The sequence below is a fragment of the Muscardinus avellanarius genome (assembly GCF_963383645.1).
Source record: "Muscardinus avellanarius genome assembly, chromosome: 13".
Taxonomy (NCBI): domain Eukaryota; kingdom Metazoa; phylum Chordata; class Mammalia; order Rodentia; family Gliridae; genus Muscardinus; species Muscardinus avellanarius.
Window position 1 is genome coordinate 72,257,842 of NC_137799.1, and position 144,179 is coordinate 72,402,020.

At 44.6% G+C, this 144,179-nt stretch overlaps 1 protein-coding gene across 2 annotated transcripts; it reads right to left on the reverse strand.

The window, feature by feature from the left end:
- Nucleotides 1-44,742: 44,742 nt before the first annotated feature.
- KANK1 (KN motif and ankyrin repeat domains 1) lies at nucleotides 44,743-114,319 on the reverse strand (the record flags this gene model as incomplete). 2 transcript variants are annotated; one of them, XM_080708607.1, is made up of 11 exons in its annotated part: nucleotides 44,743-44,805; nucleotides 45,297-45,395; nucleotides 46,557-46,757; nucleotides 47,228-47,370; nucleotides 49,926-50,145; nucleotides 54,427-54,514; nucleotides 56,481-56,723; nucleotides 57,891-57,999; nucleotides 58,585-58,776; nucleotides 74,142-76,811; nucleotides 114,283-114,319. In XM_080708607.1, the coding sequence occupies 11 exons, from the start codon at nucleotides 114,317-114,319 to the stop codon at nucleotides 44,743-44,745; spliced, it is 4,065 nt and encodes a 1,354-aa protein (XP_080564733.1). The 2 variants fall into 2 exon arrangements, with proteins under 2 accessions (XP_080564733.1, XP_080564734.1); XM_080708608.1 differs by lacking the exon at nucleotides 56,481-56,723.
- Nucleotides 114,320-144,179: the final 29,860 nt, after the last annotated feature.

The following is a 144,179-nucleotide window of genomic DNA, read 5'->3' on the forward strand; positions in this document are numbered from 1 at the left end:
TCACTGAACTGACTGGTGATAGAACTAGGTTTGCCAGACTTAGGCCTTCGAAGGAGGGCCTGGGGCTGGGTCCGGTTGGGGACATTCAGGCAGCTCCAGTTCGTCCCTTGATATTTTCATACTTGGTGTGACCAGTTCTCAGCGTCCCAGCATGGTCTGTGGCCTCGCATTGTCCTTAGTGGAAGAGAGCCTCCTACCTTAAAAGGCTGAAGAGGAAAGCAAACCTTCTTCTGCTTCCAGGAGCCTAACTAAGACAGGGCTTTTATTTATTACTATTTATAAATCCCAGCCTTTATTAACAGAAGCCAGGAACAATTCGAGCACTTGAGAGGCTGAGACCAGAGGATGGCAGATTCCGAGCCAGTGTCAGCATTTAGCCAGGACCTCGGCAACTAAGTGAGACCAGATCAAAATAAAAACCAAAAGAGGGCTGAGGGTATGGCTCAGAGGTAGAACATTTCTGGGTTGGACCCCCAGCACCATAAATAAGTAAAAACAGCCCTGGGGGTGCAGCTCAGATGGAGCCTGCCCCTGGGTTCACTCCCAGTACCAAAAGGAAAGAAAACAGTCTGCAAAGTGTAACCCTCTGTTCCTTTTCCTGGGGCCACCCCCAGCCCAAGAGAAGTGTCCAGGGTTGGGGGCAGGAAGCCCTGGCCGCTTGGCGGCGTCGTCTTAGTGGGGCGCCCCCTGGCGGCAGCAGGCTCGCCCACGTGCGCAGCGCCGCGGGCCACGGGCTCTGCTCTGCAGCCCTTTCCTACTTCCGGCCCACCAGACCCGCCTCTCCCCAGTGATTGGCAGGTAACATCTGTCCTCCACCCACGCAGAAGCGGGTGGGGGCAGTGGGGGATCTGCACGTGGAGACTGAGGCCATCTGCACCTGGAGCGACGCGGTGGGGGCGGGGACGGCGGAGAGCTCCGTATCCACACTCCAAGCGAGCGCTTGAAGTAGTGGTGTCGGAAAAAATGCACAAGTACATTGCATAGGACATACACAAAAAACAATTTATTCCTTATTTATCTGAGATTCAGATTTAACAGGGTATTCTGTAATTCTGTTTGCTGAACCTGGCAACCTTTATTTATTTATTGTTTTGACCGTGGGGATTGAACTCAGAGGCACTCTTCCACTGAGCTACACCCCCAGCTGTTTTTTATTTTTTATGTAATTTTTTTTTTATTTTGGTACTGGGAATTGAAAGGGGAGGTGTCCACTTCTGAGCTACCCTTCTAGTCTTATTTATTTATTTATTTATTTATTTATTTATTTATTTTGTGGTACTGGGGATGGAACCCAGGGGCATTCTACCCCCCCCACCCCACCCCAGCCTTTACTTTGAAACAGGGTCTCACTGAGTTGCAAAGGGCCTAAGTAGCTGAGGCCGATTGAGAATCATGATCTTCCTGTCTCAGCCTCTCCAATGCTGGGATTACAAGCGTGCGCCACCACTTCCGGCTCATATTTTTTATTTTGAATCAGTCTTACTAAATTACCATGGGCTGCTGGCCTCAAACCAGTAATCCTCCCGTCTAAGCCGCCCCAGTACTCCCAGTACCTGAGATTATAAGCATAGCCACCCTGCTCAGTTTGTCAGTTTGGCTACCTTACTTTTTTGGTGTGTGTGTGTGTGTGTGTGTGTGTGTGTGTGTGTGTGTGTGTGTGTGTGTGAGAGAGAGAGAGAGAGAGAGAGACAGACAGACAGACAGACAGACAGACACTAGGGAGGATTGGACTGAGAGGCTTCTACCCCTGGGCTAGACCCTCTACTCCCTGATTTTTTTTTTTTTTTTTTTTTTTTTTTTGAACAGGGGCTTGCTTAATTGCTGAGGCTGGTCTCAAAGCTGGGATCCTCCTGTCTTAGCCTCCCAAGTACTGGGATTACCAACATGTGCCACCACCCTCAGTGTGCCCTACCTTTAAGAGTCCTAGGAAACCCAGGATGGTGGTACATGCCTGTAATCCCAGTACTTGGGAGGCCGAGACTGGAGGATTGAAGGTTCAAGACCAAATTTAGCATTGCAGCCAGATACTCAGTAACTTAGCCACACTCTGTTTCAAAAAAAAAAAAAAAAAAAAAAAAAAAACCAGAAAAAGCAGGGCATGATGGTGCACCCTTGTAATTCCAGCATTTGGGAGGCTGAGACAGGAGGATCCCAGTTCGCTGACAGCCTCCGCTACTTAGTGAGGCCCTTTGCAACTCAGTGAGACCCTATTTCAAAATAAAGAATAAAAAATAGGGCTTGGAGGTAGAATGTCCCTGGGTCACCCCCAGTACCACAAAAATAAATAAATAAAAATTAAAAACTAAAAATAAAAAAAGGCTGGGAATGTAGCTCAGAGGATGAATGCCCCTGGACTCAGTCTCTAGTATCACAAAAATAAATAATTAAAAATATTTAAATAAGAGTCCCTGGAGCCCAGTGTGGTGGCACATGCTTGGGATCCCAGTACTTGGGAGGCTGAGACAGATCCCAGGTTCAAGGACAGCCTTAACAACTTGTGAGGCCCTCTGAAACTTAGACCTGTTTCAAAATAAAAGAATTAAACAAAAGGCTGGGAATGTAGCTTGGAGGTAAAATGCCCCTGGGTTCAATCCCCAGAACCACAGTAAATAAATAAATAAATACATACATACATACAATTGTTGGAAACAATTCTCAAGGCCCCCTCGCCAGCCCATGTAGTGCTGGGAATCGCACCCAGGGCCAAAGCCTCCCACTTACTAGGCAAGCACTCTGTGACTGAGCTGCAGCCCCAGGCTTGGCTTGCCTTGCCTTGCCTTGCCTTTTCTTTTCTTTTCTTTTCTTTTCTTTTCTTTTCTTTTCTTTTCTTTTCTTTTCTTTTCTTTTCTTTTCTCAGTAGCAACCAGGAAAACAAGGTGGTGGAAACGGGGATGTGGGATAGTTCTTAGGTACCAGGACTAGCTCAGACAGCTGGGTCGAGGGCCACAGCACCTTTATCAGGGCCATCTATGTTGAATCCTCTGGGAGCCACACCAAACTGAACAAAGTGGGAGGTCACTGAGTGTGGTGTGGGCTGTAAATGCTGCAGCGAGTTAGAAGGGAGAGGAAGGGCCCTGTCACAGAGAAAGTGTGACTGGTGTCAGAGGAGCTGGGCCCTGAGCTGGGCTTTTGGACCTAGGAACAAGGAGATAGGCAGTCTACAACAGACTTTTAAATCTTTTTCTGCTTGATCCTGTTCCCATCTGGACCACCAGCACCTAGATCAGGACCTGGCATGCACAAGGGGCTAAATATTAAGTACTTGTTGAATGCATGAGTTTATTTTAAAAACATGTACTTTTTTAGGTGGGGTACTGGAGATTGAGCCCAAAGGCATTAGCCTCAGCTACACCCCCAGCCCAATTTTTTTTTTTTTTTTTTGGCCCTGGGGATGGAACCCAGAGGTATTCTACCTCCAGACTACACCCCCAGTCCTATTTTTTATTCCTTATTTTGAAACAGGGTCTCATTAAGTTGAGAAGGGCCTCACTAAGTAGTTGAGGCTGTCCGTGAACCACGGCCCTCCGGTCTCAGCCTCCCAAATGCTGGCATTACAAGCATGAGCCACCAGCCCCGGCTTAGTCTTTTTATTTTTTGAAACAGGGTCTTAATGAGTTAGGAAGGGCCTCACTAAGTAGGTGAGGCTGTCTGTGAACCTCAGTCCTCCTGTCTCAGCCTCCTGAATGCTGGGTTTACAAGCATGTGCCACCACACCCGGCCCAATTTTATTTTTATTTTGAAACAGGTTCTCACTAAGTTGATGAGTCTCACTCTTTGCTGAGGCTGCCCTCAAACCTGTGATTCTCCTGTCTCAGCCTCCCAAGTACTTACTGGGATTACAGGTGTGCACCACCATACCTGGCTTCACACACTGGTTTTGATACAAATGATGGCATAACATACACTCTCTTCACACTCTTGTGCACAAGGCCTTTGGTCACTGTGTGTAGGAAAATTATTCTCTATCACTCCATAAGGGTCTTTTCTTTTTCTCTTTCTTTTTTTCTTGTGGTACTGGGATAGAACCCAAGGCCATTCTACCTCTGAGCTACACTCCCAGCCCTATTTTATTTTACTTGAAACAGTTTTCACTAAGCTGTGAAGGGCCTCACTAAATGCAAACCTTCAATCCTTCTGCTTCAGCCTCCCAAGTACTGGGTTACAGGTGTGCTCCATCACACCTGATTGAATCTCTTCCCATCTGTTTCACGGCTGTATTTACCGCATGGTGTGCCATACTGCATGTAGTCACCCCCATTGTCCCTGTAAATCTTGTTCTTTCTTCACTTTTTGAAATGTAATTGCAAGTCAGGCTGGTGGTAAACACCCTATTTATTTATTTATTTATTTATTTATTTATTTTTGAAACAGGGTCTTGCTAAATTGTGGAGGGCCTCAATAAATTACTGAGTCTGGCCACAAACCTGTGATCCTCCTGTTTCAGCCTTCCAAGTACTGAGATTACAAGCATCCATCACCATGCCCAGCATGAATGTTTTTATTTATTCATTTACTTATTTATGGTATTGTGGATTGAACCCAGGGACATTCTACCTCTGAGCTCCACCCCCCAGCCCTCTTATATATACACACATGCACACACATACATATATTTTTCTTTTTGCTCACTAAGTTTGAGAAACTTAATTTGAGACTGGCTTCAAATTTGCAAGCTTCCTGTCTCCGCCACCCATGTACTGGGAGTACAGGCATGCGCCACCACACCCAACTTGAAATTGATGTGACCTCCTAATTCAGTATACTAAAACCTATTGAATTGCAAACTCTGGGTAAAATATGAATTAGATCTCAATAAGATTGTTTTGAGAAATGCTCTGCAGAAAGGCAAGGTCGGAAAGGGAGAAAGGATAGAGGAACCCGGAGCAGTAGAAGCAAGCCCGCACACAAGGTGTAGGTTGTATAGCACCGGGCATGAGGGCCGGATCGTTAGTCGGAGCTCAGCCTTCAGCCCACTTGTGGCCTTGGAAAAGCCCCTTCACCTCCCTGGACTTTTCTTGCCTCATTAAAAAATGAAATGACTTGAAAATAAGGAGGTAGCTCTTGACCTAAGTTCTCTTTCCTGACTGCAGTCTAGTTTGCCTGCCCCATAGGCTGGGGGAGGAGAGGCGGCTGAAGCCAGAGATAGGCAGGAGCAGATACTTGCTGGCCTTTCCCCTGCTGCTCCGCCCTGCACCGCACCCTGCCCTCCCCTTGAACCCTGGGCCGTTGTTCAGCTTGTCCCAAACCTGAGAGTCCAAGCGCAGCGGGCTGGGCCAGGCCAAGGTCATGAGGCGATAGTACAAGACCCCCGCTGTCAACTATTACTGCGTTTTCTAGTGGAGATTATAAACCGGGAGAAGGGGGCAGCTCTGGGAGACAAGAGAGGAGCCGAGGCAATTCTCCAGGCAGAGGGTGTTTTTGCATCTACTCCTAAGGAGGATTTCCATCATCAGGATATTAGCATTCTTAATATATGGTAATGAGCTGGACTCAATTACGTATATGCATTTCAATTTTTCTGTGTGTGTGTGTGTGTGTGTGTGTGTGTGTGTGTGTGTGTGTGTGTATGAGGCAGTACTGGGGATTGAACCCAGGGACTTACTACCTCTGAGCCACACTCCCAGCCCTTTTAATTAATTAATTAATTAATTACTTTTTTGGTACTGGGGATTGAACCCAGGGGCACTTTATTGCTCAGCTACACCCCCAGCCCCCCCCTTTTTTTTAAGGACTGGGGATTGAACCCAGGGGCATTCTACCTCTGAGCTACATACCCAGCCCTATTTTTTATTCTTTATTTTGAGACAGGGTCTCACTAAGTTGCGGAGGGCCTAAGTAGCTGAGACTGTCCGCAAACCACGATCCTCCTTTCTCAGCCTTCCAAATGCTGGAATTACAAGCATGGACTACCTTGCCTGGCTTTGTTTTTAAGTTTTTTAAATTTTCTTCTTTTTTTTCTATTTATTTATCTATTTATTTATTTTGCGAGTCTGGGGATGGAACCCAATGGCATATGACATCTGAGCTACCACCCCCTGCCCTATTTTTTATTCTTTATTTTGAAACAGGGTCTCACTGAGTTGCAGAGGGCCTCACTAAGTAGCTGAGGCTGTCCGCGAACCGCGATCCTCCAGGTCTCAGCCTCCCGAATGCTGGGATTACAAGCGTGCACCACCACACCCGGCTAAGTTTTTAAATTTTCATAATGAGATATTGTAACATAACGTGCAGGAAGCCTGAGCATGCCCCTCTGGGAGCTTTTGCATTTGTATAAAGCCCTGTAACTGCCAACCAGATCTCCTTCCCCCTTCTCATCAATGATGGTAGGAATTTTTGTTGTTTGTTTTTGGTGCTGGGGATGGAGTGCAGGGGCGTCTTATCTCTGAGCTGCAGCCCCATCCCTTTTTATTTTGAAGCATGGCTTTGCTAAGTTAAAAGCGTGCAGGTCTGGAACATGCCGTCATCCTAACTCAGCCACCTAAGCACTGGGACTCCAAGTGTGTGCTGCCCAGCTGGTTTAGAAATTGGCTTTTGCTAAATATAAATCTTTGCTTGGGAAGGGAAGGAAAAAAAAAAAACACAGAACATAGTTTTTTTTGCAAACCACTTAGGTGCTTTTGAGAATTGCACCATCCCAATGTTTCATTCCTGAGGGTTCGGGTGTACTGGGGCTGGAAGGCCCTGTGCTAGAACAGCCAGCCACTGCTGCGCAGGAGAGCTGCTCTCCCCCAGCGGCCGGCGCCGCATCCAGTGCCAGTTCACAGACTGAAAAGGTCTCATTGGAACGTGCAGGTTTTTTGTTGGATAACATATCCACACTTATGCCCCATGAGTGACTTCAAAATCTTTGCTGGATTTATCAGTGTAGTGAGACTACTCTGCAACCTAGTGACACCCTCTTTCAAAAAAAATAAAAAGGGCTGGGGGTGTAGTATAAAGGTAGAATGCCCCTGGGTTCAATTCCCAGAGAACCACAGGGGGGAAAAAATCTTTTAAGCATTGAAATCTAGACTACTGGCACACATCTGTAATCTCAGTACTTGGGAGGCTGAGACAGGAGGATCACAGCCTCGAGACCAGTATTTTAGCAAGGTCCCAGCAACTTAGTAAGACCCTATTTCAAAAGCAAATAACCTTGGGGGGTATATCTCAGAAGGTAGAATGCCCTGGGTTCAATCCCCATACTCAAAGAAAAAAAAAAAAGAAAGAAAGAAAAGAAGGAAACCTAGTTAGCAATGAAGGGGAAATATAGAAATTACAGAGTATAACTCATTAGGCTAGAAAGTCAATAAGAAGCTAGGCAACGAACAGATAATGAAGCATAGTTGAATAAGTAAAATTGGAGAAGAATCATATTAATCCCAGTTTCATTCAAGAAATCCAGGAGAGCCGGGCGTGGCGGCGCACGCTTGTAATCCCAGCATTCGGGAGGCTGAGACCTGGAGGATCGCGGTTCGTGGACAGCCTCAGCTACTTAGTGAGGCCCTCTGCAACTCAGTGAGACCCTGTTTCAAAATAAAGAATAAAAAATAGGGCAGGGGGTGTAGCTCGGAGGTCGAATGTCCCTGGGTTCCATCCCCAGACCCACAAAATAAATAAACAAACAAATAAATAAATAAATCCAGAAGAAAAGAAGGCAAAAACAACCCCCCGGGGGCAGTCTTTGACTCTGGTTTTTCTTTCCTTTCTCCCTCCCTCCCTTCCTGTGCTGGACCTAAACCCCACCTTGCCTACCTGCAAGTGGCCTTCTGTTGACCTGATGCCCCGGGAAAGCCCATGTATTATTTGCTTCACCACTAAGGCCTCCCCTAGAGTTCAACACAGGCAGCTGGCAGGTGAGGAACAGTCAAGAACCAAGAAGTAAAGGACAGAGGAGCCAGCTAAAAAGGCCTGGATCCTACTTGAAGAAAGTGGTAAAGACAGGGAGAGTAGGAGGCAAGGAGTGGGTGGTCACGGGGGGAGCCAGCCACCCAATTCCGAGTAAAACATTTTAGCCAGGCAGCGTGGCACATGCCTGTAATCCCAGTACTTGGAAGGCTGAGACCAAGGAATTGCAAGTTTGAGGCCAAGCCTAGCTACTTAGCGGGTCCTCCACTATCTATGAGACCCTGTTTCAAAATAAGAGTGAAATAGGGCTAAGGGGCTGGGCCTGGTGGTGCAGACTTGTAATCCCAGTACTTGAGAGGCTGAGGCAGGAGAATCGCAGGTTCACAGCCAGCCTCAGCTACTTAGTGAGGCCCTCCACAACTTAATGAGACCCTATTTCAAAATAAAAAATAAAAAAGGGTTGGTGGTATAGCTCAAATGTAGAATGCCTCTGAGTTCAGTCCCCAGTAACACACACACACACACACACACACACACACACACACACACAAATAGGGCTAGGGGTGTAGCTCCAGAAATAGAATGCCCCTGGGTTCAATCCCTGGCACCAAAAAAAAAAAAAAAAAAAAAAAAGGAAACATTTTAGTGTTGGTGCTTCTGAGCATGGTACCCTTTGGGGAAACTTAGTAATTTCTTTTAAAAGTTAGAAAAGTAAGCCGGGCGTGTGGCCGGAGGTAGAAGGGCTTCCAGGAACCCCAGTACCATCAAAAAAAAAAAAAAAAAAAAAAGTTAGAGAAGTAGCCGGGCGTGGTGGCGCACACTTGTAATCCCCGCGCTTGGGAGGCGGAGACAGGAGGATGGCGCAGGTTTGGCGCCAGCCGCGCTGGCTTAAGAGACCCTGTTTCCAAATAAAAAGTATAAGAATAGGTCTGGGAGTGTAGCCCAGAGGTAGAAGCGTTTCCAGGAACCCCAGTACCACACACACACACACACACACACACACACAAAAGTTAGAGAAGTAAAAACTTGAAATGTGGCAGATTTGCCCAGGAGATAAGAGAGAAAGGCATTCTCTTCAACTTTGTGGGAATGAGGCAGAACAGAGCATAAGAAAGCTAAAGAAAGGGAAAAGCAAGGAGTATACTGGGGGTTTTGTGCATTTTTGCATGGCACTGGGATTGAACCCAAGGGCGTTCTACCTTTGAGCTATCAGTCCTTTTTATGTTTTATTTGGAAACAAGTTCTCACTAAATGGTATGTGCGGGCCTTGAACCTGCGATCTTCCTGTCTCCGTCTCCCAAGTACTGCGATTACAGGTGTGTGCCACCACACTGAGCATGGATCGTATTTTGAGGTACTAGAGTTCACCCGAGGGAAGACCCCGTTTCTTCAGATGTAAAGGTGGAGAAGGGAAGCTGGCGTGGTGGTGCTCGCATGTAATCCCAGCATTCAGGAGGCCGAGACAGGAGGATCATGGTTCGTGATCAGCCTCAGCTACTTAGTGAGGTCCTTTGCAACTCAGTGAGACCCTGTTTCAAAATAAAGAATAAAAAATAGGGCTGGGGGTGTAGCTCGGAGGTAGAATGGCCCTGGGTTCCATCCCCAGTACCACAAAAAAAGAAAGAAAAAAGAAGGAAGGAAGGAAGAAAGAAAGACGGAAGGAAAGAAGGAAGGTAGGTTGGTTGGAGAAGGGGAATAGGCACATGTTTGTGAAGCAATTTCTCTGTGCTGATGTTTTAAAACTCGCAGTTTGAGTAGTTGTTAACACAATAGTTGAGCGCATAGCAACTGAGACATAATTCCAGTCTGGTAATCAGTCAGTAACGAGAATACTAATAGCTAATATTTATTGAGTTGGTTCTTGGATGAACTCTTTAAATAAATGAACCTCACTTAATTATCACACCCAATGAAATAAGCACTTTTATTATCACTGTGTCATTATCAAGGGACAGAAACCGAGGCACTGGGTGGCCTCGTCACCTGGTGAAGTTAAGCAGTGTAAGCCAGGCAGTCTGAACGCAGTGATGGAGCCCATGCTCAATCCCTCCACGCTGGGTGATATGCAACCACCTGCTTCCAGAATCGCACCGAGTCCTGTCTGTGAGTCTCCCCCAGTCAAACAAGCACCAGCCTCCTGGTTCTCAGCATCCTAAGATGCACCTGGGGGATCAACCAGTCTTCAGTGATTTTGAAGGGCATAGGAATGGTCTTGCCTCTACAAGTTTTCTGCACTAGCTCACTATGGTACCTGAAATTTCTCCCTCTGAGAGTCCTATGATCAGGGTTGAAGCATTAGCATAACATTTCATTGGATGCGAATGTGTGCCTGGTCTTTGTAAGTCATTGTAAATCCCAAGATGGCTAGAATCACATCTTCTTTTGCATGCATTTTTTTTGTGTGTGTGTGGTACTGGGGTTCCTGGAAACCCTTCCTCCGGGCTACACTCCTAGACCTATTTTTTTTTAATATATTTTTATTTGGAAACAGGGTCTCCTAAGCGAGCCTGGCTACGAACCTGCATGATCCTCCTGTCTCTGCCTCCCAAGTGCGGGGATTACAAGCGTGCACCACCACGCCCGGCTGCATGCATTTTGAAATTTGGGTTTCTGGATTCACAGTTTATGGAGGTTTCTATGGGAAAGGAAACCTGGGTTGAAGGTAATCTCAGTAGTTGGGAAACTGAGACAGGAGGGTCGCAGGTTCACAGCCAGACTCAGAAACTTGGTGAGGAAACCTGTAAGTTAGTAAGACCCTATTTCAAAATTAAAAAAAAATAGGGTTGGGGGTATACCTCATAGGTAGAATTTCCTGGGTTTAATTTCTTGTGCCATAAAAGGAATGATTACTTAATTATAACTATGATTGAACGAATGTCCATATTATTATTACATGTTATTCTAAAAGGATAACATATCATATAAAAATGGATTTGACTGTAATATGTTAACTTCATGCTGCTGTAAGCTTGCAACAGAAGACCAGCAAGATTATGAATAAGAGGTGCTCAGGGGGCAGCTCCTCAGTGGCCTGGGAGATGGATTGGTGTCTGGAGGCTGATGTCTTTAGAATCGTTCAAGAGAGGGAGCCGGGCGTGGTGGCGCATGCTTGTAATCCCAGAATTCCGGAGGCTGAGACCAGAGAGGATCACGGTTCGCGGACAGCCTCAGCTACTTAGTGAGGCCCTCTGCAACTTAATGAGACCCTGCTTCAAATGCCTTGGGTTCCATCCCGAGAGAGAGAGAGAGAGAGAGAGAGAGAGAGAGAGAGAGAGAGGGAGAGAGACTAGTTTCTTGGATCTCTGTCTCAACAACTTTTGAAAATTTTTATATGGAGAAAAGTTCCCTGATACACTTTCCCACTGATTAACTCTTTAAAAGTTTGATAAGAAGATGTAGCAATATGTGAACATAGGCTTGCTTTCCTCGATGTTTTTTAAGAGAAAAAAAAAGGGGGGGGGGAGAAGGACCATACCCTGTGCTGGACCCCAGGACTGCAGCTATGGACAGAGTGTGAAAGCCTGGCACTGTGGGGTTTCCGTGCCAGGAGCAGAGACAGACAAGTAGTCACAGACATAAATGTATAGGCTGAGACAGGAGGATCACAAGTTTAAGGCCCGATTGGACAGCTTAGCAAGACTGTTTCAGAATAAAAAATAATAAGGGTCAGTGGTGTAGTTCAGTGGTAGAGCACCCTTGAGTTTAATCTCCAGTATTACAAAAATAAAGAAATGTATATAGCATACCTTATAGATACGTGTGTGCATGTGTACAGTAGATAATATGCATTACATAGGTACATATACACAAATGTATATAGTCATCAGGCTTTTGGCTCCCAGGTTTCCTCCCTCACCATACGGATACCAAAATCCACAGATGCTCAGGTCCCTTAGATAAAATGGCATAGTATTTGCATTTGACCTGCATACATACACCCCACACGTCTACCGTCTACTTTCAATCATCTCTAGATCACTTACAATACCCAGTTCAATGTGAATGCTATGAATATTATTGTGATACAGTGTTGTTTAGGGAATGATGATGTAGAAATGTCTACTTTGTCCAGTATAGATGCAGGTTTTTTTGAGCGCTAGGGAAAGAACCCAGAGCTTTGCACCTGCTGGGCAAGTGCCCTCCACACCTGCAGCCCTCAGATTTGATGTCTCATTCAAACGACTTGATCTGTGGCTGGTTGAATCCAGGGTGTAGAATTGGAGCATATAGAGGGCTGACCGAGTATACAGACTGCTAGGAGTGTTAGGAATGAACAGCACTAAAGGCTGGATGAGATTAGAATCACTCACAGACAGAGAGGGGGATCAAGGAAGTAACCGTATGCAGAAAAATGAAGGATGGCCGGGCGTGGTGGCACACATTTGTAATCCCCGCGCTTGGGAGGCAGAGACAGGAGGATCGCGCAGGTTCGAAGCCAGCTGCGCGAACTGGCTTAGGAGACCCTGTTTCAAAAAAAAAATGTAAAAATAGGTCTGGGAGTGTAGCCCGGAGGTAGAAGGGCTTCCAGGAACCCCAGTACCACCAAAAAAAAAAAAAAAAAGAAAAAAAAAAGAAAAGTGAAGGATGACACCCGGAGAGTCAGGCTCCGCGCATGGTGAAGGAAGGACAGTGGGGGACCAGCATGTATCCAGTTATCAGAAGTCATGGGTTCACTGCAGAAGATTTTGAAGGTGTTGCTTTCATATCTTAGCACTGCATTTGGTGGCGCTTGGTGGCTCACCCACTGTTTTCCAGGATTTGATCAGGCTGGCATCTCCATTCCCACTTGCAGGATTAAGACATCAAGGTTCTGAGTTGTCAGGTACCTGCCAGGGCACATTTTTAAAAATATTTTTATTGGTGGATTATAATTATACATCATAAGTCAGGCGTGGTGGCGCACACTTATAATCCCAGCATTCAGAACCAGAGGATTGCAGTTCGCGAACAGCCTCAGCTACTTAGTGAGACCCTCTGCAACTCAATGAGACCCTGTTTCAAAATAAAGAATAAAATATGGGCCGAGCGTGGTGGCGCACGCTTGTAATCCCCGCGCTTGGGAGGCGAAGACAGGAGGATTGCGCAGGAGGATCGCGCAGGTTCGAAGCCAGACGCGCTGGCTTAGGAGACCCTGTTTCCAAATAAAAATAAAATAGGTCTGGGAGTGTAGCCCAGAGGTAGAAAGGCTTCCAGGAACCCCAGTACCACCAAAAAATAAATAAATAAAAATAAATTTAAAAAAGAATAAAATATGGGGCAGAGTTGTAACTTGGAGGTAGAATGCCCCTGGGTCCCATCCCCAGTACTGCAAAAGTAATAATAATTATTATACATCATAGGTTCACAGCCATACAAACAAACTTGCACACAAGTCTTGGTGTATTTCCCTTCAGGCCCCACCCCACTACTCACCCTTCTCTACACAACAGTGAGATTGGCAGTGACACCTTCATACTTGGACACAACACACAATCCACACCTTAAAACAACGGACCTAGCCGGGTGTGGTGGCTCACACTTGTAATCCCAGCATTTGGGAGGCTGAGACAGGAGGATCACAGTTCGCAGCCAACCTCAGCTACTCATTGAGGCCCTTTGCAACTCAGTGAGACCCTGTTTCAAAATAAAGAATAAAAAATAGTGCTGGGGGTATTGCTCGGAGGTAGAATGCCCCTGGGTTCCATCCCCAGTACCACAAAATAATAATAACAATAATAATAATAACAACAACAATAACAATTATTATTATTATTATTATTATTATTATTATTATATGGACCTGCCTAGCTTGATGGTGCACACCTGTAATCCCAGTACTTGAGAGGCTAAGATAGGAGGATCACAGGTTCAAGGGCAGCCTTAGCAACATAATAAGACTCTCAGTAACCTAGCCAGGCTCTGTTTCAAATAAAAAATAAAAAAGTGGCTGGGAGTGTAGCCTGGAGGTAAGATGCCCCTGAGTTCAATCTCTGGTACAAAAATAAAAATACTACTAGGGCTCGAGAGTGCGCTGTGCTGAGTAAGCGGCTCCGTTGTACGGGAAACACTGAAAGGTGCTAGATGCTGTGGTCTGGCAGCTCAGTGGACAACCAGCAGAAATAACTAATGGTAGCCAGGGTGGTGGCATACGCTTGTCATCCCAGCATTTGGGAGGCTGAGACCGGAGGGTCAACCTCAGCTACTTAGTGAGGTCCTGTCTCAAAATAAAGAATAAAAAATAGGGCAGGAAGTATAGCTCAGAGGTAGAATGTCTTGGGTTCCATCCCCAGACCCCCACCCCCCAAAAAAGAACTAATAGTGTCTTGACATCGATGGTGTTTCAACAGGACAGAGGCCCAGGAGGAAGAGGGCTGAGCTGTGGATTAAATATGAGTCGCCATCATAAATATAACTTTCATCAGGGCGGTACTGAGGTTCTTCTGGGCGGGAGGTCTCCCCGGCTGCTGGGGAACGGCTGCCTTTGCTGTCGGGAACTGAGCGATGAGTCGTTAGGGCTTCAGCTATTGACAACAGAACAAATCTCTGTGGAAATTACTTTTAATCTTGAGTTACTACAACTTAATGGCCACATTAAAAAAGAGAGAGAGACTGGTTAAATCAAAGAACACTGATGCCTCTCATCGTTCGTAAAATTAAAGATAGAAGGGGAAATGGTAGAAAACCCCACCTGGTCCCTGGAAGCCACTGGTGGGCACTTCCGCTCTGCTGTGGAGAGCTTACACAGGTCTCACAGGCCAGAAGCGGTGCTTCTTGTCCCTTTTGTCCTTTCACCCTGGCTTGGCCCATTGGTTTAATACTGTAGGCGGGGTGACTCCAGTGGCAGACCCTTATTTTCCATGGTACTGGAGGCTGGAGGTCCAGGATCAGGCTGCCAGCTGGGTCAGGCTCTGTAACAATCTTGTGGGTTGCAGACTGCAGAGATTGCTAGAGAGCCCTCTGGTGTGGTGTGTGTGTGTGTGTGTGTGTGTGTGTGTGTGTGTGTGTGTACTGGGGGTTGAACCCAAGAATGCTGTACCACTCCAGCCCTTTTCATTTTTTATTTTAAAACAGAGTCTCACTAAATTGCTTTGGCTGGCCTCGAACTTGAGACCCTCCTGCCTTAGCCTTCCAAGTAGTTAGGATTACAGCATGGGTCACCACACCTAGCTGAGTTCTCTTATAAAGACACTAATCGCCAGGCGTGGTGGTGCATGCTTGTAATCCCAGCATTCGGGAGGCTGAGACCGGAGGATCGCGGTCCGCGGACAGCCTCAGCTACTTAGTGAGGTCCTTTGCAACTCGGTGAGACCCTGCTTCAAAATAAAGAATAAAAAAATAGGGCAGGGGTGTAGCTCGGAGGTAGAATGCCCCTGGGTTCCATCCCCAGACCCGCGAAAAAAATAAATAAAAAATAAAGACACTGATCTCATTCATGAAGGTGTTTCTCTTCCTGACCTCCCAAAGATTTTGTCTTATATTACTACTCACATTTGGGATCAGGGCTTTTATCTTTGTTCCTTTTCTTTTTTTAGTGCTGGGGATGGAACCAGCGTTCCAGCATGGTAGGTAAGCACTCTACCACCAAACTACACCTGTGTGCTAGGTAAACTCTACTACTAAGCTATACCCCCAGCTCTAGGTTTTTAACATTCGTTTTTGGTACTAGGGATTGAGCCCTACCACTCAGCTACATGCTACTCCTTTTTTAGTTTTTACTTTGGGACAATGTCTTGCTAATTTTCCCAGACTGACCTCAAACTTGTGATCCTGCTGCCTCAGCCTCCTGAGAAGCTGGTATGGGTAGCATATAATTGTGTGTGTGTGTGTGTGTGTGTGTGTGTGTGTGTGTGTGTATTGTTAGGGATTGAACCCAGGGCATTCTATCTCTGAGGTACACACCCCCATCCCTATTTTATTATTTTTATTTTTAAATAGGGTCCTGCTAGGTTACTATGCACTGGGCTCGATCCTGTGGTCCTCCTGTCCCGGCCTCCCAAGTTCTGGAATTGCCATGCCTGGTGTGATGGTTAATTTTACGTGTCAATTTGGCTAGGAGCTGATGCTCCATTGTTTGATCAAACACTAGTTTAGTTGTTGCTATGGAGATATTTTGTAGATGTAATATTTACAGTCAATTTACTTAACATTACTGTTGACAATGTGGGTGAGCCTCATCCAATCAGGCCTCGAGGGCAGAAACAGGCTTCCAGAAGAAGAAATTCTGCTCAAGGGCTATAACAGAAATCCTGCCTCAGTTTACAACCTGCCAGCCTGCCTTCCAAATTTCCGACTTGCTGATACCATTGTCTCAGCCAGATTTTAAATCAATATCTCTCTCTCTCTCTCTCTCTCTCTCTCTCTCTCTCTCTCTCTCTCTCTCACTGTCCACACACATACACGTGAGCATTTCTATCATCTATGAAAGATCATTGTCCATAATCATCATGGTTTAAAAGGAAGATAATAGCTGGGTTTGTTTGTTTCATGCCTATAATTCTAGTAGTTATGAGGCTGAAAAAAAGGACTGTAGATTTGAGGCTAGCCTCAGCAACTTAGGTACTCAATATGTTTCAAAATACAAAATATATATAGAGAGAGAGCTGGAGGTGTAGCTCAAAGGTACAATGCCCTAGGTTCAATCCCTAGTACCACACACACACACACACACACACACACACACACACACAAACACACACACAAAAATAAATAATAATAAATAAATATTAGGAGGCTTTAAGAGGTGATGTGTTCCTGGTAAGTGGCAGTAACGTGTCTTCTCTCTGCCTCCACCACCACCCGGCCTCCAGGCTGTGTCCACTACAGGAGATGGCTTCCTTGTGACTGTCCTTAGTGTGGCCCAAGTTTGCCTTGGGTGCCATGCTGTCTATATATATATATATATATATATATATATATATATATATATATTTGCGCTACTGGGGATAGGACCCAGAGGCATTCTACCTCCGAGCTCCACCCCCAGCCCTATTTTTTTTTTATTCTTTATTTTGAAACAAGGTCTCACTGAGTTGCAAAGGGCCTCACTCAGTAGCTGAGGCTGTCTGTGAACTGCGATCCTTCTGTCTCAGCCTCCCAAATGCTGGGGTTACAACAGTGTGCCACCACGCCTGGCTGTTGTCCTCTCTTTGCCCTTCTCTTCCCCTCCTGGTCCTCACTTCTCAACCCCCTTATTTCCAACCCTCACTATAAAACTTACCTGTCTTGGATCTGGGTTGGAAAGCATTTTCTGGCTATTACTGGTTTGAGTCTAGGCTTTCATAAAGGAGACCAGGGAACACATAACGTCATTGGAAAGTCTGAGTGGCGGGATTGTGGCAGGTGGGAAAATTTCAGCAGGTGAGTGGTCTTTGGAGGCTCACCGACTGGAAGTGGATGGCACCCTAGGACAGAACATGCAGAATTTAATAAGGGAGGAAACTTACAGAGGAAACAGGAGTGTCGAGGGAAATCAGCTGGGATGGGAAGGCACCTGGGACTGGCCACAAGGGAGCCATTGCCTCCGACCTAAAGGAGCTGGGTCAGAATCCCCTGGAGAGGACCTGAGGCTTTGAAGAGCGCCACCTGGTGGAAACCTTGACTTTGGCAGCTGTCTGTAGCCAAACCCAGGCCACTCAGCTGTCTTTCCCTCCTGCCCTCCCCACTTGGAAAGAGACTTCCCACTACCCACACCCAAATTAAAGCCAAGGCCAAAGGGGCCTGCTGATGCAGTCCATGGAGGCCAGACTCCCAGATAACACAGTGGGGTGGAGAGGGCGCCGGGGATGCGAAACTCAGTACAGTGGCCCTCCATGACTGGGAAGCCTGGGGCCTGTTTTTTAAGCAGGCACACAGAATACCGTTTACACTGGGTGACTGGTCGAGGAGCATCCAGGGGCGCAGGACTGTTTGGAGACTTTGCCTACTTCTTGCCTTGGGGCTCTGGGGCAGTCACTTAACCCTCCTGTGCCTGGGTTTCCATATCTATGCAATAAGGGGGATAATATCTCTCCCCAGGGTGGTTGTGAGGCTGAAATCAGTGCTTTGCACTTGAAGGAGGTCTGGCTGAATTCACCCCATCCTTATGCTGCTCCAGGTCCTCAGCAGGTGGGAGGAGTCAAGGTGCCCCCAGGTACCTACATGCTCATGGAGAAACACACACCAGTCAGTCCCCATAACGCCAGGGCTCCCAGCGGGAGGCGCTGCTGCTCCTCCTGGTGGGTCAGGGAAGGGCCTGTTTGGAGCCCTGAACCAGGTCCTGCAGAAAGAGCTCATTTGCAGAAGGTCTATTTTATTCACTAAACCGGAACTCATGTTCAGTGAACGACAGTTAACTGTTCCTTGTTCTTTAAAAAGAAGGACCATCCAGAAGCCAGATTCCAAATGCTGGGCTCACAACGCGCAGCCCCTTCCTGCACTTCCCTCCCGGGTGGGATGGATGAAATTGCGGCCTTCACTGGGAGGCCTGTGCAGGCTCTCAGTCCTGCCCTCAGCAGCCCTGCAGGCCCGGGTTCTCTCTGGAGGACAGATCTAATTTGGCAGTACACTCCTTCCTCCTCTGGTTGCCTTTTGTGTTCTCATCTTAAGGCCATCCTGTTACCCGTGGGCGCAGGTAAATGACCTGCTGGCGCACACCTGTCATCCTAGTGCTTGGGAGGCTGAGACAGGAGGATCGAGGCCAGCGGAGACCTTCAGCAACTTAACAAGACCCTTGCCAGGCGTGGTGGCGCAAGCTTATAATCCCAGCGCTTGGGAGGCCGAGACAGGAGGATCGCACAGGCTCAAAGCCAGCCTCAGCTACCTAGTGAGACCATTTCCAAATAAATATAAAATAGATCTGGGAGTATAGCCCAGAGGTAAAAAGAAAAGCCCCTGGGTCCCTCTCCCAGTAACACAAAAAGAAAGAAAGAAAGAAAGAAAGAGAGAGAGAGAGAGAGAGAGAGAGAGAGAGAGAGAAAGAAAGAAAGAAAGAAAGAAAGGAAGGAAGGAAGGATACAGGCTTTGAAAGGTTCCCCTGGATGTGATTTTGCGCTAAGACTTTGCACTTTTACTGTTGGGTGAACCACGGGTTTGTCACCCTGAGGGTCACCTCTCTATAGTACTTTGGGGGAGGGAAAGGTGGGGGCATATTCACCCACAAGCTGGCCTGACCAGGGCTCCTGCAAGGTGCTTTCCTCCCTCCCAGTGTGACTGGGCAGAGGGGACTGTAAGTGCGCCCCCTGCTGACCGCCTTCCTCCATCACACCACCGCACACTGCCGCTCAGGGACAGCGCCCGTGGACTAGGCACAGCTAAGGGACTGTAGTTTAATATTAAATCACGCTACGAGCATATATGAAATTATCACTGTGAAGTTCACTACCAAGTGCGATCGCAGTGCACCAACCACAACTGATAGAAAAAGAACACAAACAAATAAAAAAGCAAGGAAATGGACAAGAAGTACAAATAGGCCGGGATCAAGGCATATAGCTGAAGCCATCTCACCCTGCCTCAAATGGTCTTCAGAGGGGAGAATAACAGAAGCGTGACTGAACACGGGGCCACGTTGCATGACTCATTAAACTGCCGTTTCTAGCGCGCCGACCTCGTGCTACTGGCGTGAAGGAATCCCATAACAGTCTGTATGCTCCGATTCCTTGATATCTGAAATGCCTCCTGGTATACAAGCGCCCTCAGACATCAGTTGAAATACAAGACAATCATAATAGGGCCACATTTGATAAGTCACTAGAGCGTGTCCCGGGCAGCCAGGCCTGTTCAACTGGGGTGCACAATTAATCGCTACTCTCTTATTTATTATCTTTAATCCCTCATTGGATACAGTTGACTTGCTACTTCCTGGGCTGAGTCTTGAGGAATGAATAATTCTTAAATTATAAAGCAATTTCTTTGTTACAAACCTGAGCTCAGATGTAAATTCTAATCATTTCCTTTCCCCAGGACAGTGTGGCCTTTGAACTCAGGAGAATGTGCATTTTCCCTTCCGTCTACCAATGGAGTCAGGCATATCTAGTTCTTGGGGGTCATTGGTGTTTTCCTTGAAGTAAGTAAGCAGTTGGTATATTCCCTGAGAGACTCTTGGACTCCCTGAAGTCTCCCTAAAGATGTGTATTATGGAGTAAAACTCTCCTGGGTGAACCGGTCCCTCTACAGCCCTCTGCCCTACCGGCTTTATCTAGGTCTCTGCCTCTCAGGAAAGGACTGTCTCACTTTGAACTGTTCTTGGTTTTAAGCTGAGTCAGACTGAATGAATGAGCCGGCAGCTTTGATTTCAAGGCCATATAGAAGCCTTTTACTTTCCTGCCTATTCAACAGTTTTCTCACTGTTGGGATATAGCAAGTAGTTTTAGATTTTTTTTATTTTTTATTTTTTTTGGTGCTAAGGATTGAACCCAGGGACATTCTACCTTTAAGCCATATCCTCAGCCCTATTTTTTTTTTTAAATTGAAACACAGTGTCACTAAATTGCTGAGAGCCTCACTGAATTGCTGAGGCTGGCTTTGAACTTGCAATCTTTCTTATCTCAGCTTCCCAAGTACTTGGACTATAGGCATGGACCACCATGCCCAGTCCTGTTCTTACAAATCTTACCCTTTGCCTTTGTTCTCTGTTAAAGTATGTTTATGTAGTTTATGTATGTTTATGTAGTATTAAAGTATGCTTATGTAGTATTCTTGTGGAAACCGTTGTGTTGTAGGCCTTAACAGTCTTTTGTAGTTGATCTTGAGTAAGTTCGTGGAGGCGGGAGAGGGGGCTGAGGGAGGTATCGGTGTTGGGGGAAGGGACTCACATACTGGAGAGACCCAGACAGCAGAAGAACCACTGTTAGCCCCATAGATTTGATGGAGCTTTGACAGGTTAGGAAGAAAGGATTAGTGTATATTGACTGTGTGTCTCAAGATGCACTTTTATTTATAAAAACAAACTCCGGCACACACCTATAATCTCATTGACTGGAGAGGCTGAGGCAGGAGGGTCCCAAGTTCAAGGCCAGCCTGGGTAACCTAGTCAGAATGTCTCCAAGATATAAAGCTAGAGCCAAGTGTGGTGGTGTACATCTGTAAGCCTCAGTACTGCAAAAATGAAAACAAGACTCTTCCTGATTATTACAGTAATTGATGCTCAGTGTGGAAAATCTCATAAAATATGTAAAATATAAACATGCTTATAATTTTATAGTCTAGAGACACCTAATAACTTCCCCGTGGTGATTTTTCATGGCCATGTAACAACTATGTGATCTTTTTTTTTTTTTAACCAGATCCCTAAAAATTTTTGCTGTTACAAACATTAGCCAACATTTACAAAGCGTTCTAGATCCTCTCCTAAGTGGCTGGTATCAGTTAATTCAGTCTTCACAACAGGCTAAAAGGAGATGCAGGTGTTTTCCCATTTTAGAGACAAGAAAATGGATAATTGCTGAGAGGTAACTTACCCAAAGTCACACTCAGGTAGAGAGTGGTTCTGTGCAGGTGGCACACACCTGGAATCCGAGTACTTGGGAGGCGGAGACGGGAGCAGTGAGGTTCGAGGCCAGAGCCCAACGACTTAGCAAGACTCTTTCAAAATAATAAATAAATAAAATGGGGCTAAGGATGTAGCTCAGAGATAGACTCTTCCTGGGTTCAATCCCGAATAATCCCCACGCCTCCTTCCTGCCACACAGAGGAGAAGAAAACAGAATCTTAGTGAGTATAAAGATTTTAGGTGGGCGTGGTGGCGCACGCTTGTAATCCCAGCATTTGGGAGGCTGAGACAGGGGGATCACAGGTTCGTGGCCAGCCTCAGCTATAGTGAGGCCCTTTGCAACTCAGGGAGACCCTGTTTCAAAATAAAGAATCCACAATAGGGCTGGGGTGTAGCTCAGAGGTAGAATGCCCCTGGGTTCCATCCCCAGTACCACAAAAAATAATAAATAATAAATACCAATAGAATAAATAATAATAGAAGTGGTATTGGAGGAATGAAATTTTTTTCTCTCGTGTTTTCTGAACGTTTGTTAGTGTAATTGTATAACTACTGCACACTATTGTCATACTTTAAGTGTAGCTGCAATGGAGAAAGCATGGAATCCTCTGAAAAGCCCGCTCTGAAGGGAAGGAGAGGATGTGGAGTTGGGGTAACAGTGAGAGTTAAAGCCCAGGCTTGGTGTTAAAGCTAAAGCCCAACACGCCCGGTGGTCCCCAGGCTTACTGTGTGCCCTTGGGCAAAACTCATGGCCTTTCTGGGGTTCAATACTCTAGCCAGCCTGGAGTTTTCACCCAGACCACAGATCCAGATCACCTGGAAGCTCTCAAGGCAATTAGTGTCCCGGCCCATTGGAAGCAAAGCCTTGGGGGCTCCCCAGTGGGACCTGTGAACAGGCCCGCAGGAGCACTGAGTGCAGGAGGGTCAGTTCACTCTTTCTTGTTGGTACTGGGGATTGAACCCAGGACTGTTCTACCTCTGAGCTGCCCTTCCCCACAGCTCTTTCATTTCTTTTTGTCCTCCTCCTCCTCCTCCTCCTCCCCCCTCCTCCTCCTCATCATCATGGTATTGGGGATGGAACCCAAGGGAATTCTGCCTCCAAGCTACATCCCCAGCCCAATTTTTATTTCTTATTTTTTGTTTTGAAACAGAGTCTCACTAGGTCGCTGAGAGTCTCACTACTTGCAGAGTCTGTCCTCAAACCTGAAATTCTCCTGTCTCATCCTCCCAAGTACTGGGATTACAAGTGTGTGCCACCATGCCCAGCTTCATTTTTATTTTATTTATTTTTTAAATTTTGAGACAGGTCTTTGAGAAGTTGCTGAGGGTTTCACTAAATTTCGGAGGCTCTCAAACCTGTGATCCCCCTGTCTCAGCCTCCCAAGTACTGGGATCACCTGTACATGCCCCCCCAGCCCAGCTTGATTTGCTCTCGAGGGACAGTGGCCCCACCCGCTACCTGCTCTGCAGTGATGTTGTCATTTAAGTTAGTAAATCAGTAGGTGCTGTGCAGCTCTTGGGGAAGAAGAGTTTTAAAGATACCATCGGACCAGCCGGGCGTGGTGGCGCACGCTTGTAATCCCCGCGCTTGGGAGGCGGAGACAGGAGGATGGCGCAGGTTCGAAGCCAACCGTGCACGCTGGCTTTGGAGACCCTGTTTCCAAATAAAAATGTAAAAATAAGTCTGGGAGTGTAGCCCGGAGGTAGAAGGGCTTCCAGGAACCCCAGTACCACCAAAAAAAAAAAAAAAAAAAAAAAAAAAGATAACCATTGGACCAGATGACCTCTTGGCTTTGAACAGTGCTTACCCTTTGCTCATAATAACCACTTTCCATGGGGACTTTCACTCGGCATTTGAGTGTAAAGAGTATGCATTTTTAAAGCTGTCCAAATGCCTATTTATGCATCAGACCAGAACTTTTCGGTAGGCTGCTATGCTTTATCAAGTAAATGATACACATTTAAAAAACTGTCTGAAGGGGCATTTACCTGAAGGACTGTTATTGTGATTGTAGGTTTTTTTTTTTAATCCTTGTGGTTCATTGAGTAAATAAAACCTTTTAACCAAATTCTAAACAGATATGTCTAGCAAGATGCCATTTTGCCAATCATACCCCACAAAAGGGCTCTTTTAGGTCACTTTTATTTTAAATCTCACATCAGGATACTTTACAAAAAGGGTAATAAAAGGATCAAGTCTTTAAAAACTGAGTCTGAAGCAAGCATTGGCAAGCAACTGGCTTGGTGTGTGTGTGTGTGTGTGTGTGTGTGTGTGTGTGTGTGTGTTACTGGGAATTGAACCTGGTGCATTCTATCTCTGAGCTGTACCTCCAACCATATTTTATTTTTGTTTATTTATTTATTTTAATTTATTTTTGCAGTACTGGGGATGGAATCCAGGGGCATTCTACCTCCGAGCTACACCCTCAGCCCTATTTTTTTATTCTTTATTTTGAAACAGGGTCTCACTGAGTTGCAAAGAGCCTCACTAAGTAGCTGAGGATGTTTACAAACCTAGATCCTCCAGTCTCAGCCTCCCAAATGCTGGGATTACAAGCATGCACCACCATGCCTGGCTTATTTATTTATTTAGGAACTGGGGAATGAACCCAGGGCATTATACCTCTGAGCTACACCCCCCAGACTCATTTTATTTTTATTTTTATTTACTTATTTATTTCAGAACTGGATATGGATCCCAGAGGCATTCTAATTGTGATCCACACCCCCAGTCCTATTTATTTTCTTTATCTTGAAACAAGGTCTCACTAAGTTGCAGAGGGCCTCACTAAGTAGCTGAGGCTGGTTGGGAACCTGTGATCTATCCTCCTGTCTCAGCTTCCCAAATACTAGGATTACAAACACGAGCCACCATGCCTCGACCTCCACTCCAATGGACCAGGGCTGGCTCGGACTTGGAACCAGCCGGGGCCGCTACTTTCTTGGCCTTGTGAATCTGGACCTGGAACTCCAAGAGCAACTCAGAGGCAGCCTCTCGCTTTACACCACTGCTCTGCTTCTCAACCCCGAGGGGCTCTGCGGAGCAGGGCTTGGGTGCTGGGTAGAGGTTGAACCGACGCCCCGAGCTTCTTACCAAGACTCTGCAGCAGTTATCCCACTCATCCTCCCCTTGTCTGTGAAGCCCCGCTGCTCTGTGATCTGCAGGCACTTTGTGATGTTTAATCTTTGCCACGTGACATTCACTTGGCTTTCTAGAAGTTCAGGGGTTGTGAGTCTTAAGTTGTGACCTGCATTCCACAGGCCCAGAGGCTAAGGCCGGTGAGTGTCTTGGGGGCCGCTGGGGGTCTGCATCAGGACTGTCTGGTTCTAGAGCTCCCGCTTTGCCCAGTAGCGTGGCAGCACCTCCTGGTGTTGCTTTGGAGATGGTTGGAATGATGGTGGTGGTGACCACAAGGTGAAAGGAAAGGGCTCAACCTGATTGTGGAATACTAGGAGGCTGCAGTACCCAGGTTTGGACAGTAGGTGGCAGAGTGCTACAGGGCAGACAGCTCCCCAGGCAGGGCTCTGTCCCCTGTGGATTCTGGTTTTGCGCCTGCATCCTTTTACTTTAAGAAAAGGATTATGTCCTACCATAAATCTTGAATTCTTTGACATCATGAAAAAGATAGGTGCAACTATTAAATAGTTACCTACACTGTAAAGTTTCATACTTTACGGCATGATATAATAGGGGGTATTAAAGCAGAGTGTGATAAATATCAGTGCTGTAAAAGGCAGACTCGCTGAGCGGGGTGGCACACACCTGTAATCCAGTACTAGAAGGTGGAGACAGGAGGATCACAGCCTTAGGGAGTAGTGAGACTCTCATCAACCTGGCGATACCCTGTTTCAAAATAAAAATAAAAACAGGAGCCGGGCACGAGCGCGCGTGCTTGTAATCCTAATACTTGGGAGGCTGAGACAGAAGGATTCGGGTTTGAGGCCAGCCTCAGCCTTAGTGAGGCCCTCTGCAACTTAGTGAAGCCTTGATTCAAAATAAAAAGTAAAAAATAAAAAATAGGGCTAGGGGTGTAGTTCAGAGATAGAATGCCCCTGGGTTCCATCCCCAGTGCTCAAAAAAAAAAAAAATTTTTTTTTAATTAAAAATAAGGCTGGAGCCGGGCTTGGTGGCACACCCTTGTAATCCCTGCACTTGGGAGGCAGAGACAGGATTGTGAAGGTTAGCCCGGAGGTAGAAGGGTTCCATCACCAGTAACACCAAAAAAAAAAAAAAAAAAATAGGGCTGGGAGTATAGCTCAGAGGTAGAATGCCCCTGGGACACACACACACACACACACACACACACACACACACACACACACACCTCAAAACAAAAAACCCTACTTTTAAGCTTTTAAGAGTTTTTTTTAAATAAAAAGCTATTTTAAAGATTTTTTAAAATAAAAAAGCCTACAACAGTGGCACACTTCTGTAATACACATACTTGTAAGCCTCAACAACATAGGGAGACTTTCAGCAATTTAGTGAGACCCTGTTTATTTGACTGTTTGTTGTGGTACTGGGAAATTGAACCCTGGGCATTCTGCCTCTAACCTACACCTCTAGTCCTATTTTATTTTTTATTTTGAAGCAGGGTCTCCCTAAGTTTTGGAGGCCTCAGTTGCTGAGGCTGACTGGGAACCTTTGATCCTCTTCTCTCATTCTCCCAAGTATGAAGTTAGTGAGACCTTGTTTGAAAATAAAAAATATAAAGGGCTAAGGAATGTAGCTCAGAGGTAGAATATCCCTGGGTTTAATACCAAGCTTCCCCCAATAAATAATAAACTTTTAGTGTTTCATTTAGAAATGTGTGTGTGAGTGTATATGTGAGTGTATGTATGTGTAAGTGTGTGTGTGTGTGTGTGTGTGTGTGTGTGTGTGTGTGTGTCTGTGTGTGAGTTACTGGGGATTGAACCCAGAGGCTCTCTACCACTGAGCTGCATCTCCAGCCCTTTTTTAAGATTTTCTTTGCAGCCAGCCTCAGCTACTTATTGAGGCCCTTTGCAACTCAGTAGACCCTGTTTCAAAATAAAGAATAAAAATAGGGCTGGGAGTATAGCTCGGAGGTAGAATGGCCCTGGATTCCATCCCCAGTAATGCAAAAAAAACCCACAAAAAACAAAAACAAAAACGATTTTATTTAGAGACAGGGCCTCACTATGCCCAGTCTGGCCTCGAACTTGGGATCTTCCTGGACTCCCAACTATCTAGGATTTCAGGTGTGTACCACCATGTACAGGTTCACTTAGAAAGATATAACTGCCACCTAGTTTTTTTTTTTTTTTAACAAAGGTAAGATCTCTTTTAGGTCCTCTTTTCCTCCTAGATTCAGTGGTACATGCCTGCAATCTGAATGTTTGGGAGGCTATAGCAGGAGAATCATAAGTTTGAAGGCAGCCTGGGCAATTTAGCAAGATTCTATCTCAAAATAAAAAAATAAATAAGTAGATAAGAAGGTCCAGGGATGCAGCTCAGTGGTAGGTGCCCCTGGGTTCAACCCCCTCTATCATACATGCACCAAAACCCTCTTTTCCTTAGTGCTTTTTTTTTTTTTTTGCAGGTCTGAGGATGAAACCCAGGGACATTCGACCTCCAAGCTACACCCTCTGCTCTCTTTTTTATTCTTTATTTTGAAACAGGGCCTCACTAAGTAGCTACGGCTGTCCGAGAACCATGATCCTCCTGTCTCAGCCTCCCGAATGTTGGGATTACAAGCGTGCGCCACCACGCCTAGCTTTTTCCTTAGTTTTAGTGGAGCAAAAATACCTTTCTTCTTTGCTGAGCGTGGTGGCGCACGCTTGTAATCCCCGCACTTGAGAAACGGAACCAGGAGGATCATGCAGGTTCGAAGCCAGCCGCGCCGGTTTAAGAGACCCTGTTTCCAAATAAAAAAGTATAAAAATAAGTCTGGGAGTATAGCTGGGAAGTAGAAGGGTTTCCAGGAACCCCAGTACCACCAAAAACAAACAAAAAAACCCAACAACCTTTAGTTCAGCTGGTATGGTGGTGCACACTGTGGGTTCATGGCCAGCTTTAGCAACTTAGTGAGGCCCTCTATAAAGTAATGAGATGCTGTTTAAGAATAAAAATAAAATAGGGCTAGGAATATAGCTTAGAGGTAAAGTGTCCCTGGTTTCAATACCCTGTACCACAAAACAACAACAACAACAAAAGCAGAAAACAACAACAACAACAACAACAACAACAACAACAACAACACCCTTTCTTCTGATTATGGAAAGGGAAGTGGATATGATGTCATTTCATAAGACAGAAGTGTACTTGAACAGTGTTGTATTTTGGTACTATAGTATTTTATAATGTTAATACTGAGACTTACAATCATATTGTGTTTCTATAACCACAGACAAAAGGAGAAGAGTGGTAGATGTTGCACTGAATAATGTGAGTCTGCCCCAGGGGGCAAGGCTCACGGTGGGGAGGCCTGTGCAGATACCCTCGCAGCCATTCCAGGAGAGAAGGCACAGAGGTAAGGCAGCGGCGGAAACAGGGGGACCAGGCCTGGAGACCCGGCCGCAGGGCCCAGGGGTGCACATGAGGCACTGAGCAGTGTTGGGCGCTCTGCAGCGAACTGGTCCAGTGCATTGGCTATCGTTTGGGGGGATGGAGGAGGGCCAGGAAATGCATAAAAAATCAGCCTTGAATGCTGTGCAACACCACAGAGGGTGCTGGGAGGAACAGGGGCAAGAACAGAGCCCCAGGGACCGTATCACATCCGAGGGCTTCTTCGGCTTTCTTGGGCTCAGCATCCCAGCCAAGCATCCTATCAGAACATCAACAGCTACAGCTGCGTTGGTACCCAACACTCCAGCCGCTGAACACGCTCACCAGAAGTGTGGAAGAGGCTTAGTTTTGTGTGAGTGACTGTTCGGGGGAGGTGTGCCAGAGATGGAGACTTTCAATGAAAACCACCTGATGTGTAGAAAAAAGTCCCCTTGCTTTTAGCAAAATGGCCCTACTTCCATCAACGTGCCTGCCAGGCCCGCCAGAGTACATCTCTCTTGCTTTCCGAACTACTACAGGTTTGGAAAAAGCGGCTGCAGGCCCCTTTTGGCTTTTATTCTAGAAGTTTCTCTCTTTTTGGTCCATGCATGAGTCGCCAGATCTGAGTACGAGAGCATTACTAGGTGTTTTCGTGACTCCTGTGGGGTCTGTGCAGCATGGGCAGGGTGCTGTGACCTGCCGGTGTAGCTGGTTTTTTACTTGTGTGGATTCTTTCTTGTCCTAGTTCTAGGTAAGACAGGGTCTCAGGCTTGAGGGCCTCAGGGTGCCCATCTGTGAGGACTTCCACATAAGAGAGCGTGATGGCTAATTTGATGTGTCCACTTGGCTGAGGGTCCCACATAGATGGTGAAACATTTCTGGGTCGGCCTATGGGGACTGCTGGAAGACATGAGCGTTTGAATTGGTGGACTGAGCAGAGATCTGCACTGTCCAGTCCGTAGTGAACCTGAATAGAGTAAAAAGGTGTAGGAAGCTGGGTGTGGTGGCACAAGCTTGTAATCCCAGTACTTGGGAGGCTGAAACAGGAGGATCACAGGTTTGAGGCCTGCCTTAGCAAGTTAGTGAGATTCTGTTTCAAAATTAAAAAAAAATTGAGCTGGGTTTGGAGGTGCATGCCCATAATCCCAGTATTTGGGAGGCTGAAACAGGAGGATTACAGGTTTGAGGACAGCCTCAGCAAGTTGTGAGATTCTCATCACCCTAACGAGACCCTGTTTAAAATTAAAAATATAAAGTAGAGCTAGGGTTGTAGCTCAGAGGTAGAATACCCCTCAGTTCAATCCCCAGTACCAAACCAAAACAACAACAAAATAAATAAAGTAGGGCTGAGAATATAGTTCAGAGGTAGAACACCTCTGGTTCAATCCCGAGTACCAAGTTAAAAATAAACAAATAAATACTGCTTTCTGTGCTAGCCGCATGTATCCTACTGATTCCAGTTTTCTGGAGAATCCTGACTAATATGGGGCGGGGTGGAATGGTGGCAATCACAGGAATGTGTACTGAGCTGAGTTATGAAGGTGTTTTCTTGAGCCCCAGAGAATGGGTCTGACCAGTCGACTCCAGTCTGTGGCGGGAGACGAGCCCTGTCCTTGCCGGCCCAGGGTTCCCGTGCTGTGTCCTGTGTCTGTTCTGATTCCCGTGGGCCCTCACATCCAATGCAGGAGACATTGATGGAGACTGGTGGGTGAGTATGTTTGAAGAAAGTTTAAAAATGGAGAGACAGATAAGATAGCAGTGCACTGGGGCCTGCCTTGCGGTCTGAGTGTCCCCAAAGGAAACGGCAGAAGCAATTGGTCCGGGCTCGTTGGCAGGGCACATTGAGGGAGTCTTATCAGAGCCACCGTCCCGATACAGCAGCGGGCAAATAAGTTCTGTTCTTGTTGACTGATCAACTGAGGGCCTTCGACTCACTGGCTAAAACCATGACCTAGGGCGCGCGACAGCCACCCTGCAAGGACACAGAGGCCCCGGGAGCCCAGGATTTCTAATAATATCTTTTCTCCACACAGCCTGGAAATTAAACATCCTTGTTTGCTTCACTGGAGGCAGCAGGCCTGCCTCCTGTTTCTCCTGCTTAGGGAGAGGGTGATTTCATCGCTGCTTGGTCTTCCAAGCTTAGTGGGCTTGAGAAAGAAGCTGTAGATTCCTTTTGGCTTTTGTTCTAGAACTTTCTGTCTTCCTACTCAATGAGACCCATGGCCTCAATAGGACTAGGGCATGGCTCTTGTGGCTTGATTTAGACTCTGGGCTTTGCAAATGGTGGGTGGAACCCTAAGCCACAATGGCCCTTGTAGCTAAAGTGTGGGACCCTGGGTCTCCGCTGTCAGAAGCAAGCTCATTCCCAGTCAGACCCCTGGGTCTGCAGTGTGTCAGGACTCGTGTGGGCCCGGAGGACGTTCTTCGCCCTGCAGTCCCTAGAACTTCATGGTCGGAGTAGACTGTGCCTCACAAGCTCACACAGAGCCTGGGCCTTGGGTGTTTCTGTGAAAGTCAATTATGACTCAACTCGTGTCCATCTCCGTGTGTGTGTGTGTGTGTGTGTGTGTGTGTGTGTGTGTGTGTGTGTTTGGGGAAGAATCTTGTCTTCCTGAATTCATCCTGGACAAAGGCATCTTAGCTTTCTGTCTTGAATTTGAGTTGCTCAACACTGACGACACAATGGTGCTTTGGTGAAGAAAGCTGTTCTTTCCAGAGGCAGAGGGGACGGAGAGGTGGGTGAGGACCCTGGAGCCACGTAGTCCTGGCTTACTTCACGGCTGTCTCAGGGGCAGGTTCCTTAACCTCTGCGCTTCTGTTTTCTCCTGGCTAAAGGGGCAGAGGCGGTGTCCAATGACGTCGAGGTCTGGTGAGGAGAATGTGAGTTAGCAGGTATAAAGCCCTTGAAGCTGTCCGTATGTGGTTCAGTGCCAAGTCAGGTAGGTGGTTGTTTTTCACATCGAAACCAGAGCAGAATGTGGACTGAAGGGTGTCAAGGCAAGACAGGCTCTCAGTAGCCTGAAGAAATGACAGAGTCTTGGCCCAGGAGGCAGGAGGCCTGGCCTCTGCTCAGGCTTCCCAGCGAGTGATGGGTGGGGGGGTCTAGCAGTCAGAGCTTGGGTGCCCTCAGCTAAATTAGGGTGATGATAACCCAAGTGTCTGCTCAGCAGGTGATTGGTAAAGCAAAACGTGGCCCATCTATGGGATCTGATGGAATATTACTCAACCATAAAAAGAATGACATTTAGCAGGGTATGATAGTAACATAGTACCTGGGAGGCTAAGCCAGGAAGATCACAAGTTCAAGACCAGCCTCAGCAACTTAGGAAGACCTTATTTCAAAATAAAATAAATAAAAAAGGTTTGAGGGCATAGCTTGGAGATAAAATACCCATGAGTTCAATGCCCAGGACCAATAAATAAATAAATAAATAAATAAATAAATAAATAAATAAAAAGTTCTGACACATGTTATAACATGAACTTTAAAAACATGCTTAGTGAAATAAACCAGCTCCAACAGGTCGATTACTGCATGATTCCACTTATGTGGGGAATGTAGAACAGGCAAAGGCCTAGACAAACAAAATCAAAGTGGTGAGGGCTGGGGAGGGGGAAACGGACAGACCTTGCTTACCAGTGGCAGAGTTTCTTTGACTCTGTAATACACTAAATTCTGTTTGAGAAACTTATTAAGAAGGCGGCTCACGCTTGACTGCATCCACCACTGGCCACTAGGGGGTGCTGGTGGGTCCAGCTGCTTTGAGAAATAGTGACCTGGTCTGTTGGAGTTACACAGTTTCTGCACCGGCTGGGATCGCAGGGTGCTCAAGTCAATCCCACACACTCTTGATAATGCCCCTTCTGGAAGGATCACAGGTTTTCATTTGGCTTGTGTAGTTGAATGAACATCTCTACCTGGTTGATTCAGGTGAATAAACTTGGCTCACTTCCTCTGGGGGTGCCCATCTGGATATGCTGGGTGCTGGTTGTTGGATTTTGGGCTCAGTTCTCAGACCCTCTTTTTTTTTTTTTCTTTTTCTTTTTTGCGGCACTGGGGATGGAACCCAGGGCATTGTACCTCTGAGCCACACCCCCAGCCCTAATTTTTAGTCTTTTTATTTTTTTTGAAACAGGGTCTCACTGAGTTGCAAAGGGCCTTCTAAGTAGCTGAGGCTGTCCGCAACAGCAGTCTTCCGGTCTCTGTCTCCTGAATGCTGGGATTGCAAGCTTGTGTGCCACCATGCCGGGCCTCCTCTTCCTTTTGGAGAAGCACAGAACTCGTCTATTCCCTTTTGGCACAACTGCCCATTGCAAATGAGACTTTGAGACTTGTTCCCAACACCCTGCAGACTGTGTTTCACTGGACTGCCCTCCCCTGTCCTGGGCGCCCGCCTCTCAGCAAGTGAGGCTGGCTCTGCTCGCCATTTTGGCTGCTGGTAAAATGGTGTCCCTAGAAGACAGTCTAAGAAGCCACAGAGCCTGGTCCTGGTGATGCGGAACCTGGCACAGAGAAGAAAACCCTCGGGGTCTGCGAGGCCAGCCGCTGCGGGGACACCTCTGCCTGCCCTGGTCTCTCCCTGAAGCATCATCTGTTTCAGCACTTTAGAAATTGTTTGGTAGGCCAGGCATGGTGCTGAACGCCTATAATCTTAGTACTTGGAAGCTGAGATAGGAAAACTGCAATTCGAAGGCAATTTAGTGTGACCCTCAGCAAAGTTAACAAGACCCTGTTACAATATTTTGAGTAGATTCAGTACACAGTACCTACTCAGAGTAAGCCAGAAGGGTCAAAATATCCTTAAGCAACAAGCATCCCTTCACCTCCTTAGCACACGGGAAAGCTCACCTCTCTGCTTCCCCACCCCACCCTCAGAGGTCACACATTGCTATTTAACCCTGGGTCACAGGCCAGCTGGGACCAGCTATCAAGGGTGACCCGCCTTGGTGGGATCCTCCCCCAGTAATAGGGCCAGGACTCTGGGTGTGACTCAAGAGACATACTCTATTAATGCACTTAATACCGATGGAAAAGGGTGGAGGTAGCAAATCCGGTCCACCCTGGAGATTAACTGTGGCTTGGAGAGGTTGTTACTGGTGGAGGCCGAATTCAAGCGTCCAACCATACCGTCAACCACTACCACGCAGACCGCCAGGGGGCACTCCAGCTGTAGACCCGCCACACAGCACAGTCTCAACGTGAGCCCTCCAGAGAAGAAAATGGCAGCTGTTGGGAAATGGCGAGGTGGTGACTCAAACTCTACAAAAAAAGAGGGTGGCTGTGGAGTCTGTGGAGTTAGTTTCAAGTGAGTTTTGTAAAGAGGAGCAGGACTGAATGGGGAACTGGGTTTCTCCAGCCTGTTCCCACTGAGGCTTCCATAATGTGTTCACGTTCAGGGGACCGTGACCCCGCAGCCTGTAGTGAAGCCTTTGGCATCTGGCGTGCACAGAGACTGCGCCACACTTACTGGTTAAGACTGCCTCAGGCCCGTTTCATGGATGAGAATTCAGAAACAATTGTTGAACCTTCCCCTTTGGGGCCCAGGAAGTGGCTTGGGGTGAAAATAACGTTCAGCTTAGAGCTGAAAGGGACTCCAGCTGGTGACTAAGGCCAGTCCTCTTTGATTTGGTCATTGGGAAGCCAAAGGCTGTGGAGATCGCATTTCTCTAAGGCTTTGTGTGGAAACAGGCTAGAGAACTTTAGTTCTACAGGGCCTGCCTCACCCTGCGCCTCCTTACAAATCTCATTTGAAACTAGCCCCAGAGACTCGACGGCCACCCTCTTCTGACCCAGAGTTTGGCTCACCACCCAGCCATTTCCCAGCAGCTATCATTTTCTTCTATTTTGCGCTTGTGTTGAGACGTGCTGTGTGGCCAGTGTCTTCAGCTGGGCGCCCCTGTGTGGCGGTCATCGTGGTCGTGGTTGATGGTATGGTTGGGAACTTACATCAGGCCTCCACCTAGTAGCAGCCTCTGCAAGCCACGGTTCATCTGCAGGGCGGACCAGAACTGCTGCTATCTCCACCCTTTCCCACAGGTATTAAGTACATTAATAGAAGTGTGTCTCTTGAGCAACCCCAGGGTCCTGGCCAGAACTATTATTGGAGGAGGATCTTACTATGATGATTTTACTGCATTTAATGGCTCCGGATCCTATACTTTCTATAGCTGAACACTCTGGCATGTGGCTTTTTAGTGTCTCCTACTAAAGAATTTGTTTTTCAGCCTCCTTGAATCTGGGCTGTTCCTGTGACTTGCTTGGGCCAATAGAATGTCAGGGAAACAATGAAGCGCTAGCTGTGAGCCTAGGCCTCAAGAATCCTGTCTACCTGTTTTCTCTCTTCTTTGTATGGCCACGGGAACACATTTGGGTTCTCTAACTGGGGATTCGGGTCATGTGGAACAAAGTTGAATCCTCTCAAAAAAAAATTTTATTTTATTTATTTATTTTTTTTGGTGGTACTGGAGTTCCTGGAAGCCCTTCTACCTCCGGGCTACACTCCCAGACCTATTTTTACATTTTTATTTGGAAACAGGGTCTCCTAAGCCAGCGCGGATGGCTGGCTTCGAACCTGCGCGATCCTCCTGTTTCTGCCTCCCAAGCGCGGGGATTACAAGCGTGCGCCACCACGCCCGGCACGAATCCTCTCAATTTTTAAAAATTTTTTTGGTGTTTGTGTGTGTGTGGTACTGGGGGTGGAACCCAGGAACATTCTACCTCTGAGCTACATCCCAGCGCTAATTTTTATTCTTTACTTTGAAACAGGGTCTCACTGAGTTGCAAAGGGTTTCAAATAAATAGTAGCTGAGGTTGTCTGTGAACTGCCATCCTCCTGTCTCAGCCTCCCTAATGCTGGAATTACAAGTGTGTGCCACCACGCTCGGTCTACTTCTTGATTTCTTGGCCAAGTTATCCAGTGTCAGCTGGCAGCTCGGAGAGAGGCTGGCCCAGGCCAGCAGGGCCACTTCACTGACCACCCAGATACACGAGTGAGAAATGCGTATTGTCGTATGCCACCGCTACTTTCAGGGACACCTGTGATGTAGCATGACTGCGGTCATCAGTAACTGATGGGCCTATTTAGAAATCAGAGAGGGGCGCATCCTCCGACGAGTTATTAGAACCAACTTTCACCTTCAAATAGAGTAGGTCTTCGCAGGTTTCTCTTTACTTTCCTTGCCCCAAATGATGCTTTTTCATTGCTTGTCTCCTCTACAGTTATGTTTTTTCTCTTAGTAGAAACCACAGAATTAACTCAACAGGAAGTGGAAAGTCTCTCTTTACTAGACATCAAGTAAATAGGGGGACAGGAGCTGGCAGAATCCACAAGAGCTACTGTTTGCATGCACCCAGAAGTGGATATAACATGACCCCCCTTTTTTTTTGGTGGTACTGGGGTTCCTGGAAGTCCTTCTACCTCCGGGCTACACTCCCAGACCTATTTTATATTTTTTTATTTGGAAACAGGGTCTCTTAAGCCAGCAAGGCTGGCTCCGAACCAGCGTGATCCTCCTGTCTCCGCCTCCCAAGCGCGGGGATTACAAGCGTGCGCCACCACGCCGGGCTGACATGACCCTTTCTACCTAGACAGGCCAGGTTGCTGGTATTCGGCATGATGGCATCTGGATAGAACTAATGACATAGAGAAGTTAGTACACATGGTTGAGAAGTAATCCTTGGAAGATGATTAGTTGTAAAGGCAGGGTTGGCCTTCCTCATTTTAATACAGCGTGGAAGTACAGATAAGAATCTTGTCAAAACGTATTTCCTAAATCCAAGAGCCATGCAGTAATTGTAAAGTTATTGTCCTCTTCAGTTTGAGTCCCTAAACTCTGACATGGGACGGTAAATCAAAGTGCCTGCTCTACCTTTTAAAATATTACACAGACCAGAACCTATAGCAGGACTTATTATACCGAGCTTCTGGCTATTTGGTTATGTGCTTGGCCATATATCCTGACAGTGACTGAATGAAGCACTGGGGAACTTCATTAATGTTCCTTGGGTTGCCAAGGCCTTCCGTCAATCACTCTCAGCAACTCTACTTTTTTTTTTTTTTTTGGTGGTACTGGGGTTCCTGGAAGCCCTTCTACCTCCGGGCTACACTCCCAGACCTATTTTATATTTTTGAAACAGGGTCTCTTAAGCCAGCGTGGCTGGCTTCGAACCTGCGCGATCCTCCTGTCTCCGCCTCCCAAGCGCGGGGATTACAAGCGTGCGCCACCACGCCCGGCAGCAACTCTACTTTTTAACAGTGAGTCTTGTCCTTCAGGGATTAATTTGTAGATGGGGGAGGATATAAGCAAGTTGGCTCCAGTTTCTCAGTAAAACACGGATTTATTTTATTTCTCTGTTACTCAGCTCGGTGTCTGACCTCAGAGCTGTGACATACATTCCGTGCCTTAGGCAGGGAGATCCCTCTGGTTGGTTCCTGGTCCCACAGGCCCCAGTGACTTTCCCGCACAGACGTCTCTGTCTCGGAGCCTGGTGTGAGCATGCAGAATGTCTCTGAAGGACAGCCATTGTGCGCTCCTGCCCAGTGGCCGAGTAAGAACAGAGCGTGGAATTCAGAGGCCACGCACGTGCTCTCTCCTCTGCACCTCGCTGGGGCGTCAGAGGAGGCCTTGGTTTCTAAATGAGCATTCAGTGGGGAGTGAGCCAACACCAGGAGAGGCCCGGGAGACTGGCGTAAAAAGGACTTCTTTCTTTGTAAGTGAAATGTGAGGGTCATTTCTTCTTACAAGACAGAAGTAATTCAAATCAGGTCCGCTGGCCAAGTTCTAAGACTCAGTTCTGGATAATACAAGATTTATTATTTGTTTATTTATTTATTTAGGTCCTGGGAATTGAAGCCAGGGGCATTCTACCTCTGAATTACACTCTAGCCCCTATTTTATTTGGAAAAGGGCCTTACTAAGTTGCTGAGGCTGGCTTTGGACGTATTACCCTCCTGTCTATCTCAGCCTCCCAAGTACTGGGATTACAGGCGTGTGCCACCACACCCCACTGAATACAGGATTTATAAACACTTGATATATTGCACAAGCTGGAGGAAGAAAGACGTGCCACCAGGCAGTGGCATCTCGGCAAAACCATTTGGTAAATCAGGAATGGAAGTTCCACAGGGGATGGGCTATCTGTAAGGCTTAGTCTTTAGAAACCGCACACAGAATACACTCAGGTGAGCAGATAGACACTCAGGATTCCTCTCCAGCGGGCAGGGATGGCTGAGGTATGGGAAGGTCTCTTATGATGGCCGTTCCCTCTAGCAGTGCTTTTCAGAGGGTGGTCTGCAATACACAGCAGCAGCAACACATGGAGCTTGTTAGAAATGCTCGTTCTTGGGCCCTGGACACTGCAGATAGCGCCAAAAATTTGTTTTCACAATCCTTCTCGGAATTCTGTTGTACACTAGTCTGAGAACAGCAAATTTATAAGACGCAGTCTGCCTCCCAAGATCCATAGAAAATGGTTTTTCTCTGCCCATGATATTATTCTTTAATGCCCTAGGCCATTCACTGTGTGTAATAGATTGCCCTCTCTCTCTTCAATTAGCACAGTACTGGTAGGTTCCCTCTTTGGGATTATTAGTAAATAGTCGTTCACATAGTTTCTGGTGTTCTGTGACCAAGTCCTCAGTGAAAATTTTATTGTTGTCCCATCAGTAAACTACTCAGCCACCTGGTTACAACAGCACCCCATATTCAGGAACCACTGTCTCTGTCAGTAAAGAAAAGCTAAGTCTCGTGGCCGTAACAGATCACTCCCAAACCTTGCTGACTCAATGAAGGTTTATTTCTCACTCACAAGACACCTGTAACTCAGGGTGGCCAGGGGCCTCTGGGCCAGCTGTCTCAGGTGGCCGCATCAGGCCAGCGCCTGCCCAGGGTGGTGGGATGTCCATGTCAATGCTGCCCCATCAGCATGATGCTGGGAGGTCAGGGACACGGGAGGTGGGGTGCACAATGGCTCTCCAAGCTTCCATCCGGAATTAACATCATTTCTATGAATATTTACTCAGTGAAGCAAGTCACATGGCCAAATCTAATTTCAAAAGTAGGCAAAGATGTATATCGTATTTTGTCCTCAGAAAAAGAACTGGAGTATCATCATCGTCATCATCATTATCATCATCATCATCATCATCATCATCATCATCATTATTTGGTTGTACTGGGGTTCCTGGAAACCCTTCTACCTTCGGGCTACACTCCAAAACCTATTTTTATACTTTTTAAATTAGAAACAGGGTCTCCTAAGCCAGCGCGCGCAGCTGGCTTCGAGCCTGCCTGATCCTCCTGTCTCTGCCTCCCAAGCGTGGGGATTACAAGCTTGCCCCACCACACCTGGCTAGAACTGGAGTGTTTGAGAATAGCTCTAACAGCTACCATCCATAATTTCACGGGGACTCTACAAACAGTAAAGTAATGGCAGGGCCAGGAGCCTCCGCTTTTCACCTTTGCTCCTACTGACTTTCAAACTGACGCACCTTCCTCCAAGATTTTTCTTTTTATGTAGTAATGGGGATTGAACTCAGGGTGTTTTAACCACAGAGCTATACCCCCAACTGTTTTTTTTTTTTTTTTTCAGTATTAGGAATGGAACCCAGGGACATTCTATCTCCAAACTACACCCTCAGCCATATTTTTTTTAGTCTTTTAAATTTTTTTTTTTTTTTTTTGGTGGTGGTGGTACTGGGGTTCCTGGAAGCCCTTCTACTTCCGGGCTACACTCCCAGACCTATTTTTTTATACTTTTTTATTTGGAAACAGGGTCTCATAAGCCAGCGCGCGCGGCTGGCTTTGAACCTGCGCGATCCTCCTGTCTCTGCCTCCCAAGTGCGGGGATTACAAGCGTGCGCCACCACGCCCGGCTTAGTCTTTTTAAATTTTGAAACAGGGTCTCACTGAGTTGTAAAGGGCCTCACTAAGTAGCTGAGGCTGTGCACGAACTGTGATCCTCTGGTCTTAGCCTCCTGAATGCTGGGGCTGGCGTGACAAGCGTTTGCCACCATGTCCAGCTTTATTTTTAATTTTGGAACAGGATCTAATTAAGTGACTGAGGGCCTCATGAACTTGCTGAGGCTGGCCTCTAACCTGTGATCCTCCTCGGAAGGATATATAGCACATGCCCATATGCCAAATACTGGACATATGCACTATACTGGCTCTTTTTTCTTTTCTTTTTTTTTTTTTGTGGTACTGGGGATGAAACCCAGGGGCATTCTGAGCTACACTTCTAGCCCTATTTTTAAGTCTTTTATTTTTTGAAACAACAGAGTCTCACTGAGTTGAAAAGGGCCTCACTAAGTAGCTGAGGCTATCTGTGAACTGTGATCCTCTGGTCTCCGTCTCCCGAATGCTGGGATTACAATTGTGTGCAACCACACTTGGCCTCTAAGATTTTTTTTAATTAAACTTTTTCATATTTTTTGGTTTTTGTGTTACTAGGGATGGAACTCAGGGTCATTCTACCTCCGAGCTACACCCCCAACCCTATTTTTTATTCTTTATTTTGAAACGGGGTCTCACTGAGTTGCAAAGGACCTCACTAAGTAGCTGAGGGTGCCCTCAAACTGTGATCCTCCTGTTTCAGCCCAAATGCTAGGATTACAAGCGTGTGCCACCATGCCTGGCCTTTTTCATATTTTTAACTAAAAAGAATGAAGTTAATAGACATACATGAAAGCACACAGATTGTGACCTGAGGAGTGACCACAAGGTGAATGAAATAGTACAGCCGGGCGTGGTGGCGCATGCTTGTAATCCCCGCACTTGGGAGGCGGAGACAGGAGGATTGCGCAGGTTCGAAGCCAGCCTCAGCTACTTAGTGAGGCTTTCAGCAACTTAGTGAGACCCTGTTTCCAAATAAAGTATAAAATAGGTCTGGGAGTATAGCCCGGAGGTATAGAAAGCCCCTGGGTTCCACAAAACACAAAAAACAAAACAAAACAAAAAACAAACAAACAAAAAAAAACTAGTACGACTACCACACAGGTCAGGAAGCTTACGTTACCAGGAGCTTGCCCCTTTCTCCCCCACAGCCTCCCCATCATCTTCTTGTCCCCATGGCAACTCTCTCCTGGTTTCCAAAACTACACTTGAGCTATTTCTTTTACACTCATCCATTCAACTAATATTTTCCAGCCAGGCGCCAGAACTTCTCAGTCCTGCCAGATGGTGGTACAAACCCAAGCACAAAAGCGGATCCTAGTCAGCTTCCTGGCAGAAGACTGGTTTTTCTGGAAGGTGACAATATTTCAGGCAGGGCTGGGGGTAGGTGAGCTCTTGAACTCACAGGAACTCAACCTAATTAATACTATCTTTATTATCTATTTTTTAAAAAAAAATATATATATCCCATATTTCCTAACAGAGCAGATGGGACTAGTCAGCGTTTATTTGCTGCCTGACATGGGGCGGAAGGAAAGTGGTCCACCGGGTGGGCACTTGGGCTTCTGTGGCCAGCCCTTCACGGCACAGTCACCCGACGAGGCCGGCACCTGCCTGTCTGCAGCTCAGGTGAGTCCTCTTCCTTTCCATCACAGCTTCACCCTTCCAGGTGGTTCTAGGACTGGGTAAACTGGTTGTTCCTGGGTTGCAGAACAAGTACAAAACGTATTTTGGCTTAAGTATAGGATTGACACTGGGCAGAGGAATAGGAATAATTCTCATTCAGGTTCCATGATCTGAAAATGAGGGACGCAGCTCCATCCATCTCATTAAATCCATCAGAAGTCTTACTAGTGAAGGCGGCTGTTTTCCTAAAAAGCTGATTCCACCCCAAATGTTCTCTAAACCAGACATTCTGTACAAGCATACAACGATTTATAAAAGGGCACTTTGAGCTGGGCGTGGTGGCGCATGCTTGTAATCCCAGCATTTGGGAAGCTGAGACTAAAGGATTGCGATTCGCAGACAGCCTTAGCTACTTGGTGAGGCCCTCTGAAACTTAGTGAGACCCTATTTCAAAATAAAGAAAAAAGCGCCGGGTGTGGTGGCGCTCGCTTGTAATCCCCGCGCTTGGGAGGCGGAGACAAAAGGATCGTGCAGGTTCGAAGCCAGCCTCATTGGCTTAAGAGACCCTGTTTCCAAATAAAATATAAAATAGGTCTGGGAGTGTAGCCCAGAGGTAGAAGGGTTCCATCCCCAGTACCACCAAAATAAATAAATAAAAATAGGGCAGGGGGTGTAGCTCGGAGGTTGAATGCCCCTTTGGTTCCATATCCAGTATCGAAAATAAATAATAATTTTAAAAAAGGAACTTTGCTTTCTTACTTCTCTGCAGAACCCTTGTCTGAATTCAAGTTAGGTATCTCAGCGATTATAAGTACCATTACAAGTTCTGACTCCGACTTTCCCACTCAGAGAGCAGGCAGGGACTGTCCAATTTGGCTCTAGAAGACACAGTCAGTGTCCTTGGAGGGAGGGAGCTCAAGCATGTGCAGTTCTGGAATACTGTAGCCACGGGTTCAACCACATCCTTCTGTGGTCATAATGTTCAACAAGATGCACTTTAAATATATTTTCATCATCAGCTGGTTTTTAAATTATAGCCAGGCTTCATGACAGTGGAGTAAACACATGATTAGTAATTTCCTCATGCAGAAAGCAGAATGAAATAGTTTCTGGCTAAGGCCCAGGGCTAAAAAAAAAAAAAAAAAAAAAGTACTTTTAGTTAAAAAGGAAACAGAAAATTGCCATTATTTCAAAGCCAAGGACATGGTTCATGGCCTTCTTCCTGAGCAGTAATGGTGCGGCTCCGACGAGGAAGCGGGGAAGGAACTAAGAACATACCTGAACATCTGCCTGCTCAGCCACTGTCACAGGTCTCCTGAGCCTCCCCCTCATGTCCCTATAAACACAGAAAAATGGAACCACAGCAGCCATGTTTCCTGAGGTTTTAGAACTGACCACTCCTGGAGAGGCTGAAATGCCACAGAAGGTAAACAAGTAACACACAGAGACTGGTGTCCTGATCAACAAGCGCAAAAGACAGGCTGGCACATCAAAGGCCACACACTATGTGTCTCATTTGGGTAGAGCTCCTTGAAGTACACCTAACTTATTTGGAAAAGAACCTGTGTAAACTGTCCCATGATTTAGAGTAACAAATCCTCATTATGGACCTAAGGCCCCACTGGGAAACACCCAGGATGCCTGCGGATGCAGATTTCCAGGGTGCAGCTGGAATGCACATCCTTTACCGTCTTCCAATTCTTACCCCTGCCGCAAAAGGAAAGCTTGTGCAAAAGCATAAAAACAAAGGCATTTCTATCTGTAGCAAGCTCCCCCAAAGGACCCACCAGGAATTAAAGGCAGTTAAGGTTAGCTACTCATTACTTCTTAGCAGGAAGAAGTTTCCTCTCTATTCACAAGGATTATCATATAGTATTTCAGTGTTACAAATTCAGGGGAAAAATTGTTCTCTGAGCATTGACAACTTACAGCCAAAGGCTCAGCACTTCAGGTATTTGGAGACTTGTGCTAGGTGGGTGGCCCCGCTGAATGTCTCCAGTGGCATAGTACCCCACCCCCATGGCAAGTGAGAGGTTCCCGGCAGCCAGACCAGTTATTGTTTTTACCTTAACATAAGGTCTCAAAGTCCTCAGGCTCCATTCCTGTTGGGCTCCAGCCTTGGCTACTCAGCCTTTGGGCAAGGGCTTCTGGGAAATTTGCTCTGTCACCTAAGGGTTTGAAGTCCTCTTAACTTAGGCTAAAAATTAAAAGCCAGGGTCCCCTACCCCATGCTGGCCTCAGCTGGGAACCTTGCCCAAGGCTTTTGTCACGCATCCCTTCATGGAGTTTTGCCTCAGTAATTTGCAGCTTTACCAACGGGGATAACCAGACTTGCATATGGAGTGTGCCAAGATCCCCAGATAAAGAGTATTTGAAGTGCCCACTGTTTTGAGAGCAAACATGGCTCCCGCCAGCCTATGCTGCCCAGAGGTTAGATACATACGTCCTCTAAGACCTCACTCAAAGATAACCAAACACGCATTTTCTTTTTCAAAACTGAGCACCAGCATCTGAAAGCACAGAAGGCAGCAATCCATTGCTTCATGCAGTTGTAGTATTAATGTCTTCCTTCTTCAGATGGAAAACAGGGAAAATCCCCAGTACCACAAGCCACCTCAGGCCATCGGGGCAGACAAACGTGGTTCTACTTCACAGACCCTGCAGTTCTGCTTCAATCTGCTGTGCCATTTTCAATCTGTAGGAACTTGGGCTTGAGTAACTATCTGATCTGGTATTTAGCCCGAATCCCAGAGCTGGCTAGATCTGTGGCAGATCTGTAACGAGATGAAAGGGAGGTTTATGTGTCTTAGTCGCTGTGGCCTCACTTTTGGGGTTCATGGAAGAGGACGGTCCTTCTATCCCCTGCCTGAATCTCCAGAACTGCTTTTACAGCTCTTCCAGGGTCTCCTCTAAACGATGCAAAGCTTTAAAAAGGTCTATCTGGCTTCATCTCTCCTTGTCACTATGTTTCAACCAGCCGCCATCAGCTGCATCCCAAACTAGGCAGAGTCAGGGACTAGCTCTCCTGCACCTGAAGAGTCAGAGGTTCCTCTGGGAGATTTCCTGGCTGAGCACCAGTTTGCTTAATAAAGTCTTAAATTTCAGCCTCGTGACATGCGACCTGGAGACATGGCCTGCAAGTCAGCTGCTCTCTGAAGACTTGCCCCTGGGAGCCCAAGACCTGTGCATAGCACCTGAACCCTTCACCTCGAGCCGGCCATCGGGCTTAGCTGGTCTACCGGTGCTGGCCGCCACTGCTGTGAGGCGAGGGCAGGCAGCTGTCAGGAATGAGGCAGGGCCAGGGAGAAGCGCTTAATAAAATTTTATTTTGAAAATATGGCAAGAGTCTAAGGCACTTCAAACGTTTAAATACAGAGAGAACGAAGTAAATGTGACGTGGTATGAAGGAATCCGTAAATACAGAGAACTACGCTACGTTTCTCCAGAGGCGAACACAGAGCCCATTCCGGGAACACAATTCATCTTTTACCAGTGGATACAGCTGGCATTGTGCAATTGTTAAAACTGTGGTAATATTACATGTAGTTCTTCATGTCTTTAATTACTATGGAATAGAAAAGCTGAAAATACTGTGTCAATGTCATAGAGATACCTTTTATATAAAAAGCCATATATCTGCCTAGATAAAACCAACTGAAAAGATTTCCTTTTGTAAGGTTTATACAGTTTGAGATTCCATGCTCTTTTTTTTTTTTTTTGGTGGTACTGGGGTTCCTGGAAGCCCTTCTACCTCTGGGCTACACTCCCAGACCTATTTTATAATTTGGAAACAGGGTCTCTTAAGCCAGCGAGGCTGGCTCCGAACCAGCGTGATCCTCCTGTCTCCGCCTCCCAAGCGCGGGGATCACAAGCGTGCGCCACCACGCCCGGCTGTCCATGCTCTATTTTTAAACCAGAAACTAACAGCCTGGGGCCCTCGTTACTGATGAGCAAAGTCACCTTAACTTCTTTACAATAAAGACGACAGAAGAAAAACGAAAACTGTCCTGGAATGGAAATTTGGAAGTACTTTCCAATGGTTCCACATTTAGTAAATATAAATATTTGTGGAAAATTTTAACGACATGCCAGTGAGAAACTGACAATTTTCTGTGTGGTAGGAGGAGGGGGAGAAGGAACCGAAGTTGCTCGTTCAGGTTACCATCTCCTACACCTGTACATAACGGAGCGGAGACTCAGCAGCCACAGAGACGGGGTTCAAGCGTGCCCGATGCAGAGAGATGACCAGAAAGGAGGCCTGTGAGCTTGTATTGGCAATATCCCACCAGCTCTGTTTCCCCTGCAGAAGTGTCAGCCTGGAGCCCATGCCTTCATGCTTCTGTCTGCTGGTGATTCAGGCACAGTATGTATACATTCAGTATCTGTCACCCCAACAGTTAGCAGCTTAATGGTGGCCTGTATGTGGAAGGCTATTTGCACATAATCAGTCAAATGAACCTCGGTGGGTTGGACCAGGAGACGTCTTCCTTCCAAGCCTGGGGGTGCCCTAGAGACAAGGAAAGGGGGGAAATTAAGAGGTTAGTAAGTGACCTCCTGCAGACGTGTCACTGTGATATCAGAACTTGGTCCACCACAGCCGACAACCAGTTGCAAGCCAGGAGTGCCCTGGCTAAGAATGTGGGACAGGTGTCCACCAGAAGTGGGCATGCTCCCAGTGTGCCTTGTGTGGCTGTCTTGGGAAGTTAACTTCCTGCTCAGCACGAACTCTGGACTGTTACTTTAGAAACAAAGCCCGTGTTGTCTGCACAATTAGGCACAAAACAGAACCCTCAATGCCATGTGAGACTATTTGTCTTCCATGAGGGCAGAGCCCAGCCTCTGCTGCACCTCAGCTCTCCTGGCTTACAGGGTAGAAACAACCCATTCTTAAGCTCTAGACTAAAACTTCCATTTTCAGGATTCTCTCATCAATTCCCTAAGGGAGATGGCTTGCTGATCTGGTGGATTTCAGCCTGTTTGTACACGTGCAATACTGACCGGAGATGGGGCTTTTGCAAAGTTGACATGGGCATACAGAAGGACGGCGATGTCCTTGTGTCCTGCTTCCAGGGCTATGGAGAGCGCAGTGCTGCCGTCCTGTAGAGAAAATGCAAAGGAGTCAGGGTGGGTGCCTCAAGCCTTCAGACACCACGCTTCTCAGCAACACTTGGGAACTGCTTTTCTTCCGAAGGCCAGTTTGATATTTCCTACTCATTTAGGGATAAGGAAGTGGGCGATTATCTGGGACAGCTGGGATTTCTGGAAGTCCCTGTGGCTCCGAGGACCTTTATTACTAATCTGCAAGTTCTTTGCAGCAAGAAAAGCAAATGAACCCCAAACCAAAATGCATGTAACACAGACAGTTCTTGAGGAGAGGAAGGTTTTGACTCTCTTCCCTGAGAGGGCAGTGAAGGGAACTTCTCCCCTCAGCTCCTATTAAAAAGATGCTCTGGCCGGGCGTGGTGGCACACACTTGTAATCCCCGCGCTTGGGAGGCAGAGACAGGAGGATCACGCAGGTTCGAAGCCAGCCACGAGCGCTGGTTTAGGAGACCCTGTTTCCAAATAAAAATGTAAAAATAGGTCTGGGAGTGTAGCCTGGAGGTAGAAGGGCTTCCAGGAACCCCAGTACCACCAAAAAAAAAAAAAAAAAAAAAAAAAAAAAGATGCTCTGCTCTCCAGGCTGCAAAAACTTCACTGACTTGCTCTTCCTGCTGGCCTGAGCCCAGGGAGAGTTGAAATTTATTGTGAAAGGAGGATGTTTTCCCTCTTAACTTTTCAGTATCCTGAAGGAAAGGGCTGGTTCAAACCTGAGATGGTTCATCTCAGCTCCACTGAGGTGAACTTTAGTACATCACCTATTTTTGTTTCATTTGTTTGGAAAAAATATTTTGCCCAAAAGAAAAAGAAATGGTTGCAGTTACAAAGTGACCGAGCTTAATGACCAAGAATCTTGTTTTACAGATGGACAGTGACCCGGTCATTGCTTCTCAGAAGCTGCCCCTATTTTGATTCCCTAGTATAAGTCTGTCGATTCCTCTGAAGTGTACTGGTTCTCAACACATACTCATCAGTCACTTCCCTCCCTTTATGGATTCTGGGGTGAGGCTTATTTATCTTTCTGCCCTTGGCTTTTGTCAACGGGAGTATTAGTTTGCTCATAGTACAAGCTGCCAGGCTGGGCAGCCCTGATCCACAGGAGACTGAGGAGGATGTGCTCGGCCCTGCCCCACCCTGCGGCCCAGCGGTGACAGCTTACGTTGTCCTCCAGGTGGCCGTTGCAGCCTGGCTGGGCCAGCAGCAGCTTGACGATCTCCACGTGCCCGTGCTCGCTGGCGCACATCAGGGCGGTGGAGCCCTCGTCATCCTGGATGTTGACATCAGCTCCGCAGGCCAGCAGGCCCTTCACCATGTCTATCCGCCCGTGACTGACTGCCAGCATGAGAGCCGTCTGCCCCGCCTGCAGGAAGAAGTGACCGTGGGCTTCGGAGGCGCAGAACGAGCAGCCGGGGAGGGGGCAGGGCAAGAAGTGTGGTGACAAAGACCTGGGCATGCAGTTACTTGGGCCAGGGTGGTGGTAGCATGAGAAACTAGTTTCATGTGAGCAACGAGTCAAGAAAGATCACGAAGGAAGGAGGCAGTTTCCCGCTGAGGATCTATCCCAGCAGAGCGAGGAGCTGGAGAGTGGAGAGGAAGTTTAAAAGTCAAGCTATGACGTTTGGGGACTTGGGACTTTGTGTCTGGAATGGAGACAGTCAGGCCTGCACAGTTTCTGTATGAGCGAACTCTGCAGACAGGGGCTAGGCCGGGTGAGGGAGGGAGAGGCTTCCAGGTCACTGGTGCGTGTGGCCAGCAAGGGTCAGGGTGGGAAGCGTGCTGCTCCGTCAGCCCGGTTACCTCGTGGCGAGTACTGCAAGCAGAAGCACTAACCTGGCTGGCCTTGGCATTCACATCCCCGCAGCCGAAGAGCTCTCCCACCACCTGCATGTCCTTCTCTGCCTCCACGGCTGCGAGGGCCGCCAGCATGATGGGGGTATACCCTGCCTTGTTCTGGTGGTCCACGTTACACACGTCTGCAAGAAATGAGCCTCTTTAGAGAGGAGCCGTCTCCTAACAGCAGCAGGAGGACATGGGAACGGAAGGGCTGGCGAAATGCCACTGGGTGCTTCAGAAGAGGGTTTGCACGGGTTGAGGATGGAGATCTGAAGATGGCGTTGTTCACTTATTCTATACTGCTAAATCCTGTGGCCCTTGCATGTGGGGGTACTTAAGAGCAGAACTCCAGCTGGGCGTGGTGGCGCACGCTTGTAATCCTTGCGCTTGGAAGGCAGAGACAGGAGGATCTCGCTGGCTTAAGAGACCCTGTTTCTAAATAAAACAGGTCTGGGAGTGTAGCCCGGAGGTAGAAGGGTTCCATCCCTAGTACCACCAAAAAAAAAAAAAAAAAAAAAGTAGAACTCCAATCACATAATTTCTAACTCTAGGATATGTGGTCTGAGAGTAATAATGCAGTACATCCTCTAAAAACCCTCCAGGGTCTAACAGACGTGATGAGCTAGATTTTTTCTATTCTGGTCTATTATTATTATTATTATTATTATTATCATCATCATTATTATTATTATTATTTTTTTGGTGGTACTGGAATTGAACCCAGAAGCATTCTAAACTGAGCTATTTCCTCAACCCAATTTTATTATTTTAGTTCAAAACAGGGTCTTGCAAAGTTGCAAAGGGCCTTGATAAGTTGCTTAGGCTGTCCTTGAACCTCTGACCTTCCAGTCTCAGCCTCCCACATGCTGGGATTACTGGTGTGCACCTGGCTCTATTCTGTAATTCTTGAGAATTCTTTAAGATCTAAATCATCCTCCAGGCATTTAAATGTCCCTTCAGCACGTCCTAATGAAATGACAGCATGGTGAGTGTTGGAAAGCAGCTTTTACTTGTGACCCAACGTCAGGTTAGAATGTCTAAGATGCTCCATCATCCAGGGGTGAGAAGCGAAGGTACCATGAAAACCTGTCTCAAGGTCCCAATCAGCAAGTGTGCTGTTGAGGGTCCCCCGTGTCCTGGCCCTCAGTCCTGCACAGGCTGAAGCATCCTAGAGACATAGACTCAGCCCACAATGGCGAGCAGTAAAACCAAGTAAGAATAGTGATGAGCCCAAACCGTCCAACCACAGAGTTACAATCCTTTCATTTGTCAAAGTGTCTTCTCTAGTCCAGTATTCCAAGGGTCTACATAATTGTTCCTTTTCAGAAGTAATTCTAAAATCTTGTTTTTAACTTCTCTGTATCTTGTCTATTTCTGTTTTAATAGTATCTTGATGTTATCACTAGCTCTGTTTATAGTCTGGAAAGGCTAAAGAGAGAAAGGCCTGAAATTCCTTCTTGTCAGATGGAAGCAGTTACACCCTAATATGGGACCTAAAATCAAGAATAAGCTAACTGAGAAAAAGATAAAAAAGATAAATCTCTCCTCTGTATTAATAATCCAACACCCCCATTGGATCAAAAGATAGTAAAAAAAAACTGGACTATTTCACTGCACATTCTAAATCAGGTACTGACATTACATCATTGGGCTACCCCAATTCAAGTTTAACTCTTAAACAAAAAGCCAAAAGATATTTCTCAAGAGAATTCTTCTGTGATACTGGGGATTGAACCCAGGGACATTCTACCTCCAATCTATACCCCTATCCCTATTTTTTTTTTTTTTTTGGTGTGGTACTGGGGATGGAACCAGGGGCATTCTAGCTCTGAGCTACACCACCAACCCAATTTTTTATTCTTTATTTTGAAACAAAGTCTCACTAAGTTGCGAAGGGCCTCACTAAGCAGCTAAGACTGGCTGCAAATCTGTGATGCTCCTGTCTCAGCCTCCCAAGTACTGGGATTACAAGCATGTGCCACCACGCCCGGCTCCTCAGCCCTATTTTTAAATTTTTATTTTGAAACAAACTCTTGCTACGTTGGTTAGAGTCTTCCCACTTGCTGAGGCTGTGCTTAAACCTGTGATCCTCCTGTTTCAGCCTACCTACTACTGAGATTACAGTGTGCACCAGTAAGCCTGGCTAATTTCCACTATATTTATCAACCTGGTTCAGATATAAGGCTAACACTTCCCAGTAACAGTATTGGGCAGGAACAGTGATGATTCTACTATGGCTTTGCTCAGGCCCCATCTTTAGTAACCAATCACCTCTGCAAGGCCACTGGATAGTGGTTGGTGTTCGAGGACTGACTGAGTGGTCCACAGGCCCAAGGGCTGCCTATGCTTCTGGGCTTCTGGGCTGCACACTGCCTCCTAGAGCACACAAGCAAAGCACTCATGACTCAGCGCAGGCACGAATGTGAGTCATATTTATTACCAGGGCTACACCTCACTCGAATGCAGCTGATCTGCAGCAAGAAGAGTCAAAAGTCCTTTCAAAATAGACCTGGCATCTGCATCCCCCATTTGGTTTCAACTTTCAGCCTCTTATTCATGACACAGAACAATACTCTTGGCCCATGGAGTAGAAAAACAATGAACGGATGGTCAGAGAATTCAAGAGTGGATCAACCTGCTCCTCTGAGTCATGACCCAAGCACCGTGAGAGAGAAGATGGGGGTGGCCGCCGCACCTGCATCCAGGAGCAGCTTGACGATCTCGAAGTTGGAGTGGGACACGCTGTAGTGCAGGGCGGTGTTGCCGTTGCCGTCAGCCATGTTGATGATGTAGCGGAGCACGTCCGGGGAGACCGCCTCGAACGCGGCGATGTAGTCCCCCACCATGGCTGGCACTGCCGACTTCTGACTGGACACGCGGAACCACTCATGCTGTAGGGTGTTCAGACAGAACCTCTGCCGACACACAGAGCTGCGTTAGTTTTTCTATTTATAGGCATTTCTTTCTTTCTTTCTTTTTTTTTTTTTTTTTTGGTGGTACTGGGGTTCCTGGATGCCCTCCTACCTCTGGGCTACACTCCCAGAACTATTTTTACATTTTTATTTGGAAACAGGGTCTCCTAAGCCAGCGCGCGTGGCTGGCTTTGAGCCTGCGCTATCCTCCTGTCTCTGCCTCCCAAGCGCGGGGATTACAAGCGTGCGCCACCATGCCTGGCTATTTATAGGCATTTCTGAGACCCACTCTCAAGCCCAAGTAACCAGGCCTTTTATAGTCAAATATAGTCACAGTATATATAGTGAGCAGTTAGAACCTGCTCACAAAAACAGCAAACAAGACCCAGAGTCTCAGAGAAGTGTGGTGGTACATGCCCATAATCCCAGTACTTGAGAGGCTGAGACAGGAGGATCCCAGGTTCCAGGCCAGCCTCAGCAACTTAGTGAGGCCCTCAGAAACCTAGGAAGATTCTGTTTCAAAACCTTCTCCAGTTCATGGTTGGGCTCTGCTTCTCATAAACTATTGACCCTGGGGGAAGTTACTTATTCTGCATCTCTGTTTCCTTGTCTGATAATAATGTTCATGTTGAGGATGAAATACTTGGGCTTGGCTCAATTTATGATACTAATATTATGGAATTATGCAAATAATTTTTATAGAAATCAGGAAGAAATTAACAAGCCCACTCTTAACTATGGTGCTTCCTGGCCAGACCAACTCCTTTAATTCTTCCAGGGCACTAGTTGGGAGACCAGGCATAGCATGGAGACAGCCAATGCTGACTGTAGTCCTTAATGCAAATGGAAAGAAAAAAGAAGTCCATTTTTAAAATATCAAAGTAAAGCTGGGTGTGGTGGTGCACACTTGTAGTCCCAGCATTTGGGAGGCTGAAACAGGAAGATCGAGGTTCTAGGACAGCCTCAGCTACTTAGGCTCTTTGCAACTCAGTAAGACCCTGTTTCAAAATAAAGAATAAAATATAGGGCTGGGGGTGTTGCTCAGAGGTAGAATGTCCCTAGGTTCCATCTCAAGTACTGCAAAAATAAATAAATAAATAAATAAATAAATAAATAAAGCTGGGCGTGGTGGTACATGCTTGTAATCCCAATATTTGGGAGGTTGAGACAGGAGGATCTCAGGTTTGCCACCAGCCTCAGCAACCTAGTAGGGTCCTCTGCAACTTAATGAGACCCTGTTTCAAAATGAAAGAATAAAACAGAGCTGTGGATATAGCTCAGAGGTAGGATGCTCTTGAGTTCAATCCCCAATAATCCCCCCCACAAAAAATAAACACATATACTAAAGATAGATAGACAGCCTCCATCAAAAGCACCAGCACTGAAAAGGTAGAGTTGGGATTGTAGAACATCCATCTTCTACCTACCTTCCTTCCTTCCTTCCTTCCTTCCTTCCTTCCTTCCTTTCTTTGTACTGAGGATTGAACCCAGGGCATTCTACCTCCAAGCTACACTTCCAGCCCTATTCCTTTTTTTTAATTCTATATTTTGAAACAGGGTCTCACTAAGCCGTGGAAGGCCTCACTAAGTATCTGAGGTTAGCCGTGAACCTGCGATCCTCCTGTCTCAGCCTCCCAAGTGCTGCGATTATAAGCGTGTGCCACCATGCCCAGCTCATTCAGTCATATTTTGTGTAGCTTATAATGGGTCCTAGAAGCTGGGCCTGGTGGTGCATCCCTGTAATAATCCCAGTACTTGGGAGGCTGACAGATTTGAGATGAGACCAGCCTTAGTAACTTAGGAAGACTCTGAGCAACTTAGGGAGACTCTATTACAAAAACAAAAATTAAAAAGGGCTGGGGGGGGTATAGCTGAGAGGTAGAATACACCTGGGTTCAATGCCCAGCAGCCCCTCACCCCACGCCACACACACAATAAATAAATAATTAATTAAATAATGTCCTGGCCGGGAAAAAATAGAAAATTTTCTTCTTCTGTTTAGTTGGTTACACATTTGGATTTCTGTTTCTTTGGAGTCATTACACAGAAAAAAAGGAAAATACATCCTCAGTTGTCCTAACTTTGTTACTGCTAAATAATCAATGCCCTGAGAGGATCATCTGACCCTGGTACTGTGATCATTCACATGTCCACTACTTTGCGCAGCACAAGACTTTCAACACCTTCCAATCAACAAAAAATGTGTAGACCACAGAGGATATGACTCCATGCTAAGCAACTCGGGGGAAGCGGTGCTGTAAAGCCCTTCATAAGCCGGGCGTGGTGGCGCACGCTTGTAATCCCCGCGCTTGGGAGGCGGAGACAGCAGGATCGCGCAGGTTCGAAGCCAGCCGCGCTGACGTAAGAGACCCTGTTTCAAAAATATAAAATAGGTCTGGGAGTGTAGCCCGGAGGTAGAAGGGCTTCCAGGAACCCCAGTACCACCAAAAAAAAAAAAAAAAAAAAAAAAAAAAGCCCTTCATAAGGACAGGACTACATGACTTAGTATTCTGACAATGGCAAAAGGAAACCCTATGTTATGGCTGTAAAGCTGATGTTCAGATGCCCATTTAAGATTCAGACTAACCCTAGTGGGTGCATTGACAATGCAGTGACATTTCATGGCTTTACTGCCTGTGATCAAGGTAGAGCCAGGCATTTCATTCATACTGATGAACTTCAACATGCAATTCTACGGTCTCTCCTTGACCAGGAATTTTACTTAGTATTTCCTTCTGTAAATGTCCTGCCCTGCTCCTTTTTCAGCACTAATTGGATGTCAAGACTCAGCTGGTGCTGATGGAGTTAAGTTCTAGGCAATATAAAGAAATATGAGAAGAGACCTTAAATTTCAGAAATGCCGCATGATAAGGCAACATGACTTAAGGGGAATGAACAGAGCATGGACCTGTCCTCAAGCTACACATAATCCAGTCCGATGTAGTGGCTGCGGCTCTAACAAGCCATGGTCATCAGGGCCTCAGTTAGACCAGCCTTGTGGGCAGGTGATAAAGGTGCTTCTGCCTGTGCCAGCCATCACCAGTTTTAGGCAGACAGTGTGGGAGCCATGATGCTCCAATTATGTTTCTCATAGAAGAGGAAAACCACTAGGATTAGATAATTCCTTAGGTCTTTTCTAGTTCTAGCTTTTATTTTATTTTGTGGTACTGGGGATGGGACCTGGGGGAATTGTATCTCCAAGCTATACCCCTAGCCCTAGCTTTTAGTCTTTTTATTTTTGAAACAGGGTCTCACTGAGTTGCGAAGGGTCTCGCTAAGTAGCTGAGACTGTCCATGAATCATTATCCTCCAGTCTCTGCCTCCTGAATGCTGGGATTACAAGCATGTGCCACCACGTCTGGCCTCTAACATTTTTTTTGTAGTACTGGGAGTAAATTTCATAACTGGGAGCCTTATAAATCAACTTTTTACCAGCTGCTGACTTAATGTTATTTAGCACAAGACACCAATAAATCTACGGACATGAAAGGATTCAGATGTGTTATCATCTACATTAACACAAACGGACACATTTTCTCAATGCATGGAGGCTATCAGCCAGAGGGTGGGTCTGGCCCATGAAAGGAACTCCATGTCCAAAACTGTGGCATGTGAGAGGGTGACAGACGTGGTGACGGCATCAGATTAACCACCGTCATAGGACTATTGATACATCGTCCACGCCATGCCATTCATGATCACTGAGGCCACCACAACCTCTTTGCTTATGAAAGTCTCAAATTGTGAAATGTCAAGTGTAGTTAGTTTTTTTCTCTGTTTTAAAATAGTGGCTGCCTATATTCCACACCAGAACATAATATGCAGTTTCATAACTGAAAGAAATGCTAACCTTAGCCCAGATAGGTTTCCTTAAAACAAAAAACAAAAAACAACAAAACTATGCTGACTCAAAAAAAAAAAAAAAAAAATCTAGGATGCTGTTCCTTGGACCAGAAGGTTCTGTGAACAAAAGCAGGACGTGTAGAAAGAAGCCGATTGCCTGCAATTAGCCCTCCATTCCATCTGCAAGTATGTGCTTCATAGATGCCTCCACCCCAAGAAAAGTACAGGGTGGGTCAAGGACATCCTACATTGGGCCTCAAGGAAATGCTCGCAGTGTGCTGCAGGGAGCTGGGCAGCACGATGCTCACCTTCCCAACTCATGCTAGAAACAGTTCAGAGAGAAGGATGCAGGCAAAACGGCTCAAGCAGATCGCTGGTGCCTGTACACCATCCCCCTACGCACTTGGTACAGAATGAGGACGGTGCCTAGGTCACACTCACCATGTCTTTGCTGGTCAAAGCTTTGGGGTCATTTATGTTATTTTTCAGTAAGTTGCATGCAGATAACATCTTTTCACTTAATTCATACCTAAAGGGGGAAAAATAGACAGCTTAGGCTAAGCCATAAGAGGAAGCCATTTTAATCTCAGTTCTATAACCCTATAAAAGATAAGTGGCCCTGGGCCAATCCAGGCAGTTGTGATAGTTGGAGGTGGCTCTACGCACCCGAGATTGATGTCACCATACAGAGCCAGCATCTCTAGTCTTTTCATAGGCGTAGCTTTATTATACCAGTTGGGCCTTTATGACATTATGGAATAACATTTGGAAATTATTTTGCTTCTTTTGTTCTAAGTTCTTAAGAATATTTTTATTCAGTTGGGCATGGTGGTGAACACCTTGCCCAACTTGGAAGGCTGAGACAGGAGGCTTGAAGGTTGGAAGCCAGCCTCAGCAACTTAGCAAGATCCTTTTTCCAAATAAAAAATTAAAACAGGTCTAGGGGCATAGCCTGGAGGCAGAAGACCCCTGGGTTCCATCCCCAGTAAAAGACACACACACACACACACACACACACACACACACACACACACTCTTAAAGGGTTTAAGAGGTCTAAATTATTACATATCCATTTTGCTGACCAGTAAACCACATACTTGATAGCTGAAGAAGAGTTTGTTCAACCCATATGGAAAGTTAAAGATGATATATGGTAAACAATTAAAGATGATATATGGTAAATAAATTACGTCTCAATAAAGCTATCTAAAAACACCACATGACAAGACATTTAAACCATTTGAAAACACATGGAAAGATAAACTAGACACACTTACCTTCTGTTAATGCAGTTAACTTAAATTTGCCAAAATAGCAAAGTTTTCTGAAATGTTCTATTTATACTTTACATAGTTAAAAATCTACTCGTTCCCATCTTTTCTACTCTCTCCTATTTTATGAACATCAAATTCATATTTATTAATGGTCTTTAAACTTATATTTTTAGGTCTTTAAACTTATATTTGTATTTGAATAAACTGGAATGATACTAGGATTCAGCTGCTGTTTATAATATCAACAAATTCATTATTGTGTTCTTTGGTTTTTTTTTTGGTGGTACTAGAGTTCCTGGAAGCCCTTCTATTTCTGGGATACATTCCCAGACCTATTTTTTTATATTTTTATTTGGAAACAGGGTCTCTTAAGCTAGCGAGGCTGGCTTCGAACCTGCTCAATCCTCCTGTCTCCGCCTCCCAAGCGCGGGGATTACAAGCGTGCGCCACCACGCCTGGCTACTGTGTTCTTGATCACTCAGTGGGCAACAAAATAGACATGACTGAAATACATTGCCTGTACAGTAAATGTGATCTTTGGTTGAAGGTAAACACCTGCTCCTCGTGCACACAATGAACGATCCTGTAATAACAGTATTGATGGCTGCATCAATATAAATAGATGAAGATAAAAGTTTGAAATCTTTTTTTTTTTTTTTTTTTGGTGGTACTGGGAATTGAACCCAGAGGCATTCTACCTCCAAGTTATACCCCCCAGACTGATTTTATTTCTTATTTGGAAACAGGGTTTCACTATGTGGCCGAGACTGGCTTCGAATCTGTGATCCTCCTGTCTCAGCCTCCCAAGTACTGGGATTACAAGTGTGCACCACCACGCCCAGCTAAAATCTGAAATCTTAAAGTGTGATAACTACCAAAATTTTGAATATGTCTTTATAGGTGAGATGTTCAGCCAGTGAAAGCTGTAGTGGATGGTGGTTCCACATGTAAACTAGATAGCCAAGAGTTAAGATCTCAGAAAAAACAAAAACAACAACAACAACAAAACAATAGGAGACTAGTTATCAAGCCATCTTTGCTATCCTAAGAGATCTAGGAGTTACTATATTCCATGCTTTGTATTTTTCATTGTATTTCTAAAGAATAGGCAAGGCCAAACAAATATTTAGTTGCAAAATCTCTGAATTGACTAATTCTATTGCCAAAACACACCGAGGTGGGATGGGTCAGGGAAGTCAGGGAAGGGGAGGGTACCACACCTCTCTCTGATTTCCACCTTCTCAGGTTCACATTCTTGAACCTGCATCTCATCGTCCACCCTGGCAGACCGGAAACCTTCCATATTAATTGCATGGTGCCCTTCTGCCATTCCCTGAGTGTCTTCGTCCTCCTCTTCCTCCTCCTCTTCTTCAGGAGGGTACTCAATGACATCACACTCGTCATCAGACTCCGAAGAAGAGCTTTCCTCTGAGCTGGAATCATCACTTGAAGTTGTCTCATACCTAGGTGGCAATTGGGATTTCAGGAGATGCAAGGTGTGTCCATAAAGACCCAGTGACAGAAATGTCTATGAAGGGAAAGCTGCTGATTGACTCCAGAAACTTCACCAGTGTTTGTTGTTTTTTTTTTAGACCCTACACTTAGAAGTTCAAAGTAATGTCTGTTTGAATCCCTAGTGGTTTTTGAGTGGCTTCTGACTGAAAAGGGACAACTTGGGTTGCCAACTGGCACCATATACTACTTGTTAAAAAAAATCATGACACTTCTAGCTTAGTATAAATCAAGAGGGAACTTAACTTATGGAAACCAGAACCAGATCTGTAGTTGCCCATTTTTTAAAATCCAGAAATCTTTTCTCCATTCCTCCTACTTTGCCCCATTCATTCTCCCAGTGGCAAGGTGAACAGATCACATAAACAAACAGTAAAAAAATTTCCTGGGATACCTCATCCAACAAAACTTTAAAGATGTGGAAAAAAGGCACCATCATATTATGCCTTGGTGGCCCACTCTACTGAAAAATAGTAAACGACATGGGAAGTATCATCTCAACTAACTGCACTATTTATTGCCTTCTTGTCGATTAATCAGCAATTGTTTTGATTCAATTGTTGCTTCCTACACTTAAGCTCCACTATTTGCCTGAGCCAACCAGAAGGGAAGGAACAAACAACTCATAAGCATTCTATTTAGAAGGCAAAGACCTGGTGATATGGCTAGGTTACACTTCAGGTGAAAGGCCCACGGTTTTGCTTGTCAACGTGGAGAGCTATGCCAAAAGCAACCCACGCTGAAGGAGTGGATGACTGTCACTGGGCCAGGAGCGATGCTCAGCCTCTTTCTGTTCTGAGTTTTAACACAGGTAAGTGCGAGCTGTCCAACACAGTGCAGCCACCCTGCTCTCTGCTGCTTTTGGTCGAAGACTATTTTTTCAGGTCAGAGGTGGAGAAGAAGTCAGTTGCTCAGCTTCGTGGTATCCTTACAAGAGTGACATATCCTTAAAGACAGCAAGAGGAGGGGAGGAGAGAAGCCCAAACGCACCTTTCTGAGAAAGGAATCTTCTGTCATCAAGAGGTGGTGGCATCCCACACCAGACACCTTGAAAGAGGCAAAGGAGACAGACCGACAGACAGAAAATGCTGAGCTCCAGGACGGACATCTTTCCTTACCCTCCATTAATGCCAACGAACTGAAGGTTCTTTTTTGTGCCATTTGAGTCTTTGTTCCCATCTTTCTTCTTCATGATGGACTTCAGTGTGTTTTCATTATTTGTACATGCTATAAAAAAGCAAATCAAGGCAGTCAAAGTTAACATACAAATTAAAGGAACAGGCAATCTTCCCACCTCATTCTTTTTTTTTTTTTAATGCATGTGAATGTCGATATTGGCACATGTAAGAAAAACTTGCACAAGATCCATTGAAAAAGTGTGTTCACGCAAAAAAAAAAAGGCCTCAAACTTCTATTAATAATGTCCTTTAAGTGGAAAAAAGAATCTATTAGTACTTGCAGACATCACAAAACCAGTGACAATCGGCATTTGTATGAGCCTGTATTGTTTATAAAGTGATGTCATGTCTCATATCTTCAGCTGAGATAACCTGGAAAAAATTTATGCTTGCCAAAATAGGAGAGAGTGAAAGGCTATCTGCAGTACTTCATAATCTGCGATACCAGATAAAACTCTCTTAAAGAAACTGCACAGCTTTCTTTCTTGGTTAATCTTAAAGATTTTCTAGGCCTTCTTTCTAGACAACCACATAATCTTTCTTCCAGGTCAACTTATGAAACATGCCATCTTTCGACTGGAATGCTGCCATTGCTGGCCCCGGGGTCTTTGTGGAGGATTCTGACAAGACTCACCATAGAGGCTGGCGGCTATCTGGTCATCTGTCAGGTTCACTGGGGCCGCTGTGCTTCCCTGAGAGGGGAAGGGGTCCTGGGGGCTCACTGGCTTCCCTTCTGTGGCCCCCAGCACTGGCTGGGATGTCTGTGTGCTTAACAGCCCTCCTGACTGAAGGCCTCCACACTTACAGGTATAATCCGAGTTAATTCCTGTCCGGAAAGAGAAGGGTATAGAATGTGCCACCAGGACTGGATAAAATCAACTTTTTTTTTGTGTGTGTGGTACTGGGGCTGGAACCTCCAAGCTACACCCCCAGCCCTACTTCTTATTTTTTATTTTGAAACAGGGTCTCACTGAGTTCAAAGGGCCTCACTAAGTAGCTGAGACTGATCACGAACTGTGATCCTTCTGTCTCAGCCTCCCAAATGCTGGGATTACAAGCGTACACCACCACATCTGGCTTAAAATTGACTTTTAAAAATATTTATTTTTATAAAAAGTTAGATTCTTGCGACTCACCCTTTTTGATTGATCACCCTCCCTCCTGCATTTTATTTTTGAAAACAGGTACTCAAACTGTATTTAAACTCAAACCGCCCAGGCCCTCTTCTGAGCTACACACCTAGAAATATTTTAAAATAATTTTTTTTTGTTTGAAACAGTCTTTCTTAGGTTGAAGAGAGTCTCAGTGCTGGCTGAGGCTGTTCTTGAACCTGAGATCTTCCTGTCTTAGCCTCCCAAGTACTGGGATTACAGGTGTGTGCCGCTATGCCCAGCTCTTTTTTGACTCTTAATCTTCCCCTTGTTATCATATCTGGCTCTGCCCAGGGCTTGTCCTAGCGGCATAGCATCTCTTTTCCCTCTGTGCTGGATGTTCCCATCCTCACCTGGGCTCTGGGTAACTGGAGTAGCATCCTGTCCCCCTTCTGCTGCCGTGCCCCCGGCATGCTGCTAGAGTAATGTTCCCACCCGGTCCAACACCATCATGTCTCCCGCTAAAACAGAACCCAACACAGCCTAACAAGCAGCCCAGGAAGCAGAGTGCAATGCCTAGCCAGAACCCAAACATGCCTAAACCACCCAAGACCTGGCACCAGCTTCCCTCTGCAATTTCACTCCCACCACTTCTACGGCCCTGTCTGGGACAGGCACGGCATCCCAGTACAGGGACCGCATCCCAGTACAGGGACCGCATCCCAGTACAGGCAACATACTCTGCCTAGATGAAGGGGCTTTTTCTCATTTCCTGCCAGCTGTCCTACTTGCTGTCCTCTGCTGGGAACGCACTCCCCCCAGGGCCTCGTGGCCCACGCCTCCCACGACTCCTCTTTAGTCCCTGATCTCCTTGGCTGAGAACAGCCTCCTCCCTCCGTCGCACAGCCTGTCTTCCACACACACTTCTGGGGTCTATAATGCATGGTGCAAACGGCTTCTGTGACTGTTTTGGACTCTCTTCCAAATCTTTAAAGGTTTTGAGGACATAAAACAGTTCTGTTCACCTTTGTTTCTCTCATCACATCGATTACAGGGCTTTTGTGGCTATTGGGTACTTCATATTTGGCCACAGCTGAAAAACTAAACCAGTGCAATGGCACAAGCCTGTAATCCCAGTATTTGGGAGGTTGAAACAAAGAGGATCACAGGTTTGCGTCCAGCATAAGGTAACTCAGTGAGACCCTATTTGAAAATAAAAAAGGATGAAAGTGTACCTCAAAGGTGGAATGCTCCTGGATTTAATCTCCAGTACCACATACAAAACACAAAAATTGAATATTTACAATACATAATTAATATTTATAATTAATATATTAATAAATAAATAATAAATACATATAATTTCCAATGTGGCTGAAATGGAATGACATTTAAATATGGTTAAATAAAAAAGGCAAATAAAATCCCATGCATTGTATAATCCTATTAAGATATAACATACATATATGTTTATACATACATAAATATATATATATATACATATACACATATATGAGTTATCTAGAGATTGCCAAAATGAAACAACTATGGTGATTTTTTTCTCATATTTATCACTTTTTATAGTGAATATGGACATCCTATGTTTGAAATCACTCTTAAAATTCTTTGATTTAGAGGCTGGGTGTCGTGGCGTACACTTGCAATCCCAGCATTTGGATGGAGACGAGAGGTCTGTGGTTCACAGACAGCCTCAGCTACTTAGTGAAGCCCTTTACAACTCAGGGAAAAAATAAAAAGACAAAAAAAAAAAGGGGCTGAGGTATAGCTCAGATGTACAATGTCCTGGATTCCATCCTTGCTACAGCACACACACACACACACACACACACACACACACACACACACACACACACAAAAAAAAAAATTCTTTGACTTAGGAATTTGATTTCTAGAAAAAAATTTTTTTTTGGTAGTACTGGGGTTCCTGGAAGCCCTTCTACCTCCAGGTTACACTCCCAGATGTATTTTATACTTTTTTTTAAATTTGGAAACAGGTTCTCTTAAGCCAGTGAGGCTGGCTTCGAACCTGCGTGATCCTCCTGTCTCCACCTCCCAAGCACGGGGATTACAAGCGTGCTCCACCACTCCCAGCCTGATTTCTAGAAATTTTATCCTAAAGATGCACAAAAAGATATAGAAAGATGATCATTGTTTCCATATTCTCACTAAGATTTTTTAAATTCAAGAATCAGCAATCATTTAATGCAAATATATTAGTAATTTTTATCATTATTGAACTGTTAAACATATACAAAAGTAAACAACACACAGTCATACGTCACCCAAGGATGGGGGCACGTTCTGGGAAAGCATCCTTAGATGATTTTGTAGTTGGGCAAATGTCTTAGTGTATTCACAAACTTAAAGGGCTACAATGTCACTAAGTGATAGACTTTATGAGACTAGCATTGTACATATATACATGTGGTGCACTGGTGACCAAAATCTTGTTCCACCGCATGTGACTGTATGATAAACTCCCCTGCCTCCACTACTTTCAACAATGGCAGAGATATCTGGTTTCATCTCCACCACCTCCATCTATTCACACTGGGTTACTCTGAAGTGAGAGCTAGAGATCCTATCATTCTCATGCATAAATATTTCAGTACATATTCCTAAAGGAATTAACCTTTAAACACAGAGACACACAGACAGACTCACAAACCATTAATGCTAAAACCATCAAACTTAAAAAATTCTTCATGGTTATCATGTATCCAGGATGTTCATGTTCAACTGAGAATTCCAATAAATATTGTGATTGGTTGCTGTGTGTGTGTGTGTGTGTGTGTGTGTGTGTGTGTGTGTGTTGCTGGGGACTGAACCCAGGGGTATTCTACCTCTGTGCTAAACAACCAGCCCTATTTATTTTTTGTTTTGAAACAGGGTCTTGCTAGGTTGTTGAGGTCTCACTATGCTGCTGAGTCTGTCCTTGAATCTGCGATCCTCCTGTCTCATCCTAAGTATTGAGGGTACAGTTATGTGCTACCATGCCCAGCTGCTATGGTTTTTTAAAGCTTTTTAATCCATAGGCTTTCCATTTAAAAATGGCTCTAAAATACATACATCTACCCACTGACATCATATACATATATATATATATATATATATATATATATATATATATATATATATATATATATATGTATACATATTACTAGGGAGTGGAATCTGAGCCTTATTTATTTTTTTAATTTTGAAATAAGGTCTTGCTAAGTTACTGACTGTCTCATTACATTGCTGAAGCTGGCCTCCTATGGTCCTCCTACATCAGCCCCTCAAGTACTGGGATTACAGGTGTGTGCCACTGAGCCCAGTTAAGAAATTTTTATTTTTTTTATTTTTTGCAGTACTGGGGATGGAACCCAGGAGCATTCTACCTCCAAGCAACACCCCCAGTCCTATTTTTTATTCTTTCTAATTTCAAAATAGGGTCTCACTCAGTTGCGAAGAGCCTTGCTTAGTAGCCGAGGCTGTCTGCAAACCATGATCCTCCAGTCTCAGGCTCTTGAATGCTGGGATTACAAGTCTGTGTCACCACACCCGGCTAAGAAATTTTTAAATTAGGGACTGGGGGACATGGCTTAGTGGTAGAACATTTGCCTAGCATGTGCAAAGTCCTAGGTTTGACTTCCAGCACTAAAAAATTAAAACATGAATTACATATACATAATTTCTAAAGTTGAGGTATAGTTTACATACAATAAAATGCACAATTTTTTTTAATTGAACAGTTGGATGAGTTTGGGTGAATATATACACCTGTGTAACCACTGAAGGCACAGAAAGTTGCTAACAACCCAGGAAACCCTCTTCCTAACTTTTCCCAGATAATCTCTCTACCTGGAAATGTCCCAATTTCTTTCACTATAGCTGGTTTTGTAAACTAGGACTGTTAAAAGCTTCTCTGAGCTGGGCGTGGTGGCAAACACTTGTAATCCCAGCATTTGGGAGGCTGAGCCAGGAGGATCGCAGTTCACAAACAGTCTCAGCTACATAGTGAGGCCCTTTGCAACTCAGTGAGAACCTGTTTCAAAATAAAAAATAAAAAAAATAGGAAGCCAGGCATGGCGATGCACACTTGTAATTCCAGCGTTCAGGAGGCTGAGACTGGAAGATCATGGTTCGCAAACAGCCTCAGCTACTTAGTGAGGCCCTTTGCGACTCAGTGAAAGCCTGTTTAAAAAGTAAAAAAGACAAAAATTAGGGCTGGGGGTGTATCTCAGAGGTAGAATGCCCTGGGTTTCATCACTAGTACCTCAAAAAAAAAAAAAAATAGGGCTGGGGGTGTAGTTCAGAAGGTAGAATGCTCCTGGGTTCTATCCCCACTACCGGGGTGGGGGGTTCTCTGATCCTGGTGCAAGCCCTCAAGTGGTCCTGAAAGTGAGGGCTTGGTCTGGCCAGTGGGCACTGTACTGCTCAACTCCTCACTGTGTTGAGGAGGTCTGTGACTTCATTCCTCCCGGCTCTGTCTTGGTCACTGACCTGCATTCCAGTTTCCTTCACCAGGTAAGGGCTACCCACAACCCTTTCCAGACCTGGCTCCAAACTATTTCCTCTATCATCAATTTCCTGGGATGTCATTCCACAGAAATCTCTTTTTCCCATATCATTGCCTTGAAGCTTTTAGTGGTCAGGTTAAAACATCCCCTGTCCTACTTCCTCAGCTTCATAGGTGTCCCTTCCAAGAGGATTAAGCTCTTTGAGCCCCTTTGCTCTGTATTTTTATCTGGTGTCCCCTTCTGTGCTTAGGATAGTGCTTGACATGAGAGTGCCCAGGCATTCAACCAGAAGTCACAGAGATTCTATTGAGGCTAAGAGGCAAGGCAGGAAGACCATTGAACATCTAACTGAGGAGTTGAGCGGTACAGTGCCCACTGGCCAGACCAAACCCTCACTTTCAGGGCCACTTGAGGGCTTGCACCAGGATCAGAGAACCCCCCACCCCAGTAGTGGGGATGGAACCCAGGTTCTATTGAGGCTAAGAGGCAAGGCAGGAAGACCATTGAACGTCAAACTAGCTGGAATTTGTCAAGTTACAAGGAATCTGCCACCTCTATTGCCAGAAAGTCTCTTTCAGATGGTGTTTACGTTCTGGCTGGCTTGAATGGCCAGTACACAATCTTATGAGCTCACTACAGGGCCATCGGTAGGCACAGGAGATACACGGAGGACCCCAGCGCAGCCAGGAAAGCCAGAAAATCAAGTGGCCAACCCGCGAAGGTCCATGGTCTCAATCCTGCCGCTTTTCAGAATCACCTTAATTGGGGCTCTTCAAAAGCTCATATACAACGAGCTGTCTGCAGGTGGGCCCAGGCAGCAGCTTGTCTTACCATCTCTCCAGGTGATTGTGTTATGCAGCCAGGATTAAGAACCACTGGATTAGCAACCAAAATAAAAACTTACCTGCTGCAAATAAGAGTGTAGACCCCCTCTGATCTCAATTCATCAACCATGGACCCATCTGAATTCTCAGGAATGGTTTCATTAGAGCCCTGGACCACTGATGTTGTAAAAGACCATGGAGAACAGTAAACACTGCCCAACACAAATAGCAATAAAACAATAGAATTCCGGGCCTCTCACCTACCGGCTTGAGACCCCACCGGCGGCAACGGTTTCCCCATTGCACAACTCGGGATTAGTGGACAGTGCTGCTCCACAGGCAACTGTGAAGACTCTCCTGTCACTGACTCAAACTTATGGCCATAAACATCAAGAAAGCATAAGCCGCATTTTATGACTCGGCCCAATTAAATGATGACTAGCAGACAGCAAGCAACAGTGTTCTGGAGAAATGAGAAGCACTCTGCACTTGATGCATTAATTCTATGTCTAAAGTGCACTTAGCATTTACCGTGCACTTAATCATAATAGCTAAGGCTGCCTATAATGAAAAATAGTTTAAAATGAAACATTTAATGTCCTGAACTTTAAGAATGTTAGAAGAAGCAAACTATCATAACAAGAAAAATGCTTATTGAAAACTGGAGCTGACTGGGCATGGTGACACATGTGATCCTAGTATTTGGGCGGCTGATACAGGAGGATCACAGGTTTGTTGCCAGACTCAGCAACTTAGTGAGACCCTGTTTCAAAAAGAAAACTGGAGCTGGGAGAGCTTTAGAGATCCCCATTCTGCAGTCTCCTCTGGGACATTTATCGATCTATAATGAGTATTAGCTGATGGAATACAGCAATAGTTTTACAAACTTATTTTCCTTTGTTTGTGAGTCTGGGGATGGAACCCAGGGTCATTTGACCTCGAAGCTATATCCCCTGTCCTATTTTTTTTTATTATTTATTTTGAGACAGGGTCTCACTAAATTGCAGAGGCACTCACTTTCTGCGAACTGCAATCCTATGGTCTCAACCTCCCGAATGTTAGAATTACAAGCATATAAACTTATTAGATAACTAACTTTTAAAAAATAATTTTAAGTTTCTCTATTGATTCATCAACTGTTTTCACATGGGAATCCAGATTTTTATTTATAATATCAAGTACTTTCTGAAAATACCATTCTGAATAGTATTGACATCTAGTTAACCATATTGTGCCAGATTTTCAGCTAGGCATTCCAATTTGGTGTGTGTATGTGTTTTACTAGGGATTGAACACAGGAGGCATTATAAGCCTGAGCTACACTCCCAGGCCTTTCTGATTTTTTTGAAACAGGGTGGATTTATGAGAGTCTCAGCTATGTTTCTGAGGCTATCTTCAAGCCTGTGAGCCTCCTGTTTCAGTCTTCCAAGTACTGGGATTCCAGGTGTGTGCCACCATGCCTGGGTCCAGTGTGTGTGTGTGTGTGTGTGTGTGTGTGTGTGTGTGTGTGTGTGTGTTATTAGGGATTGAACCCAGGAGCATTCTACCTCTGAGCTACACCCCCAGCCCTATTTTTTATTCTTTTTTCTGAAACAGAGTCTCACTAAATTGTAGAGGGCCTCACTAAGTAGCTAAGCTGGCCACAAACCTACAATCCTCCTGTCTCAGCTCCCAAGTACAGGGATTACATGAGTGCACCACCCCACCCAGCTTCCAATTTGATTTTTAAGGCACAACTAGCTTAATTGTCAAGAATAGGGACTTCCGGGAAGATGGCGACCGAGAAAAGCGGGGCTTAAGAGTCCCGCTAACAACCAATCTCCATTACCACAAAAAGAGCGCCTTTCATAGCCAGAAAACACCATCACCAGAAAAACAAAAAAACCCACCAGGCTCCAGAGAGAAAGCGGACTGAGAACAGAGCTCAGGGCCACAGAGGAGACACACGAGCCCGAGGACGCGGCAGCAGCGCCATACTGCCGGCGGCAGCGGCGAACTCAACGGACGGCTACAGCAAGCCAGGTGAGCCGCTGTGGAACAGCCAGGCGGGATCTTTCGGCGCAGACAGCATTTAAAGCTCCCAGTGGCTGAGCTCAGCACACACTGCAGGGATTCAGAGTGGAAATCAAAACCAGAGAAGAAAAAACGCCAGCCTCACGGCCGAAGGCGTGGCAGAGGCGCCATATTGCCACCGGCGGCGGCAGCAGCAGTGAATTCACCGAGTCCAGTACAGCTACATCTGCGTACTCAAGAACAGTGAGTCAAATTGCGGGCCACAGAGGAGAAATCGCAGTATTGGGCCTCCTGGGACTTGACCCAGTGAGGGAGTGGTGGTGGCAGAGATATCACACCATAGGAGAACGTGCAACCTGGCACCCCCCCATAGTTTAAAGCAGCCTCTATCGACTCCCTGGGTCGGAGACTCTGTGATACAACCCAGTAAAGGAGTAGTGGGGTCTGAGATAATACAGACTCGAGATCCAGAGCACCGTAAGTGAAGCCATAGTGACCCAAGGGAAGAACCCAGAGAAGGCACAAACCTCCGAAATCATGGGAAAGAGGAATAACACTGGAGTAATGAATGTGCACAACCCCACAACATCAGAACCTGATAAAACAGAAAATCAGAGATTTCTAGAAGATCAAATCAGGAAAATAACTGTAGAAATAATAGAGGTGCTTCGAAAAGAACTCAGAGAGAGCCAAAAAGAGATAAAGGATGCAATTAATGAAGTAAAGGCCTCAATTCAAAGCACAAACAACCGATTAGACCACATGGAGAACAGAATCTCGCTCTTAGAAGATGAGCAATCCAAAAATGAATGCATAGTTTCTAATCTAGAAAAAAATATCCAACAGCAGGAATCTGACATTGAAGAAATATGGGCCCATCTTAAGAGAGCTAACCTAAGAATAATTGGAATAGAGGAGGGAAAAGAAAGTGATACCAAAGGGATCAACAATCTCTTCAAGGAAGTAATAGCAGAAAATTTTCCAAATATAGAGCAAGAGGTTGATACACAGATCCAGGAAACTTATAGAACTCCCTTTAGACAGGATTGGAGAAGAGGATCCCCACGCCATATAATTGTCAAAATGACCAATGTGGAAGCCAAGCAGAGAATCTTAAAGGCAACAAAAACAAAGGGCCAACTGACATTCAGAGGCAAACCAATTAGAATCACTCCAGACTTCCCAAACCAAGTCATGAGAGCCAGAAGGGCTTGGAGTAACATATTCCAAACTCTGAAAGAAAACAACTTCCAGCCAAAAATTTCCTATCCAGCAAAACTTTCTATCAAATTAGATGGAGAAATAAGAAGCTTCCATGACAAACAGAAACTGAAGGAATTTATGTCTTCAAAACCAGCGCTAGAGAAAATACTCAAAGAGATTAACTACAAAGAAGAAATAGGTAACACTCACCAGAACCAGAGAAACAAGAGTTTCCATCCAACAGACAACTAAGATTGGTTATCTGTGGAGATTCATTATTTATGTTAGTCTTTTACCTATCTCTAAGTTGTATTGTTTGCCTTTATTGTTGTTAATTTTTAGGATTTCTAGTTGGAATATTAATATACCTTCAGATATAGCATTTGGAAATATTTTATCCAATTCTATTAGTAACTTTTAACTCTGTTTACATTGTCTTTGGATATACAATATTTTCTTTTATTTTTTAGGGAGTTTGTATATTTTTCTGTTGCCTGTGCCATTGAAATCATATCCAAGAAATCACTGCCAATTTCAATGTTGTGAGGTTTTATGACCCAGATATTCTCCTAAAAGTTTATAGTCTTAAGATTTATATTTAAGTCTTTTATCTATTTTGAGTTAATACTTGTATATGGGATTAGGTAAAGGTCCAATTTTATTCTTTTCCATGTAATTATTATTTTTCAACAATATTTAGTTAAAAGATTATTATTTCCACCACCAAATGTTCGTGGAAACCTTGTCAAAAATAACTTGACAATACAGGGAAGAATTTAGCTCTAGGCTTGTATTTAACTCCAATGGTCTATATATCTGCCTTTAGAACAGTACTACACTGTTTCAATTATTGTAGCTTTATATGGTTTGAAATCAGAAAATATATATCTGCTAGCTTTGTTCTTTTTCAAGATCGTTTTGGGTATCTAGAATTCATATTCCATATTAGGATAGATTTTTTTCTGAAAAATAAATATATAAATATATGATAGTTTCACCTAAAAAAACAGAAAAAAATATGCTCTAGTAAGAAAGAAAGCAAAAAGAAATATTGAAATGCTATCTTTAAATCATCAAACGCTTGGTATCAGACAAATGAAACTGTTATGTGAGATTATCATTTTTAATTTTGGATAAATTGCTATAATACTAGATGTCAACCACTAAGCCAAGCATGGGAAGGAGGGATGGGGAGAGAATGGGGTGGGGATCGGGTGGGGGCTGACTGGGCGATGTGTGCATGTATGTCTACAAAAGTTTGTATCCCACTATGATGTATGAATACAGTGCACCAATAAAATAAAATTAAAAAAAAAAGAATAGGTAGGATTAAAATTTTCAATTTATTTTGGAAACAAATCATTTAGGTTATTTTTCTAGGGTATAAGCTAAGAATTCAAAAGAATCTAAAATAATTTTTCATAAAAGGGCTTCAGCATGACTTTACTCCTTTCGGCCTAAACATTTGCCTGAGGAACAGACAGGAGAGATTCTTCATAAAGTAGCACCTGGTATTTGGTGTCTGTTACTTTTCAGGGGGAGTGTGTGGCTTTGACAGTGGTTGGTCCCTTTTGTTTCCTGGCCGTCCTGTCAGAATTTCCACCTGAAGGCCGAGGAACGTGGTCACCAACATAAACAGCCAACTCAAACTGGAGACAGAAAGCTGAAATGTTGGGAGCCGTAAGATAATCATTTCTAGGTCCATTTTGATAGTTCCCAACTGCCATAAATATACCTGAAAGTAGGCACTCACTTAGAAACGTAAACGCTAGAGTGGGTTGAGAATCAAATTCTCCCTCTCCGCAACTCCACCCACATATAATTACACACCATCCCAAGACTTGACCCAGAAACCCAAGCTGACAGGCTGCATTAACTAAAGCTGGTTAAAACGTGCTCTGTGATTGTCCCATATAGCTAAGGTCCTCCGCTCCTCCCTGGAGCTCAGAGACCTTGATGGTGTGGAACTCCCCAACACTTTTTTTTTTTAAATTTTTTATTGGTGCATTATATTAATACATCATATTGGGGCAAAAAACTTGTGTGTACATACATGTACACATCACTGAGTTAATCCCTACCCAGTTCCCACCCCATTCCCTCCCCATCTCTCCCTCCCTTGTTTGGCTTAGTGGTTGACTTAGATTGTGTGTTTTAGAGATTTTCCTTCTCACCCCCCCCTTCTCTCCTCCTTTAGGTTGTCTTGTTTGAGTCACAAAAAATAAGAAATCAGATGCCTTCCCTAATATGTGAGAGCTAGGGAAAAATGGGTCATGGGAAGAACTCTAGATGAAAAAGGAAACCCCAACACTTTCACTGCATGCTATTTGGTACCTAAAGTACTGCCATAGGTGACAGCTTACATTTCTGGTGCGCAGGTCCCGGCCTCCTTTTCCAAGGCGTGTGTGTCTCTTTTGTTCTTGCAATGTCACACTTTGCATATAGTTGACATTTAATGGACACAAATAGAGAAGGGGATGGTGCAGACTTTCAACGTTTTACTGCAGTATAAAGGACCTGTCTGTCTCTCTATTACCTGGGCAGCCACTACCACAAGCCAGCAATCCTGACTTCAGGTAGTGAGCCCTCTACCACGCCAGGCCACTGTGTACCCCAGGGTCCAGAACACTAGGTTTGAATCATTCTGATGCTCTTGTGGCATTTTTAAAGTGACAAAAACCGCGTGCTATTTGAAAGAGGAGATGGATGAGTGCAAATGGTTTTCTGTAAAACCTTTACTTCCCTGCATTTGCTTTGGCTCATAATGCTCCCTACAGGATGAGAATGACTTCAAGTTCATAAATGTTTTAACAAACTCCAAACAACTAACAGTACAAATAGGAAAGCTGATTGTAAAGCAGCTCTTCTGTTTGCGTAGGAGAGGTATTTTTTCCTGCAAATCATGTGGCAGGTAGTTAAGTTTTGTTCATATTTCTGGGAGACAGTTCATATTTTTAGAATATTTGTAATTGTAAGTCATTTGTCTGGAATTTCTTATCTTCTCCTCCCTTTTTCAAAAAGAAAAAAAGGGAAAAATAACCCACTCCTCAATCAGTACAACCCAACTGATTCATAGAAAAATAAAAAATTACTTTCTAATGATTTTGGTGACAACAGAAACTTACTTCTTCCTAATTTTCCTTTCTTCCTTCCTTTTTTGTGTATGTATGTATGTGTGGTACTGAAAACTGAACCCAAGGGAGGTCTACCTCTCAGTTATACCCCCAGCCCAATTTTATTTTTTATTTTATTTTATTATTACCTTTTTTTTTTTTTGTAGTACTGGGGATTGAACCCAGGGACAGTGGACCTCTGGGCTAAATCCCCAACCCTATTTTTTATTCTTTATTTTGAAATAGGGTCTCACTAAGTTTCAGAACGCCTCACTAAGTAGCTGACTCTGGCCACAAACCTGTCTCAGCCTCCACATACTGGGATTACAGGTGTGCACCACCATGCCCGGCTTTTATTGTTTAGTTTGAAATGATGTCTTGCTGAGTTGCTAAGGGCCTCACTAAATTGCTGAAGCTGGTCTTGAACCTATGATCCTTCTGTCTCAGCCTCCCAAGTACTGGGATTATGAGCATGTACCCCCTCGGCTATATATTTCTTTTACCTTTGGTAAAACTGTTAGTTGAGGAGGCATACTAGTTGGGGGGGGGCAAAAGCTAGAATTATGAATATAAAAATTTAGATTAGACACAATAGACCATTTGTCAACTTTCGTTTGGCAGTTGTTCTATATCTGCACCGCCACTTCTGGAAATTCTCACACAGTAACTCTGACATCCAGCTTTTATTGAGCACTTAAAGCCTGGGCTGCAGACTACTCTAAATACACGACTCCCGTGACTCACAGAATCTTCATTACAACCCTGTGAGGGAACAAAGACAACTTGTCCTGGTGGCACAGAAAGAATCTGAGCCCAGACTGTCTGGCTTCAGAGCCCAAATTTAACTTCTTTAAAGAGTTAGGTTCATACAAGTGATTATCTGTATGCTCTCTGCAGTGGATGTCAAGCTCAAATTCCGTCGTGTTTTTCTGGGGAAAGAAAGTGTGAATGAGGGCCTGCCTATACCCCACTAGACCCTTCAGTACAGATATGGCTTGCGTGCTTTGTGTGAGCAATATTCCACACTGTAAAGTGTGCACGGCATTCCAGAGTACACACCTTCATTCTTCACAGCATGTAGGTGTTGAGAATCTTACCCATCAAGCTGCTTAATTTCAGCCCATACATGCAAACACCATCCTGTGGGTTAAGTACTTAACCTAATTCCATCCTCTTCAGAACATCGGGACAACACAGTTAAAATACAAATGTGATGTGAACTGCAGACATGCCTTAAAGTTGCTCTTGTGTGCTCTGAGAGGGAATGCCACTATGGCTGAGTAAGTGCTACTCCAAATATTATTCTTGTGTTCATGAATGCTGTGGGTCTCGGGTATTTTAGCTATTAATCAGGTGTTCATCTGCAGGGTCAGAGCCACAAAGTGACACGTGGGCTGTCAGTGCGCCTGGAAATACACCAAAACACACTGACACACAGCCAGACCCTGCCTCCCCCCCCACCCCGCACACAGAGGGCCACAGAAGTGACTCTGGTGTTACAGCTGGGTATTTCTAGCAAGAATGTGAAATAGAAACCCCAGTTTGGGGAAAGGAGAGAAGGGAGAAAAGCCGTGGAGAAAATGCTTTTCTGATCCTCTGAGCCATCTGTATCTGGAGGAATCTGAGAGTCCTATTCTGACTTTAACATCTGACATCATGATTTGTAAAAAGATGTGAAAGCAGACGGGCTGTCGGTTACCTAAGATTTTGCTTTGGTCCACATATCATTTTAATCCTGCTGATCCTAAAATGACTCCCCAGGACATTTGCTGGACTCCGGATTCTAAAACGTAGAAAACCCACACACCAGCTGTCATGCTCAATTTTTTTTTTCCAAAATAAATTATTTGTCCCAGAGCACAGATACTAAAAATGATTGTCATTCAGGTTTGAAAGTAGAAATCTAGGAAGATATAAAATGAATAAATTTCAGTCCATTTTAATCATTGCCCTTTCAGGCTTACAAAGGGAAGCAGGGGGACTGAAATTTTTGTGGATTGCTTATTAAAGTCTATATTGCACATGTTGGAAAAAAAATTTGAGGCACATTCTTCCCCAGGTCACACTGGTTTGTGAGAATGGCATGCCAGGTATGGAAGGTGGATAGGTGCTGCAGCTCCACGGCCAGAATGACGCTGTGCTTAGTTAGAGACACAGAGCACCCAGTGCCCAGGGAAGTCATTTTAGGGAGCTCGCAGGGAGATGCTCCAGGTCATAAAATCTCCCAGGGTAATTCCTCAATGACCAGCTTCAATGTAGAGAAAAGCAGAAGCTGCATGTGGCGGTATGCTCTAGTAACTCAGAGACTGACAGGAGGATCGCAGGTTTGAGGCCAGCTTCTGCAATTTAGCAAAACCACATTTGAAAATAAAAACCAAAATAGAACTGGGCTGTAGCTCAGATCTAGAATGCCTCTGGGTTCAAGTCTCAGTTCCCCCACCCCAAAAGAAAAACCAACCCCCCCCCAAATAAAACAGAGGTGAGCAGGAATTCCAAAGGATAAGGGAAAGACAAAAAATGTATGTCTCTATTAAAATGAGCAGTACCCCCCTCCTTCAGAGTTCTTGGTCAAGCCCCTTACCTCAAACAGCCCCACTTGTAACTACCATCACTCCCTGTCCCCATAACTCGAGTCGTCTTCACAGTGGCTCCCCCTCCTGACGCATGACACATCTCCTTGTGTTGCCTGGACCCGACCAGAATGTGTACGCTGTGGGGAAGCCGCTCACTGTGTGGGCTGGCCAGGCTCAGTCAGACCCACGCCCAGGCTTGAGGGGGAGCAGAGATGAAAAGAATGGAGAAAGTGTCCACCTGCTATAATAAAGCAGCATATACAGTCTCCGGGCCTTTGATTCTTGGTTTCCATTGTGTTTCTTACCATCCTAAAGCTTTCTTCATGGGTCCTAAAAATGGCTCCGTGGAGAAAAATGGGTTAAGAAAGAAAGAGAAAAATCCTTGCTGGGCATGGCAGCACACACCTGTAATCCCAGGGACTCTGTTTGGGGAAGCTGAGGCAGGAGGATGGCAAATTCAAGGCCAGTCTCCTCTGCACTTAGTTGCTATCAACAAAGAAAGAAAGAAAGAAAAAAAGAAAGAAAGAAAGAAAGAAAGAAAGAAAGAAAGAAAGAAAAGAAAGAAAAGAAAAGAAAAAAGAAAAAAGGCTGGGTGTAGCTCAGGGCAAAACATTTGCCTAGCACCAAGAAGGCCCTGGTTCAATACCCAGTGTGCCACTCAAAATCCTCATCTCTTGGGAAGACATTTTTCCCCATCCTTCCCTAGAGGCCAGGATTATACTTTGGACTTCCCAGCCTCCAGAACAATCCAAATAAACAATCCAAATCCAGTCTATGGAATTTAGTTGTAGCAACAGAAAACAGACTAAGATAAATCCTCATCCCAGGTCCCTTGCAGCGCCACCTACCTGTGATTTTATCCAGATTGCTTCTCTGGAATTCGGGGTTCCTGAGCTCTTCCGTGCCCGCAGACTTCATGACGGAATTGATGGAGGACAGGGTGCTGATGAGCTGAGAGTTGAGGGAGCCAATCTGTGAGTGAGGCTGCCCAAAGGCTTCTGCCAGCTCACTGTAGTTCTCCGCCAGCAGCGTCTGCTGTTCTGCCAGCAGTTTCTGGACACGCTCGATGTAGTGATCCAAGCCAGTTATCACTCCAGATGGAGCCTGGGGGTCCTCCAGGAGTTCCCCAACAGGCTCGTCCCCAACACCCACGCTCCTCCTGCCGCCTGTCAGCCCCACAGTCAACTGCGGAGGCCCACATGCTATGGTTCTCATTTTGAGACCAACCAGATAGTTGTCATGAATACTTATCTGCCCCACACCCGACTCTTTGGTCTTCACAGTGGATGGCCTGTCAAGCCCGGAGTGGCCAGAAAGCACCGTCCCAACCCCGAGGGACCGAGTCTTGGTGGAGGAGTTGACGTCCTTGACCCGGCCTTCTCCTATGGCCACTGTTCGTGTCTCCACAGCCTGGGTGCAGGTCTGCTTGTCCGAGGTGCTGAGGGAAGTGTTGGTGCATGAGTCCACAAGGGTGGCCGCTTCGGTGTTGGTGGACCCATCCGCCCGTTCCCACTCTGTACTGGTGTGCCGGTTTGTGGTCCACGGTGCCGCCATGACAGCAGCGTCCATCTGCTCTGTGGCCTCTGTGTTCACGCTCCGGGAGGTGTGCTCCTTGGGGAGACAGACCATCACATCCACAGAACAGTCTCCACAGCCAATGGACCGCACATCCTTGAGGTTCAAGTTTGTCTTGAGCAGCGTCAGGTCGCTTACGGACGCCTCTGTGTTGCTGCCCGTTTCACAGACGCTGACCTCCACACCCACGCTCTGGTCACGGGTCTCCACGAACCTCCCGGTGCAGCGGTCGTGCGTTTCCACCCTCTCCTTGACGACCCACCAGTTCATGGGCAGCTCGGGCCCCACCACTTGGTTCCTGCATTCAGGCTGGCAGGAGATGCCCACACTCCTCATCTGCACGGAGGTCCCGATGCACGCGTCCACCATGTCCATGTGACTGCCCACCGTCTGGTCTCTCATCTGCACCACCGCCTCCACGGACTTGCTGAACACCAGTGGCTGGGCCGTCGAGGCCTTGTCCACCTTCTTCCTGGATCCGGCAGCCTGTAGCTCCTGTTTTAGTCTTGTCATCTCCCGGTCATGGGTGGTTTCTTTCAGCTGCACTTCCAGGCGGTAGATCTTTTCCTTTAGGGCTTCGATGGTCTGCTGCTGCAGCTCAATTTCTCTGTCAGCTTCTGTGGTCACTCCGAGCATGGCCTCCGTCACGCTGACCCCACAGCTCTTTGTTTCTGTGACTGTCCCTACAGCTGCATCCTTGCTGGACCTGGAGGCCCTGTGGTACACAATGACTTCATTCATGTTCTCGTCGCCACCCACAGCCACGGACCGGCTCTCCCGGGGCGGGCACTGCCCGTTCTCCCTGAGCTCCGGGGAGGCCTCACAGCCACTGTCCTGGATCTTCCGCTCCAGGGCCTGCATGTCTGCGGTGAGCTGCCGGAACTCCTTTATCCTCTGCGTGCTCTGCTCCACGCTCTCCATCTCTCCCTCTTCATAATCAATGTACAGTTCCCCGCCGCCGGCCCGGGCCCGGGAGAGCTGTTCCAGCTGAGAGGCGTTTCCCGCGCTGTAGGAGCGCTTCCGGGCTCCGCAGACATCATTCTGGGAGGCGGCTCTCTGAGTTTTCAGCTTGGAGGCCAACTGCCGTTTCTCTTCTTGCAAGACGGAGATCTTTACCTGGAGCACAGGGATGGTTCTCACCTGCTCCTCCAGCTCTTTCAGGCGCTTCAGGGCGACGGCCATTTGCTCGCGGATATGCTGCAGGTGCATGGGGCTCACGTTGGTCACCGGGGTGGAGATCCCCGAGCTCAGGGGGCTGTGGCGGATGGAGCTGCCCATGGAGGAAGTGGTGGCAGCCGCGGGGGGATAGCTACCATAATCCCCGTTGCCTTGGTATCCATTCTGAAGCTGATGCATGGCCGGATTGTGGTTTCCAGAGCCCATGAAAGAGGAGAGGGAGCTTGTGGAGCCCATGCCTCCAAAACTGGCCAGCCTGGGTCTTCTGAACTCACCTGGTGCCACCTGCATGGCGACTCTCTCCTGTTCCAGTCGTCTCCGGGTCTCCATTAGCGTCTTGGTGACATGAAGGTTGTGCTTTGGGAGTTGTGGTGAGGGAGGGGGCAGCTGTCGATTTTCTGGGATGGAAAGAAAAGTGGGCAGGGGTTCCAGAGGGGCAGGTGGCCGTGGGACAGGAGTTGATGTAACGTGGCTCCTGGCTAGGAGGAAGCTGGGGCACTGCTTGCTGTCATCACTGTTGGAGGATGACAGGGACTCGGTGGAAGTCCACACACCTTGCTGGCCAGGTGTGGCCCTGGCGTCCGGGCATGGTACAGGTGGCTTCCGCCTCTTCTGGATGTTCAGTTTCTTGATGGTGTTTCCCTTCTGTATGTCGTCCACGTATTTGACGAAATCCAAGTCTAGTTGATAACCATAGGGCGTCTCCACAAAATAAGGGTCTTTCTGTTCCTTATCATGGTCTCCATTCAGAACATCATCTGCCTTTTCTAAGAGAGAGAAGAGGCTAGTATAAGTACCGTGTATTACACACAATATAAAAACTACTGCTTGTGTATGTTTCAGTGCAGCAGGTTGGTATAAATTTATTTATTTATTTTAGTGGTACTGGGGATGGAACCCAGGGGCATTCTAACTCTGAGCTATACCCCCAGCCCTGTTTTTTTTATTCTTTACCCCCAGCCCTGTTTTTTTTAATTCTTTATTTTGAAACAGGGTCTCACCGAGTTGCAAAGGTCCTCACTAAGTAGCTGAGGCTGTCCGCGAACCAAGATCCTCTTGTCTCGCCTCCCAAATGCTGGGATTACAACCATGCACCACTACGTCCGGCTTGGTTTGATTTTAAAATGAGCCAACAGACTTATGCTCTAACTCTGGATCTACAGCTTAGCTGGTGAGCAAATTACAAAATTTCTCTGAACTTCAGTTTACCCATTAGTAAAAATGGAAATACCAGTATCTAACTCATAGTGTTAAGCAGTATAATAGGACAATGATTTAATGAGCCAAGCACACAGTGAGGCCTTAGTATCTATTTTAAAATTTTTTGGTACTGGAGATGGAACCTAGAAGCACTTTAACTATAAGCTATCCACCCCCTCCACCCCCCGCCAGCTCCTTTTCTTATTTTGAAATGGTCTTACTACATTGCAAAGGGCCTCACTAAATAGTGACTGGCTTCAAACTTTTGATCTTCCTGTCTCAGCCTCCCAAGCAATGGGTTACAGGCCTGTGCCACCATTCCTGGCTAGTAAGTGCATTATTTTAAAAGAATGATCAAGAGAGGCTTAAAAACACTACGAAGTAGGTAATTTATTTGTCCTCTACAGTCCTTTGAAGTGAGAAGGATAGACATTAAGATTCCTATTTTGCAAGGTGTTATCTGAGGCACATACAGGTAAAAGCCAACAGACGAGGACAGCATAGATTCAGGAGGCCAGGGGTCAGCACATCCACTGTCTTCTCCTCTGCAGGCTGGGCGGCCTTTCTAACTGTGGCCAAGAGCCACCCTGTACTTCACCACTGCTGTCAGGTGCTATGTGCTCTGTCTCTCTAGAAAGCTGGGCCACAGGACATGGAGTGATTACCTGTGATAGCATGGGTATATGGACCCAGTCAGAGGACAGACTCCAACTCTATTCTGTGTCTCCCTCTTCTCTCCCTCCTTAAAAAACAAACAAAGGCAGGCGTAGTGGCTGACACTTTTAATCCCAGTACTTGAGAGGCTGAGACAGAAGGATTGCAGGTTCGAGGTCAGCCTCAGCTACTTAGTGAGGACCTCTGCAACTTAGTGAGACTCTGTCTCAAAATAAAAGAATAAAGTAGGGCTGGGAGTGCAGCTCAGAGGTAGAATGCCCCTGGGTTCTATCCTTAGTACCACAAACAAATACCCTCTTCCAACTAGAAGAAAGTTTCCTTCACTTTTTTTGATAAAACACTCATTTACTCTAAGAATATATATTATTTTCTATGACCAGTGTGAACAGATGCAAAGGAAAATGAAAATAAGAGTGAACCCATACTCCAAGCATGGGATCATGTGGCACTCGGTAAAAGCTACTTCTGGCTAAACCAAACATTTAAAAAAGGAAACAGGAACCTTTCAAAGCACAGACCTCACTGCTGACCTGAGCCATGCATTTCAAATTTAAAAGCAAGGCCGTTTTTGTTTGTTTAAACTGCAGGATTAAGTAATGTGTTTTCCTAGAGTCATATTAAGAAGCCCTGCATTTTCAAAGCTATGGAAAAGACCCCAAAGTAGAAAGCGAAAATGTAAGTCATCTGCACCCCTGCCCTGTGCTGGGTGTACACCCCCACCTGACCCTGTCAAGGGTGAAGGACTTCCAACCAACCCAGTTCTCCAGCCTGCCCTCCCAGCCCCCAACACTGCCGAGCATTACAGCTGGGAGCGTGCTGTTCTGCATGACCCATTTGTCTTCTAAAACACTGGAAAGAAAAACACAGAGAGATTGCCAGGCAGAGGAATAAGAGGAGACATATTCTTCGTGTCTCAATTTAAAGCCAATATTAAACTGCTCTGACTCTAGCAGGTAGGCACTAGATTTCTTTCTAAAGCAAGTAGAGGATGAACTCTCTCTGAAAGAAGTGCTCAGCACCATGAGTTCTAGCTGAAGCGGATCAGAGCACTGGTGCCTGGAAACTTGTGCTCATGTTAACAGAGGCATCTTTTGGTTTTTCTTTCCTAACTTTCAACTCTACGCGAAGAATGCGCTCACTCAAAATATGCGGCCCGACCTGTTTCCAGAGCTGTCTGAAATTCTGTAAGCAAAGAGAAAAGCCAGGGTCTGGTGTTAGCCGGCAGATGGATCTTGCTGACCCGGGAGAGCAGGCTGATAGTATGTGTGTGTGTGTGAGCAGCGATTCTGCAAGGGACCCTCCAGACCCTGAGGGGCTAAATATACCCCGCAGCCCTCCCAGTGAAGGCCCCCTCGCTGGGCACTCACCTGCAGTGGCCAGCACACCAGCTCCCCAGCTCCCTAGCTCCCAGGCAGGCAGCACACCGGCCCAGGCTTGGCCACCCTCGTTTTCTCACCCCATAAGGAAAAGACTTTCAACCTTCGCGTCTGCTTAGCCCGGCCACGCACAAATACCATAGGCCAGCTTTTCACCAATGAAGTCTCCGCGGGCTCCGGCGCCACCGCCCCCAGCACACGCAGCTGTTCGGCATTCCCAGTTTTCTTAATGAAAACAGGAAACCGGCGTCTTCTGAAAATGTGTGTGCTTCATTCCAGCTTTGCCAGGAGTACAAAAAAAGTCAGCGATGTAAGCATCTCCACAGAGAGGCTCTGTCTTTCCTGTGCCAGCCGCCTCTCCATGAAAGAGCCTGTGTTATGGAGTGCAAACCTGGCAGCCTGAGCCTGGTCACCTGAGGGGGGCAGAGCCACAATCAGCCACTGTCTCCCGGGTTCTGAGAGCAAGAGCCGGCGGCAGGCACTGCAGTGCAGTTCCGCTCCTCCAAGGGCCGAGCACTTACCCTGCCACGCTGACCTCTGCTGAGCCCTTGCCACTCAAGAAAGTTTCTTTAAACATTTTCAGATAATAGCCAGGGGAGGTGGCGCACGTTTGTAAATCCCAGGAACTGGGGGACGGAGACGGGAGGATTGCAGATTCACAGCCAGCCTCAGCTACTTGGTGAGGTCTCCCACAACTTAGTGAGACCCTGTTTCAAAATAAAAAATAAAACAGGGCTGGGGGCTGGAGGTAGAACTCAGAGGTAGGACGCTCCTGGGTTCAATCCCCAGTACTGCCAACAAACAAACAAACAAACAAAACAAAACAAAACAAATAAAACAAGATATTTTGATATTTTTCAGGCTGGGGATGAAGCTCATGGTAGAGTGCAAGGACCTAGGTTTAAGCCTAATTGTTAAGACAAATAAAACAGGTTTTCTAGTTATAAAATAGTACATGTTTGTGTTTTTTAAAAAAGTCATATTACAGACTTTTTTTTTGGTTATACTGGGGATTGAACCCAGGGACATTCTACCTCTGAATAAGACCTTGAAACAAGGTCTTACTAAATTGCAGAGGGCCTTATTAAATTGCTGAGGCTGGCTGAGAATCTACGATCCTTCTGTTTCAGCCTCCCAAGTACTAGGATTACAAGTGTCCACCACACTTAGATTATACAAACCATTTAAGGAAGAAAATGCACTCGTATCTCAAGTGTCAAGAGTTGATATTTTGGCATTCACGGCTCCAAGGGTTTTTTTGGTGTATTTCTTGTCTGGCAGACATTTTTCCTTTCTTTTTTGGTATTGGAGATTGAACCCAAGGTGCTCTACCATTGAACATCTCCTTTATTTTGAGACAGGGCCTCGCTGAGTGTGAACTTGTGGTCTTCCTGCCTCTGCCTCCTGAGCTGCTAGGATTGCCAGCGTGCACCACTGTGCCTGCCTTTTCTATTTCTTAACATAGCTGCTTTTCTCCTGGCAGCATTATCAATGGAAAGGCGAACTGATTCAGTGTTAGGATCTAGAACACAGCAAATCACATCACGTTTTTCAGCCAACATCAAGCGACCCATTTCAGTTATCTTTGAATTTCAACCTTGTAGAAATCACCAAAGGCCTAGATTATGCCAAATTATTCCCAATGGCCTTTGGACTTTACCTCCGGGAATCAGGAGAGGTTAGAATTTAACCAGATCAGGCATGATAATTTCCCAATACTGCTTAACTTGGGCTAACCAATGGCCTTGGAATCCAGGCTTCGTTCTCCAGCAACTAAAAAAGTGAGCATACTCTCAAGGTACTGTTTGTGTGCACAATTGTTCACAAAACCTCCAGTTATTCTACAATGAAAAACAATGCCGCTGGATATCTCTGGGTAATCCCATTTTTTTCTAGTGTATCTTCGTATGCATTAATGTCAATATGGCACCTATGGGATTTATTTCCCAACATTTTGTTAAATATGTATGTCTTATCCTTCCGTATCAGACTGTAGGCATTTTTTTTTGTGTGTGTGTGTGGTCCCGGGTATGAAACCCAGGGGCATTCTACCTCTGAGCTACACCCCCAGCCCTCTTTTTTATTTTTTATTTTATAACTCTCTGAGTTGCAAAGGGCCTCACTAAGTAGCTGGGGCTGTCTGTGGACGGCGAACTTCCAGTCTCAGTCTCCCGAATGCTGGGATTACAAGTGTGCGCCACCACGCCCAGAAGACTATAGGCATTCTGAGAGCAAAAAATTTAATTTTTTCCCCCTGCAGCACTGAGGATTGGACCTACGGCACATGCTAGGCAAGTGTTCTACCACTGAGCTACACCTCAGCCCCAACAAATATATTTTTTTCTTTTTTCTTTTGGCATTGGGGATGAACCCAGGAACATTCTACCTTGGAGCTACATCACTAGCCCTTTTTATTTACTTATTTTATTTAGAAAGGGGTCTCATATAAGTTGCTGAAGCTGGTTTTAAACCTGTGATCCTGCCAGGTGTGGTGGCACATGTTTATAATTCCCGCGCTTGGGAGGCTGAGACAGGAGAATCACACACCTTCAAAGCCAGCCTCAGCTATTTAGTGAGGCTCTCAGCAACTTAGTGAGACCCTGTTTCCAGATAAAATACAAACTTGCAATCTTCCTGTTTCAGTCTACCAAGTACTGGAATTATAGGTGTGTGCCACTATTCCTGCTTACAAATTAATTTTCAAAATTTCCTTCACTGCATCCTTCAACCAATCACACACCAATAGACAAGATGCTAGGAACAAAGTAGATGTTTAAAAATGTTTGCTGAAGGTATAAAAATTGACCATACAATATAACCATAAACTTTGAAAAAAATCTTAAGGCTCTGTAAATAGTTTTCTGTTGAATTTTACATGATGCTGTTTTTTGTTGTTGTTGTTTGTTTTTGTTTTTGTGATACTGGGGGTGGAACCCAGGGGCTCTACCTCTGGTCTACACTCCCAGACCTATTTTATACTTTATTTGGAAACAGGGTCTCTCTCAGTTGCTGAGAGCCTCACTAAGTAGCTGAGGCTGGTTTTGAACCTGTGCCATCCTCCTGTCTCAGCCTCCTAAGCGCTGGGATTACAAGCGTGCGCCACCACGCCTGGCTTACATGATGCTGTTTAAGTGGTTGTTCTTAGGTTGGGGAATTATAGGTATATATTTTAATTCTGTTTTTAATATTTAAAAAATTTTTATGTTATGCAGGTGTTTATTTATTTATTTTTGGTACTGGGCTTTGCACCCAGAATCATTCTACCTCTGAGCTACACCCTCAGCCCTTTGAAACAGGGTCTCGCAAACTTGCTTAGGGCCTTGTTAAGTTTTTACGGGTAGTCTGAAACCCGCGATCCTCCTATCTCAGCCTTCCAAGTATGGGATTACAGGTACACACCACTGTGCCCAGCTGATCCAGGTATTTACCTTTAAAAACAATTAGAAGCCAGGCGTAGTGGCACACACACTCTACCTCTGAGCTACACCCTCAGTCCTATTTTATTCTTTATTTTGAAACAGGATCTCACTAAGTTGTGGAGGGCCTCACAAGTTGCGGAGGCTGGCTGCCAATCTGTGATCCTCTTGTCTTCTGTCTCCCAAGAACTGGGATTAAAAGCATGTACCACCATGCCTGGCAAGACTGTATTTTAAAAAAGATGAAAAATACTAATGATAACTAAAGGCTGAGGTGATATTACAACAAATCTTTTTATTACAACAACATTTTTGTCAATTTAAGAATAAGAAAATATAAAAATCAGTGTTTTTTAAGTCTTTAACTTGTTTATGGGGAGGCTCTTAACTACCTAAACAGCCTTTTTGGAGCTGGGTGTGGTGGTGCATGCTTGTCATCCCAGCATTTGGGAGGCTGAGATAGGAGGATCCAGGTTCATGGACAGCCTCAGTTACTTAGTGAGGCCCTTGAAACTCAGTGAGACCCTGTTTCAAAAATAAAAAATAAAAATAAAAAAATAGGGCTGGGGGTATAGTTCGGAGGTAAAATGCCTCTGGGTTCCACCCCCAGTACCACAAAAATAAATAAATAAAATAAAAAATAAATAAAAAATAAAGAATATAAAAATTAAAACTAGGGCTGGGGGTGTCACTTGAAGGTAGAATGCCCTTGGGGTTCCATCTCCATTACTGCAAAAATAAATAAATAAATAAATAAAGCTTTTTTTTGGACTAACAGTAACAGAACTATGCCTGTTCTCACATAGCCAAAAATCCACTGGCTATATCTGTGACTGAAATCCCAAAAGTAACAGCTTCCAACCAAGTATTCCACCCCTGGTGTTTACAAGAATTCTCTGAATGTCTGAAAATCCGGAGCTGGAGACCACTCCTGGCACCACGTCTACCTACTTTATATAACATTTACTGGAAACATAATTGGGAGCAGAAAAAGGTCCCATTCAGGGGAAAGAGGAGGAAGAAGACTTTGTAAGGAATAAAACGAGATAGAGTTTAGCTGGAAATTGAGAGTTTAGCCAGGATTGAGATTGGCTGCGGAGGCACACGATCAACAGACCAGCCCGACAGTATGTGAGCAAGCGGTCAAAACAGAATGGAGTCAGCCAGGAGCCGGGCTCTGAAGACGGGTCAGTCACGGTAACTCTGTGACGGAGAGGAGGGCTGGTCCTGAGCACCATGGGATGTGTGACGGCATCCCCGGCTTCTACTCACTAGACGGCAATAGCACCTTCACCCCCGGTAGTGACAACCAAGTATGTCCCTGCACATAATTGCCAAATGTCGCCCGGAGCACTTGTCCCTCCCTCCCCCAGCAAACTGTCATCCAGCACAAAGTGCCACCTGTGCTGAGGCTGAGAACACCTGTGCCGGAGACGGTGAGCAGCAGGGGAAACTCACACGCGGCGATCCAGGCTGTGGCCACATACGCTGCGGGCTTTGAGTCTTCTAGTTCCTACGGGGACTGTAATTCTACGAGCAAGCGACGGGGTGACGAGCATGCTATATTTGAGCACCAAAGTACTTAGTACTTTTCTGTACGCTCTCCCACAACGAGCCATTCTTTAATATGAACGAGAAGCACTGGAGGTTTCTGAAATAATGTGTCCTGGTAGACTTTCAATTGACAAGCTTTTGCTATTAGTACTTTATCTATTAATTAGGATACACTGACTTCTTTGTTCTGGTTTCACTGCTGCACACTATAAGCCCAATCGCAGATTAACGGTGCCACAAAGAACCATTACACCCATGTACCCAAACTTTCACACTCTGTTTATGTGTCGTTCTTCACCAGATAGTCCCCTGACTGTTGAAAATGAACAACTTCACTAATTGCCATTATTATACCTTCTTTTCTCCCAGGATGCATGGAGATTCTGCCCAAGAGCTGAGTCAGCCCCAGAGGAACACATAATTACGATGGATTCCCCTATCTGAAAGAGGCAGAGTGCAAGCATCCTGCTGTTCAAAGCCTCCACGTCAGCTAAGGCCTGAAGGCAGGAAGGAGGACCAGCAGGATGAACTCAGGAGAGAGGCAAGTTCTCATGAGGTTGATGACTCCGAGTAGGAAAGTAAGTGAGCTTAGCAAGTCAGCGTGTTCAGGAAGGGACAGTGGTGTGCAGAAGGCAGCAGAGTGGACCAACATGCTGTGAACAAGTTTAGCAGGAAGTGTCCCCTGATGATACAGTGAGTATTCAGCCCTTTTACACCCAAGGGCTTCCCTCTTTCTACCAAACCTGTGTGAGGAGCGTCGTTGGGAGAGAGCTCGCAATAGACACTAGAAATGTGAGCAGTCCTTGTTCTGCTTAAGAGAATATATGACAACTGAAATTTTCTTTTGCTCTTGCATTTACCAGAGTTATTTTCAAACCTGCTTTTCCTCCCAGTTAAGACCCATTGATTTATTTATTCATCCACCCATTCAAAGTGTTAGGGCCGAGAAGGCTGACTTCCTCTTTTCCCGGAGCTTGTACTGCCGATCTTGGTTTCAGCAATACTTCCTTAGAGCTGTTCTGAACAGCTACCTAAACCTTCATACAAATAAAATAACATTTAAAAAAGCAAAAGTGAGCTGGGTGTGGTGGCACGTTCCTGTAATTCCAGTACTTAGGTGGCTGAGACAGAAGGATCACAGATTGGAGGATAGTCTTAGCAACTTTGTGAGACTCTCAGAAACCTAGTGAGACCCTTTTTCAAAATAAAAAACAAGTGTTGGGGTATAGCTTGGAGGCAGAATGCCCCTGGATTCAATTCTTAATACCATACAAAGAGAAAAAAAAGGAAGAAAGAAAAAAAAATATATGGTTAAGTTCATTAGAAATACCAGGGCTAAGTTGGTTTTTATGTCTAAGTTATATTGTAGAATTTCTTTTTTTTTTTTTTTTTTTTTTGGTGGCACTGGAGATGGAACCCAGGGGCATTCTATCTCTGGGCTACACTCCAGCCCTATTTCTTATTCTTTATTATGAAACAGGGTCTCACTGAGTTGCAAAGGGCCTCACTAAGCAGCGGAGGCTGTCCTAGAACCGTGATCCTCCTGTCTCGGCCTCCCAAATGCTGGGATTACAAGCGTGCACCACCACGCCCGGCTTATGGAGCTTTTTAATATTCATAACTCTTCATCACTCCTTTTTCCTTCTCCCCCTAAATCTTCAGATTGCCTCTCACATGTGATCTCATCGCTCCTTTTTTAACCTGTCCTGACAGATACTCTCCTACACAGGCTCTCTACAGCTTCCCCTCAGCCCCATCACTACCCCCTTTCCATACTAGTTCAATTCTCCAAGCCTCCTGGAATACTCCCACACTATTTAAAGAAAATACTGTAATCCCAGGGTTTACAGTATCCAGTTGAGAGGGTGAGACAAAAGGATTGCAAGTTCGTGAACAGCCCTAGCAAGTAGGGAGACTCTCATCAACCTAGCAAGACCCTGTTTCCAAGTAAGAAATAAAATCTGGCTGGGAGTGTAGCTCAGAGGTAGAATGCCCCTGGGTTCAATCCCCAGTGCCAATGAATGAATGAATGAATGAATTAATTAATGGAATGCTGATCTAAAGAAGATAGTCATCACACTGAAGGACAGATTTATTCTTCCATTCAGTAAATATTTATTAAAAAACCTACCATGTGGCAAATATTGCTACACGCTAAGTAAAACAGACACAGAGCCCGCCCAAGTAGGATTTAGTAACTATAGGTGACACTGGTCTCACAAAGAAATAACAGCTGTGATTAAGTACAGTGAAGGTACAGTATAGCCACGGCGCTAGGACAGAGCAGGGACCTCACCTGGGCGCGGGGCAGGGAGCTGATCTGATCTGCGGAGCCTTACTTGAGAAGCCCACCAGGCAGCCCCTGGGGTCCATGGCGGGGATGGGGGAATCGGAGACAGAGGAAACGGCACGTGTGAAACCTGCCACTCTTTGGAACTGAAAAGATGTGCGTGTGTGTGTGTGTGTGTGTGTGTGTGTGTGTGGTACTGGGGGTGGAACCCAGGAGCTTTCTACCTCCAGGCTATACTCCCAGACCTATTTTATACTTTATTTGGAAACAGGGTCTCACTAAGTTGCTGAGAGCCTCATAAGTAGCTGAGGCTGGCTTCGAACCTGCGCGATCCTCCTGTCTCAGCCCCCCAGGTGCTGGGATTCTAAGTGTGCGCCACGACACCTGGCTTGAAAAGGGGATTTTGCAAACCTAAAGTAAGGCAGAGAGAGGGGATGGAGCTCCAGTCGGGTAGGGCCCAAGAAGTCACGTTTTTTATTTTAAGTGCATTCAGAAATTACTGAAATGTTTTAAACAAGAAAGTAGAAGGATCAGATCTGCATTTTAATAAGAGTCTGGGCTCGATGCTGGATGCAGTCTGTACTAAAGCTCTTCACATCTTCCATTAGGTTTTCCATGGGTTGTTCTCATGAATTTTTCTTTTGGTGTTACAAATTCCTTTGTAAAGTACCTGTTTAATCCGCTCAACTAGACAATCAGTGCAGGCCCTGGTTGTGTGTGTGTGTGTGTGTGTGTGTGTGTGTGTGTGTGTGTGTATTAGTTACTGGGATAAAACCCCCAGGGGCATTCTACCGCTGAGCTCTACTCCCAGCCCGATTTTTTTTTTTTGTGGTACTGGGGTTCCTGGAAACGCTTCTACCTCTGGGCTATACTCCCAGACCTATTTTTTATATTTTTATTTGGAAACAGGGTCTCCGAAACCAGCATGGCTGGCTTCGAACCTGCGCGATCCTCCTGTCTCCGCCTCCCAGGCGCAGGGATTACAAGCATGAGCCACCACGCCCGGCTTACCTATCTTACTTCTTATTCTCTTGCTCTCTACATGTTACATTTTCATCATATTTTAACCTTCCCCTATCAACTCACCCTGATCTTAATGATCAAGGAAGTTCAGACATTTTGATTTTTATTGAAGTATAATTTACGAAGCATGCAGTTCACCCATTTAAAGTGCGCAAGGATTACAAGTGTGCACCACCACGCCAGGCCGATTTTTTGATTCTTTATTTTGATACAAGGTCTCACTAAGTTACCGAGGGCCTCACTAAGCAGCTGAGGCTGGCTGTGAACCTGCGATCCTCCTGTCTCAGCCTCCCAAGTATTAGGATTACCAGTGTGTACCACCATGCCTGGCAAGGCCATGATTTTAAGCCAGTCAAATGTACGCACTGGGGCTAGCAGGCCTGTGCACCCCTGCCCCCAAATATTTAGGAGGAAACTGAGAAGGCCTGACAAATTTCAGCTACTCTGGCCTGAGCTGGAGACCAGGATCCCCTGGGGTTTTATCTGCTACCTCATCCTGCTATTAAATGTTTTTTTTCTTTAAGCAAATGGGTGACTCATTGCAGAGAAAAATAATGGGATTTCCTCTTCTGAAGCTCATTAAAGTGTGATAACTAATCTGAGAAGAGCAGATATGGCACAGATAATGTCAGGAATGAAGCAGAGAGGGCATTTTAAGGAATCCAGGCTCTGATTTAGCACACTGAGACATGGAATGCAGACTTGCTTCCTATTTTGGGACTTGAGAATAGGAATAGCAGGGGCTGAAATGGTAGCCAGCAGGAGGGTCTGTGGAGGAGGCGGAGAGAGGTGGCGGCCCGCAGCCCTCACGTTGGACCAGGAAAAGCCACAGGCCCAGGATAGGTTCTGGGGGAATATAGCAATATATTCCCAAATTCAAAACTTCTACCCACTAGACGGTCTTTGCAAGCTGAAGTTTGGGCACTTGTCTAATGTCACCTGACTACTACTGTTTGCCTCCTCATAAGGATATTTCTTTCTCCCTCTCCCTCTCCCTCTATCTCTCTCTTCTCCCTCCTTCTCCCTCCTTCTCCCTCTCCCTCTCTCTCTCTCTCTTCTCCCTCCTTCTCCCGCTCCCTCTCCCTCTCCCTCTCTCTCGTCTCCCTCCCTCTCCCCCTATCTCTCTTTCCTCCTCCCTCTCTACTATTGGGAAAACCCAGGGGCATTCTACCTCTGAGCTATACCTTCAGCCCCTTTTTCTTTTTCTTTTTTCTTTTGAACAGAACCTTGCTAAGTTGCTGAAGATGGCCTAGGACCTTCGATCTTCCTGTCTCAGCCTCCCAAGTACTGGGATTACAAGTGTGCACCACCATACCCAGCTCTGACAAGGATCTTGCTGCCAGAGACACACAATGCCCGACGTGCATTTAACATCTAGAGTTCAGAGCTAATATCCAGAGCCTATGAATGACTATTTCAGTTGCCAGCACACATAAGACTAGCTATTCCAAGCCAGCGTCAGGGGTCTGTTTGACTCAGAACGTCTTCTGAACTTCCACAGGCCAAATCTTGCATAATTTGAGAATCAAAATAATATAACTAGCCGGGCGTGGTGGCATACCCTTGTAATCCCTGCGCTTGGGAAGCAGAGACAGGAGGATCGCGCAGGTTCGAAGCCAGCCGTGCTGGCTTAAGAGACCCTGTTTCAACATAAAAAAGTATAAAAATAGGTCTGGGAGTGTAGTCCACGGGAGTGTAGCCGGAGGTAGAAGGGCTTCCAGGAACCCCAGTACCACCAAAAAAATAAAAAATAAAATAAAATAATAATATAACTAATGATAGTAACCAGTGACTAAACTAGGTGTTGGGGAGTCCCCAATGCTGTCATATATAAATAATAGAGGGCCAACTAATAAATATAGAAGGAATTATGGAAAAAGAAAATCATTGTTTGGAAACCATCACAGCAGTGGCTGGTTCTGCAGAAATCCTTGGAAGGGAAGGTTCAAGGACAGACCGTATTTCCTCCCCAAAGTGAGGATATTGCCGTGGTCTCAGAATTCACCTTTGCACAACGCGGACTCTCAACCACAAAGAGAAGAATGATGCCCCACAGTGAGAAAGTCGAAGACAACCTCCTGGACCAGGTGGTGCACGCTGACTTCCAGGACCCATGAAGTACACCAAGAAGCTCACACGGCTCAGCAGCGTCCTGTCGGGAAGGACGCTTATTACAGTTAACAAGCACGTGTGCACCTTCCCCACCAGCCTGTCAGTGTCTGGGGGAGGCAGGAACCACACAGTATTTACTTTTGTGTCCCTTAGTGCACGGTGTTAGCACGTGGCATGCTTCCTATCTTTTAGAATGAAAACCTCACATCTAGAGAGCTATTGGTAAATAAATACGGCGGAAGAAGAGAGGTAGTGATTGAAAGCAGACACTGGAAGCTGGGCGTGGTGGCGCACGCTTGTAACCCCAGCATTTGGGAGGCTGAGACCGGAGGAACATGGTTTGCGGACAGTCTCAGCTACTTAGTGAGGTCCTTTGCAACTCAGTGAGACCCGGTTTCAAAATAAAGAATAAGCCGGGTGTGGTGGCGCATGCTTGTAATCCCCGCGCTTGGGAGGCGGAGACAGGAGGATCGCGCAGGTTTGAAGACAGCCAATTGCGCTGACTTAGGAGACCCTGTTTCCAAAAAATAAAATAAAATAAAAATAGGCCTGGGAGTGTAGCCCTGAGGTAGAAGAGCTTCCAGGAACCCTAGTACCACCACCAAAAGAACCCTAGTACCACCACCACCAAAAAAAAAAATAAATAAATAAATAAAAAACAGGGCTGGGGGTGTAGCTCAAAGGTAACATGCCCCTGGGCTCCATCCCCAGTATCGAAAAAAGAAAAAAGAAAAAAAAAAAAAAAAAAAAAAAAGCAAGCAGCAGATACTCAGGGACCAGACTGCCAGTGCCAGTTTCCAGCTATTACCAACTTGGGTTATGGTCCAGCTGTACAATTGAGAAAAAAATAGTCCTGTGTTGCCTTGAGGTGCTTATGGAGTCATGCCTGGGGTCTATACTGCTGTCACTGGATCACCCTGTTTGGTGATACTTACAGCCCTGGAACCCCAGCAATGATCTAGAACTGCTCCCATATACTCTGCCCCCTGACTCTTGAAGTAAAGATTTGAGATATTTGTGATTCTTGTTCAAAAATCAGGCGAGTCTGCTGAAGTCTTGAGGTCTACGCTGGTTCCTGTCTCCTGGGCTCCTCCTGCGAGGCCTGCAGGGGATGTGTAAGTATACGCTGTGCACCGAGGACCGGGGAGAGTGGTGGCTAAGGGCAGGGACCCCTGGCCCACCACTGATTATGTGTACGAAGGAAAAAAAAGTAGACAAATACCCCACAATTGTGCACGTGTGCATGCGCTACTGGGGATTGAACCCAGGGGCATTCCACCTCTGAGCTACACTCCCAGCCCTTTTTAATTTTTTTGTTTTGAAGCAGGGTCTTCCTCTACCATCTAACAGACCGCCCTGGCTGTTCTGACATGTCCATTCTGCTGCCCCTGGGGAAGTCCTCAGAGCAGAGGATGCCTCATTGCTTTGGGCAGAAACAGCTCTAAAACCACCCTATGCGCCTTGCTGACGGCCCTCCAGAAGGCCTCCACTGGGAAAGGCATAATTCTCTTTTCATAGAATGAGAACAGGGCCCGTACATGTTCCCTCGTTCACGGACAAGCACTGCACAGCAGGGGCCCAGGATCACACAAAAAGAGACAACACCTGCATGTGTAAAACTCAGGCTGGGGTCAGTGGCACTCCGTGATTTCCAAGCTGCTTCTACACTATGACTGGCTGTTAACTGAGCCTCACACATTTCCTAACAGCACATGCAGTGTGACAGAATCTGAGCACTGCAGCTGTGGGAGCAGGCGAGCGCAGGCAGCCGGGGCCCTGGGACTCGCTCTCTCTGTCCCATTCAGCTGCACCTTTCTAGCTGCGATCCAAGGGGCACAGCTAAGCGGTACCAAAATGCAGGGTCCCTGTACCTGTGCCATTGTCTCCACCCTGGATGTGGCTTCGAGGCTAGAAGCCAAGCAGCAGATGAGCGTGAGGGGAAGGAGGTGGGCAGGTCACGGTCCCCTTGAATGGAATGGCCTCTGTGGATCAGGGAGGCGGGAGACAGGAGCCCAGGGTTTGCACGGTGGCCTCTTCTCCAGCCACAAGATGCGGCAGCCCTTTCCTGAAATCTATTTGGAAATAGCAAAAGCTACAGGCACCTCCGGCCTTGCTTCGGCCAGTCCAGGACTCACTACTCTCTCGTGTCCACTGTCCAAGATGGAGAATTCTTGCTGAGATACTGCCCAAATTCATCTGACACACACAGATGAGAACCAGCTTGAGGACTAACTACTGTTTACACACTTTCTTCAAAAACTACACATGGCCAGGTGTGGTGGCACACGCTTGTAATCTCAGCATTTGGAAGGCCAGGACAGGAGGATCCCGGTTCACAAATGGCCCTTTGTAACTCAGTGAAACCCTGTTTCAAAATAAAAAATAAAAAATAAATAGGGCTGGGGATGTAGCTCAGAGGTAGAATGCCCCTGGGTTCCATCCCCAGTACCGCAAAACCAACCAAACAAACCAAACTACATATGGCCAGGCATGGTGGTGCACACCTATAATCCTAGTACTTGGGAGGCTGAGACAGGAGGATCACAGGTTGGAAGCTAGCCTGGGTAATTTAGTGAGGCTCTCAGCAACTTAGGAGACACATTTTCAAAATTAAAATAATATAAAATAAAATAGGGTTGGGGGCATAGCTCAGAGGTAGAATACCCTTGGGTTCAATCCCTAGTTACCACAGAAAACAAACAAACAACAATAACAACAACAAACACACATATTCTGGGAAATGTGTCAATCCAAAAGACAATTTTGAGAAAAATGGAGAAGGTGAACTTAGGCTTTGGGATAGGAGAGGCTTTTATTACACAACAGTATTTTTTTTCCCCTAGAGGTGTGAGTGAAGAGCCAGAGTTATTCGTATAAAATCCAGCCCTTATTATGTTTTATATTGCTAATATATAAGGAAAAGTATCCAGCTTTAATGGACTCTGAGCAGCTCCCTAATAGAAAATAGAACTGAGTGGTGGCACACGCTTGTAATCCCAGTACTTGGGAGGCTGAGACAGGAGGATCACAGGTTCGAAGCCAGCCTCAGCAGCTTGGTGAGACTCTCAGCAACTTAGTGAGACCCTGTTTCCAAATAAATTATGAAATAGGCCTGGAGGTAGAAAGCCCCTGGGTTCCATCACCAGTACCACACACACACACACACACACACACACACACACACACACACACAGACAAAAAAAAAAAAAGAAAAGAAAAAAAAGGAAAGAAAATTAGAACTGAGAACAAATAACGAAGGATGGATTTAACAAAAAGGAAAACGCTAGCATTTAAGTAAACCATAAATTCAAAGACTCAACTCTTGGCTTATGTGTACCACCGTTCACTTTTGCAACAATGACGTCTTTATGTCAAAGCCGTAGCAAAAGCTGGATTTTTTTTTTTACTGAACCAAAAACAGAGTTCTGAGTTATCCTTTCCAGCCTGTAATAAAAGTAAATATTTTTCATACCATACAGAGTTCCACTTTATATTTCACCAACGCCCACCCAAGCGTCACGCTCCCCTCACTGTCTTTTTTTGGGCATTCCTACTTACCCACCCAGAAACAAAATAACTGTGATTCTCAGCAAGCAGGAAGCCAAGTCTCAGGCATATTTCCCTCACATTAAAGGGGACTACACACATCAGCAGGCACAGAGCCCGGGAGCTGCCGCCGAGCACTTATTTATACCCATTTGGAATTTCCTGACCAACCAACAGCCTGCTGGCCACGGGACTTAACTCCAGGACACTCGGAGTCAGTGAGACAGCAAAATTACCAACGGACGAAAACAGGCAGCAAAGGTCTTGATGACAACCAAAAAAGAGGCGAAGGCAGACCTTTTCCACCCCACCCCCTTAATTTTTCAAACTGTCTTCATCTTTAGACACATGCTGACCTAGAAATGCTGCTGGAAACCTCATAATTGTAGGGAGAACTGGAGAAAGACAGCAAATGTTTTCTCGTTCTTCCTGCTAACTTCCTCTCTCTCCCTCCAGCCCCGAGCAGGGCTCCCTGCAATAATCTCAGCTGCAGCCCAGCCGCTGGCTCATGAAGGAAGTGATTCAGGCTGAGGCTGAGCCCGGGCTGCGCTGGAGGCAGGCAGCTCCTTCTCTGGGTTTATTCTTATTTAAGGCAACATGTAATCCAAGGGCTAAAAACACTCACCACTCAAACCACAGACCCAAACTTCCCCTCCAACCTCTTAAACATTTTATCCTAAACAGATCATGTGACTTTCAGATCCGCAGAATTAGTTCCCAAACAAGTGCATTTTGCTTTTCGGTGATAACATCATGGAACGACCTTTTGTTTCTGTTTTTAAAAGTGAGAAGCCCCATACGCCTCCTGTAAGGCTTAAATTCAGGGCCACAATGGGTGTGTGTGTGTTGGGCGGGGCGCGGGGGGGGGGTTCTTTTAAACTGGCTTCACCTATGTCCGAGCACATGGGGTAAAAGTGGAGGAAGATTTGCTGAATTCTGTCACAGGGCAAACAAGCAAAGCCAGCTCTAAACCATACAACAGACATCAGCACAGATTAATGAGGGCTCTAAATTGCGTGCTTAGAAAAATTCACAGCAAGGGACAGCTGCAAGGGGACAGGCAGCATTTTAGGAGAATCCACCGGTTTGCCTGTGGTCTCTGGTTATTCTGCCCCCCTCCCCCACACTCATGTACCAGCTCCGTCCACCCTCCCTCTTAAGTGATCACACCAAGGTTGGATGCCGGCTGTCTCACGTTTGTGTGATTGACATCCCCCCCCCCCAGTGAAGCTATAAAAATTGTTTTGTTTTGTTTTGTTTTTGAGATGGAGTCTTGCTACGTTGTCCAGGCTGGTCTTGGGCTCAACGGGTCCTTTTGCCTTGACATCTCGAGTGCTGGGGCTATAGGTGTGCACCACTGTGCCTGGCTCCAAGACCAAGACTGTGGCACTCATTTGAGCTGTGTTAAACCAAATAAATTCACTGATTCAGAAAGAAGTGATGAACTGAGAATAAACCTTCCTTCAAGTGTCAGACACTTTGAACTATCAGGTCTCAATAATTCCAACTTATTTTACCTATGGAATAGATAACCTCCATTAGATAAAGAGATTTGAATCAAGCCCCCACACCTTCTTTTGTACTTAAAAAAGAAAACTATTGAGCTATAATTTACATACCACAGGTTTCACCCATTTTAAGTGCATAGTTTGATGAGTTTTAGTAAATATGCAGAACATATCAAACATGTCCACGGCCCAAAATTTACCTTCTATTTTTTTTTTTTTTAAGTGCTGGGGATTGAGCCCAGGGCATTGTGTGTGTTAGGTAAGCAATCTACCATTGAGCTATATCTTTTTCCCTGCAAAAAATTTTTTTTAACTTTTGAAAAATTCTGGTATTATATAGTCACATTATTACATTCAAAACTAAGTATACAAAAACCTGTTCTCAAGAATTTAACTGAAGAAACCACCTGAATATACCATTTCTTGATCTTATAAATATCCTGCTGCCAGGCACGTTGGTGCAGGCTTGTAATCCCAGTATTCGGGAGGCTGAGACAGGAGGATTGCGGTTCACAGTCTCAGATACGTAGTGAGGCCCTCTGCAACTCAGTGAGGTCTTGTTTCAAAATCAAGAATAAAAAAATAGGGCTTGGGCTGTAGCTCAGAGGTAGAATACCCCTGGGTTCCATCCTCAGTACCGCAAAAAAAAAAAAAAAAAATTACACACACACACACACACACACACACACACACACACACACGTCCTGCTAAATTTTTATTCATAATTGTTATGTTCCAGTGAGAACATAGCTTGTTATGTAAAGGAGGTGAAGGTAATCATTTTGCTAATATTGCTTATATTTGATCCTGTGGGTGTTTGCCGGTATGCTTCCACGAAAGGGAGGTCCAGAAGGAAAATAAAGTCATTGTATGCATATTAATGTCTAGTTCTTTATCAGAGGATAACAAAGGCTGGGAAGGGAAACAATTAAAAATATGAGCTCCTTCTGCCTGGAAACCATCAGTCACAAAGGTTCCCATGTGGGGAGACAGGCACGCCTGTCTGCTTCTCTCTCTCAGTAAATGTATGAAGGGAGAAACCAGAAAAGCTGTGGTAAGGCAAAGAGGTGCTCAAGGTGTTCCTCTGGCAGCTGAGCAGGAGCCAGGAAAGGGGACTCCCAGGAGAGGAAACTGGCTGTAGAAGGAAGGCTTCTGTGGGGTGCCATTGGACACCAAGCTGGCTGGGAGGGCACCAGCCCAGCCTTTACCCCACGACTGTGGCTTCAGAACTTGGGGCTACAATCAAGTATACCTGCACTCACAGTTCTGATGCCCAGTGGAATTACTGCAGCAAGACCCTCCACCCAGAGAGCCTGCCCCCTTGAAGAGACCAAAATTAAATTAAAAAGTGAATAGTAGCTGCATGTGTTGGTACACATCTGTAATCCCAGTACTCGGGAGGCTACAATAGGAGGATCCCAGGCTTGAGGCCAGTTTCAGCAACCTGGTGAGGTTCTCAGCAACTTAGCAAGGCCCTGTTTCCAAACAAAAAATAATAGGGCTGGGGAGAAAACTGAGACGAGATCCACCATATGATCCATAAATACCACTCCTGGGTATCTTTCCAAGGGACTACGATCAGAGCATTATTGTAATATATGCATATCCTTGCTTATGGGAGGAGAATTCACAATAGCCAGCATGCTTGTAATCCCAGTATTTGGGAGGCTGAGACAGGAGGACAGTGGTTCGCGAATACCCTCAGTGAGGCCCTTTGCAACTCAGTGAGACCTTGTTTCAAAATAAAGAATAAAAAATAGGGCTGGGGAGTGTAGCTCAGAGGTAAAATGCCCCTGGGTTCCATCCACAGTACCGCAAGACAAACAACCACTAAATTATAGAACCAACCTAGCTGCTCACCTATAGATGAACGGATTACAAAATTTTGGGATATACACACAATGGAATTCTACCCAGCAATAAAAAACAAAATTATGCCATTTGCTGGAAAATGGGTGGACCCGGAGAAAGTTATGCTAAGGGAGATTAGCCAGTCACAGAAAGTGAAGGGTCCTATGTTTTCTCTCATATGCTGAAGGTAGGGAGTAATTGGAAATACCAGAAAGACTTCAGATAACGGAGGAGAAACTCCCTTATCTGAGCAAGGGAGGTGGTCTAGGGGAAGGGGAAGAGGGAGGGTCAGTGAAGGATTCACTTCCATTAGTGTTATCTACATATGTGAAAAGACCAGTGTCAATCTCAATATCCTATATGTATGGGGCAGGGGGATGGGGAGGGAGCCAGGGGAAAGTTTACCAGTGCTGGGTGCACGTATGCCACCATCACTATGAACTACAATATGGCATGAGACTCTAATGCAACAATACAAGTATTTTAAAAGTAGGGCTAGGGATGTAGCTCAGAGGTATAATGTCCCCGGGATCAATCCCCAGCACCGCAGGGCAGGGGAAACCGAAGTAAATGGTAGCTGGCTGTGGTGGTACACACCTATAATCCCAATACTTGGGAGGCTAAAATAGGAGGGTCCCAGGTTCGGAAGCCAGACTCTGCCATTTAGCAGGACCCTCAGCAACTTGGTGAGATTTTGTTTCAAAATAAAAAGTACGAGCTGGGTGTGGGAGCACACACTTGTAATCCCAGGACTTGGGAGGCCAAGACAGGAGGATCAGAGGTTTCGGAGCCTAAACTTAGCTAGGCAACTTAGCGAGGGTATTTAGCAAGGCCCTCTGCAACTTAGTGAGATCCTGTTTCCAAATAAGAAATAAAATTTATTTTATCTTATTTCTTTATTTTGGGGGTATAACTTGAAGCTAGAACACCCCTGGGGTTCTATCTGTAGTACCCGAAAAAAAGAAAAAGATATGGTGACTGGTACAGTGGATTACACTGTGCACAGCTCAAGATGCCTGTCTCCTGACATATGCTGAGTTTTAACTACACAGGTTCCTCTCTTTTTGATGGATTTCATAGTGTGCTCCTGGTTTACCCTACAGCTGTGTTTTCAGTCTCTCAGCAGCCTGCCCACACCCCTCTCCCTCCCTCCCCAACACCCACTGAGCACAGCTCTTCCAGACCACACTGTTGCAAGTGCTGTATACATACATGGACTCATTTACTCTCCACTCAACCCTATGAAGTTGTTATCAACATCTGGGCACTTAAAGATGAGCTTATGTCATCCTTAAGCTACTGCTACATTAACACTACATTGTCCAGAAAGGCCATAAACTAGGGATGTTGTCTCCTGTGGTCTTACAGGGCAAAGAAAGGTGGGTAGGGGAAAAAAGCCGGCATTTCTGCAGCATGGGGGAGAAAAAAGCATTCTATACCAGTGATCTGCTTCTACCATTTCTCCCCCTCAAAGGTCCTCCAACCTTCTCAGGCAGAACTCTTCTCATTCGCAGGGACCAGCTAAAACATCAGCCCCTTCCCCTTCCAGCAACCTCTTGCCTCTGGTTTCAGAGCAGCTTGTTTTTCTGTTCCCATACATGCACACATCTTCTGTCCCCTGAGAACTCACAGAAGAGCTCCGTCCCCTTTCCTCAATCAGTGCTGCCCACTGAGACTTTCAGGTGCCTAGGATGCATTCAGTCCCATTCCTCCTCCAGAAGCCAAACTCTAAGTGCTGACTTGTTTTGTTTTGGTACACACACACATCCCTCCCCACCCAATTTTATTTTTTATTTTGAAACAGAAACTCACTAAATTGCAGAGGGCCTCATGAGGTTGTGAGGTTGTCCTTGAATCTGGGATCCTCTTATCTCAGCCTCCCAAGTACTGAGATTACAAGCCTATGCCACCGCACCGGATTCTGAGCATTTGTTTTCTTTTGATGAGCTCATGAACATGCCTAGGACTCTGGGGCCACACCCTCATTTCACAGAGAAGCAAGACTCTGGGCACAGAGAACTGCTAATACTGACTGTAGCTCTGCCATCCACGGGGATGGTGCCAAGCCTGGACCCGCCCAGCACGGGCGCCCTCATGCAGAAATTCTCAACCCTGAAGCACTAACACACTACTGGGCTGTTTTTAAAGAAAGCTGACTACCACAACCACTTAACAGGTAGAATCTTGCTGGTCCAGGGGATACTAGGGATTGAATCCAGGGACATTCTACCTTTGTGCTAGATTCCCAGGCCTATTTTATTTTATTTTGACCCTCTGGAGTGGGTCCAAGGCACCAGGAAAGGGAGGAGGAAGGAAGAGCGGGTGAGGGAGAGAGAAAAAGGAGAGAGAAAATGAATGTGGGTGTATGTACACTGGAGACTAAACCTAGGGATATTCTATCTCTGAATTAGACCCCAGCACTATTTAAGTTTGAAACAGGCTCAAACTATATTATTGAGGTCAGCAAGCCCTTGCTACAGTCACTCTGTGTCCCAGCTTCATCTTTGCTTCCATCTTTTTCCTCCCCTCATTTTTCATCTGGCAAAATTTCCTTTCTGGCCGGGCGTGGTGGCGCACGCTTGTAATCCCTGTGCTTGGGAGGCAGAGACAGGAGGATCGCGCAGGTTTGAAGCCAGCCACGCGCTGGCTTAGGAGACTCTGTTTCCAAATAAAAATGTAAAAATAGGTCTGGGAGTGTAGCCCAGAAGTAGAAGGGCTTCCAGGAACCCCAGTACCACCAAAAAAAAAAAAAAAAATTCCTTTCTCACTTTAAATTGGCTTAATCTTACAAGCTTGGGGAGAAACACACTACACCAGAAATGAGAACAACCATTTTATTTCTGTTGCACATGATTTGATTATCTCATATTTAAATTTAGCTCCTTAGCTAATGAAACTTTATTTTTAAATAAAGTCAAGGACCACCAACAAAACAACACCCCAGCATCCTTACCACCACTTTTGTCTCAAGCAAGTGTACCTTGCAAAAACTCTACCTAGGAGTATTCATCCTAAAAACAGACAGATTGAAAACAGAACGCCCCGCTCCCTTCTCTGAGGGCCTGGGTTATGTTGGAGACTCCACCCAACTCCACCCAACCTTGAAAGAATTCAAATATCTTATTAAGCACTTTTACCTGTCCTCCTGCCTCAGACCTGAGATGGGTATGATATCAAAAGCTGGTGTCTAAGGACCTGTAATAGGGAGGTGGGTGTAGTTCCTTCCCTCAGCACCAAGGTTCCTTCTCCACCCATCTCTATCATAGACTAAAGGGGGTGACAAGTCTTGCAGGGGATTAAAAGGACCGGTCCAGCAAGGGCTCTGTTCTCTTTCTCCTCCTGTTAGGTGTGTGCCACATATCTCACTGGGTGTTGGAAGAAGACTCCTTTGGGTGCCTGGATTAGCAGGACCTGCTTGTATTATTTAATGTAAGGGGAAATTTTCCCAGGAGGGGCCACCCCCATTCAGCAGCAGGAGGGTGTGCCCTGGCCGAGGGTGTGAATCTTGCTGGGAGAGTGATATTAGGAAGAGGAGCTATCCCATGCCCTGTCTCCGAAGACAAGAAAAAGTCCTCTTGCTTTCTGTAATCCCTCACTCACCAGAGTGCCTTTCCCTGAACACATGTAAAGGCTTCAGTGAAAGTCACACTAAGTTTCTTATTGTCAGACGTTCTTTTCAGTCTGCGTGGCTGGGCTATTAATATCTTCATCAAATTTTAAGAGGAGATCAACTGTCTCATAACAGGTTTTCACCCAAAATTTAAAATCAACATTTAAAAAAACCAAATGACAAAAATGAATCGGGGTGAGCAGAACTAAAAAGGGAATTAAAATCTTACGTTAGATGATCACAACAGGGACAAAGACCATGAATAAGAGGTAATAAGCTAGGCATGTTGGCACACACATGTATACCCGGTACTTGTGAGGCTCAGACAGGAGGATTATAGGTTTGAGGCCGGAGTCTTAGCCATTTTACAAGACCCTCAGCAACTTATCAAGACTCTGTTTCAAAATAAAAAATAAAAATAGGGCTGGGGTGTAGCTCAGAGGTAGAATGTCCCTAGGTTGAATTCCCAGCACCACACACACCAACAAAAACAAAAAGCAAAATAATGAGTTAATAAAGGCTGTTTGTTTTCTCAGATCTTAAAAGAGATGCTAGTTCCATCCAGAGACCCTCCCAAGAAGAGAGTGTGAATGAATTAGGGCGGACCAAGCAGCCAAGGCCACAATCATAGGTGCCAGCTTAGTTCTTTATCTGCAGTTCCAACCAGCCCACCAAGCTGGACTGGCTAAGCCTGGGGCCAAAGAACAGCCTGGCGCTCCTCCTCCTCCGGGCCTGGGCTGCCAACCAGCAGAGAAAAGTGCAAGGATCAGCCTTGGGAGCTAGAAAGGACTTTCCAAATGGCCTCTGACAATGATCCTTTGTTGACAACCACATCATACCTTGTGCCTCTCTCCAAAGCCCAAAGCATCCACAGACATTCCATTTTAAGCCTATCTTAGAGCAGAGGATGGAGAGAAAGCAGCTACAACTCTTAGCAGCAGCAGCAGGAGGAGAATGTGTGCGGTATAGCATAAGCCACCTGTTTACTCCAGAAATACTCCAAGGTGAACAGCCAGAGCATGAATCCAGGGACTTAGGAGAAAGTGCTAAGTACGGAGCAGCACCAGACTGTAAGTTCCAAGTTCCACTCAATCCCAATGAATTCTTGAGCAGGCACAGGGCCTGCTCTTTGCTCTGTGTTACACACCCAGCCTCAGCGAGCACAGAGTCTGTAAATGCCCCTACAAGGAGTTCTAAGTAGGCTTGATGGGCCCACGAAGAAAATGGTATGAGTTTCACCTCTTAAAACCTTAGGGTTTACAGACCAGTGAGGCACACAACTATAACTGGGAACGAAAAACAAGCAGTGACAGCTATTTATCAGAAATACAGAGCATTCTGGAAATAAAGTGGAAGAAATGGGTCCCTTTGGGAGTTTCTGGGAACACTGTTGGGGAAAAAAAGAAGGCAGCAGGTCTTTAAGAAGTGCCTATGTCATTAGAAAGGAGAAGGCCATCGGGTGGGCCCCAGACAAGGCCACGAACTGGGAAGCAGGGCTAGGCAGTGGCAGCTGGGATGGGGTATCCCCCCACTTCTTACCTGGCTTTTTCCACACATCTAGATTCTTACTACCTGTAGCCAGGGAGGACTGGGGGAGCTGGCTATGATTTTTTGCAGACACTAGGACTGATGAAACCAGACATCAACTATGATTTCTGTCAAAATCAGGCCACAAACAAAGGTTTAGAGTTAAGAAAGTAGTTATAAAGTTAGTGAAAGCAAAAGTATTTGGGCAAACAGAAAAATAAAAGAATACAGGATCCTTAATCTTGCCAGTCATCCTTAACAAAACAAAACCACCAAGTCGTGAGAATAAGGCAAAGGAAGAACAACGCGCATAGTACCTTTGGGCTGGTCCAGCTCACAAAAGAGGGAGACAGCTGCCCTCTGCCAAATAAACCTCTCTCACTCTGGAGTGAGCGAGTGAATGAATGAACTTACGGAAGCAACTTCTGCGGAGTTTCCTATCATTCCTCCGGTACTAAACCCTGAGGCTAAATTCACTGCTACTAGGAAAGTCTTCATTCTCACCATCAATGTTTCCACACGACAGAACACCAAAGAATGATACCCTAGAGGAACAACCCCCAGGCCCCCTTTACCTTTCTGGAAGATGCTCAGTCTTGGAATTCTTCATCTAATAATCAATATCTGAGAGTTGTACATGCAGCGGCTGGTTTCTAGTGCCCAAAGAGCTGGCATCCTTCCTCAGGGGATACGCAGCTGCCGCATGTGCAGTGTAGGGGAGCATAGGAGACGATGCTCAGGCTCGCTGCAAGTCCTTGCAGGACACACTGATTGGAAACCGACTCAGAGCTTGTGATGGGATGGCCATTTCCCCTCACACTGCCAATCAGCTGTCCCTGGGCAGGTCGGGAAGTGTGTCAAGTGTAGCGCCGATGGAAAAATCTGGTGGCACCAGGCTTCGGTGTTTTGCAATTTTTTCCTGTAAGCTACATTGTTGGAATGGTTTGACAGGCAAGCCGTCCCTCCTCCCCCACTGGCCTACAGACTTCCAGGTCTCCACCCTGGTATGTCGTAAAACTCAGTGTATCATCAGGCTGATTCACCACTCGAACAGGCAGGCACCAGTTAGGGGACATGCTCCACAAACCCAGCAAATACTTTTGCCTCCTCTGCCAGGTCACAGGAAGACAAACCAGTCTCTGCCCTCATTGTTGGAGGGGCGCAGGCCAAATGGGCTGTCCCCAAACACCATTTTCATGGTGTCTCTGATCTGAACAAAGCATCTCAACTCTTCAATCCAAAATGCCGAGGGAAAGGAACTGAAGTAGCTGTACCAAGTGGGATAGGGGCTTAGATGAGGGATGATGAAAGCAGAGGAAGAGAATTTCTTTAGGTTTTAGTTAGAAGAAAGTAGAAATTGATGCATATAAATAGGGTTATAAAGATACTAAGTATTACTGGAAATCTCCCCCCCCCCCCACGACCACATTTCTAGTTTGGAACATTCTCCCTCGTTTCTACAGGAGACTCTTAGATACATCTGTGGTACAGAAATACATGAAAAATGTCTTGGCCTAATGGACAATTGATATAAAGGGTAAAGGCATTCAGGAAGGAGGGCAGGGGTAGGAAAACCTCGCAGTACAAGCTGAACCAATGTTTTCACCAAATTATTTGCAAAGCTGATGGGATTTATCAACCAAACCAGATATTGTGAGACTAAATCCAGAAAGATCACATGACAGTCTTTGGACTCTACCTAACAGAGATCATGTCCAGAAATCAAAAGATTCCCTGGAAAGAAAACTTTTTTCAGTCAGATAAAAATCACAAAAAAGGAACCAAAATAAATGCCGTACTTCTGACTGCTAATAGCAGATTACTTCCATAAATGGGCACTATAGCTCCATCTCCTTTAAAGAAAGATCTGTAGGGTAAGACTGTAGCCAAGTCCACAATCTCGAATCCCGAGAGATCACTCAAATAGGGCTTGCCTCAATCAAGACAGTACAAAGACTTGGCTCTCAGGGTAAGAACATGTCTCATGAGCCCAATAATTTGTCCCCTGGCAGAGCCCTCTCTCACACACATCTATAGTTCTACTTTCTACCTGTTAGGCCCTTGAAATATTAGAGAATATTAACTTGAATTTTAGCTATGGTTTGCATTAGGAACTGCTAGGATATGAAAGCTGGCCACTATAGTTTTAAAAATTCTCAAAATAGCAGCCCTCTTATTTTCAAGTGGTGAATTCACTTGTCAGTATAGAACTACCACCTGAGATCACTAGTGGTGGGGGCGCAAATGGGCCACATATTTTTGAACTTCTGTCTTCAGGCTTCCTAATGAGCTGCAGCCCCGAAGCAGAACCCAACGTGGCCTCAAAACAGGAACGTATTTTTCCTAAAGCATATGAAAGTGAGTACATCAGCTAACAGCTCACTCCAAATATACCCAACCCAGAAGCCAAGAAGGGAAAAAATAAATACCAATTTTTATTTGGACTGAGAATTTCCATGACTGATTGAATGAATCTTATAAAATCTGATTTCCCGGTTATATCTTCTTTGAGGTGTTTATTAGAGAAGTCTACTCGTTGCAATTTTTTTTTTTTTTTTTTTTTTTTTTTTTTGCCAGGAAGGAGTAGAAATGTGTTGCTTCTGTGAATCTGAGAACCATTTTCACAACAGCTCAAATCCAATAGCCTTTCACAGAAAAGGACCCAAAAGCAGAAAAGTGAGGGTTAGTCACTCATTTTCCTCCAGGCTCAAACAAACCTTTCTTAGGAACTGCACAAAGGGCATGAAGTAAAATTGTCCAGGACACAGGAAGAAGGTTTCTGATGGACTCAGCTAGCCCCAAGTCCTTCAAGAAAGAAAGGAAGCACATAAGCAGAAACACATGCCAATACTCATGGCTGCAAAGTCACAGGCAGGATGCAAATTCTTGCAGGAAGGGCTACCTTGATCCTTTGACTGACTACCCAGTCTCTTGGGATAATAGCAGTAGCTCAAGTTCTTAACATGGTGAATCTCTCTGTTGGTTTTAGGTTTTCTTTTTTCCTTCTCGTTGGTACTTACACCTAGGCAGAAATCTCCAACCACAGAGGTTCTTTGCCAAGCTCCCGGGAAGAGAAGGAGGTCAGACTCTACCGTTTCTGCACCCAAGAAGGCTGGTACTTGCTGGAAGACAGGTCATCCTTCCCTGGCTCAGCTGGATAGCTAATCGCCAGTCTGAAACCTGATGCTTAACCCATTATGACTTGCTCAGAGTTTGGAGCAAGAAAGTTTATAAGGTGAAGCTGGCTACAGGTTAAAACTGAAGGCTTGGGAGTTTGTAAAACAGGCAAGCCACAACGAGGGAGGAACTTCTCAAAACCTCTGCAGGCGCTGGATGAATTCTGGGATTTTGTTAACCAGCTGGGCAAGACTCCTATACCAGGATCTCCTATGTGTAGGTGGTCCTCCCATTTGACAGTTAGAAATTCAAATGTAACTACTCCATGCTTAAAAAAAAAGTAACATTCTTCCCAAACAGCATCACTATAAGAAAATAAATTATTTATAAACTTTAGTGTAGCTGGGCATGGTGGCACAAGCTTGTAATCCCCGTGCTTGGGAGGCTGAGACAGGAGGATCCCATAGGTTCGAAGCCAGCCTCAGCTACTTAGTGAGGCTCTCAGCAACTTACTGAGTCCCTGTTTCCAAATAAATTATAAAAAAATAGGTCTGGGAGTATACCCCAGAGGTAGAAAGCCCCTGGGTTCCCCAGTACCACCACCAAAAAAAAAAAAAAAAAAAAAAAAACTTTAGTGTAAAAATAGTCTTTGGTGTATGTCCACACAAATTTTTTACCCAAATATGATGTTTGAATATAATGCACCAATAAAAAATTTAAAAAATAAATAATAAAATAGTTTTGGTAGACAAATAACCAACAATTTCATTTAAAGTTGAAATGTGTAATGTACTTAAACCCAATTAATAAACACATTTAATCGTAGGATGAAATTCATGATGGGAAAATATAAGGCATTAGAACAGGTTTACTAATTTGCATCAGTAAAATAATTCACATTAAGAAAAGAAAACCCTAACAGGAAGGACATTTTATTTTGTTTTTGATACAGACAGGGTCTTGCTGGTCTCACATCCCTGAGCTCAAGTGAACCTCCTGCCTCAGCTTCTAGAGGAGCTGGAACTACAGGCGTACACAACCAAGGCTGCCCATTTTCAACCGTTCTACTTTCGAGTTTTAGGTAGTTTTCTGAAACACATTCTTTCTGCTTGATATGCTTAATCAACCTTCAGGGATACCAGTTTTGGTTTTTAAGGTCAACATAATGCCTGGAATCAAGGAAAAGGAGTCCATAGCTAATCTCGCCTTACCCATTCACTCAACTGAGAAAGTTGTGTTTTGTCATCTGAGAATAGGGAAGTTAGGATGGACAGCCACGAATGAAAAGCCCCAAGTTAGGCACCTTAGTTTTACCCTCTCGGCTCTTCTCAGAGATTGATCTCACTGCACAAATTACACAGGTTCTAATCCTGCCACAAATGGAATGAGGCGACCCTGAGGTTATGGAGGGCGCCCGGGAGCAAAAGCTGCCCATTTCTGATTGGCCCGTGCTCTGCCTGTGAGGTAACCAGACACTCCTACTCACCATGGTGCCCCTCTTGGTGTCTTCCTCACAGTTTCAGAAAACACCAGTCTGTGCTGAGCAGCCTTCAGCTTCAGCAAACAGCAGGCTGTGCCTGCTGTCAGGCTCTGTGCAGTGGGCTCAGAGTTCTATTTGAGAAATGCTCCTGCCCGGAAAAAATATTTACACAGAGAGTGGGCTGCGGGGCAGCGGGGCTCAGCCTGCTCTGCAGGAGTCTTCAGCCCTGTCTCTCCAACCTGCCTTATCAGTGGCCTTTGTACCTTATTTGAAATCAGCACAGGGACAAAACCTGAAGCCAGATAAATGACCCTGGTAATAAGATTTAGGCCCCATAACAGGTACTAAAGTCATATAAACACTCATGCCCTTTAACCTACTTGTCCTGTTTCTGTGAAATTATCTGCAGGAAATAATCAAAAGGGGGGGGGGGGCGGCAAGAGGATGTCCTCTGTATCATGCTCTACAATAAGGAAAATATGCAAATATTCAGTCCAAACATTGAATCCAGAAAGCAACAGTAATTTACCTGCTAGAAACACACTTTATGGAATATTAGTCATCAAAAATATTAATTTGAAAACTTTTTTCATGGAGACTTGGAAAAATGCAAATAATGTTAAAACCAAGAGCCAAGTATCAAAATGTGTGAAAACATTAAACTAAGCTTGTTCATCTTACAAGGATGAAAAAGGAAACACTAAAATAAGGCCTTCTGTGGAATTTTGAATACTTCTGCCCTTCTATTTTTATATCAGACTTCATGAAAAGAATTATATTAACTTAAATATAAATAACAACTAAATTTACTAAGCTCTTTTCTTTTGACTCTGGGGATTGAACCTGGGGGCATTTTATGTCTGAGCTATGCCTCCAGCTCCATTCATTCATTCATCCATTCATTCATTCATGGCACCAGGGATTGAACCCAGGGACATTCTATCTCTGAGCTACACCCCAAGCTCTATTTTATTTTTATTTGAAAACAGGGTCTTGCTAGGTTGACGAGAGTTGCACTACTTGTTGAGGCTGTCCTTGAACCTGTGATCCTCCTGTCTCAGCCTCTCAAGTACTGGGATTACAGGCGTACACACCATGCCCAGCAACAACTAAACTTCTAATGTACTTCAACAAGCATCTTGAATAAATATGTTTCTGTTTAAAAAGAATATTTAAGTTTTGAGAAATGAAGAGAGAAAAACTGTAATAACTTTAGAAAGATAACAATAGCAGTATGATTCTTGCACCAGCGTGACTCACAGCACGGGGCAGGGCTGGCGTGAGGGTGCCTGAGCGGGTGTTCGCTAGACTGGGGGCTCAGGACAGGGCAGCAGCACCTCCCATCACCTCCAACTAACACATTACTTTGTGTCTCTTTACAGTGCTGGGGATCAAAACCAGAACCTTGTACCTGTTGAGAAAATTCTCCACTACAGAGCTATACTCCTAGCTCATCTGTTTACATGTTTTAAAGGTTTTGTTTGTTTGTTTGTTTTTTGTTTTTAAAGCCAGGCATGGTGGCACACGCTTGTAATCCCAGCATTTGGGAGACTGAGGCAGGAGGATCATGGACAGCTTCAGCTATTTAGTGAGGCCCTCTGCAACTCAGTAAGACCCTGTTTCAAAATAAAGAGTAAAAAATAGGGCTGGAGGTGTCTCGGAGGCAGAATGCCCCTGAGTTCCAGTCTCAGTACGGGGGGGAAAAAAAGGTGTTTTTAAAGCTATTGCATTCTTTTTGTTCGCACAAAAATCTTGTAAAGAAGATAAGACAGGTATTATTATCTTCATCTGACAAATAAGCGACTTGTTATTTATTTGGCTTCTACAAGAATTCTAAGAGCTAATTAAAGTTTTAAAAACATCAATTAGTGTTTAGAGAGGTACCAATCAGTGTATCGAGTTCCCAACATGATTCAGAAACTTAGGTAAAAGCAGACTATCTCTTCGGTGCACCCTGAAGAAACACAGCTGTTTTCCTAACGAACTGCCCCATTGCTTCCCAGCTCGCTATATAGAACAGCCAAGAACAATTTATGATGCTCGTATCTTATTACCTTAACAAAAGACAATATGGCACTGTTAGCATACTGTAATAAAATGTTTTCAGTTAATAAATCAAATGCTGTACCAGTCAACAGAAGTAGGATGGAGGCTCTGGTGGAAAAGAGATAACAGGGTAAGGAATGAATGATTGACCCTGGTGGGGTGGACGGTAGCGGAGGAGGCCGCTGGGGGACACACAGGAGGGGCTGCCAGGCTTAGCAAATGAAATTAGAGCACCCAGTTAAATTTGATTTTCAGATAAACAAACAATATATTTTCTAGTATCAGTGTGACCTCTATTTTCTCTGGTAACGTTGAATACAGGTGTCCCCAAATTCCACTCGAGTGTCTAATTCTTCAGGGTGGGAATTTTTTTTTGTACTGGAGATTGAACCCCGGTGCATTCTACCTCCACACCCCTTTTTGTAAAATTTTTATTATTTATTTATTTTTAGTGGTACTGGGGATGGAACCTTTCTACCTCTGGGCTACACTCCCAGACCCATTTTTATAGTTTTATTTGGAAACAGGGTCTCTTAAGCCAGTGTGGCTGGCTTTGAACCTGCGTGATCCTCCTGTCTCCACCTCCCAAGTGCGGGGATTACAAGTGTGCACCACCACGCCTGGCCTCACACCCCTTTTTATTTTGAAACAGGGTCTAAGTTGCCGAGGCAGGCCTTGAAGCTGCGATCCTCCTGTCTTAGCCTCCCAAGAGTACTGAAGTACTGAGCTCATAAGCATGCTCGGGGCAGGGCTTCTTGCCTGTCTTGTCCACTGCTGTATCCCTTAGTACCAGAAACAGCACCTGCCTTAGAGCAGCTGCGCAATAAAACTTGTCCTATATTGGCAAAGTCCACTTCTTAGGCTCGGTGGTATCTATACAGATGCATACCATACAACCTTTACACATTTCGTGTATCAAAAACATGCCTTAATAAATGCTAAAAATTTAGCATTAACTGCTTTTATTTATCTTCCTTTTTATGGTATTGGGGACTGAAATGGGGGTGAGGAGGCAATCTACCTCCAAAATACATCCCTAGCTCCAATTTATTTACTTTTTGTTTTTTAGGTACTGGGGATGGAACCCAGGGGCACTGTACCTCTGAGCGATACCTCCAGCCCTATATTTTTGTCTTTTCATCTTTGAAACAGGGTCTCATTCAGTTGTGAAGGGCCTCCCTAAGTAGCTGAGGCTATCTGTGAACTGTGATCCTCCGGTCTCTGCCTCCAAAATGCTGGGATTACAAGCATGCACCACCAAGCCCGGCTATTTATTACTTTTTGAACTTTGAAACAGAGTCTGCTAAGTTGCTGAGAGCCTTGCTAAATTGCTGAGGCTGGCCTCAAACCGGTGATTCTCCTGTCTCAGCCTCCCAAGTACTAGGATTACAGGTATGTACCACTATTCCCAGCTGCATCAACTGTTTCTAAAATGAGTGCCTTTTTTTGTTGTTGGCAGTACTGGGGATGGAACCCAGGGGTATTGTACCTCTGAGCTACACCTCCAGCCCTATTTTTTTGTCTTTTTATTTTTGAAACAGGATCTCATTGAGTTGTGAAGGGCCTTGCTACATAGCTGAGGCTGTCCGCGACCGTGATCCTCTGGTCTCAGCCTCCTGAATGCTGGGATTATAAGAGTGCACCACCGCACTGGGCTGAAATCAGTGCCTTTTATCCAGTCTAACTGAAGGGCACTATGAGGAAGTCAGCAGGTACAGGCACTGTGGACCCTCCTTACACAGCATAGGGTTCAGGTCAGCAGGAATGTCTCAGTGTGATGCGGGTGGGCAGGTAGATGTGGAGCTGAGGAGGGTATAGTTTGGTCTTGTACTGCCTTTCTTGTCTGCTCCCTTTTGACTTCTGTTTTATTCCTAAAACCATAAAAAGTGCTTTCTTTGCCACTGCCCTGACTCTTACCTTCCCAGAAGATTTCTACTCATTTTCTGTGGGCCCAAAGTGAAGTAGGATAGGATGGGAAGACCCTTTGGGGACCCAGCATATCTAGGGGAAGAATAATTTTAAAAAGTATAAACAATTAGGTGTATACACTGTAATCCCAATGACTTGTGAGGCTGAGGAAGCAGGATGGAAAGCTTAGGAAGACTTTGGTTCAAAATAAAAAAGTGAAAAGGGCTGGGAATGTAGCTCAGTGGTAAAGTGTCCCTGGTTTTAATTCCCTATACCGAGAGGGAAATGAGTAAAATAATAAAGCATATATAATATCTTATCCTTACAAAATACAAACAACATATAATTTACATTAAAAACTTTACCAGCTGAGCGTGGTGGCACATGCTTGTAATCCCAGCATTTGGGAGGCTAAGACAGGAGGATCACGGCTCATAGATAGCCTCAGCGACTTAGTGAGGCCCTCTGTAACTTAGTGAGACCGTGTTCCAAATAAAGAATAAAACATAGGGCATGGGGTGTAGTTCGGAGGTCAGATGTCCCTGGGTTCCATCCCCAGACCCACAAGAAGAAAAATAAAACTTTACTAAACAACCCAATAATTTATGTTTTTCTCATAGGAAAGCCCAGAAACTAGCCCTCATTAACTGCCACAAACCCTCTTTATCCCATGATCATGTGGGTGGGGCCTGCAAATGCTCTTATGTTAATTATATTCCAAAATAGTATATTTATAAATAGCATACGCTTTTTCATTTAGTCCTTTTTAAAACCACAGCCAGGTTTTGTTTTGTTTTGTTTTTTACAGTCCTGGGGATGGAACGTAGGGGCACGCTACCTCTGAGGTACACCCCCAGCCCTATTTTTATTCTTTATTTTGAAACAGGGTCTCACTAAATAGCTGAGGCTGGCCGCGAGCCCTAATCCTCCTGTCTAAGCTTCCCGAATGCTGGGATTACAAGCATGCATTACCATGCCCAGCTCCAGGTTATTTCTTTTGCAATATAAAAATGGGAAAGAAAAAGCAAGAATAGTTTTTAAGTATATTCTCAATCATGTAACATATTAATATTTAAAGACTATGTGGTAAGTGAGCACACCATGATCAGCCATTCTTATTTTATGTTTTAGACATTACTATAATTTTTTGTAGCACTGGGGATAGAACCTAGGGGCATTCTACCTCTGAGTCTACCCTCAGCTCTGTTGTTTGTTTGTTTGTTTGTTTTGGTGGTACTGGGGTTCCTGGAAGCCCTTCTACCTCCGGGCTACACTCCCAGACCTATTTTTACATTTTTATTTGGAAACAGGGTCTTGTAAGCCAGCGCGTGTGGCTGGCTTTGAACCTGCGTGATCCTCCTGTCTCTGCCTCCCAAGCGCGGGGATTACAAGAGTGCGCCACCACACCCGGCCCCAGCTCTATTTTTTATTCTTTATTTTAAAACAGGGTCTCACTGAGTTGCAAAGGGTCTCACTAAGTAGTATCTGAGGCTGTCCTTGAGCCGTGATCCTCCTGCTTCAGCCTCCCAAATACTGGGATTACAAGCGTGCACCACCATGTCCAGCTTACATTACTATACTTTTATATTTAAAATTTCTGCAATGAGATCATATTCACACGTGCATATACATGTACTGAAGTTACAAATCAGAAATGCGGTTGTATGTTTGTGCGTGTGCACATGCACGCACGCATGTGTACTAGGAGGGATGGAACCCAAGAGCTTTCCACCTCTCAGCTATACCCCTAGCTCTTTTCATTTTGAAACAGAGTCTTGCTAAGTTAAAGAGGTCGTTGAGTTGCTGAGGCTGGCCTCAAACCTGCAATCCTCCTGTCTCAGCCTCTCAAGTTCTGGGATTACAGGCATGTGCCACCAAGCCCTGCTGAGAGTGTTCTTTTGCTTTCAAATTTAGTGCCCCACCTGGAAGATAGGACACTGATGGTAATCAACGTCAGGAGCAAAAAGAAAGGGAAGTCTAGGCCAGGTCAAGTTGGAAAGGGAATTAGGGGCAAGGGACTCATTAGGTATCTACACTCCTGATGATGGTATTTATTTATTTATTTATTTATTTATTTATTTATTTTGCCAGAGACACCAGAGGTCCAAGGTCCTGAGGCAGCAACAGCCTCAAGTGTGTGAATGGAAGCAAACGGAGAAGAGAGAAGAAAATCCCAACATCAGAGGGAACTGAAACCGGCCTCTACCCTGGGGAAATTTCACCCCATTGATCTTCTCTCTCACCAAAGATTTCCATAGGGAAACAAGAAATATAACTCTGATTTTTCTTACTTCACTTAAGAAAATCACAGTATTTATCCATGATAATGGTGATGGTGGCAAGGAAATCTACACTGTGGCACAACTTCACATGGTCACTGCAAAGACTGAGGGCGAGGACGCGGGCAGGGAACTCCAGGCACCGTGGTGTGTGATGAGTGTGATACTGTCTTTATATTTTTATTACTGACAGCAGCCCCTAAGCAGAAGCTCTAAATCTTGAGACACTGAGCAGGAGGAAAAAATAAAAAGAGAGAGAAAGATGAGCTGACTGAGAATACACACCTGCGGCTATGTGGGTTTGGGTCAGCCACAGAGTTTGTGCAGAGAGCTTACTTGTACAGCTAGGATGGTGGAACACAAAGTCACAAACTCAGGCTGGGGTGGAGCTCGGGTGGACCACTTGCCTAGAATGTGCAAGGCCCCAGGTTCCATCCCCAGCAGAAGTCACCTCCACAGGCTAGGAATGCCCGTTCCAGAGTTCTTCTCCTGCTGCTATCTTTGAACATATTTTACAGATTACGCACTGTATGTCGGTACATGCCTGGTGTTCTCACTGGTCTTAACCCCTCAGGTAACCATACCTACCAATATGTTGCACGTGGAGAGACAGACCTGCCCAACCTCTCAGAGCTGGAGCCAGACCTAGGACTCTAATTCTCATGCCCTGGCTTCAATTCCACACTCCACTGTGTACACAGTGTTGTCACTGGGGGTGCCCAGAGCCAGCAGAGCTGGAACCCTGGACTCAGGCTCTGGGAAAGAGTTCCCAAATAGATAATTACTGCTTTCATTCAATCTGCTACTTGAAGGCCTGCCATTTTGAACACATGGTCATTTCACGCTACCTACCATTTCTTGGGAAGATTTTCTCTGTATTTGTTTACACATTTCTCCCAAATCTTACCTAAGCAATATTATGTTATAGCTAAATTATAATATTATATATTGCTAAATTATAGCAACTTGTTCTTTAATACAACCATTGTAACAAGTAGAAAACAGGTCGTGCACAGCTGTAATCCCAGTATTTGGGAGGATGAGATAGGAGAGTTGCAAGTTCAAGACCAGCCTCAACAACTTAGAAAGGTCTTCAGTAGCATAGCAAGACACTGTTTCAAAACAAAATTTTAAGAAAGGGCTGGGAGGGTGTATCTTGGTGGTAGAATGCCTGTGGGTTCAATTCCCAGTATCCCCCCCAACAACAACAACAAAAAAAAGTGGCTTGTATATTACTCTTTCAGAGTCACTTTATAGAATATACCCACCTCTTTTCCCCTTTTCCTCTGGTTAGCATCATCATCATCATCATCATCATCAACAACAACAACAACATCAAAAAGCCACTAGGGATTGGTTTTTAGCACCACACTCTTTTCCTCTATCCTCCTTCAATCCTTGGAAACAAGCACAAGAGGAGATGTTCTCGCACTGTCATTCAGGAGTTTACATTCACCTTTGAACACTCCAATAGAACTGACTTAGGTAGCAATCTACCAAACCAATTTCAGTACATAAAGAGTCTTAAAGATAAATGAAAATTTTCCATGCGATTAAAAAAGAACCAGCAAAACTTCAAAGGCCAGAAAACTACTTTGAAAGCCTACTTTTAAAAAGGCAATTGGCTCCTATCTATCCGTTATTAAAAGAGAAATAAAAAATGATTTTGAGCAAAGACATACATTTTTACACACACCCATCCACCAAAGCCCAGAGTTACCTGAGGCACAGCCGTTAGCCTTTGTGACCTGAGCCATGCTGGCTTGGATCCAAGGACAGGCCCAGAAAGGAGTGAGGAGTCATGCAAATTTTATGCATCAAGTTCCCAGAGGCATTCAACCTGAAACAATAAAGAGAGCCCAACAAATAGATCATTAAAAAATATGTACAACACTAAATCTTAGAATTCTGTCTATAAAGGTGATTGCTAATGGAAAAAGCAAAATAAAATGGGGGATATGAGCTGAGGACCCAGTGGCAATTGCTCTGGACCTGACCACTCAGTAGTATGAGGGGAAACAGGCCCATAGATGCACCAAGGGCTGGGCACTGAAAGATCTCGAAAAAAACAAAACACAGCTGGGTGTGGTGGCACATGCCTGTAATCCTAGTACTTGGGAGACTGAGAAAGGAGGACCTCAAGGTTCATGGCCAGCCTCAACAACTCAGTGAGGCCCTCTTCAACTTGCTAAGACCTTGTTTCAAATTTAAAAACTAAGATCAGGCTGGTGGTGAAGCTCAGAGAATGCCCCTGGGTTCAATCTTCAGTACCACAATAAAACAACAACACCACCAACAACAAAAACAACAGCAACAACATAAAACCGAAACTCTCATGGGAAACAAGACTGATTCTCCGGAGACTGAGCATTTTATTAGGCAGGAAGGTCTTCAGATGCAAATGACCTCATAAAGTGTGGGGTTCCCTAGCAGCCTCTGACTGTTCCAGTTTTTAAATGTATCCATTCTAAAATATTGTATCAACAGCTCATTTGTACAACTGCAATGTCAAAGCAGTCCTTTGCACCAAATGTCCACATTTTTTTAAAGGTTACCTTTGTACCAATTCTTTTGAGATATCTTAAGCTTTTCTCCCAACTGCACCTTTCCTCCATACAGTCACCCTTCTAAAATCCAAATCTGGTCCAGTTTGTTATTCTCTTAAAAAAATAAGTTCAATACCTTCCACTGCCTGTGGGATAAGCCTCAAATGACATGGCAGAGCACACAGTTGTGAAATGTTAGACTTTGTGTTGGGCAACATTACTTTTAATTTTGTATTTTAAAGTTATGTGAGATTACTAAGAGATATTTTACAATTACAAATTTTAAAGCAAACATAAAATAAATTAGGGAGCTGGGCATGGTGGCACATGCTTGTAATCCCAGCATTTAGGAGGCTGAGACAGGAGGATCGCAGTTTGAGGACAGCCTCAGCTACTACTTAGTGTGGCCCTTTGCAACTCAATGAGATCCTATTTCAAAATAAAGAATAAACTAGGTCTGAGTATGTAGCTCAGAGGTAGAATGCCCCTGGATTCCATCTCCAGTACTGCAAAAGAAAAGAAACTTCAAAAATAACTGCTCCAATCTTTGGTTTTTAAGTGTTATCTGAAAAATACTGCCAAAAAATAGAAATGGTAATATACATAGGAATGTTACATTTCTAATGTACCCCAATTCTAGCTCTAAACCCACAAACCAGAAGAAACTGAGTTAAATAAACATCAAGCTGAGAATTAAAATGCCAGCTGCGGAGCCCACATGCTAAGAGGAGGCAGCTAAAAAACATGGACTAGATCCTAATGTAACCACTGCAATCATGCTGTTTTTAGTAATCTGGTAAAATACTCAAAATATGTTGATCAAGAAAAAACAACCGTGTTTGGAAGGCAGAGACAGGAGGATTGTGCAGGTTCAAAGCCAGCCCCGCTGGCTTAAGAGACCCTGTTTCCAAATTAAAAAAAAAAGTATTGGAGGTAGAAGGGCTTTCAAGAACCCCAGTACCACACACACACACACACACACACACACACACACACACACACACACACAATACATATATGTGTGTGTGTATATATTATATATATATATATAATAGTGATAATACTGAGGGCAGCTAAATGAATCAATCTCTTATTGCTGCAATTGGAATCTAAAATGTTGCCTGCTCTAAGGTGCACCGTTATTTTAAGTACTGCTGATTTTAAAAATATGCTGCCAATCAAGACCTAAAATGAATTTTGTTAAAAATATGTATGTGTATATTAAGACATTTAATAACACAATTACAAGTAAAAGAACCAAAATGTTCACTGTGGGTGCCCCTGGGGGATGTTTCTTGTCACTTCTTTAATAGTAACTATTACAAGGAAATATCTAGACTCATCTTGTTCATTTTAGTTTCATTTGCTTTTAAAGTCACCGAAGAAAGAAAAAACCATTAAAAAATGTTATCCAACTATCAGGCTGTGGTCATGGAGATTATAAGCGTTCGGCAATATTTGTTAATAAAAAGGAAGGAAAAGGGAAAGGCGAGCGGCTTTGGTCGCAGGGTGAGAGCTTGCTGCGCAGCTAGTGAGATTTGCCTCATTGTTTAAAATTGGCTTGCACAACAGTACAAAGTTAGCTACTGTGCAGGTAGCTCAGAGCAAACCACAAAAGACTTCTGCTTTTAGTCCAAAGGTTGCTCTGGCAAGCACACTCCTCTGCGCTATGGTGGTCAGCTCCCTCTGACTCCTGGTTGGGCTCTAAATCTTCTCTTCCCTGCAGGTCCCCAGTTTCTGGCGGGCAGCGCACCAGTATGGGATGGCTCTAATCTTCTCTAAGAGGCAATCACCTGGCATCCCCAAAGAAACAGGGACACAGGTTCAGGTCCATAGTACTGAACTTGGATAGCAATAACCTCTGTCTAGTCAGAGCTAGCTGAATTAAAAGGCAGGATGTAGGGATAGAGTGTGCTTTCTCTTTCAAGATTAGGAGTAAATGTCTACCAATGTCTGATAAACACAGCTTTAAATAAAAGAAGTGGGCGCTGAGAAACTCCAGACTAGTAGGGAGTGGAGAAATGAGGGGCAAAGGAAAGGAGTGTAGTAGCTTCTGGATCATCCGACTGGTTATACTTCGAAAAGCCAAGAACAACTAAGCCCTAAGCCCAAACCCTGTTTACTGGCCCCTTGCTAGCCTTCTGTTTGTGCTCTTGCTTCATAACGGCTTGTAAATACCACCACTGAAATTCTGGAGGGCAAACAGAAGGCAAGAAGAGACAGGCTGCGCGCGTTCTGGGCGATGAAGTATGAGTTCAAGTATTTGGATGGAGATGCGCCCAGAATCCTCCTCGTCAAGCATCGTCAACTCTGGCCCAAGGTCCTCTCCGGTTATTGAACATTGCTCTCACCTGGCAGATCTTTATCTCAGATCCAAATTGGTCTCTCTCACCCTCCCCCAAACTGAACAATGAAACCAAGAGAAAGAGGAAGCCTAAAATTAGGAACTACACACATATTGCTGGTACAATAACCAGACCGTCACTGGGCGCGGATGATGGCAGTGTGGGTAAAGAGAACAGCTGTATATTGTGTATCGATTTTCCCCAGTTATTGTTCACATCTGACAGGTGGCCTCAAATTGTAAGGACTTGTTCTTCTTAATGATATGCAGTTTCTTATGTCAGTGCATTGTACAAACCAGAAAAGGCCTGGCCACAGTCCATGCCTTAGTTACAGATCAATAAACTGCCTCTTCTCTCCCTCAGAGGGAAGTACAAACAGTAAATCTTATGTGGTACAATGGTGGCTTAGTTCTGCTAGCTAATAGGAAAAGCACTTCTTTGAAAGGATTTAGGAAAAAGATATCAATAGAGAAAATTAAGAATCTATCTTCTCTATTTATTTCAAGAGACTGAAGGGCCCTGGAGAACATTTTAGTAGTTCTTCAAGTAGAGCAAATAAACAAATGCTGCATGAATTGACCTCATACTTTATGAGCTGAAATGAAACAAATTATGAAAACAGCTCACTAGGGTTTTTTCTAAGAACACACCAAGGAAAACAAGGATTAGATGAAACTGAGATCTGATGTATTCTCTATGCTAGCACTGCTTAACAATCAAATGCCGTTATTGCCTACAACCATAGCCATGATGATAATGTGAATAGATCCCTTACAATGATAGTTATTGAAATCTAAAATGTCACCTACTCTAGGATGCACTATTATTTTAATTACTACCGGTGTGTGTGTGTGTGTGTGTGTGTGTGTGTGTGTGTGTGTGTTACTGGGGATGCAACTTAGGGCCACTCTACCTCTGAGGTACACCTCAGTCCTATGTTTTTATTCTTTATTTTGAAACAGGGTCTTGCTAAGTTGCAGAAGGCATCACTAAGTAGCTGAGGCTGACTGTGAACCTGTGATTCTCCTATCTCAGCACACTTGTATTAGTATTACAAGTGTGCGCCACCACTTAAATACTACTTAAATACTACTTAATACTTAATACTTAAATACTTACTTTTAAATACTTAAATACTTAAATACTACTGTTGTTTTTTTTTAATTATCACCAATAAAATGACCATCAAGCAACACTGCTCTGTAAACAACAACAACAAATTAGACAGCCTGGGTGTGGTGGTACACGCTTGGAATCCTAGTACTTGGGAGGCTGAGAAATGATAGCAGATTCCAGTCAGATTCAGCAACCTAGTCTAATTTAGCAACTTAGTAAGACCTTGTTTCAAAATAAAAAATAAAATAGCGTTTGTGATGTAGCTGGGAGGTAGAAAGCCCTGGGTTCGGCCTCAGGTACTGCCCTCCCCCTCCCCGCAATTAGAACAGGACTGAAGGTACAGATCAATGATTCAGCATGTGTGAAACCCTGGGGTCAATCAGCACACACACTAACGGATTATATGAGATGTAAGACACATTTTCAAGATGTTAAAATCTGGAAAATGTCCATCTTATAATCGATGAATTTATGTTACCCTCAAGGTACTTTTGATACACAGTTATTACCTTGTTTAAATCTCACAACAACCCTGCAAAGTACTAAAATCCCTTCTTCCATTTTACAAATGGGAAACCGAGGCACAGGAGGCTCGGAACTTGCCCGGGTCACACAGTGGTGTGAGAGAGTGACACTTAAAGCTGAGTCACGCAGCTTCAGACTTCAGGGTCCTGGGATTCAGAATGAGTGAGAGACTATTATTTTAACAAAAGAGAACTCACATGCACAACTAGGGACCTCCCTTTCAACAGTCACCGCAGGAATGCATATGCTTATTGCAAAGATGCTTTGCTTAAACCCTTTTAAGAGAAACAGTTATGTCTCAGAATTTTCTGTAATGTACTTTTCAAGCAATTATATTTGCAATGTTACTCCTGGGGACATGTCTAAGACATGTCACACATGACACACAGAGAGTATCTCTCAGGATTTGACCACCACTCTATTCCAGACTGCCTGTGGTATTAGCTTAGTTTTGAACCCTGTTCCTTAGATTTTATATGAATATTGACTTCTAAAAATCAAGTGATGCTGGGCCTAGTGACACATGCCTATAATCCTAATACTTGGTAGGTTGAGATAGGGGGTTCATAGGCTCGAAGACAGCCTCAGCAAGTAGTGAGACTCTCATTAACCTAGCGAGACCCTGTTTCCAAATAAATAAAATTAGTCCTGGGGTATAGCTTGGAGGTAGAATACCTCTGGGTTTAAGCCCCAGTACCACAAAGAAGTCAAGTGGTCAGAACCCCTTGACCACTGAAGGGAGATGGAAGGGTCTAAAGAGAACTGTAGGAGTTTGAAAAACTAAACAAAACAAAACAAAACAAAAACCTAGGGCAGTTGAAATAACAAACTTGTCATTCAAAATGACAATTATGAAAGAAAAAACAATTTTGATGCAACAGTTCTAGGATATTTTCATCATGTCATAGTATTTTTCTTCACTTAACAATACAATTAAGAAAGCAATATAATTAACTTTGCCCAAAATCTGGAAAAGCCAACATGCCAAAAAAAAAAAAATCAATATTGCAACCCTAATATAACCATTATTATAAGAGGAGGCAAGTTCTTTTCAATAGTTTATATGACCACATGGATATTTTAATTAATTGCCTTAATACATTTTAAAGCTCTATGACATCCTAGGATTTGCACTAGGCTCTGTTTGGTTTATATTCTAGAGGTATGAGAAACTAAGGCAGTGTACGAGGTAGGTTACTAAGGCATTGTGCCCTCCCCAGAGGTTCACACACAAGTGCTAGGGGCACATACAGACTTAGTTCAAGGAGAAAGTACCAGAAGAGCAGTGTTACACAGATCGGTTCCAAGCCATAAGATCTTACTTTGGTTTTATTTTGTCCAAAGCATGTAGGAGTGAGTGGCCAGAAAATCAAACTTCTAGTTAAAGACCAGATGGCTTACGTCTTAAAGAATTGAGTAAGTAGTTTCCAGGGCAAGAATGGTAGGAGGACATTCTAAGAAGAAGTACTAGCCCATAATAAGACAGGACATGAGAAAGTACTTAACAGATAGCTGCTGGGGCTGGAGAAAGGTTTGTTTATGAGGGCTTGGTCATGATGAAGAGAAATGCCCGAGACAAAGCTGACACGGGAAACTGGTTCTACAGAGGAACCCAAAGGAAGCAGATATTGAAAACAAAAAACAAGTTGAAAAACATGCACATATACAAACACACAAATACATTTGCCCTAATAAAAAATGCAGAGCTTTGGAGGATATAGGTCAGTGACAGAGCTCTTGCCTAGCATGCACAAGGCCCTGGGTTCCATGATCAGCATGGAAGCCGTGACGCAGAGTTCATTTAATTCTCCAGAAAGTCAGTCCTAGCCAGGCATGGTGGCACATGCCTGTAATTCCAGTACTTGGGAGGCTGAGACCTGAGAATTGCAGCAGACTCGAGGACAGCCTCAGGAACTTATGGAGAATCTTGAAAACCTAGTTAGATCCTATTTCAAAACAAACAAACAAACACACAAAAATTACAAAAATCCAGGTGTGTAATGTAGCTTGGAGGTAGAATTCCCCTAGGTTCAATCCCAGTACCAAGAAAAAAAATCTTTTAAGCAAACATTCAAAAACCTGTCTACTTTATTTTATATCAAGTATAATTTCCCACACATTCCTGTAGACTATGCAAAGACAGTTAACAACTTAATTAAAAGTAACAATTAAAAGCATATTAGAGTTCATCATCATATTGTCTTCCAGTGACTTCCAGTTCTGACTCCCACCACCGTGAGAGTGGGGTTAATGTTAACCAGTCCTTGGTTGTTTTGCAGCCCAAACCCTGTATGACCCAACCCCATTTGGCCTCTTCAAATATAGCAGAGAATTTTCTTGGTATCAGTGGGATAGAGATGAAGAGAATTCTCAATTATATATCAAAATCTGAATCAGAATCTTACCTGGATAATATTGGCTTTCATGTGTGCATGCATGTGTGTGTGTGTGTGTGTGTGTGTGCACGCACACGTGTGTGTTAGTTACTGAATATTTAACCCAGGTCAGGGACATTCTACTTAGGAGCTATACCTTCAGTCCTATATTTTTTAATTTGTTTGTTTTGAAACAGTTTCTCTCCAGGTTGCTGAGAGTCTTGTTAAGTTGCTAAGGCTCATCTTGAACCTGTGATCCCTCCATCTCAGCCTCCCAGTCCTGGGATTACAGGTACATGCCACCATGTCCGGCTTCGATTCATTTCTAATGTACAAAGAAGGCTGGAATGTGCCTATTAGGGAAATGTTATGCGGTGTTTATCCTAATAGCTATATTTGCAACCTTATTTATTGGGGTACCGTAGCTAAGAAGCTGGAGGAGACACTTTTATCACAGGAACAAACTGAAATGCAAACAATAAAGATATCGAAGAAGCAACAAAGAATAAATTTGTTCATTCGTTCACTCAACAAATGAACGTGCTCATTATGCGCCAGGCTCTGGTTCTGTCCCTTTGGCTACAGCAGTGAACAAATCAGATCCTTACCCACCCTCTCCTCAGACATAAGCTAACTAGAGATCTGTGCTTCGGGGCCCAAAGAAAATTTATGTTCATAGTTTGCTTCACAGGCCATCCTAAAAGCCAATTCCTCACTCATCTTTTCTGTCTTATTTGAAAAGAGTACCCAAACCAGGAAATATGCCCAAACTAGGAAACACAAAGGATACCAGTGGGACTCCAGATAATGGAGGGGAAATACCAGCAAAGTTTGAATGGAAAGATAGGAGAGGAGGAAGGCTGATCTTGATTAATGAGGGTCTACATCTGAACATGTGTAAAATTATGAATAAGACATGGTTAACTTGGACAACCATTGGTGGGAGGGGGGAAGAGAAAACGGGGGCGGGAGAGAGGGCACCGAATATAGTTTAAATGTATACTATTTATGTTCAATAAGAAAATTGTTTAAAAAAATAAAAAATAAAATAAAATAAAATAAAAGAGTACCCAGGATAAGATCTGCCTGCCTGTGTCTCACAGTGGTCACAAGTGTGTCCTGCTTCTCACAGACCTTCCATGTGCATCCACATGCACTCTGCATTATGAAATTATATCAGTGTCTTCCCAAGAGTGTGAGCAGGATAAAGCCAACTGGAAGGCTACAAATGCCTTCAGAGCCCCAGGCTGGCTCTGTTTCAGCTGGGTGGCTGGATCCAGACAGCTTCCCGGACACTTGCAAAATTTCTTTCCAGGAAATGGTCTATGATGAAAGTTTATCAGATCATGACAAAATAGGCTGAGAACCAGCTATTCCACTGGAAAGAAAGAAGAAAAAAGGAAAAGAGGACCAATAGATGGTCTTGAGAGAAGTACCTGAACAAAAAGAGAATTATTAAAGTTTCTTCTTCTTTTAGTTACCACATTTATGATTTTTGTAGACTTTAGAGGAAAATAATTTTATGGCTTGGTAGGGCATAATAAGATAGGTTTATGTACATATGGCCATATTAGTGAAGTCTTGCGTTTGCCAAACAAGATTTCCATTTTTGGGTGGTAGTTTAATATATCAGTACTTTTTTGCCTACTGAAAAATTAAAGAACAAGAATTCAACAGCACAGATAAAAGAGAATTATTGTAGTCTGAAATGTCTTTTGTTCATTTCCTACTTAAAATGTACAGTTCTCAATTACTGTTTTAACAGAAAGTTTATCTTTTAATTCCTCTGGGATTTGCTTTTTTTCCCCCTCTAAGACTACTTGTAAACAGACCAGTATTGTCATTGGGACTGTTGTCATGGAAATGGGGACTAATACTACATTCTTGGATTTTTAACTTAAAATAGCAGGTCTTAAAGTATCATCAAATTATAAAGTGTCTCCTAGCATAGGCATCTGACATCTTTTAAGTATATCTTTTTTTGTGTGTGTGTGTGGTACTGGGGTTCCTGGAAGCCCTTCTTCCTCCGGGCTACACTCCCAGACCAATTTTATATTTTTGAAACAGGGTCTCTTACACCAGCGCGGGTGGCTTCAAACCTGCGCGATCTCCCTGTCTCCGCCTCCCAAGCGCGGGGATTACAAGCGTGCACCACCATGCCCAGCTAAGTATATCTTTAAGTAGCAATTTGTATGGTCTTGGGAAAACACAAAGCCATGTAGGAAATTCCTCAGAACAGCAGTCTCTGTAGTATCTTCTGGAATTTTGAAGAAAGGCAAATTCGTGGACCATCTCAGACCAAATGAATCAGATTTCTGGAGGTGGGGGAGCAGCAATCTTTTGGGTAACCCTAATGTACACTGAGGGTTCTTAAAATTGCTGTCTTAAAAGATGTATTGACTGGAAATAATTGAGTTTCTAAGAACCAAGAATATTCTGATTTTACGAAAATGATACCCAGTGATTTAGAAAACATCCTTCAGAAAGCCTGACTTTGTTTTATCCACTCACTAAAAATATATTGATTGAACATGCAGCCTGAAGCAGACAGTATTGGGCACTGCAGTGGTAAGCAAACAGATTTATAAGCCTTGAGAGTGATATTATCAAGAAAAAGCACACTGGATATTCCAAGTTATTCAGATGTCTCTGTAGAGGATTATCCCTTGAAGATGCAACTAGCCCTTCCATTTAACTTTTTTAAAAAAATGTTGTTTTTTTTTTTTTTTTACTGTTTATAGCAGAAAGGCTCAGCCATGCTAGAGAGGAATTTCCCACATTGCCTTGTGTTTTCCCAAGACCATACAAATTACTACTTATTTAATATAAAAGAGGTCAAATGCCTGTGCTAAGAGGCGCTTTATAATTTGCTGTCCAACAAAAGTCCTCACAATGTAAATTGTGTTACCAGTGCAGCATATGCTTTTCTACTGAAAATGGTTCTGGGGAAAGTTGTAACCAGAGACTGAATCCAAAGATTGTAAAAGGCAGAACTAAATCAAAACCCAATGAGATATCACTTCACACATATTAGAATGGTCACATCAAAAAACAGAAAACAAGCTGGGCGTGGTGGCACACGCTTGTAATCCCAGCATTTGAGAGGCTGAGACAGGAAGATCCGGGTTCAGCTACTTAGTGAGGCTCTTTGCAACTCAGTGAGACCCTGTTCCAAAATAAAAAATAAGATCAGGGGCATAGGTTGGAGGTAGAATGCCTCTGGGTTCCATCCCCAGTACCGCAAAAAAAAAAAAAAATCCAGAAAATAGCATGTGTTGGTAATGTGGAGAAACTAAAACACTAGTTTGTACACTGCTCTTGGGATTAAAGTGTAGTTACGTTAAAGTGGAAAGCAGTCTAAGACTTCCTCAAGGAATTAGAAATAGGGGAAGTGGGGTCTCCATTCCTGAGCATATATCCAAAAGAGCTGAAGCAGGAATTGAAGCATTCCTAGTTTCATCATATTCATTATAGAGTTACTCACAGTAGCAGACATGAAGATGCAACCTAAACGTCCACTTATGGATGAGTAAAGACTATGGTCTATGCACACAATGGAATAGAACTGAGCCTTCAAAAGAAAAATCCTATCACATAGGTGTGATACATATGTGGATAAACAGTGTATGTTTGCTAAGCGATATGTGCTACAATATGAAAAAACATTGAAGGCATTATGCAAAGTAAAATAAAGTAAATGGCCAGATACTGCAGCAATCCATTCACAAGAAGTATCTGAAATAATCAAGCTCATGGAAATAGAAAATAAAACGGTAGTGCCAGCAGCTGGAGCAAGGGAAAACCAAAATTTAGTGAGTACAGAGTTTCATGATGAAAACTGGATAGTGAAGACAGGGAAGATTCTAGAGATCTGCTATACAGCAATGTGCATAGAGTTAACAATAAAGCACTCAGTGTGGAGCTTCCTCAGAAAGCTGGGAATGGATCCACCGTATGGTCCAGCTAAAGCACTCCTTGGTATCTTTCCAAAGGAACCGAAATCAGAAAATCATAGTAATATATGCATACCCATGTTTAAAGCAGCACGATTCACAATAGCCAAATATGGAGCCAACCTAGGTACCCGTTAACAGATGAATGGATTATAAAAGTATGGGATATACACACAACGGAATTCTACTCAGCAATCAATGAAGATCAGATTGTCGTTTGCAGGAAAATGAAAGGATCTGGAGAACGTTAAGTGAGATTGGCCAGCCACAGAAACTGAAGGGTCATGTGTTTTCTCCCAGATGTGGAAACTAGGGGGTGATCTGGATACCAGAGGGACTGCAGATAATGGAGGAGAAACTCCAGTGGAGCCAGGGAGGTGGTCTAGGGGAAAGGGGCGAGGAGAGGGAGGGTCAGTGAAGGAATCACTTGCATCTACATTATGTGTTTATGTGAAAATACCAATGTCAATCTCGGGACCCTGTATGGGGATGGAGGGAGGGAGAGGGAGCCAGAGGAAAGCCACCAGGTGCAGTGTGCACGTGTGTCACCACCACTGTAAACCACAGTACGATGTTAGACTATAATGCACTGATATGAGTATTCAAAAAAGAGAGTAAAAAAAGGAGTAAGCATAAGAAACACATTAAGAAAGGGCAGTCTTGTATCCACTGACCCCAGCCACTTTCAAGGTTAAGCTGCCCTCCACAAGCCACACGTAGTTCAGCAGGTCCTGTATTTTGCTTTCCTTCAGTTGAGATAAATCTCACTTAACAGATGAATGGATTACAAAACTGTGGTATACACACACAAAGGAATTTTACACAAAACTATGTCATTTGCAGGACAATGGAGGGAACTAGAGAATACTTGGCTGAGATCAGCCAATCTCAGAAGTGAATAGTTGTATGTTTTCTCTCATACGCGGAAGATAGAGAGAAAGTAGGTAACCAAGGAGACCTCAGATAAAGGAGGACTCTTACTGAGTGATAGGCTTCTAGGGGCTGAGCGGGCCAAGGGTCAAAGCACGAGAAGATGCACAAGCCCTGGCTTAGAGTGCTGCGTGGATTCTACTATCCCATGGGTGGTTTGTAAACGCAAGAAGCTTCACAAGGGTTTAACCAATAGCAATAGATTTTCTCCAAATCTGATAATACATACCCAGGACTCTTGCCAGAGATTCAGATTCTCTGACTCTGGTATGGGGTCGGAACTGATCATTTTAACACACATCTCCAAGTGGTTCTAGCTATCTGAGAGGCTTGAAAACCCTTCTATCAGCCGGATATGGCGGTACGTGTCTATAATCCCAGCACTTGGGAGGCTGACACAGGAGGATAATAGGTTTGAGGACAGCCTTGGCAACTTAGTGAGACTCTCTGCAACTTAAGTGAAAGCTATTTCCAAATTTAAAAAAAATAGGGCTGGGGGTATAATTCAGAGGTAGAATGCCCATGTGTCAATCCCTGATCCTACGGAGAGAGAGAGAGAGAGAGAGAGAGAGAGAGAGAGAGAGAGAGAGAGAGAGAGAGAGACAGAGACAGAGACAGACAGAGACAGTATGGTAACACTATGTAGCCCAGACCCCCAGGGTTCACATTTTCAGCTGGACTTGGCATTGAGCCACTTTGGGGACTCTGGGAAAGTTACTTAAATCCTTAGGGCCTCGGATTCTTCCTGGCTAGACTGTACAAGCCCTGACGACACTCCCAGGCCTGACAGCTCATCATTGTGTTCTAAGTCCTGGGCCCCGGGCAAATGCAAAGCTCCCTTGGGATATTGTTGCCTAACAAAGCCACACTATCTGAGATGCTGAGCATGGGTCAGCAGGACACAGGTCCTGTCTCCCAGGCCCCAAGTCCTCCCGGAAACTCCTCTAACACCAAGGGAACTAGACAGAAAAGACCCGTCATCGATGCCAGGGACACTCAGCTCCCAGAGCGGTTGCTTTTTCATATCCTTTCCAAATGAAGTTTTCCATTTCCTCTCCATATAATACTGCTAGATATTCAAAAGTAAGAAAAAGCTTAATAGAGAAAATTAAAACAATGAGCTACAATTCTCCTAATAGCAACATTTGGGGGTAGGGTAGCTGAGTGGTAGAACGCTTGCCTGGCATGTGTGAAGCCCTGAGTTCCTTCTCTAGCAACACAAAAAAATGCATAATTTTCCAAGTCTTCCCTGTGCTTATATGAGTGCATTTGTTTCCAAATATGTTACTTTATAACTTTAATATTATAATATAGCCATCTTTCTAAGGCAATAACTATTTCTAATTTTATTTTTTTAAATTTTTGGTGGTACTGGGGGTGGAACCCAGGGGCTTTTCTACCTCCGGGCTATACTCCCAGACCTATTTTATACTTTATTTGGAAACAGGGTCTCACTAAGTTGCTGAGAGCCTCACTAAGTAGCTGAGGCTGGCTTCGAAGCTGTGCGATCCTTCTGTCTCAGCCTCCCAAGTGCGGGGATTACATGCGTGTGCCACCACGCCCAGCCTTAACTATTTCTATTTTTAAAGGGCACAGAGTCTTCTCTTTCACATTTATTCTACATTTATTTATTTGTTTATTTGTATTGTGGTACTGGGGATTAAACCCAGGGGCATTCTACCTCCAAGCTATACCCCCAGCCCTATTTTTTTTTCTTTATTTTGAAACAGGGTCTCGCTAATTTGCAGAGGACCTCACTAGGTAGCTGAGGCTGGCTGCAAACCTGCTTATTCCTGTTGCAGTCTCCAAAGTACTGAGATTGCAAGTGCACCCCACCATGCCCAGCTTCCTTATTTTATTTGACCTTCCTTTATGATTGATTATTTAGATCATTACTAATGTTTTCACACCGTAATACTTTGATGAATACATTTTTATATATAGCTTTGTGTACTTGTCCAGTAATCTCCTATGAGAAAATTCCAAGAAGTGCAAGATGAAAATATGGAGCCTATATACATCGTACATCATACAATGTGTTACCATGTCAAGTTGTCCTGCAGAAATGGGGCGTCAGTCTCTGTCCCCACCAAAACCTCATGGAAGGGACAATGAAACTGGATTCCATTTCTAAATGTACTGCTTTGAATACAGTACACATATCCTCAAATTGACAGAAGAAAAACTTCTCCATACACAATGAATGTGATTTTTATTAGGCTTAGATTTAATAGAACAATTTTAGCTGTTCAACATGACATTGTATGTCTATTCTTCATTCTTGGTTCACAGTAATATGTACATACATACATACATGCATTTCTAATCAATAATAAGAATGCTGTATATAATGACAAATTTATAGAAAATTTAAAATTTTCTCAACCACAAGTTTAAGAACCAAAAATCCTCAACTTACGTAGACTGTATCATTGCTTACTGTTATATAGGACCTGATGTGTAACGATTAGAACAGAGATGTGAATAAATTCTAAACTTTTGTCCTAAGACTGAAGAATTTATGTTAAAAACATACTTAGTTAAAAACATAGTTGGACTCAAGGTACTTTCTGGAATTAGCACTTTTCTACCCTCTTAATAGATGTATGTAATATATTAGACTACCCCCCACCCCAGTGAACAGGTGCTTAGGGAAAATACTGCCAAACTACGGAAGAAAGTTCTAGCAATTGCTGCCACCACCACGAGGTCAGATTTCTTAAATTAGAATCATGAAAGCAGAGATTAATACAGCCAAATATAGACTATATAAAAAGGAAGTTTAGAAAATGCCAAGCTACAAAACAAGACTTCTTTAAAGGAAGAGAATAAATAACATAGGGAAAATAGAAAATGTATGCATATTAACACACACAAGCTTACTCTGGAGGTGGCCCTAAAGAAATAAAATCTCAGTCTTAAAGACTTAGGTATTATATACAGTTGTGCTCGATGATAAAGTTCTGAGCCGTAAGCTTCTACCATCGAAAACCAAATCATTCCTTCTGCAGGAGAGGGGCATTTTGTAAACAAAACAAAATAAAACAAAAAAACAAAACAACAACAACAACAACAAGAAAAAGAGATTAAATGGCCAGAGCGAAGTTACACAAATCAGTCAGTGGTGACCCTATTGCTTAAAGGAGAGGTGGAAAGAGAGGATGTCACATAGTGTTGTTTCTGAGGGCAGCAGAAAGAGGGAATGAAACTCTGTTCTCTGCCTTTTTACTTCCTTAGTGGGCTGTCTCGCCCCTCCTCTTCAGTCCTCTCCTCAACCCTTTGACAGATGAAAGGAGCCAGTCACTGGAATTCCTATGCCAGTTCTTATCTTGAAGAGGAATGCTGGGCCTCGGCTGGGGGTACCTTAAGATTTTTTAAGGGCCTGGGAACAATATCGAAGCCCTTATTGTCTGGGCACTCCCCCTGCACCAGAGCACAGAGCACAGTTACTCCTGACAGTCAGGGGTACTACTGTGCTACTCCATCCTGCAGTGGTACAAGAGTGACATCCGCAGTCAGAGCCAGCCCAGGCACACATTTCCTGACAAACTGCTACTCAAGTCCTGTGGCGCGGGGTGGGCGAGGGGTCCGAGAGCACCAGCGCCCCCGAGATGCGGTGGGAAAGCAGAATCTTAGGTCTCCATCCCAGAACTATGGAGTCGGAGCCTGCATTCCAATAAAGAGCACCCTATCAAAAGGCAAGAAGGGCTGCCTTTAACAGGGACCTTTACACTGCTTTTCCCTTGCTGGAAAGTAAAATGGGGATAGCACTAAAAATGTCCCATTTCATTGATTTTTCTTTATTCACGTTTCTTTGGGGCTTCCAAGCACAGAAACCACCCCCTAAACTCCAATATAGCTGTCAGCAGAGAAAGGCTGAGTTATGGATTTAATGTTAACCAAGCATAACTTGCTTTGAACTTTTCCCAAACTGCCCTGCAATGAAAAAGCTGGGAGTGCATATAACAAAGCAGCACAGTATCCATTTGTCCTTTATTTCATTAGACTAGGGATTGCAAGCGGACACACAAAACGGCGCTTTCTCCTTTGCTATGTAGACTGCAAGGCTGCAGAATTTTCTCCCTTTAAGCATTTGGACCTCTTCTGTTCTGCTCTCTCATTCTAAAAGGCAGGGGACGCCGGGCGTGGTGGCGCACACTTGTAATCCCCGTGCTTGGGAGGCAGAGACAGGAGGATCGCGCAGGTTCGAAGCCAGCTGCACATGCTGGCTTAGGAGACCGTTTCCAAATAAAAATGTAAAAATAGGTCTGGGAGTGTAGCCCAGAGGTAGAAGGGCTTCCAGGAACCCCAGTACCACCAAAAAAAAATAATAATAATAATAATAAAAATAAAATAAAATAAAATAAAAGGCAGGGGACATGCAGAGATGCTACAATATGGGCCAGCCCTGCTCCTCCAAATGCAGCCCCTCCGTCCCCTGTGCTCCTACCAGGGGACTGAACAGGTAGGAAGAAGGAAATAGAACTCTTCTACATCCTGGCTTGGTTGGCTGACATGGGTGAATGATGGTCAAAAATAGGATCAATACTATCTTAATGCACACGCTCACACTGAACGAAAGGCTTGATGGGCTTTCGGAAGGCATGTCAGTCTTCAAGTTCCAGCAAGCTGTGCCAGAGTGAAAGCTGTTGAAAGTGTGAAAGCTACTATTCTGTGCCAGGGTGAACATGCAGGTGTTGTAGTCTTAGGAGTTCATTAGGAAACCTGCTGAGGTGTGCAGCCATAATCAGACACTACCAACTTCAAGCTGTAAGCTACATTCTGGGTTATTACTGGAACGAATCCACACTTTGTAAGTCAGGTCAGTGGCTTAGGCCAGTTATCACAAATCTTTACAAGTCCAGTAATTTGCTGGCCATTCATTTAATTTTCTTCTATGTCTTGAGCCAGGTGAGCAGATAACTTAAGGTCCAAATTGGGATGCTTTATGAAAGTACTAAAATGCAAAATAAATGGGATGCTGGCATAACAGGCACAAACAAGGACTGTCCCAGACAAATGGAGACATATAATTTCCTCACCTTTAAATAATAATTTCTTTACAATGGAGGAGAGGCCCGGGAATGGCAATACATGCCTGTATGTGGGAGGCTGAGACTGGAGGATTGCGGGTTCAAGGCCAGTCTTGGCAACACAGAGAGACCCTGTTTCAAAATAAAAATAAAAAATAAGCTGGTCATGGTGGCACATGCTTTTAATCCTGGTACTCAAAAGGCTGAGGCAGGAGGATCTGGGTTGTGGCCAGCGGAAACTTAGTGAGGCCCTCTGCAACTCTGTAAGACACTGTTTCAAAATAAAGAATAAATAAAATTGGGGGTAGCTCAGAGGTAGAATGTTCCTGGGTTCAATCCCCAGCACCCCCCAAAACACACACTAAAATAAATAGGGCTGAGGGTATAGCTCAGAGGTTTGAGTACCCCTTGGTTCTATCCCTAGTAACACACACACACACACACACACACACACACACACACACACACAAAAGGAGGAAGATGGTAAATACAGACCAATTATAAAACAGGCATCTTCCATGTATCCCTATGCTGTTAGACTCAACACACTGTTACTAATGAGATACAGTAAAAGCACACCCTGGTGCTTCAGGCTGTCAATAATGTGTGATAGTAAACAAAGCCATGCTCCCGGTGCCACCGCCACTTAGCATAAATGCCAACAAAATGATTTCTGCAATGGGAGGCTCCTCGGCACAGTCTCAAACTCTCCTGGGAACTGCATTCCACCGAGGTACACTGTGCTTCCCGCCTTCCTTTAACCAAAAGAGCCTTGGAGATTATCTACTGGGCTCCAGGACAGAATGCTCCCAGCTTCTATTTTAAACCAAGGACCACAACAGACATGTCTCCAGCTGTAGGATTTTTTCCGTTTTCACGAGTATCTTCTGAGCTAACCTTCGAAGCAGCTTTGTGAAATCCTTTCTCCCTGAAACAGATTAAGGAAATAGAAGCCTGGAGAAGGGAGCTCCACCTGACTCCTGACCCCAGGACACCACTGATCTCCCTGTACTTTTAATCCTGTTGTACGGCTCTTCCCAATGAGATGGAGCTCACAGCCTAGGCTAGCCAGTGTTCAAAAGGGGTGTGTGTGTGTGTGTGTGTGTGTGTGTGTGTGTGTGAGAGAGAGAGAGAGAGAGAGAGAGAGAGAGAGAGAGAGAGAGAGAGATACTGAGAATTACACCCAGGGATGGTCTGCCTCTGCCTCTGATCTATACCTCCCCAACACACACACACACACACACACACACACACACACACACACACACACACACACACCGGGTATTTTACCTCTGAGCTATACTCTCAGCACTATTTTATTTTGAAACATGGTCTCACTAAGTGCTAAGAACCTCCTTAAATTGCTGAGGCTGGCTTCAAATCTGTAATCCTCCTATTTTAGTCTCACAAGTACTGGGATTACAGGCATGCATCACCATACCTGGCATTTAAAAAAAAAAAATCTGAAACAGGTGTTAATAAGTTGCTAAGGCTGCCCTCAAACCTGCATTCCTCCTTTCTCAAATCTGTGATCCTCCTCTCTCAGCCTCCGAAGTACTGAGATTACAGGCATGTGCCACTATGCCGGCCTTCAACAGGTTTTTTTTTGGGGGGGGTGTGGGGGAGAAGGAGGGGATATTGGGGATTGAACCTAGGGCCATTCTACCTCTGAGCTACAACCCTAGCCCTTTAAATTTTTTCTTTTTTTTGAAACAGAGTCTTGTTAAGTTGCTTATACTGGCTTCAAAATTGTGATTTTCCTGTTTTAACCTCTCAAGTTCTTGAATTACAGATGTGTGCTACCATGCTCAGGTTCAGAAAAATATTTCTAATTAAATAAACTAAAATTATATTTTGGATAAAGGTATGATGCATGAGAAAGAGAACTGGTTGAGACGGGAGACACAAGTTTAAGGCTCAGAAATTTAGTGAGACCTTATTTTCAAACAAAACATTTTTTAAAAGGGCTGGAGGTATGGCTCAGAGTTAGAATGCCTTGGGTTCAATCTGTAGTCTGTCTGTCTCTCTCTCACACACACATCTTCAAATAAGTAAATTTAAAAAGTTTTCAAAGAAACAAAAATAAAAAAACAGAAATGGTATATTTCCTTTTTAATATCTATGTTCTCACTTTTTGGTTCTCACTTCCCTAGGAAGATAAACCATATATATATATTTCAAATATTAAAATGATCCTATTAATGAAAAATCAAAAAAGAAAAGACTTATTACTACATAGCTAATATGACTTAAAGAAAAACCCAGGAAGGTGGTCTTAAATTGTAGATTAGCTGTCAGATGCATATAAAAATAGAGTTATAAAGTCCTGGCTCAGTAGGTTCTCTAGTTTTCTATGTGATCTCCTTGGCTTTCCATATCTCCATAAAAAACTTTCTCTAAATCACCCCCTGAAGGGATGTTGGGTTGGGCTAATATTTTATATCTGCTATATAGAAGTGTGGGCCAGAACAAGACCTAGGGTTGTTCAGTACTTTGGTATCTGCTTTTCTGTTTTTGTTTGTTTATTTTGTGGTGCTCAGATCAAACCATACTTGCTGTTCTGAGTCAGTGAGTAAAAATAGCTTGGACACTTGATGGGATCGTGGTGAGAACCGCCCTTCCCATTCACACTGCAGAAGCACACAGGACTCTATCAGAAAATGTTACCCTCAAGGCCACTCCCTAAAGCAAACTGCAATGACTTATTTTATTTTACTGGTATGGGAGATTGAACCTAGGGGCATTCTGCCTACAAGTTACACCTATTTGGAAACAGGGTCTCACTAAGTTGTTGAAAGCCTTGCTAAATTGCTGAGACTGGCTTCAAACAAGTAATTCCTGTCTCAGCCTCCCAAGTACTAGGATGACAGGTGTGCACCACCACACCTGGCTATTAATTTTTTGTTTTGAAATAGAGACTCGCTAGATTGCTGAGTGTCTTGTTAAGTTGCCAAGGCTGTCCTTGAGCCTGCAATTTTCCTGTCTCAGCTGCCCAAATACTAGGACTATAGGTGTGAGCCACCAGGCTGGCTCTCAAATAATTTTTAAAAAGAGACAAAGGATTAAAAAAATAATAATCATAAATAAATGTGTGTATATTCATAAAGTGACAGTCTTAAATGTTTCTGCTCATTGCTTATTTCTCATATTTCATAAATATAATAAAAGCACAATACAACATGTTTATTCATAATGTTCAGAAATACTGTAAGACATTACTTATATTGCTCAGAACTTAGCTGACTAGCCACAATATTTGAAACATTAATGAGAACAAAATATTAAATAAATGAACAAAATATAATATCTGTGAATTCAGTTCACACATAGGTTTAAACCCATAGCCAATGTCCATGTCTATTACACTTGGTGGATCATAAGGTCATGGGGATGGCTTGAGAAAGGGATAGTATCTGAAAAACATATTCTTATACCAAAGGAAGTGACTTTAACAATGATATTTAAATCAGGTGTGGTGGTGCACACCTGTAATCCCAATACTTGGGCGGCTGAGACAACAGGATCATAGTTTTTATTTTTATTTTTTTGTGATACTGGGGTTCCTGGAAGCCCTTCTACCTCCGGGCTACACTCCCAGATCTATTTTATATTTTTGAAACAGGGTCTCTTTAGCCAGCGCGGCTGGCTTTGAACCTGCGCGAACCTCCTGTCTCTGTCTCCCAAGCGCGGGGATTACAAGCGTGCGCCACCACGCCCGGCAGGATCATAGGTTTGAGGCCAGTCTCATAGTGAGACCCTGTTTCAAAAAAAAGAGTTGGGGGGAAACTGGGGGAAAGCTTGAGGATGTTTAAAAAGAAGAAATGATAAGGCAAAGGGCTCTATAAACTTACAGTTCCTAGGGAACTGTTTTCCTACAGCGCGATATAATACTTATCACTGAAAATGATGGACCTAAGAGACACATGATGTTCAATGTATTCAGAGGGTCTGTAAGTATATACTCAACTTTAAAAAGTTTTCAACACAAAATTACTAAGGCAAGGAAGAGAAAAGATAATTAGAGGGGACAACCTTGTGCCCATTGGAAAGCTAATTCTTTGGTGAAGTAATATAATCTACATTTTAAATTATTATTTATTTTTAAATATTTTTTCCTTCTAGCTCCTGTGGTGCCTGGTGATGTCTGTATTTTCCAAAGGTCTATATGACTATCCAATAAATATTTTAAACAAACTTAGAAAAACTCATGAAAAGAAATGAGACAAGATACTAACATTCCCAGGTTCTGCTGTGTCCTGAGCTGGGCCCCACAGGTCCCCTGGTACAGCTCAGATCTGTTATTTCTGCACACAGTACAGGCTAGCACCCCACACATTGTGTGCCTTCAATAAACTTAAAAAAATTTTTTATTGGTACATTGTAGTTATACATCTTAATGGAATACAAGATATTACTGCATACATACATACATCACCCAATTGACTCTTACCCAATTCCCAATAAACTTTTGTTGAAATAAATTTTTGAATTTTGTGACTAAATTATGAAATAATTTCTGAACCATGTGCCTTATTTTATTATAGATCAATGCATATGTATGAATTTTTAAACATTAGGAATTTCATTTCTTTAACATGTGAATTCTCTTATTTCACTACGATTATTAACTGAAGGCCAAATTGTCAAATTTCTAAATATTTCAGGGCAGAACTCAATTCCTTTTTACCCAGGGTTAATGGAAATTGATGATTCTTCTCAAAGCAGTAGAGCACACCACGAGTCGCAGCTACTTGTCATCTTGACCACACTGATTTAATACCTCGTCTAGTCTAATTGCTTTCCCTGGAGAGGATACAGCTTCTCCAGACCTGCGATGCCTGGATCAACTCTAATTCTGTTCCCTCTGTTACAGGGGTTAAAAAGCCTGGCATTGCCACAGACACACTGCATATAGAGTAACCTGTGTGAGCCTGACGATGCACAATGCCTGCTTATGGGATAATATGCCACACTGTATACCAGAATATACCTCTTCCTCATGCAAAACAAAACAAAGTTTGCGCCAGTGTTTTGGATGAACAATAGATTAAACAAATAAAACAATGTATTGCAGAAAGGATCTTTCTATAGAAGAAACATTTAAAGAGTCAATATTTGGGCTGGGATGTAGCTCAGTCAGTAGGAAAAGTGTTGCTTTACAAGCACAATGCCCTGGGTTCAATCCCCCGTGTCAGAAAGAAAAAAAAAATCAATATTGAAAGGTATTTTTAAGAAGTAAACAGCAGATTTTAAAACCAGTATAGTAAAAGTCATTAATAAGATATTTGAAGGCAATATCTTTGAAAAGCTTTTTAAGTTTAATGGATTTCTCATCAGAAAATGCAAATATTGTAGACACATACATACACACACCACGATAAAAAAAAACACTATGGGATTTCAAAATAAGCTATCTTTGATGCAAGCCTTTTGTTTTCAAATGAAACTATCACTTGTCAACATATAATAAAATTAAAACTTGTTTTAAATCATCTTTCCTCTATTTTCTTGTCTTATTTATAAGATGGTTACTAACATAGCTAATAAAAAAAAATCACAAAGTAGGAGTAAAAGATAAATTTACTTGGTCATAAACATGCATAGGAAAAAAGAAACCAAACTCCCACTCCAGCAGGGGAACTTACCCTCACCATCACTTTGACACGAGCTTTACAGAGGGAAGTGGCTGACAAGGAAAAGCACAAAAATAAAACTCTCAAAATACCAGAGGAGGCACTAACTTTCTTCCATCTATAGTAGAAGCTCACTAGATGAAATGGAGGGAAAAAAAGGTGCAGGCACCTATTTACCATGAAGGAAGGACACAGAGGAAATTAGTTTGCCCCTAGAAATTCAAGTATATTTCAAGTAAGGATTGCCAGACATAACACTTTTGGTCTGGCCCGAATTTTTCTCTGCAAAGGTGGAGAAGTCTATCAGCTATCAATCCAGAGACATGCAAGCTAACTCTCAGTTCTGGTGACTGGGTGTGTCCAAGAACTAAGAATTTTGTATAGAAAATCTACAAAAGCTTAAGTGCTACCCAGGGTAGAGAAATTGAATACTGTTCAATACCAGGCCGGCCAGCTAAGCTCTGCTCTCCTCCTGTGGGTTTTTATTTGCTTAAGTGTAAATCAACTTGGGGAACCTGCTGTGAAAATCATGTCTATTTTTTTAAGTAAGGGAGGATAAGGAAATGGCTTTTTGTGTCTGGCCCTCAAAGGGAAAGGCTATGCCCTCTCCCTATCTTTGTAAAACACAAATAGGATGACTTCACCATGAAGTTTCCTGTGGACCTCCTTATTGTAGGACTTTGAACACTATGGCTGCATCCAAAGTCCACCAATTTAACCCACTGAGCAATGCAAGCCAACAGCTCATCCAGTTCAGTCTCCCGGACTGTGAGCATCAAATCCCCAATAAAAATTGAGCATACTTGTACAGACAGAATGTAGGTTCAGGGTTGCTTAGGGCTGGCAGGTAGAGGAGAGGTTGGGAGAAAGTTGCTTATGATTGCCAATGAGTATGGGTTTTCTCTTTGGAGTGATGGAAATGTTCTAATATTGTTGGCGGTGATGTTTGTAAAACTAGATGAATTTAAAGCCTTGCGCACTTTAAATGGGTGAACTGCATGCTTCGTAAATTATACTTCAATAAAAATCAAAATGTCTGAACTTCCTTGATCATTAAGATCAGGGTGAGTTGATAGGGGAAGGTTAAAATATGATGAAAATGTAACATGTAGAGAGCAAGAGAATAAGAAGTAAAATAGGTAAGCCGGGCGTGGTGGCTCATGCTTGTAATCCCTGCGCCTGGGAGGCGGAGACAGGAGGATCACGCAGGTTTGAAGCCAGCCATGCTGGCTTAGGAGACCCTGTTTCTAAATAAAAATATAAAAAATAGGTCTGGGAGCACAGTCCAGAGGTAGAAGGGTTTCCAGGAACGCCAGTACCAAAAAAAAAAAAAAAGTAAGATAGAGAAAGTTTTACAGGGCCCTTTTTATAGAATCATTTCTCCTTCAACCAAGGTCCAGCTGAGTCTCACTTAGGTGAGGATGATGTCCTCTGTTTCAAGTTCCCTAAGTGCAGGGATATGTGCCTTGTATTATTTATTTTTGGTACTGAAGATTGAACCCAGAGGTGTTACATACCTTCAAGCTATACCTCTAAACTCATTTTTAATTTGAAACAAGGTCTAAGTTGCTGAGGCTGGCTTCAAACTTGTGATCCACCTGTCTCAGCCTCCCAAGCCCTGGGATTATAGGTATGTGCCACCACACCCTTGCTGACTTGAAATTCTTTGGAATCCCCGTGCTCAGTAGAACACCCTGAACTTTGTAAGAAGATCCATTTATGTATTGTCGATGGTGGTGAAGACAATTTTGTTAGCCATTTCACAAAACAAACTCATCTCTTGGAAGGAGATACATGATATTAGGAAAGAGGGGGAACTACCCAGATGGAGGGAGGTTCTACTTACTTCCAGTGACAAAAGCAAACATCTGATAAGGTGGATTCTAAAGTAGGAAACAACAATTAGGTAGAAGACTTTCATTTGTTTATCTGATAAAGACAGCACACACAAACATGCCCAGACTGCCTTTAAACACATTTAATTGCATTAATTATCACTTCCACAGGAATCCTCCTCTCTTTCAGCTGAATTTCTCACCATCCTAGGGTTTTTAGCAACATCTTGAAGTATCACTGGTGGCAAATGGAAAACTGGTTTGGGCTATCAACATGGCTTAACATCTATTAATAACTGACATAAAAATTTGGCACTCTTTTTTACAATTTAATTGTCACGCAGGTAGATACTCAAAAAATCCTAGCCAGGCGTGGTGGCACACGCTTGTAATCCCCACACTTGGGAGGCAGAGACAGGAGGTTCGAAGCCAGCGCACTGGTTTAAGAGACCCTGTTTCCAAATTTTTTTTTTTTTTTTTTTGGTGGTACTGGGGTTCCTGGAAGCCCTTCTACCTCCGGGCTACACTCCCAGACCTATTTTATATATTATTTTGAAACAGGGTCTCTTACGCCAGCGCGGCTGGCTTCGAACCTGCGCGATCCTCCTGTCTCCGCCTCCCAAGCGCGGGGATTACAAGCGTGCGCCACCCCCCCCCCACCCCGCTCTGTTTCCAAATTTAAAAAAAAAGTATAAAATAGGTCTGGGAGTGTAGCCCGGAGGTAGAAGGACTTCCAGGAACCCCAGTACCACCACCACCAAAAAAAAAAAAAAAAAAAAAAAAAAATCCTGATGTGTGTCCCCAAAAGATGTTTATATTCAAATGTCTATGCTGCTAGGACAGTTAAAACCAGACTGAGAAGCTAAGTAAAAGAGTCTTCAACTCTTACTTAGGATGATGTGGGCTTTTGGGTCTCTAACTCAGATGTGGGGTATTTTAAAACTAGGCTGTGTAAAATGAGATCTAGGAGACTGCTGGGGGCTGGGTGTCCCCTAACCCAACTCACATGCTGAAACGCAGTCCCTTAGGTGATGGTATTAAGAGTAGAACCTTCGGGAGGTGATCGGTTTACATGCGGATCTGTGTCTGCACAGAAGGGCCTGAGGGAGTATGTCAGAAGGCACCACCCATAAGGACCAGATATGAGATAAGGGATCTGCGGGAGCCTTGACTTTGGACTTTCAACCTCCCAAACTGTGGTGAACAATAAACTTACACTGTGTTTAGGTGGCCCAGCCAATAGTATTTGTGTTATAGCAGCCCAGACTCAGAGAGAGACCTCACTCAGAGCCTGAGACTATACAAAAGGTGGTGGGTGTGGTACTGCAAAACCATCCAAGATGAGCCAGGCGTGGTGGCACATGCTTATAATCCCAGCATTTGGGAGGCTGAGACAGGAGGATCGCGGTTCACGGACAGCCTCAGCTACTTAGTGAGGCCCTTTGCAACTCAGTGAGACTCTTTCAAATTTAGGAATAAAATATAGGGCCGGGGGTGTTGCTCGGAGGTAGAATGCCCTTGGGTTCCATCCCCAGGACCATCCCCCCAAAATACACAAAACTAGATATGGCAGATCTATTTGCTGAAGCTGAAGTTACGAGGAGTGAGATACACGTGAACTGGGAACACCGTTGAGGTCCCTCTGGGAGCCGCTGTTCCTGGCAACAACACTGAATGGCAGAGGGAAGGCCACTCTGCGGAGGAGTCAGAAGAGGAAATTTCAATATTCACGCGGACAGAGGATCAGAGGAATGACAGAAGAGAAAACTTTGATACTCACACTGATAGAGGAATCTACAGAAAGGATTATGAAGAATCGATAGCGGAAGTCAAACTTCAAGGTTATGAAATACAATAAAGTTGATCTATCCTTAAGTAATGGATAACCTCAAGTTTGTACAGAACCAGGAGTACAGAACCTACAAATTCTTTACCCAGTATCTGCCTCTAATGAACAAGACATCGCTGGACACACTACAGAGCTAGTAACAACAATGTAATGTTAGCCACGGTGCCCAGGAAACAGATTTATCAGAGACTCTGTTTATAGGCTTATCTTGAACAAAAATAGAATATCCCCGACAGGGCACAGGGGGCAAGTTACAGAAACCATTCTGAAAGGGAAGATGATGCCTGAGAAAGCAAAGCCTTGGGAAGGTGTCAGAAGAGGAGAAGGCCAGAGTGGCTACCTTGGTTAAGTGGTCGGCAGCCCCGCAGCTTTGTGGGCACAGCCGCGCTGGCCTGCGGCAGGAGAGCCCGCACCGGCTCACCGGCTGCTCCCCTGCAGGCGAGTCCTGTTTGCAAACAGCCTCTGACACAGATGGCGAGACCAACTGCGGTTTTGTGTTGTCATGCTGGACTGGCCACAGAATCTCAGACAGTGATAGGAGGCCAGTATCTTTCTTTATGATATTGGGCTGCTATCAGGATACTTGGACCTGGAAGAGTCTATGCTGTATTCTGAATGTATAAAGACATTTAAGAAGGTGGTGGAAAGCTTCAATAATGATGGAGAGGGTAGAAACTCACAACAGTGCACTTCTTGGATGAGCAATGCCTTAATCTCCCACTGATCACAAAGAGCATAAGCCAATCATTTATCTCTCAGTGACTGCTCTGCTCATACTTTAATGATTATCTTTGATAAGAAAGGTAGTTTTAATTTCAGCATTCCCAATAGTTACTAATACTACGTAAGCTAAGACAGTGAGCAGAATGTATCTGGATCCGATGCTTGGCACCTCTGCAGCCATGTTGCCACCGTGGATAGCCAGTCTGATGACACATACGTAGATGGCAGATGGCAAGGGAATGACAGTAAGAACAGGGTCTCTCATTAAAAACAAAAAGCCACTCAATCAGTTGGCCCCAAGAGCTGCTTTCTAGACCTAAAAAAAAAAAAAAAAACAAAACACCAACTTTCCTAATGCTTAAGGTAATTTCACACCTGTACCAATGTAAAAGTCTCTTAAAAGCCAGGTGTGGTGGCACATGGTTGTAATCCCCACACTTGGGAGGCAGAGACAGGAGGATCGCACAGGTTCGAAGCCAGCTACGCGCGCTGGCTTAGGAGACCCTGTTTCCAAATAAAAATGTAAAAATAGGTCTGGGAGTGTAGCCCGGAGGTAGAAGGGCTTCCAGGAACCCCAGTACCACCAAAAATAAATAAATAAAAAGTCTCTTAAAAATCTATGATATATGAAGGGGGCTCTGAGTACCTACTATCAATGAAAGCATCTATAAAATTCCAAATATACTAACATTAATATTTTTGGGCAGTACTGGGGATGGAAACCAGGGGCATCTCCAGGGGATAGAACCTCCAAGCTATGCTCCCAACTTTACTTTTTCCTCTTTATTTTGAAACAGGGTCTAACTGAGTTGCAAAGTCACTAAATAGCTGAGACTGTCCGAGAACCACAGTTCTCCTGTCTCAGCCACCCAAACGCTGGGATTACAAGCATACACCACTACACCCAGCTTTTAACATTAAATATTTAACCTGAAAAGACATGCATCTGTTCCTGGGTTATTTCTTGGTTCAGTAAGACAGTGATTCTCCTCCAAGCGCCTGGTCCCCAGAAAATAGCATTATCATCAGCAGGTAATTTAATAATATAAATTCCCAGGCCGCACCCTAGACTTAGTGAATCAGAAATCCTTAGGCCTAGCAAGCTGTGTTTGAATAAGAGCATCAGTGATCCTTATGCACACTAATGTTTAGTAACCTCTGCTGCAAGGAACACAACCTACAACTCCAGCACCAGTCACCCTTAGTCACAACTGAATGAATACTGAACCCTGCAAATTGGGCCACCTAAGTACTTACTACCCTACCTTCTGGTTCCTATACAAAGGATTGTCACAGATAATGAAAGGCCAGAGAAAATAATGAGCGTTCAAAAACACTCACACCAAAGCTTTCACATTGTTACTGTCAATGGATAACAAGAACATCTGGTAGTATCTGAAGGAAACAGAAGCCCTGGGAATTCTGAACTTCAGAAAAAACGAAGTTGAGAGATAGCTGTTTCAGTGAACTCAGGAGTTTTCCAAATGCTGCCAGAATAAAGGAATTGTTGGAGAAGTGGGATAAAGTAGAAACTGTCCAAAACCAGAGAGGAGTGCATAACTGGGTGAAATAAAACATTAGCTGAAGCCAGGCGTGGTGGCGCACGCTTGTAATCCCAGCGTTCCGGAGGCTGAGACTGGAGGATTGCGGTTTGCGATGAGCCTCAGCTAATTAGTGAGGCTCTCTGCAACCTAGTAAGACCCTGTTTCAAAATAAAGAATTAAAAAATAGGGCAGGGGATGTAGCTCAGAGGTCAAATGCCTCTGGGTTCCATCCCCAGGCCCGCAAAAAAACAAAACAAAACAAAAAAAACCATTAACCATTAACTAAAGATTTTTCTGAAAGGAACAAATTTCTAAGAGGGCTGGAAGAGGGAGGCAAGCTCTGAAGCAGCTTGGTACAAGGCTCCTAGGGCAGAGCTGGCTGTCCAGGCCTAAAGGAGGGCTATGGGTGTTCTGAAGGGCGTGCCTACAGAGCATTAGCACTGAGCTGGGATCAGGAGCCAGACGACGACTGCTCCGCTGTGGGGCAATGACAGTGTGATGCCACCATGACATCTGGCCCTGGGAGCGGGGAGGAGAGGGAAACCAGGATATGGTGGCACACATTTGTAATCCCTGTGCTTGGAAGGTTGAGACAGGAGGATGGCACAGGTTCGAAGCCAGCCTCAGCTACTTAGCAAGGCTCTCAGCAACTTAGACCCTGTTTCCAAATAAAATATAAAATAGGTCTGGGAGGCTGGGTGTAGTGGCGCACGCTTGTAATCCCCGCTCTTGGGAGGCGGAGATAGGAGGATCCTGAAGGTTCAAAGCCAGTTTTGCTGGCTTAAGAGACCCTGTTTCAAAAAAAAAAAAAAAAATAGGTCTGGGAGTGTAGCCCGGAGGCAGAAGGGTTCCATCCCAAGTACAAAAAAAAATAAAAATTAAAAAAAAAAATTTAAGCAAGGAAAGGTCAAAGGGGAAGAAGGGTACTTAACCACCAGACACTCAAAAAATCAATTTATCCCTTGTATAATCTGTTGTACTAATGGTGAGAAACAGTAAGAGAGGACAACAGTTTGGCCACAAATCCTGAAATTTTTGAAGTTATTCCAAAAATGCTACATAAAAGGGGTCTGGCATATGGATATCTAAGAGCTGAGTTCTCAATCCGGCTGCCCACTAGAAAGGCTGGGGACTTGCATGAAAATAGATCGAGTTCTTTGCTTCTCCAGACAAAGTCTTGCTGCTAAATTAGCATTATTATTATTTTTTG